Below are 144179 nucleotides of genomic sequence, written 5' to 3'. Positions count from 1 at the left end.
GGCCGTGTTTTGGGTTCGACCGCGTTTTGGCAAAACCTCACCGAATTTTTTTTGTCGGATTCGGGTGTGTTTTGGATTCGGGTGTTTTTTTCAAAAAACCCTAAAAAACAGCTTAAATCATAGAATTTGGGGGTCATTTTGATCCCAAAGTATTATTAACCTCAAAAACCATAATTTCCACTCATTTTCAGTCTATTCTGAATACCTCACACCTCACAATATTATTTTTAGTCCTAAAATTTGCACCGAGGTCGCTGGATGACTAAGCTAAGCGACCCTAGTGGCCGACACAAACACCTGGCCCATCTTGGAGTGGCACTGCAGTGTCACGCAGGATGGCCCTTCCAAAAAACACTCCCCAAACAGCACATGACGCAAAGAAAAAAAGAGGCGCAATGAGGTAGCTGTGTGAGTAAGCTAAGCGACCCTAGTGGACGACACAAACACCTGGCCCATCTAGGAGTGGCACTGCAGTGTCACGCAGGATGGCACTTCCAAAAAACACTCCCCAAACAGCACATGACGCAAAGAAAAAAAGAGGCGCAATGAGGTAGCTGTGTGAGTAAGCTAAGCGACCCTAGTGGCCAACACAAACACCTGGCCCATCTAGGAGTGTCACTGCAGTGTCACGCAGGATGGCCCTTCCAAAAAACACTCCCCAAACAGCACATGACGCAAAGAAAAAAAGAGGCGCAATGAGGTAGCTGTGTGAGTAAGCTAAGCGACCCTAGTGGCCGACACAAACACCTGGCCCATCTAGGAGTGGCACTGCAGTGTCACGCAGGATGGCCCTTCCAAAAAACACTCCCCAAACAGCACATGACGCAAAGAAAAAAAGAGGCGCAATGAGGTAGCTGTGTGAGTAAGATAAGCGACCCTAGTGGCCGACACAAACACCTGGCCCATCTAGGAGTGGCACTGCAGTGTCACGCAGGATGGCCCTTCCAAAAAACACTCCCCAAAACAGCACATGACGCAAAGAAAAAAAGAGGCGCAATGAGGTAGCTGTGTGAGTAAGCTAAGCGACCCTAGTGGCCGACACAAACACCTGGCCCATCTAGGAGTGGCACTGCAGTGTCACGCAGGATGGCCCTTCCAAAAAACACTCCCCAAACAGCACATGACGCAAAGAAAAAAAGAGGCGCAATGAGGTAGCTGTGTGACTAAGATAAGTGACCCTAGTGGCCGACACAAACACCTGGCCCATCTAGGAGTGGCACTGCAGTGTCACGCAGGATGGCCCTTCCAAAAAACACTCCCCAAACAGCACATGACGCAAAGAAAAAAAGAGGCGCAATGAGGTAGCTGTGTGAGTAAGCTAAGCGACCCTAGTGGCCGACACAAACACCTGGCCCATCTAGGAGTGGCACTGCAGTGTCACGCAGGATGGCCCTTCCAAAAAACACTCCCCAAACAGCACATGACGCAAAGAAAAAAAGAGGCGCAATGAGGTAGCTGTGTGACTAAGATAAGTGACCCTAGTGGCCGACACAAACACCTGGCCCATCTAGGAGTGGCACTGCAGTGTCACGCAGGATGGCCCTTCCAAAAAACACTCCCCAAACAGCACATGACGCAAAGAAAAAAAGAGGCGCAATGAGGTAGCTGTGTGAGTAAGCTAAGCGACCCTAGTGGCCGACACAAACACCTGGCCCATCTAGGAGTGGCACTGCAGTGTCACGCAGGATGGCCCTTCCAAAAAACACTCCCCAAACAGCACATGACGCAAAGAAGAAAAAAAGAGGCGCAATGAGGTAGCTGTGTGAGTAAGCTAAGCGACCCTAGTGGCCGACACAAACACCTGGCCCATCTAGGAGTGGCACTGCAGTGTCACGCAGGATGGCCCTTCCAAAAAACACTCCCCAAACAGCACATGACGCAAATAAAAATGAAAGAAAAAAGAGGTGCAAGATGGAATTGTCCTTGGGCCCTCCCACCCACCCTTATGTTGTATAAACAGGACATGCACACTTTAACCAACCCATCATTTCAGTGACAGGGTCTGCCACACGACTGTGACTGAAATGACGGGTTGGTTTGGACCCCCACCGAAAAAGAAGCAATTAATCTCTCCTTGCACAAACTGGCTCTACAGAGGCAAGATGTCCACCTCATCATCATCCTCCGATATATCACCGTGTACATCCCGCTCCTCACAGATTATCAATTCGTCCCCACTGGAATCCACCATCTCAGCTCCCTGTGTACTTTGTGGAGGCAATTGCTGCTGGTCAATGTCTCCACGGAGGAATTGATTATAATTCATTTTAATGAACATCATCTTCTCCACATTTTCTGGAAGTAACCTCGTACGCCGATTGCTGACAAGGTGAGCGGCGGCACTAAACACTCTTTCGGAGTACACACTTGTGGGAGGGCAACTTAGGTAGAATAAAGCCAGTTTGTGCAAGGGCCTCCAAATTGCCTCTTTTTCCTGCCACTATAAGTACGGACTGTCTGACGTGCCTACTTGGATGCGGTCACTCATATAATCCTCCACCATTCTTTCAATGGTGACAGAATCATATGCAGTGACAGTAGACGACATGTCCGTAATCGTTGTCAGGTCCTTCAGTCCGGACCAGATGTCAGCATCAGCAGTCGCTCCAGACTGCCCTGCATCACCGCCAGCGGGTGGGCTCGGAATTCTGAGCCTTTTCCTCGCACCCCCAGTTGCGGGAGAATGTGAAGGAGGAGATGTTGACAGGTCGCGTTCCGCTTGACTTGACAATTTTGTCACCAGCAGGTCTTTGAACCCCAGCAGACTTGTGTCTGCCGGAAAGAGAGATCCAAGGTAGGTTTTAAATCTAGGATCGAGCACGGTGGCCAAAATGTAGTGCTCTGATTTCAACAGATTGACCACCCGTGAATCCTTGTTAAGCGAATTAAGGGCTCCATCCACAAGTCCCACATGCCTAGCGGAATCGCTCCCTTTTAGCTCCTCCTTCAATGCCTCCAGCTTCTTCTGCAAAATCCTGATGAGGGGAATGACCTGACTCAGGCTGGCAGTGTCTGAACTGACTTCACGTGTGGCAAGTTCAAAAGGTTGCAGAACCTTGCACAACGTTGAAATCATTCTCCACTGCGCTTGAGACAGGTACATTCCACCTCCTATATCGTGCTCAATTGTATAGGCTTGAATGGCCTTTTGCTGCTCCTCCAACCTCTGAAGCATATATAGGGTTGAATTCCACCTCGTTACCACTTCTTGCTTCAGATGATGGCAGGGCAGGTTCAGGCGTTTTTGGTGGTGCTCCAGTCTTCTGTACGTGGTGCCTGTACGCCGAAAGTGTCCCGCAATTCTTCTGGCCACCGACAGCATCTCTTGCACGCCCCTGTCGTTTTTTTAAAAATTCTGCACCACCAAATTCAAGGTATGTGCAAAACATGGGACGTGCTGGAATTTGCCCATATTTAATGCACACACAATATTGCTGGCGTTGTCCGATGCCACAAATCCACAGGAGAGTCCAATTGGGGTAAGCCATTCCGCGATGATCTTCCTCAGTTGCCGTAAGAGGTTTTCAGCTGTGTGCGTATTCTGGAAACCGGTGATACAAAGCGTAGCCTGCCTAGGAAAGAGTTGGCGTTTGCGAGATGCTGCTACTGGTGCCGCCGCTGCTGTTCTTGCGGCGGGAGTCCATACATCTACCCAGTGGGCTGTCACAGTCATATAGTCCTGACCCTGCCCTGCTCCACTTGTCCACATGTCCGTGGTTAAGTGGACATTGGGTACAACTGCATTTTTTAGGACACTGGTGAGTCTTTTTCTGACGTCCGTGTACATTCTCGGTATCGCCTGCCTAGAGAAGTGGAACCTAGATGGTATTTGGTAACAGGGGCACACTACCTCAAGAAATTGTCTAGTTCCCTGTGAACTAACGGCGGATACCGGACGCACGTCTAACACCAACATAGTTGTCAAGGCCTCAGTTATCCGCTTTGCAACAGGATGACTGCTGTGATATTTCATCTTCCTCGCAAAGGACTGTTGGACAGTCAATTGCTTGGTGGAAGTAGTAAAAGTGGGCTTACGACTTCCCCTCTGGGATGACCATCGACTTCCAGCAGCAACAACAGCAGCGCCAGCAGCAGTAGGCGTTACACGCAAGGATGCATCGGAGGAATCCCAGGCAGGAGAGGACTCGTCAGAATTGCCAGTGACATGGCCTGCAGGACTATTGGCATTCCTGGGGAAGGAGGAAATTGACACTGAGGGAGTTGGTGGGGTGGTTTGCGTGAGCTTGGTTACAAGAGGAAGGGATTTACTGGTCAGTGGACTGCTTCCGCTGTCGCCCAAAGTTTTTGAACTTGTCACTGACTTATTATGAATGCGCTGCAGGTGACGTTTAAGGGAGAATGTTCCGAGGTGGTTAACGTCCTTACCCCTACTTATTACAGCTTGACAAAGGCAACACATGGCTTGACAAATGTTGTCCGCATTTCTGTTGAAATACTTCCACACCGAAGAGCTGATTTTTTTGGTATTTTCACCAGGCATGTCAACGGCCATATTCCTCCCACGGACAACAGGTGTCTCCCCGGGTGCCTGACTTAAACAAACCACCTCACCATCAGAATCCTCCTTGTCAATTTCCTCCCCAGCGCCAGCAACACCCATATCCTCCTCATCCTGGTGTACTTCAACACTGACATCTTCAATCTGACTATCAGGAACTGGACTGCGGGTGCTCCTTCCAGCACTTGCAGGGGACGTGCAAATGGTGGAAGGCGCATGCTCTTCACGTCCAGTGTTGGGAAGGTCAGGCATCGCAACCGACACAATTGGACTCTCCTTGTAGATTTGGGATTTCGAAGAACGCACAGTTCTTTGCGGTGCTTTTGCCAGCTTGAGTCTTTTCATTTTTCTAGCGAGAGGCTGAGTGCTTCCATCCTCATGTGAAGCTGAACCACTAGCCATGAACATAGGCCAGGGCCTCAGCCGTTCCTTGCCACTCCGTGTGGTAAATGGCATATTGGCAAGTTTACGCTTCTCCTCCGACAATTTTATTTTAGATTTTGGAGTCCTTTTTTTACTGATATTTGGTGTTTTGGATTTTACATGCTCTGTACTAAGACATTGGGCATCGGCCTTGGCAGACGACGTTGATGGCATTTCATCGTCTCGGCCATGACTAGTGGCAGCAGCTTCAGCACGAGGTGGAAGTGGATCTTGATCTTTCCCTATTTTTGGAACCTCAACATTTTTGTTCTCCATATTTTAATAGGCACAACTAAAAGGCACCTCAGGTAAACAATGGAGATGGATGGATACTAGTATACAATTATGGATGGACGAGCGACTGCCGACACAGAGGTAGCTACAGCCGTGGACTACCGTACTGTGTCTGCTGCTAATATAGACTGGATGATAATGAGATGAAATTAATATATATATATATATATATATATATATATATATATAATATCACTAGTACTGCAGCCGGACAGGTATATATATTTATTATGTAATGACGGACCTGCTGGACACTGTCAGCTCAGCACCGCAGACTGCTACAGTAAGCTACTATAGTAGTATGTATCAAGAAGAAAGAAAAAAAATAAAACCACGGGTAGGTGGTATACAATTATGGATGGACGAGCGACTGCCGACACAGAGGTAGCTACAGCCGTGGACTACCGTACTGTGTCTGCTGCTAATATAGACTGGATGATAATGAGATGAAATTAATATATATATATATAATATCACTAGTACTGCAGCCGGACAGGTATATATATTTATTATGTAATGACTGATGACGGACCTGCTGGACACTGTCAGCTCAGCACCGCAGACTGCTACAGTAAGCTACTATAGTAGCATGTATCAAGAAGAAAGAAAAAAAAAAAAACCACGGGTAGGTGGTATACAATTATGGATGGACGAGCGACTGCCGACACAGAGGTAGCTACAGCCGTGGACTACCGTACTGTGTCTGCTGCTAATATAGACTGGATGATAATGAGATGAAATTAATATATATATATATAATATCACTAGTACTGCAGCCGGACAGGTATATATATTTATTATGTAATGACTGATGACGGACCTGCTGGACACTGTCAGCTCAGCACCGCGGACTGCTACAGTAAGCTACTATAGTAGTATGTATCAAGAAGAAAGAAAAAAAAAACCACGGGTAGGTGGTATACAATTATGGATGGACGAGCGACTGCCGACACAGAGGTAGCTATAGCCGTGGACTACCGTACTGTGTCTGCTGCTAATATAGACTGGATGATAATGAGATGAAATTAATATATATATATATATAATATCACTAGTACTACAGCCGGACAGGTATATATATTTATTATGTAATGACGGACCTGCTGGACACTGTCAGCTCAGCACCGCAGACTGCTACAGTAAGCTTCTATAGTAGTATGTATCAAGAAGAAAGAAAAAAAAAAACCACGGGTAGGTGGTATACAATTATGGATGGACGAGCGACTGCCGACACAGAGGTAGCTACAGCCGTGGACTACCGTACTGTGTCTGCTGCTAATATAGACTGGATGATAATGAGATGAAATTAATATATATATATATATATAATATCACTAGTACTGCAGCCGGACAGGTATATATATTTATTATGTAATGACTGATGACGGACCTGCTGGACACTGTCAGCTCAGCACCGCAGACTGCTACAGTAAGCTACTATAGTATGTATCAAGAAGAAAAAAAAAAAAAACACGGGTAGGTGGTATACAATTATATATATATACAATTATATATATATATTAAACTGGTGGTGATTAATTAAACTGGTGGTCAGGTCACTGGTCACACTATCAGCAACTTGCAAGTAGTACTCCTAAGCAGACAATCACAATATACTGGTGGTCAGTGTGGTCACAATGGCAGTGTGGCTGGCACTCTGGCAGCAAAAGTGTGCACTGTACGTTAAAATATGTACTCCTGCTCTCAGACTCTAACTGCTCCCCACTGTCTCCCCCACAAGTCAGATATACATATACAGTCACACTACACTTCAGCAAGTAGTAGTACTCCTAAAAATGCTCCCCAAAATTACTAAATACTGTGTCTCTCTCTACTCTAGTCTCTTCTCTATAAACGGAGAGGACGCCAGCCACGTCCTCTCCCTATCAATCTCAATGCACGTGTGAAAATGGCGGCGACGCGCGGCTCCTTATATAGAATCCGAGTCTCGCGATAGAATACGAGCCTCGCGAGAATCCAACAGCGGGATGATGACGTTCGGGCGCGCTCGGGTTAACCGAGCAAGGCGGGAGGATCCAAGTCGCTCGGACCCGTGAGAAAAAAGCTGAAGTTCGGGCGGGTTCGGATTCCGAGGAACCGAACCCGCTCATCTCTAATTAAAATCCTATTTTTATCAGGACATATGCATACTTATTGAGGAAAGGCAGTTGCTATTTTTAACAGAGTTCCAGACTAATTTGTTTTATATATATATATATATATATATATATATATATACCCATTTTACACGGATATCCAAGGTTATAACTAGTGATGAGCGGGTTCGGATCCTCGGGATCCGAACCCGCCCGAACTTCACCTTTTTTTTCACGGGTCCGAGCAACTTGGATCCTCCCGCCTTGCTCGGTTAACCCGAGCGCGGCCGAACGTCATCATCCCGCGGTCGGATTCTTGCGAGATTCGTATTCTATATAAGGAGCCGCGCGTCGCCGCCATTTTTCACTCGTGCATTGGAGATGATCGTGAGAGGACGTGGCTGGCGTCCTCTCAGTTTCTGTGCTCAGTGTGCTGCAAATATCTGTGCTCATTGTGCTGCAAGTGCAAATATCTACGTTCTCTGCCTGAAAAACGCTCCATATCTGACTGTGCTCAGTGTGCTGCAAATATCTGTGCTCAGTGTGCTAATTGCTTTATTGTGGGGACTGGGGACCAGCAGTATTATACAGTAGGAGGACAGTGCAGAGTTTTGCTGACCAGTGACCACCAGTATTATACGTTCTCTGCCTGAAAAACGCTCCATATCTGTGCTGCATTGTAGTATATAGTAGGAGGACAGTGCAGAATTTTGCTGACCACCAGTATAACTATATATATAGCAGTACGGTACAGTAGTCCACTGCTCTACCTACCTCTGTGTCGTCAAGTATACTATCCATCCATACCTGTGGTGCATTTCAGTTTGCACAGTTTGCTGACCATCAGTATATACTATATAGCAGTACGGTACAGAAGGCCACTGCTCTACCTACCTCTGTGTCGTCAAGTATACTATCCATCCATACCTGTGGTGCATTTCAGTTTTGCACAGTTTGCTGACCACCAGTATAACTATATATATAGCAGTACGGTACAGTAGTCCACTGCTCTACCTACCTCTGTGTCGTCAAGTATACTATCCATCCATACCTGTGGTGCATTTCAGTTTTGCACAGTTTGCTGACCACCAGTATATACTATATAGCAGTACGGTACAGTAGGCCACTGCTCTACCTACCTCTGTGTCGTCAAGTATACTATCCATCCATACCTGTGGTGCATTTCAGTTTTGCACAGTTTGCTGACCGCCAGTATATAATATATAGCAGTACGGTACAGTAGGCCACTGCTCTACCTATTTCTGTGTCGTCAAGTATACTATTCATCCATACCTGTGGTGCATTTCAGTTGTGCGCAGTATATATAGTAGTAGGCCATTGCTATTGATATATTACTGGCATATAATTCCACACATTAAAAAATGGAGAACAAAAATGTGGAGGGTAAAATAGGGAAAGATCAAGATCCACTTCCACCTCGTGCTGAAGCTGCTGCCACTAGTCATGGCCGAGACGATGAAATGCCATCAACGTCGACTGCCAAGGCCGATGCCCAATGTCATAGAAGAGAGCATGTAAAATCCAAAAAAATAAAGCTCAGTAAAATGACCCAAAAATCTAAATCAAAATCGTCTGAGGAGAAGCGTAAACTTGCCAATGTGCCATTTACGACACGGAGTGGCAAGGAACGGCTGAGGGCCTGGCCTATGTTCAAGGCTAGTGGTTCAGCTTCACATGAGGATGGAAGCACTCATCCTCCTGCTAGAAAACTTAAAAGAGTTAAGATGGCAAAAGCACAGCAAAGAACTGTGCGTTCTTCTAAATCACAAATCCCAAGGAGAGTCCAATTGTGTCAGTTGCGATGCCTGCACCTCTTTTTTCTTTCATTTTTCTTTGCATCATGTGCTGTTTGGGGACTATTTTTGGAAGTGCCATCCTGTCTGACACTGCAGTGCCACTCCTAGATGGGCCAGGTGTTTGTGTCGGCCACTTGTGTCGCTTAGCTTAGTCACACAGCTACCTCATTGCGCCTCTTTTTTTCTTTGCATCATGTGCTGTTTGGGGACTATTTTTTTGTAGTGCCATCCTGTCTGACACTGCAGCGCCACTCCTAGATGGGCAAGGTGTTTATGTCGGCCACTTGGGTCGCTTAGCTTAGTCATCCAGCGACCTGGGTGCAAATTTTAGGACTAAAAATAATATTGTGAGGTGTGAGGTGTTCAGAATAGACTGAAAATGAGTGGAAATTATGGTTATTGAGGTTAATAATACTATGGGATCAAACTGACCCCAAATTCTATGATTTAAGCTGTTTTTGAGGGTTTTTTGTAAAAAAATCACCCGAATCCAAAACACACCCGAATCCGACAAAAAATTTTCAGGGAGGTTTTGCCAAAACGCGTCCGAATCCAAAACACGGCCGCGGAACCGAATCCAAAACCAAAACACAAAACCCAAAAAATTTCGGGTGCACATCACTAATATATATATATATATATATATATATATATATATATATTTATATATAAATAACCCCCCCCCTCCCGAAAATCCTGCTTTTGCCCCTGTAACACATTTAAAAGCATGCATCTACACCAGAAGAAGGGCTAACTCTAACATTTGCATATAACTGCAGCAGCACCTCTAGTAACAGATGCAGCAGCGTCTTATCTCGAAATGCAGTATTGAACAGGACAGAGCAGTGAATAACAATGTAAACATACTATGCAATACAAGTTAGACAATATAAAGCTAAATAAAATCGTTAAACCTTTAGGTCTCAGGTGGTTTTTGAGATATGGTTCTAACATGATTAGAGATGAGCGAGTCTGGTTCTCTGATAACCGGACCTACCCCACCTTCCCGATTCGAGTTCTGATCAGAGTCCGGCTCGGGGTTCCCCACCAGACTCGGATTCCAAAACGAGGCAAAAATATCATCATCCCATTGTTGGTTTTAGATTCTATAAAGGTCCCGGTGATCGGCGCCATTTTCACTCTGGCTGTGGAGGGTGCACTGAATGGACATGTCCGTCTCAGTGCTGGAGTTGTGTGGCTGCTGTATCAGTCCAGGGGTGCTCTGCCTGTCATTAAGTGGTGTATCTGACAAAGGGTGATCTGTCCATAATCCATATACATCCAAGGGCTCTGCTCCAGTGTTAAACCCCCCCCCCCCCCCCCCCCCAATATACTCTGTGTACTGGGCTGGTGTGTCCTATGTATCAGTCCAGGGGTGGTCTTTCTGTCGTCTGGTGGTGTATCTGACAAGGGGTGCACTGTCCACCTAGGGGTGATCTGTCCGTCCATCCAAGGGCTCCGCTCCAATGTATAATTAAAATAATAAAAGCTACAAAAGTCTAAAATATAATTATAATACAGGTTGAGTCTCCCTTATCCAAAATGCTTGGGACCAGAGGTATTTTGGATATCGGATTTTTCAGTATTTTGGAATAATTGCATACCATAATGAGATATCATGGTGATGGGACCCAAGTCTAAGCACAGAATGCATTTATGTTACATATACACCTTATACACACAGCTGGAAGGTAATTTTAGCCAATATTTTTTGTAACTTTGTGCATTGAACAAAGTGTATGTATAGTCACACAATTCATTTATGTTTCATATACACCTTATACACACAGCCTGAAGGTCATTTAATACAATATTTTTAATAACTGTGTGTATTAAACAAAGTTTGTGTACATTGAGCCATCAAAAAACAAAGGTTTCACTATCTCAATCTCGCGCAAAAAAGTCCGTATTTCGGAATATTTGGATATGGGATACTCAACCTGTATATATATATTTTTTTATTTATTAATTTTTTTGCTTGTGCTGTACCCCAATGTACTATACAATTTTTGTTTTATTTTTATATGTACTGTGACACTGCTGGTCAGACTGCAGTATATTATTATTTCATACTCATACACGTATTGTGCAACACTGTGTGTGAAAATGAACCCGCAGTGTTTGATTACTATTGCTGACTCATACACGTATTGTGTCACACTGCGGGTAAAATTAAACTGCAGTGTTTTATTACTATTGCTGACTCATGCACGCATAGTGCGACAGTGAAGGTGGATTTTCGTACTCATCTCATACATATATTGTATCTCTTCCTTAGAATCAAAGTTTTTCGTCTCTCCATTCAAAGTAATTATTTTTTTTAACATTGCACTCCCAGAAAAAAGTTTGGACGTTCCTGATTTAGGGTAGAAAATGTAAAGGGTAGTTTTAAACCTGATTTAGATGTGGAAGTGTGTTTACATTTTTTGATACACTGGACGAGTCTGTACTGGAAGTTTTTATGTCTCTTCAAAACTAACTTACTACTTAATTTATTACTTTCTATTTATTACATTTGATTATTGGGTTCAGTTGTGGGTGTAAAATGTAATCCTTTAGTGATGAATATAATTTATGTGTGGTTAGAGAGGTTGTGTATACCTTTGTTGGCTGGTAAGAGGAGGTGTGCTCATCTAAAGAGGGAGTGAAGTGCTTAGGATGGGAAAATGATTTCGGTTGTATAACATTTTTAATACAGTTCTTGTCATAGAAGACAAGGGTGCAACATGCCTAGGAGTTACAATGTTCACAGTTTTAATTCTTAGAAAATTCTGGGACTTTCTTACTGGAGAAATGTAATTGTACTCTATTATTAGCATAACCCTACTTGTCCCTTTGGAATTCATTCCTTTTTATGTAACTATGTTTTTTTTGTGAAGAATTTCCTCACAGGACTTTATAGAGGGATTATTCATATGATTGTCCAGCCTTTCGTTAGCTTGTGTAATAGTGCATTCTCGTAACCCTGAGATATTCCTCATCTCATGAATAAATAAGTATAATCAGTAACACAAAATCTTTAGGTCAGATTTTTATGGCTGTGTTCATGTACACACAACCCCCTATCCAAGCATAACACTCCCTGTTCCAGCCTGAGCGTTTGCCATATGCCACCTTCTGCCTGCTAAAGAAACAGCAAAACAGCACCGATGGGGATGCAACATGAAGGAGGGCGTTACATTTTAATAAGGTAGGGGCGCTCGCTCTGGCCAGACTCACTACAGTGTAAGCTTTCTAAGCTAATACCTTTCCTGGGCTTAGAAATTCACTTCAGGCACATATTTATTTATTTCACAATCCCAACTAGCCAAGGACTACAGAAGAACCAGTTTTAAGATGGCAATGCTGGAATTTAGGGGGTCATGTACTAAGCAGTGATAAAAGTGGAGAAGTGTGCCAGTGGAGAAGTTGCCCATGGTAACCAATCAGCTGCTCTGTATATTTTTATAATATGCAAATTATAAATGTTATGTCATTGCTGATTGGATACCATGGGCAACTTCTCCACTGGCTCACCTCCACTTTTATCACTGCTTAGTACATGTCCCCCTAAGTTGTAATTATATACAGTCTATTCTTTGAATGACTCCATCTACAAATTCTATAACCACCATTAGCCACCAGGGATGATTAGCACCAGCAATGTGGTTTCCCACTCAGTTGTGGATCTACATTTTTGGGGACCTGAAGTATGAACTGTTATGGGGGCCTTTTTCGCAACTAGCAACAGTAGGGCAATATCCAACAAGGTTCAAAGGTAACTTGATGCCCTTGGAAGGACCTTGAGGCCCAAATGGTGGAAAACGGGGTGGTGGAATCATCTCGTAGGCACCCCCTTTCAATAATCACCTCACAGAACCCCAACTTCATCAATCACCTCACATTACTCTCCATGTTTATGCTCCAGATCTCCGCCTTCCAGCTCAGCACCGTAAGCTCGGCACACATTATGAGGAGCTGCGGGGGGAGTCCGGAGCAATGGCAATAAATGTGAGTCTGAGGTCTGGTGAGTCACTTATGGGGAGGGGGGGACAGAGGGAGGCAGTGGGACTGACACATACTACATTCATCATCACACAATGGGCTCAGCTGCTGCCTGCAGCCATCTTCTGTGCTCCCCACCCATCCTCCCTTACTATGCTGTACACTAATCATCCCTCACTGTTTTCTACTCCCTCCCTGCGCTCTTCGACCCTCACTAACTGCTCCCTACTTCTTACAGACTTCCTCACTGCTCCCTACACTCTCTCTGTTACCTACACTCACTGCTCTCTACAACAACCCTTACTCACTGCTCCCTACACCCATCCTCTATTTCCCCACTTACCCTCACTGCTCTCTACTCCTAACCTCCCTTACTGCGCTCTTCACTGACTGTCCCTTACACCCACCCTCACAAATTAAACACTACACATTTATAAAAATCACCACAGTGCTGCTAGATCAGACTAAAGGTGCATACACACTTGCTAATAAAATGAACAACGTTGCTCTTTTTCACCCTTCGTTAACGCCCCTCGGTGTCAGCGGTGCATGCATGCTCAATCTGGTCTGTTGTCCAGTAGCTGCCTGCATGGCCTGGCCGCTGCGTGAAGTCACTGAGCGATATGAACAGTCATATCGCTCAGTGTGTACGGCCGGCCCGGGTGGGAAAACACTAGACGACGACGCTCAGAGCAACGTCATCTAGTGTGTATGCACCTTTAGGTAGTGTGTGTGTGTGGGATATTAAAATAAACAAAGATATTAGAATAAACTATCATTTACTGTTCTTCAGTGTAATAGTTGAATTCTCATGCCCCCCTTCCCCCTCTGCCTAAGTCTGATCTAGACGCAGGACTAGTGTATTATATTGTCAGTACTGCTGTGTGACATACTGTGTATAAAGAGTACTACTGTGGCACACTGAGTAGCAGGTATACTATTGTTTGGCATACTGTGTATAAGGGTACTACTGTGGCATAAAATGTATAATGGGTACTACTGTGTGGTATACTGTGTATAAAGGGTACTACTGTGTGGTATACTGTGTATAAGGGTTACTACTGTGTGGTATACTGTGTATAAGGGTTACTACTGTGGTAATGAAGGCTTTAAGTGCCTTGTGCTGACCCATCTCAAGGAAACCATAACTCCCTTCTCAACACACTGCAATTCACCTACAGAGTCAACAGGTCAGTAAATAAAACAGCTTAGTTTGGGTCTCCATTTCATCCTCCAGCATCTAGACTCTCCCAACACCTATGACAGGATCTTGTTTGTGGACTTCAGCTCTGCATTCAACACCATGTTCCCAGTACTTCTCCAAGACAGACTATCCATGCTAAAAGTGCCTGAGCCCATCTGCAGGTGGATCACGGATTTCCTGACAGGCAGCAGTACATGAAGCGGAGTCAGTTAGTCCATCAGCACTGGAGTCACACAAGGCCGTGTGCTCTCTTCACTGCTCTTCTGTCTCTACACTAACAGCTGCACCTCTAGTCACCCATCAAACTCTTGAAGTTTGCAGAACTTCACAACCCTAATTCAAATAATCTTTAATGGGTACGAGTCTACCTACAAAAGGGACATTGATTACTTGGCTTCTCAGTGCAGCCAGAACTACCTGGAACTGAATGTTCAAAAATAAGATTTTACTTACCGGTAAATCTATTTCTCGTAGTCCGTAGAGGATGCTGGGGACTCCGTAAGGACCATGGGGAATAGACGGGCTCCGCAGGAGATAGGGCACTTTAAGAAAGACTTTAGGATTCTGGGTGTGCACTGGCTCCTCCCTCTATGCCCCTCCTCCAGACCTCAGTTAGGGAAACTGTGCCCAGAGGAGACGGACAGTACGAGGAAAGAATTTTAGTTAACCTAAGGGCAAGATTCATACCAGCCACACCAATCACACCGCATAACCTGTGATAAACTATCCAGTTAACAGCATGAACAACAACATAGACTCGGTTCGAACCGATGAAACTATAACATAACCCTTATGTAAGCAATAACTATATACAAGTCTTGCAGAAGAAGTCCGCACTTGGGACGGGCGCCCAGCATCCTCTACGGACTACGAGAAATAGATTTACCGGTAAGTAAAATCTTATTTTCTCTAACGTCCTAGAGGATGATGGGGACTCTGTAAGGACCATGGGGATTATACCAAAGCTCTCAAACGGGCGGGAGAGTGCGGATGACTCTGCAGCACCGATTGAGCAAACAGGAGGTCCTCCTCAGCCAGGGTATCAAACTTATAGAACTTTGCAAAGGTGTTTGACCCCGACCAAGTAGCTGCTCGGCACAACTGTAATGCCGAGACCCCTCGGGCAGCCGCCCAAGAAGAGCCCACCTTCCTAGTTGAATGGGCCTTAACCGATTTAGGCAATGGTAATCCTGCCGTACAATGCGCCTGCTGAATCGTGTTACAGATTCAGCGAGCAATAGTCTGCTTTGAAGCAGGAGCGCCAACCTTGTTGGCCGCATACAGAACAAACAGAGCTTCAGTCTTCCTGATCCTAGCTGTTCTGGACACATAAATCTTCAAAGCCCTGACCACATCCAGGGACTCGGAATCCCCCAAGTCCCGCATAGCCACAGGCACGACAATAGGTTGGTTCATATGAAAAGATGAGACCACCTTTGGCAGAAATTGAGGACGAGTCCTCAATACTACCCTATCCACATGAAAAACCAGGTATGGGCTTTTATACGATTAAGCCGCCAATTCCGAAACACGCCTTGCAGAAGCCAAGGCCAATAACATAACCACTTTCCAAGTGAGATATTTCAATTCCACCGTCTTGAGTGGTTCAAACCAAGGTGACTTGAGGAAACTTAATACCACGTTAAGATCCCAAGGTGCCACCGGAGGTACAAAGGGAGGCTGAATATGCAGTACCCCCTTCACAAATGTCTGTACTTCAGGAAGAGAAGCCAATTCTTTTTGGAAGAAAATGGATAAGGCCGAAAATTTGGACCTTTATGGACCCTAATTTTAGGCCCAAATTCACTCCCGTTTGCAGGAAGTGAAGCAGACGGCCCAAATGGAACTCCTCCGTAGGAGCAGTTCTGGCCTCACACCAAGACACATATTTTCGCCATATACGGTGATAATGTTTCGATATCACGTCCTTCCTAGCCTTGATCAGGGTAGGAATGACCTCCTCCGGAATACCTTTTTCCGCTAGGATCCGGCGTTCAACCGTCATGCCGTCAAACGCAGCCGCGGTAAGTCTTGTAACAGACAGGGCCCCTGCTGCAGCAGATCCTGCCTTAGGGGAAGAGGCTACGGATCTTCTGTGAGCAACTCTTGCAGATCCGGATACCAAGTCCTTCGTGGCCAATCCGGAACAATGAGGATCGTTCTGACTCCTCTTAGCCTTATTATTCTCAACACCTTGGGTATGAGAGGTAGAGGAGGGAACACATAGACCGATCTGAACACCCAAGGTGTCACTAGAGCGTCTACCGCTACCGCCTGAGGGTACCTGGACCTGGCGCAATACCGCTTTAGCTTTTTGTTGAGACGGGACGCCATCATGTCTATCTGAGGCAGTCCCCACCGACCCACGATCTGTGTGAAGACTTCTGGATGAAGTCCCCACTCTCCTGGATGCAGGTCGTGTCTGCTGAGGAAGTCCGCTTCCCAGTTGTCCACCCCCGGGATGAATACTGCTGATAGGGCGCTTACATGGCCTTCCGCCCATCGAAGAATCCTGGTCGCTTCTGCCATGGCCACTCTGCTCCTTGTGCCGCCTTGGCGGTTTACATGAGCCACTGCCGTGACATTGTCTGACTGAATCAGAACCGGTTTGTCCCGAAGCAATGCCTCCGCTTGGCGTAGGGCGTTGTATATGGCCCTCAACTCCAGGACGTTGATGTGGAGACCAGTCTCCAGATTTGACCAGAGACCTTGGAAATTTCTTCCCAGTGTGACCGCTCCCCAACCTCGGAGGCTTGCGTCCGTGGTCACCAGGATCCAGTCCTGAATTCCGAACCTGCGGCCTTCTAGGAGGTAAGCACTGTGCAGCCACCACAGGAGAGATACCCTGGCTCTGGGAGACAGGGTGATCCTTTGATGCATTTGTAAATGGGACCCGGACCATTTGTCCAGTAGATCCCATTGAAAGGTCCTCGCATGGAACCTGCCGAAGGGGATGGCCTCGTACGATGCCACCATCTTCCCCAGGACACGTGTGCAATGATGCACTGAAACCGTTTTTAGCTTTAATAGGTTCCTGACCGGGGCCATGAGCTCCTGAGCCTTTTCCATCGGAAGAAAAACCTTTTTCTGGTCTGTGTCTAGAATCAGACCCAGAAAGGTCAGGCACGTTGTAGGGACTAGCTGGGCCTTCGGTAAATTGAGAATCCAGCCGTGCCCCTGCAACATCCTCACCGACAGCGACACGCTGTCCAGCAACTTCTCCCGAGATCTCGCCTTTATGAGGAGATCGTCCAAGTATGGGATAACTGTGACCCCCTGCTTGCGCAGGAGCACCTTCATTTCCGCCATTACCTTGGTGAAAATTCTCGGGGCTGTGGAAAGCCCAAACGGCACCGTCTGAAATTGGTAATGACAGTCCTGTACTGCAAATCTCAGGAACGCCTGATGAGGAGGGAAAATCGGAACATGAAGGTATGCATTCTTTTTGTCCAGGGACACCATCCAATCCCCCCCCTCCAGGCTGGCGATGACCGCTCTGAGCGATTCCATCTTGAACTTGAACTTTTTTAAGTACAAGTTCAGGGATTTTAGATTCAAAATGGGCCTGACCGAACCGTCCGGTTTCGGGACCACAAACAGGGTTGAGTAATACCCCTTTCCTTGCTGGAGAAGAGGAAATTTGACTATCACCTGTTGAAGATACAATTTTTGAATTGCAGTCAACACTAACTCCCTCTCTGACGGGGAAGCTGGCAGAGCCGATTTGAAAAACCGGCGAGGAGGCACGTCTTCGAATTCCAGCCTGTATCCCTGAGAAACAATATCTATAGCCCAGGGATCCACCGGTAAGTGAACCCAGACCTGGCAGAAAAATCGAAGACGCGCCCCCACTTGAGCTGACTCCCCCCAGGAAGCCCCAGCGTCATGCGGTGGACTTTGCAGATGTAGGGGAGGACTTCTGCTCCTGGGAACTAGCTGCATGCAGCTTTTTTCCCTTGCCTTTTCCTCTGGCAAGGAAGGACGATCCCCGTACCTTCTTGCTTTTATTGGAACAAAAGTACTGTATTTGATAATGAGATGCCTTTTTAGTATGCTGCGGGGGGACATAAGGTAAGAAATTCGATTTACCGGCCGTAGCAGTAGAGACAAGGTCCGAGAGGCCTTCTCCAAACAACTCCTCCCCCTTGTAAGGCAACGACTCCATATGCCGATTTGAGTCGGCATCACCCGTCCACTGTTGGGTCCACAGGAGTCGCCTAGCAGAAATAGACATAGCATTTATTCTGGAGCTTAGTAAACAAATGTCTCTTTGAGCATCCCTCATATATAAAGCAGCATCTTTGATATGCTCTAGGGCACAGGTTCTCAAACTCGGTCCTCAGGACCCCACACAGTGCATGTTTTGCAGGTAACCCAGCAGGTGCACGTGTATTAATTGCTCACTAACACATTTTAAAAGGCCCACAGGTGCAGCTAATTATTTCACTTGTGATTCTGTGAGGATACCTGCAAAACATGCACTGTGTGGGGTCCTGAGGACCGAGTTTGAGAACCTCTGCTCTAGGGTCATTAGAATGGAATCCTTATCTAGGGTTTCAAGTTCCGTAGATAAGGAATCTGTCCATGCTGCGATAGCACTACACACCCAGGCCGATGCCATAGCCGGTCTAACGATAGTACCGGAATGTGTGTAAATGAGCTTCATGGTAACCTCCTGCTTACGATCAGCAGGATCCTTGAGGGAAGCTGTATCCTGAGAAGGCAGTGCCACCTTCTTGGATAAGCGTGTCAGCGCCTTGTCTACCTTCGGCGAAGATTCCCATCATATCCTGTCCTTTTGTGGAAAGGGATACGCCATAAGAATCCTTTTGGGAACTTGTAGTCTCCTATCTGGAGATTCCCAAGCCTTTTCGCACAAGCCGCTTAGTTCAAATGAGGACGGAAAAGTGACCTCAGGCTTTTTCCCTTTATACATGTGTACCCTCGTGTCAGGGACAGGGGGTTCCTCAGTGATATGCAAAGCCTCTTTAATGGCCATAATCATGTAACGAATACCTTTCGCCACCTTTGGCTGTAAATTTGCATCCTCAAAGTCGACACTACAGTCAGTCTCTGTGTCGGTATCTGTGTCAGTGATCTGGGATATGGTGCGTTTTTGAGACCCCGAAGGTCCTGGTGCCACAGGGACAGGCATGGTATGACTACCTGACTGATCCCTAGCTTCAGCCTTGTCTAATCGTTTATGCAGTAAATTTACATTTGCATTCAAGACATTCCACATATCCACCCAGTCCGGTGTCGGCGTTGCCGACTGGCGACCTGACCATTATGCACTACCCCTCCTCCTTAGGTGAGCCTTCCTCGTCAAACATGTCGACACACACGTACCGACACACTTCACACACACACACACACACACACACACACACACACACACACACACACAGGGAATCTCTTTTCTGAAGACAGGTTCCCCCTGAGGCCCTTTGGAGAGACAGAGAGAGAGTATGCCAGCACACACCCCAGCGCTATATGTCCCTGGATAAAAACACAGAATGTTTACCCAGTAGTGCTGCTGTAGTGTATAAACGCCAATAATGTGCCCCCCCCCCCTCTACTTTAAAACCCCCTTTCACCGTGTGTCAAGCAGGGGAGAGTCCGGGGAGCTTTCTCTCAGCGGTGCTGTGTAGAGCAAATGGCGCTGGTGAGGGCTGAGGGTGAAGCCTCACCCCCTCGGCGGCGGGCTTCTATCCCGCTCAAACTTATTAAAAAATGGCAGGGGCTCTTTTATATACATGTACAGTGCCCACCTGTACATGTATATACACTTTTGCCATAGGAGAGGTGTTTTATTGCTGCCCAGGGCGCCCCCCCCTGCGCCCTGCACCCTTACAGTGACGGGAGTGTGTGAGGTGTAGCGGAGCAATGACGCACAGCTGCAGTGCTGTGCGTTACCTCTGTGAAGCACCGAAGGCTTCTGCCGCCTGAGACGTCTTCTGTCTTTGTTTCTTCTGGCTCTGTGAGGAGAACGGCGGCGCGGCTCTGGGGTGAACGCCCAGGACGAACCTGTGTTCATTCCCTCTGGAGCTAATGGTGTCCAGTAGCCGAGGAAGCAGATCCTAACACTTAAGTAGGTCTGCTCCTCTCTCCTGAGTCCCTCGATGCAGGGAGCCTGTTGCCAGCAGTGCTCCCTGAAAAAGAGAAAAAATCCTAACAAAAATGCTTTCTAAGCAGGAAACTCAGGAGAGCTCCCTGCAGTGCACCCATTCTCCTCTGGGCACAGTCTAAAACTGAGGTCTGGAGGAGGGGCATAGAGGGAGGAGCCAGTGCACACCCAGAATCCTAAAGTCTTTCTTAAAGTGCCCTATCTCCTGCGGAGCCAGTCTATTCCCCATGGTCCTTATGGAGTCCCCAGCATCCTCTAGGACGTTAGAGAAAACTGTGGAGATGGAAGTAGCTTTCAGGAGGAACCCAGCGCTGACTGTCCCCTCATCGTGTATGACTTCCCAGTTAACTGTGTGGAGTCATGCAGTTTCCTGGGGACTATAATCTCCAAGAACCTTAGGTGGGAGGAGAACATAGGGGGTAATTCCAAGTTGATCGCAGCAGGATTTTTGTTAGCAATTGGGCAAAACCATGTGCACTGCAGGGGAGGCAGATATAACATGTGCAGAGAGAGTTAGATTTGGGTGTGGTGAGTTCAATCTGCAATTTAAATTGCAGTGTAAAAGTAAAGCAGCCAGTATTTACCCTGCACAGAAACAAAATAACCCACCCAAATCTAACTTTCTCTGCAAATGTTATCCTGCCCCCCCCACCCCCCCTGCAGTGCACATGGTTTTGCCCAACTGCTAAAAAATATCCTGCTGCGATCAACTTGGAATTACCCCCATAATCTCCATCCTTAAGAAGGCACAGCAGAGGATGTTGTTCCTGTGGCAGCTGAAGAAATTCTGTAGAAAGTGATGGTCCAGTTCTATACAGCCATCCTTGAGTCCATCCTCACTTAGCTCATCGATCACCTTCTGGTACGCTGTTTCCAATGCCAAGGACAAAGGCAGACTGCAGCAGATCATACAGTCAGTTGAGAAGGTTATCGGCTGTGACCTGCCATTGCTTTTGGACCTATACCACTTCAGTACCAGGAAGAGGGCATGGAAGATCATTCCTGACCTTTCATACTCCAGTCACCACCTCTTCCTGGGATTGCTAACTGGAAAAAGGTTTTGTTCTATCACGATCAAAACCTCACGCCACATGAACAGTTTCTTCCCCATCGCAATGGGGCTCATCAAGCCTTCTGCCTCTCACCGACTATGGAATTTACCCCCCACCACACTCCTTCCTTGCTTATACAAGTGCAATTATATTGTGTTTATTGTAATTTTTGTTTTTGTTTTTTAAAGCTTTTTAGCTATATCTTGATTATGCACCAACCTCACCAGTTAACTTCCTCCATGTACAAATGTACTTGGCAATAAAGAGAATTCTGATTCAATTCACAGAGCTAGACTACAACTCCAGTGGTACTAAGCGGCACGCATCCAAGCTGTAAGAGCAGCTATGTTATACTATAGTAGAAGCTTGGTTGTCATGGTGTTATCAATTTTGTTTAAAAATTCACTCATAAAAAAAATTGCTTCAAGACTCCTCTGGGATTAGAGGCCTTGAAGCTTAAGCTTCATTAGTTTCAATGTGCAGTAGATCCACCTCTGGTCCCATTGCGATGCGGTCAGGTGACCGGCGCTCGGGATCAAAGGGATTATTCCCACTCGTGGGTGTCCATGACACCCATAGAGTGGGAATAGAACCTGTGGCAAGCGCAGGCGGGACCCAGAGCGCCGGTCTCCCAGTCCCAACCCAGTCCCACTGTTACAATGATAATCATAGTATTTTAGGGATAACAGGTCTTGCTCTGATAATTGGAAGGTCTTTTTGATTCTCACTGGGCTGAGGCATTCTTGGTAATAAATTAATCGGAAGCCAGAACGACAACTCTTTCATCCTTGAATCTATAAGTCTTCTGGATATGATGAGGAAAATATTTACACCCAAATGTAATACACTGTATACATCTATACTGCACATTGTAAAGCAGCAAAATGTATACTTTCCATCCACCTCCATACAAAGGGCAAGCATGTAGCATTGTATATAATAATAGGATTTTAATTACCTACCAGTAAATCCTTTTCTCTTAGTCCGTAGAGGATGCTGGGGTCCACATTAGTACCATGGGGTATAGACGGGTCCACTAGGAGCCATTGGCACTTTAAGAGTTTGAGAGTGTGGACTGGCTCCTCCCTCTATACCCCTCCTACCAGACTCAGTCTAGAAACTGTGCCCGAGGAGACGGACCTCTTTGAGAGAAGGATTACACACAGATAGTGGCGAGATTCATACCAGCTCACACATACATGGAAAACCAAGCTAATTAGATTGAAACTCAGCAACCGTTGAAACATTACTTACCAAGTAACAATGCAGTACTCAGCTAAAAACAAAGTTGTACTGAACCAGATAACCACTGCAGGAAAACAAAGCGCTGGGCGGGCGCCCAGCATCCTCTACGGACTACGAGAAAAGGATTTACCGGTAGGTAATTAAAATCCTATTTTCTCTTACATCCTAGAGGATGCTGGGGTGCACATTAGTACCATGGTGATGTACCAAAGCTCCCAGAACAGGAGGGAGAGCGCAGAGACTCCTGAAGAACCGATTGTCCAAACCTTAGGTCCTCAGAGGCCAAAGTATCGAACTTGTAGAACTTTGCAAACGTGTTCGTCCCAGACCAATTAGCCGCTCGGTAGAGTTGTAAAGCAGAGACACCCCAAGCAGCCGCCCAGGAAGAACCCACCTTACGAGTAGAGTGGGCCTTAACAGACGTAGGACATGGCAAGCCTGCCGTAGAATACGCATGCTGGATAGTGAACCTGATCCAGCGAGATATCGTCTGCTCAGAAGCAGGACACCCAATTTTCTTGGGTTCATACCGGACAAACAGAGAGTCTGATTTTCTGTGACATGCAGTCCTCCTCACATAGATCTTTAGAGCCCTTACAACATCTAAGGACTTTGATGAAACTGAGGAGTCAGTCGCAACTGGCACCACAATAGGATGGTTGATATGAAATGCCGACACAACCTTCGGAAGAAACTGCCAACGCGTCCGGAGCTCAGCTCTGTCTTCATGGAAGATCAAGTAGGGGCTTTTACATGACAAAGCCCCCAACTCCGAGACACGTCTAGCAGAAGCTAAGGCCAACAAAGTGACAGCCTTCCACGTGAGAAACTTGACCTCAACCTCCTGTAGAGGCTCAAACCAGTCCGACTGAAGGAACTGCAACACCACGTTAAGATCCCATGGCGCCGTAAGTGGTACAAAAGGGAGGTTGGATATGCAGAACTCCCTTCAAAAAAGTCTGAACTTCAGGGAGGGCAGCCAATTGTTTCTGGAAGAAAATGGATAGAGCCGAAATCTGGACCTTCACGGATCCTAACTTCAGGCCCATATCCACACCTGCTTGCAGGAAAAGGAGAAACCATCCCAGTTGAAACTCCACCGTAGGAAACTTCTTGGTCTCACACCAAGATACATATTTTTTCCAAATACAATGGTAATGTTTAGACGTTACTCCTTTCCTAGCCTGTATCAGGGTAGGAATAACCTTGTTCGGAATGCCCTTCCGAGCTAGTATCTGGCGTTCAACCTCCATGCCGTCAAATGTAGCCATGGTAAGTCTTGATAGGCGAACGGCCCCTGCTGTAGCAGGTCCTCCCGAAGAGGCCTTGGCTCTTCTAGCAGTAGATCCAGAAGATCCGCGTACCAAGTCCTTCTTGGCCAGTCTGGAGCAATGAGGATCGGTTGAACTCTTGATCTCCTTATGAGCTTCAGAACTCTTGGAATGAGTGGAAGTGGTGGAAACACGTACACCAACTGGAATCCCCACGGAGTCACTAGGGCGTCCACCACAACTGCTTGCAGATCCCTCGACCTGGAATAATATCGCCGAAGTTTCTGGTTGAGACGAGAGGCCATCATGTCTATTTGGAGTACACCCCAAAGATCTGTTATCTCCTTGAACACCTCCGGATGGAGACCCCACTCCCCTGGATGGAGATCATGTCTGCTGAGGAAGTCCGCTTCCCAGTTGTCTACTCCCGGAATGAAGATTGCTGACAGCGCCAACGCGTGTTTTTCTGCCCAGAGGATGATTCTTGTTACCTCTGACATTGCAGCTCTGCTCTTCGTTCCCCCCTGTCGGTTTATATAAGCCACTGTCGTTACATTGTCCGACTGCACTTGAATGGCCCGATTTCTTAGAAGATGGGCCGCTTGGAGAAGACCGTTGTAGACGGCTCTTAGTTCCAGAATGTTTATCGGCAGGCCGGCTTCCAGACTTGACCACCTTCCTTGGAAGGTTTCCCCTTGGGTGACTGCGCCCCAGCCCCGGAGACTTGCATCCGTTATCAGAAGGATCCAGTCCTGAATCCCGAACCTGCGACCCTCCAGAAGATGAGGTAATTGTAGCCACCAGAGGAGTGAAATCCTGGCCTTTGGCGACAGATGTACTCTCTGGTGCATGTGAAGATGAGATCTCGACCACTTGTCCAGGAGATCCAGCTGGAAGGACCGAGCATGAAATCTCCTGTACTGCAAAGCCTTGTAAGAGGCCACCATCTTCCCCAGAAGGTGAATGCACTGATGAACCGACACCTGGGCTGGCTTCAGGACCTCCCGGACCATTGTTTGTATCACAAACGCTTTTACCTCTGGAAGAAACACCCTCTGCACTTCCGTGTCGAGGATCATTCCCAGAAAGGACAACCTCCTGGTTGGTTCCCAATGTGATTTTGGAAGATTCAGGATCCAACAGTGTTCACTGAGTAAATGGGTCGTGAGAACAATGGACTGTAACAGCTTCTCCTTGGATGATGCCTTTATCAGCAGATCGTCCAGATATGGAATTATGTTCACCCCCTGTCTGCGGAGAACCATCATCTCTGTCATCACCTTGGTGAATACCCTCGGTGTTGTGGAGAGGCCGAATGGCAGGGCCTGGAATTGGAAATGACAGTCCAACAGTGCGAATCGGAGATAAGCTTGATGCGGTGGCCAAATCGGAATGTGGAGGTACGCATCCTTGATATCCAGGGATACCAGGAATTCCCCCTCTTCCAGACCTGATATCACCGCCATTAGAGACTCCATTTGGAACTTTAACTCCCTCAGGAAGGGGTTTAGCGATTTTAAATTCAGAATGGATCTGACCGAACCATCCGGTTTCGGTACCTCGAGAAGGTTCGGATAGTAACCTTTGTTTGTTTTGCATATGGGGTGGGACTGGTACAATAACCTGTGCCTCCATCAACTTCTGGATGGCTTCCTGTAGGATAGCCCTGTCTGCCAGCAAAGCTGGCAAGCCTGATTTGAAGAATCGGTGAGGAGGGAGATCTTGAAATTCCAGCCTGTACCCCTGGGACACAATATCTTGCACGCAGGGATCCAGGCCGGACGACACCCAGACGTGACTGAAATGCCTGAGTCTCGCCCCCACCGGCCCCACTTCCAGGCCGCGCGGTCCACAGTCATGCTGAGGACTTTGGCGTACCTGAAGCAGATTTCTGTTCCTGGGAACCCGCAGCAGCAGGTTTCTTGGATTTTGGCCCGACCTCCCCTAAAGAAAGTGTAGGACGGTTTGGCCTTTCTTGGCTTGGCAGTCCGAAACGACTGTGATGCAGCTGAAGAAAAGGGTTTCTTCGTGGCAGGTGCAGCTGAAGAAAGAAAAGGAGACTTACCCGCTGTAGCCATGGAAATCCACGCATCCAACGCTTCCCCAAAGAGAGCCTGACCTGTGTAGGGTAGGGTCTCCACACCCTCTCCTGGATTCCGCGTCGGCAGACCACTGGCGCAGCCAAAGTTCCCTACGAGCTGAGACAGACATGGAAGATATCTCTGCAGCCATGGAACAGTCCTTCATGGATTCCACCATAAATCCTGCATGTTACGTAAAAACAATTCAACATCACTTTTATCCATTGTATCCAAATCCTCAAGTAACGTGCCTGACCACTTTACTATAGCTTTGGAAATCCATGCACTGGCAATAGTGGGATGTAGTATTGCCCCTGAAGCCGTGTATATGGATTTCAGCGTAGTATCAATTTTGCGATCAGCCGGCTCTTTTAAAGCGGTAGATACTGGAACAGGTAAAACCACCTTTTTTGAGAGTCTGGAGACAGACGTGTCAGCTATGGGCGGGTTTTCCAATTTTTTCCTATCCTTTTCAGGGAAGGGGAAAGCCACCAGAACCCTTCCAGGGATCTGGAATTTTTTCTCTGGGTTTTCCCATGCTTTCTCAAATATAGCATTTAATTCCTTTGACGCAGGGAAGGTTAGCGAGGCTTTCTTATTGTCAGTGAAGTAAGCCTCCTCAACCTGCTCAGGTGTTGTATCAGTAATATTCAACACATCGCTAATGGCCTCTATCATCAACTGCACCCCTTCTGCAAGAGATGCCGCCCCCGGCAACACATCCCCATCACCGTCTGCAGTGTCAGAATCGGTATCCGTGTCATCCTGCATAATCTGTGCAAGAGCACGTTTGTGGGAACATACAGTGGGGGGTCCTGAGGTAACAGAACTGGGCCAGACTGCCATAGTGTTCTGTAAAACCTGAGTTGCAGATTCATTCTGTGCAACCCTAGTAGAGAAATCATAGATTTAATAGAGGATAACCATTCAGGCTCCCTTGCTGGTATCTGTGCTAAAACAGTGCAATCCTGATTACATGGAATGGGATCATCCTGAGAGGACATATCCTCTGCAGCATATGACAGAGTCCCTGGACATAGCTTAATGGAGACCACAGACACTACACACACACACACACACACACACAGAGTTTCACCCCCAAGAATGGCAAGAGAGACAGAGAGATTTGAGCCAACCCACACCCAGCGCTTCCAAGGTACAGGGAGACCCCCAACCAGCGCTGACTGTGTACCTAAATAGGTTACACAGTCTGTACACAGCCTCCCTCCCCTTTCTACAACCACCTGGTACCGTAAGAGATAGCTGGAATTGAATTTGAGGGACAGCTCTCACTGACAGCACTTCTGCAGGCAGGAAAATGGCGCTGAGTGGGTCCGCTCTGAGGTCTGCCCCCTTAATGGCGCTGTCTTCCCGCTCTTCTGGAGATTATACTGGCCTGAGGAATTATGTTGGCAGCGATCCTGGGACCCTGACAGGCTTTGAGGTCAGTGTAGGGTGTAGCGCTGGCTCAGGGCGTCCCTCACAGCGCCGCACTATGTACCGCTGAGCTCCGGAGCGCAGTTAGTACTGTGCTCCACACCCTGTTGCCGCCATCTTCACACCGGCTCCCCGCTTGCAAGGGGGGCCGGTGACTAACTCGCCACTGATCTTCTGGCTCTGTAAGGGGGTGGCGGCATGCTGCCGGGGTGAGCAATCCCCTGTGGTTAGGGAACGTTCGATCCCCTCAGGAGCTCAGTGTCCTGTCAGCGGAGATAGTGGCTCAGACCCCGCAGGGCGGACACTACCCCCCCCCCCCCCCCCCCCTTCCCTTAGTACCACGAAGCAGGGCTGGCTGTTGCCAGCAGCCTCCCTGTCAAATAATAAACTCTAAACAATAAATTTACTAGAGAAACTCTGGAGAGCTCCCCTAGCTGTGACCGGCTCCTCTGGGCACATTTTCTAAACTGAGTCTGGTAGAAGGGGCACAGAAGGAGGAGCCAGCCCACACTCTCAAACTCAAAGTGCCAAATGCTCCTAGTGGACCCGTCTATACCCCATGGTACTAATGTGGATCCCAGCATCCTCTAGGACGTAAGAGAAATAGGCAAACTGGAGCTTTCATGCCACAGCAAAAATAAGAATTTACTCACCGGTAATTCTATTTCTCGTAGTCCGTAGTAGATGCTGGGAACTCCGTAAGGACCATGGGGAATAGCGGCTCCGCAGGAGTAGTCTGGGCACAACTAAAAGAAAGCTTTTAGACTACCTGGTTTGCACTGGCTCCTCCCACTATGACCCTCCTCCAAGCCTCTGCTAGGATACTGTGCCCGGAAGAGCTGACACAATAAGGAAGGATTTTGAATCCCGGGTAAGACTCATACCAGCCACACCAATCACACCGTATAACTCGTGATACCATATCCAGTTAACAGTATGAAACATAACTGAGCCTCTCAACAGATGGCTCATAACAATAACCCTTTAGTGAACAATAACTATGTACAAGTATTGCAGACAATCCGCACTTGGGACGGGCGCCCAGCATCCACTACGGACTACGAGAAATAGAATTACCGGTGAGTAAATTCTTATTTTCTCTGACGTCCTAGTGGATGCTGGGAACTCCGTAAGGACCATGGGGATTATACCAAAGCTCCCAAACGGGCGGGAGAGTGCGGATGACTCTGCAGCACCGAATGAGAGAACTCAAGGTTCTCCTCAGCCAGGGTATCAAATTTGTAGAATTTTGCAAACGTGTTTGCCCCTGACCAAGTAGCAGCTCTGCAAAGTTGTAAAGCCGAGACCCCTCGGGCAGCCGCCCAAGATGAGCCCACCTTCCTCGTAGAATGGGCTTTAACTGATTTAGGATGCGGCAGTCCAGCCGCAGAATGCGCCAGCTGAATTGTGCTACAAATCCAGCGAGCAATAGTCTGCTTAGAAGCAGGAGCACCCAGTTTGTTGGGTGCATACAGGATAAATAGCGAGTCAGTTTTCCTGACTCCAGCCGTCCTGGAAACATAAATTTTCAAGGCCCTGACTACGTCCAGTAACTTGGAATCCTCCAAGTCGCTAGTAGCCGTAGGCACTACAATAGGTTGGTTCAAATGAAAAGCAGATACCACCTTAGGGAGAAACTGGGGACGAGTCCTCAATTCTGCCCTATCCATATGGAAAATCAGATAAGGGCTTTTAAATGACAAAGCCGCCAATTCTGATGCACGCCTGGCCGAAGCCAAGGCCAATAACATGACCACTTTCCACGTGAGATATTTTAGATCCACGGTCTTTAGTGGCTCAAACCAATGTAATTTTAGGAAATTCAACACCACGTTGAGATCCCAGGGTGCCACTGGAGGCACAAAAGGGGGCTGAATATGCAGCACTCCTTTTACAAATGTCTGAACTTCAGGTAGTGGAGCTAGTTCTTTTTGGAAAAAAATCGACAGAGCCGATATCTGTACCTTAATGGAGCCTAATTTTAGGCCCATAGTCACTCCTGCCTGTAGGAAGTGCAGAAATCGACCCAGCTGAAATTCCTCTGTTGGGGCCTTATTGGCCCCACACCAAGCAACATATTTCCGCCATATGCGGTGATAATGTTTTACAGTTACATCTTTCCTGGCTTTAATCAGCGTAGGAATGACATCCTCCGGAATGCCCTTTTCCTTTAGGATCCGGCGTTCAACCGCCATACCGTCAAACGCAGCCGCGGTAAGTCTTGGAACAGACAGGGCCCCTGCTGCAGCAGGTCCTGTCTGAGCGGCAGAGGCCATGGGTCCTCTGAGATCATCTCTTGAAGTTCCGGGTACCAAGCTCTTCTTTGCCAATCCGGAACCACGAGTATTGTCCTTACTCCTCGTTTTCTTATTATTCTCAGTACCTTTGGTATGAGAGGCAGAGGAGGGAACACATAAACTGACTGGTACACCCACGGTGTCACTAGAGCGTCCACCGCTATCGCCTGAGGGTCCCTTGACCTGGCGCAATATCTCTCTAGTTTTTTGTTTAGGCGGGACGCCATCATGTCCACCTGTGGCCGTTCCCAACGATTTACAATCAGTGTGAAGACTTCTGGATGAAGTCCCCACTCTCCCGGGTGGAGGTCGTGCCTGCTGAGGAAGTCTGCTTCCCAGTTGTCCACTCCCGGAATGAACACTGCTGACAGTGCTAGCACGTGATTTTCCGCCCATCGGAGAATCCTTGTGGCTTCTGCCATTGCCGTCCTGCTTCTTGTGCCGCCCTGTCGGTTTACATGGGCGACCGCCGTGATGTTGTCTGACTGGATCAGTACCGGCTGGTGTAGAAGCAGGGGTTTTGCCTGACTTAGGGCATTGTAAATGGCCCTTAGTTCTAGAATATTTATGGGTAGGGAAGTCTCCTGACTCGACCATAGTCCTTGGAAGTTTCTTCCCTGTGTGACTGCCCCCCAGCCTCGAAGGCTGGCATCCGTGGTCACCAGGACCCAGTCCTGTATGCCGAATCTGCGGCCCTCTAGGAGATGAGCACTCTGCAGCCACCACAGCAGAGACACCCTGGTTCTTGGAGACAGGGTTATTAGCCGATGCATCTGAAGATGCGATCCGGACCATTGGTCCAACAGGTCCCACTGAAAGATTCTGGCATGGAACCTGCCGAAAGGAATTGCTTCGTAAGAAGCCACCATCTTTCCCAGGACTCGCGTGCAGTGATGCACCGACACCTGTTTTGCTTTCAGGAGGTCTCTGACTAGAGATGACCGCTCCTTGGCTTTCTCCTCCGGGAGAAACACTTTTTTCTGGACTGTGTCCAGAATCATTCCCAGGAACAGTAGACGTGTCGTCGGAACCAGCTGTGACTTTGGAATATTCAGAATCCAACCGTGCTGGTGTAGCACCTCCTGAGATAGTGCTACTCCTACCAACAACTGCTCCCTGGATCTCGCCTTTATTAGGAGATCGTCCAAGTACGGGATAATTAAAACTCCCTTTTTTCGAAGGAGTATCATCATTTCCGCCATTACCTTGGTAAACACCCTCGGTGCCGTGGACAGTCCAAACGGCAGCGTCTGGAATTGGTAATGGCAATTTTGTACCGCAAATCTGAGGTACTCCTGGTGAGGATGATAAATGGGGACATGCAGGTAAGCATCCTTGATGTCCAGGGATACCATGTAATCCCCCTCGTCCAGGCTTGCAATAACCGCCCTGAGCGATTCCATCTTGAACTTGAATTTTTTTATGTATGTGTTCAAGGATTTCAAATTTAAAATGGGTCTCACCGAACCGTCTGGTTTCGGTACCACAAACAGTGTGGAATAGTAACCCCGTCCTTGTTGAAGTAGGGGCACCTTGACTATCACCTGCTGGGAATACAGCTTGTGAATTGCCTCTAGCACAGCCTCCCTGCCTGAGGGAGTTGTTGGCAAGGCAGATTTGAGGAAACGGCGGGGGGGAGACGCCTCGAATTCCAGTTTGTACCCCTGAGATACTACTTGCAAGATCCAGGGATCCACCTGTGAGCGAGCCCACTGATCGCTGAAATTTTTGAGGCGGCCCCCCACCGTCATGCGGTGGACTTGGAAGAAGCGGGGGAGGACTTTTGCTCCTGGGAACCTGCTGTTTGTTGCAGCCTTTTTCCCCTACCTCTGGACAGAAAGGACCCGCCTTTTCCTCGCCTGTTTTTCTGGGACCGAAAGGACTGTACCTGATAAAACGGCGCTTTTTTAGGCTGTGAGGGAACATGGGGTAAAAATGCTGACTTCCCAGCTGTTGTTGTGGAAACTAGGTCCGAGAGACCATCCCCGAATAACTCCTCACCCTCATAAGGCAAAACTTCCATGTGCCTTTTGGAATCTGTATCCCCTGTCCACTGCCGAGTCCATAAGCCTCTCCTAGCAGAAATGGACAATGCACTTATTTTAGATGCCAGCCGGCAGATCTCCCTCTGTGCATCTCTCATGTATAAGACTGAGTCTTTTATATGCTCTATGGTTAGCAGAATAATGTCCCTGTCTAGGGTGTCAATATTTTCTGACAGGGAATCTGACCATGCAGCCGCAGCAGTGCACATCCATGCTGACGCAATAGCTGGTCCAAGTATAATGCCTGAGTGTGTATATACAGACTTCAGGATCGCCTCCTGCTTTCTATCCGCAGGCTCCTTCAGGGCGGCCGTATCCGGAGACGGAAGTGCCACCTTTTTAGACAAAACGTGTGAGCGCTTTATCCACCCTAGGAGGTGTTTCCCAACGTGCCCTATCCTCTGGCGGGAAAGGGAACGCCATTAGTAATTTTTTTGAGATTACCAATCTTTCATCGGGGAAAGCCCACGCTTCTTCACACACTTCATTTAATTCTTCAGATGGGGGAAAAACTACGGGTAGTTTTTTCTCCCCAAACATAATACCCTTTTTAGTGGTACCTGGGTTTATATCCGAAATGTGTAACACCTCTTTCATTGCCTCAATCATGCAACGAATGGCCTTAGTGGACATTAGATTAGACTCATCGTCGTCGACACTGGTATCAGTATCCGTGTCGACATCTGCGTCTGCCATCTGAGGTAGCGGGCGTTTTAGAGCCCCTGATGGCCTTTGAGACACCTGGGCAGGCACGAGCTTAGAAGCCGGCTGTCCCGCATTTGGCATGTCGTCAAATTTTTTTGTGTAAGGAGTCGACACTTGCACGTAATTCCTTCCATAAAACCATCCACTCAGGTGTCTGCCCCGCAGGGGGTGACATCACTTCTATAGGCATCTGCTCCGCCTCCACATAATTTTCCTCATCAAACATGTCGACACAGCCATACCGACACACCGCACACACACCGGGAATGCTCTAACAGAGGACAGGACCCCACAGAAGCCCTTTGGGGAGACAGAGAGAGAGTATGCCAGCACACACCAGAGCGCTATATAATGCAGGGACTAACTGAATTATGTCCCCTATAGCTGCTATAATATTTACTCCGCCTAAATTTAGTGCCCCCCCTCTCTTTTTTACCTTTTTCTGTAGTGTAGACTGCAGGGGAGAGCCAGGGAGCTTCCTTCCAGCGGAGCTGTGAGGGAGAAATGGCGCCAGTGTGCTGAGGGAGATAGCTCCGCCCCTTTTTCGCGGACTTTTCTCCCGCTTTTTTAAGGATTCTGGCAGGGGTAATTATCACATATATAGCCTCTGGGGCTATATATTGTGATTGTTTTGCCAGCCAAGGTGTTTTTATTGCTGCTCAGGGCGCCCCCCCCCCAGCGCCCTGCACCCTCAGTGACCGGAGTGTGAAGTGTGTATGAGGAGCAATGGCGCACAGCTGCAGTGCTGTGCGCTACCTTGGTGAAGACAGAAGTCTTCATGCCGCCAATTTTCCGGACTTCTTCTTGCTTCTGGCTCTGTAAGGGGGACGGCGGCGCGGCTCCGGGACCGAACACCAAGGCCAGTTCCATGCGGTCGATCCCTCTGGAGCGAATGGTGTCCAGTAGCCTAAGAAGCCCAAGCTAGCTGCAAGCAGGTAGGTTCGCTTCTTCTCCCCTTAGTCCCTCGTTGCAGTGAGCCTGTTGCCAGCAGGTCTCACTGTAAAATAAAAAACCTTAAATATACTTTATTTCTAAGAGCTCAGGAGAGCCCCTAGTGTGCATCCAGCTCGGCCGGGCACAAAAATCTAACTGAGGCTTGGAGGAGGGTCATAGTGGGAGGAGCCAGTGCACACCAGGTAGTCTAAAAGCTTTCTTTTAGTTGTGCCCAGACTACTCCTGCGGAGCCGCTATTCCCCATGGTCCTTACGGAGTTCCCAGCATCCACTAGGGCGTCAGAGAAACTACTAGAATGTTGTTATAGCCTATTGGTGTAAGGCGGAATGTGAAAATGGATGCTAGGCCACACAGATGTCTTTAAACAGAGTTGTAGGTTTATTGGTATCAGTAGTAATAGGATAATAGCTGTAACACAGGTGTTAACTGTGTAGCGGAAATACACAGGATGTCAGAAGTACAGTCTCACCTTCAGGAGTTAAGTACTGTGTGTTCGCACAGTACTGTGACACTCTACACAGTGACGCTTTCAGGTCACGAACGCGTAGTAGTGCACGAAGCTGGAGGTCGCACTTCGTGATGACTCTGGGTCCTAGTTACTGATGGTGCAGTACACTAATAGTAGTGTATGCCCAGCCTGCTACATACTCGCTTCCCAATCCTTATGTATACATTAATGTTAGGTAAAAAAAAAAAACAGAAAAGAAAAAGTATTTTGAGTCAGAAATAGATAGTATCAGAACAAGGGCACTTCACAGCAGCTTTAAAAATAGAAGGTTCCATTTACTTTATACACTAAATGTTTTTTTATTTTACTTTCCATGCTGGAGTTTTGTATTTTATGCCAAATAATAAAAATATTTAATTTAAAGTCCCTAAGAAATAAAAGATCTCATTGAAAGTCATTTACCTAACCCTTATCAAGAAAGTGTATGAGCTAAATACCTTTGTTCCTGGGAATCTTCTAATTTTTGGAGATGAAGAATAACACTCCTAATTTGAGTCCCTGCACTAATTCGTAGACTGTCCTTTTCATTCTTAGGACAGTCTTCAATTATATTACGCAACCGATCTCCCATCTGAAGTGACTAGATATAGCGGGGCGCAATTCATTTTTTTTTATTTCACTGATCGCACCCATAAAGGTTGGGTTTAGCTGAAATGCAGACGCCGGCAGCCATCGCACCTGAACAGAGCTACAATTGAATAGCTCAGTTGGGCGCTACCTAGTTCTGTCTTTTACGTTTTAATAAATTACGCTATTGTTATTTATGTTCCTTTTCATGTTTCAGCTAATATAAATCATTTTTGAGTCTGATGAACGCATGTCCCGCCGCTGCAGGGAATTCCCACTTTTTGCATAACAAAATCCAATTATGGGGCAGATTCAATTGCTAGCGGAAAATTTAAAAAAACAAAACAAACTGTGGCGTGGGGTTTCTCCCGCAAGCGCGGGGTAGTTATTCAATTGCATGACTGAAAATAAATATGCACATCTTTTTTCATGCACCCCCAACGCAAGTCGATTTTTTCTAAACTCAGTAATTTTTGGAAAAATCTCCAACACTTGCACTGAAATCTGGAAGTTTCCAATAAACATAATTAGTCAGTAAATTACTCACCTTCCGAAGCGGTGTCTTCTCCTCCAGCATCGGAAGTCGGGTCCTCTGCAACAGGCTTGTGGAGTGTCTGAGAGTGTGTGTGCGATCCGCCCCCTGTGCGAGTGTGTGTATTCCCCCACTGAATCAGCTGTTGGGAGAACTACATCTCCCAGCAGCCCTTGCGCTTCCAGCAGCCCCCTCCCCGGTGAAAAGATGGGAGGGGAGACCACCAGCAGCCACAGATACCACCAGAGACCCCCAGAGGGGTAAGTATTTTATTTTTGATACGATGCAGGGTTTTAAGCACTGGAAAGCGCAGGAATCTGGGTCACGCAATCCAGCAGTAAACCAAAATCAGGCGCGAGCTACGCAGGGTTCATTTACCTCGCTAAACCTGGTTTCCAATTGAATTCCCCCTAAATGTTGTATTGTCCCCTCTAAGTTTTACTTAGAAAAACACAGCGCACCTGGACACTGCAGCTAATTCATGTTTTTAATTTGATTTACGGCACCTGTATATGTGTGTGACTGAGGGGCATATTAAAAACCCCGAAAGACAGCAGTTATCTGGAATTTTTTACCTTGAAAAAAAAAAACAACAACTTTTTTTGCCCCAAATATCCTCCCCAGGCTGTATTTGAAGCACAGTGGATCTTGGTATGGAAAAAATAAACTAACTGCATCATAGCAGTTTCTTTGCAGATTAAGAGACTCACTGATGATTTATATTCTTGTTTCCACCCTACCCTTGCCTTCCATAGTTCTTTCCCCTTTTTACTTTTTCTTGTTCACTCTTCCTGGTATTGTATATACGAATATCCTTGTTGCTATAACTTTTAAAAATGTAATGAAAATAAAAGCTATTAAAAACCAAATTCAAAATTTTTATTACAAGTAAAACAAGTGATATACATTATAGTGGGCATCTGATTCATTCTATAAGAAGAATAATTAGATTGAGATTAAGGATGTCTATTCCTGTACCCAAAATTGTATAGCATATGCATTTATACAGGGACACGTTTTTTTTCCCCAGTTTTTTTAAGGCCAAACAATTGACAAAGAAATGAAAACCCCTAAGCAGGAGTCACAGAACAAACAAGTCAGTAAAAGGGAGGCTAGCTGGATATAGGGAATTAAGGACGAAAGGCGGCATTTGGTTTGAATTCAGATTATTTATTCGAATGTCATATTAAATCCTAAACACACCCCATTTTTTCAACTTTTGCTGGCCATATAGTGTTGTGTTCCTACTATATAATACCATATCTTACATCCAGCATTTACACATTTTCTGTACTTAATTGGCAATTTCACTGCAACGCTGTCTTCCAAAAATCACACATTACAAATATTCACCTGTTACTAAGGAATGGCCCTGATATACTGTATAAGCCCTATCTTGCCAGAAACACAAAAATAGGATTTTAATATTTACCGGTAAATCCTTTTCTCGTAGTCCATAAGGGATATTGGGGACAGATTAGTACGATGGGTACAGATGGGTCCAAAAGGAGCTAGTGCACTTTAAATTTCTTCAACTGGGTGTGCTGGCTCCTCCCCTCTATGCCCCCTCCCACAGGCAGTATAGGTAAACAGTGCCCGAAGGAGAAATTACATACTTGAGAGAAGGAACATTACAACAATAAGTGGGGTGAGATTTACACACTAGCACACCATAACATAACCCGGCCAGCAACGGCTGGCAACAGAAACAGCAATAGCTGAATAGGTAACACCTAACAGCGAACCTGCAGAAAGTCACCGCACAGAGGCGGGTGGCCAATATCCCTTATGGACTACGGGAAAAGGATTTACCGGTAGGTATTAAAATCCTATTTTCTCTAGCACCTATAAGGGATATTGGGGACAGATTAGTACGATGGGGATGTCCCAAAGTCTCCAGAATGTGCGGGAATGTGCGGACACATCTGCAGCACCGCCTGCCCAAACTGGGTATCCTCTTTGGCCAGGGTATCAAACTTGTGTTCACAAAGGTGTTCTTCCCCGACCAGGTAGCAGCTCAACATAATTGCAAGGCCGAGACACCCCGGGCAGCCACCCAGGAGGTGCCCACCGATCTAGTAGAGTGGGCCTTTAGAGACTTAGGAACCAGCAAGGCTGCAGACACATAGGCCTGTTGGATAGTAAGCCGAATCCAACGAGCAATGGACTGCTTTGAAGCAGGGCAACCCTTTTTCTGCGCATCATACAACACGAACAAGGAATCAGTCTTTCTGATCCGAGCTGTCCTCTTGACAGATCTTCAAGTCTCGCACTGCATCCAATGCCTCCGGAGAGGCAGAAGAGCCAGAACTGGACGGAATTACAAGAGGTTGATTTAAGTGAAACGCGGAGACCACCTTCGGCAGGAACTGCTGCCTAGTCCTGAGCTCCGCTCTGTCTTTGTAACAGACTAAGTATGGACCTTTACACGATAAGGCTCCCTATTCTGAGACACGTCTAGCAGAAGCCAGGGCCAGTAACATCACAGTCTTCCACGTGAGGTATTTGTCTTCTACCGTCATCAGAGGGTCAAACCAGGAGGACTGTAGAAAGCATAACACCACATCCAAATCCCAAGGCGCCGCAGACGGCACAAATGGGAGTTGTATGTGAAGCACCCCTTGCAAGAAGGTCTGAACTTCTGGCAAGATAGCTAACTTCTTCTGGAAGAAGACGGAAATAGCTGAAATCTGGACCTTAATGGATCCAAGACGTAAGCCTTTATCCACTCCAGACTGTAGGAAACGAAGGAATCTTCCCAAGTGGAATTCTGCAGATGGATATGTACGTTCCTCGCACCAAGAGACATATCTTCTCCAGATATGATAGTGTTTTGACGTCACAGGTTTTCTGGCTTGCACCATAGTGGCAATGGCCTTTTTGGAAAGCCCTTTGTGAGCTAGGATGTTCCGCTCAACCTCCATGGTGTCAAACAAAGCCGCCGTAAGTCTGGGTAGACGAACGGTCGTAGCTGAAGAAGCTCCCTTGTTAGTGGCAGAGGCCAAGAGTCTTCTATGGACATGTCCAGAAGAGGCACATACCACGCTCTCTGGAGCCAACCCGGAGCAATCAAGATTGATTGTACTCAGTGATGTCTGATCCGCTTGAGCATCCTTGGGATTAACAGAATCTGGGAAAATAGGTAGACTAGCTGGTAAGGCCAAGGCGATGTCAGCGCATCCACTGCACTCGCCTGAGGGTCTCTGGTTTGCGAGCAGTAGCAGCGAAGCTTCTTGTTGAGGCGAGACGTCATCATGTCAATCTGTGGGCATCCTCACCTGTCGACAATCTGTTGAAACACCGGAGGGTGTAATCCCCACTCCCCCGGATGGAGATCGTTTTAGCAACTCAGGAAGTCCGCTTCCCAGCTGTCCACTCCCGGAATGAAAACTGCGGACAGTGCTCTTGCATTTCTTTCCGCCCAGAGAAGTATTTTGGACACTTCTTGCATGCAGGCCTTGCTGTTTGTCCCTCGTCGATTGATGTATGCCACTGCCGTGGCGTTGTCAGACAATCTGGATCGCCTGATCCCGGAGTAGAGGGGAGGCCTGAAGCAGAGCATTGTAGATAGCCCGAAGTTCCAGTATGTTGATCGGAAGTAGGGCCTCCTGGGCAAACCACCTGCCCTGGAACTGCGCCCCCTGGGTGACAGCTCCCCATCCTCTCAGGCTTGCATCGGTCGTGAGGCGTATCCAATCCTGAATCCCGAAGCGGCAACCCTCCAGTAGGTTGGAAGACTGTAGCCACCACAGGAGTGAAATCCTGGCCTGGGGTGACAGTCTAATCATCTGCTGCATCTGAAGATGGGAACCAGACCACGTGTTCAGGATGTCCAATTGGAAGTGTCTGGCATGGAACCTTCCGAACTGTATCGCCTCGTATGAGGCCACCATCTTTCTCAACAATTTTATGCAAAGATTAATTGAAACTCGAGCAGGTCAGAGAACCATGCGAACCATTTCTTGAAGTGTTCTCACTTTTTCCTCTGGGAGGAACACTCTCTGAGCTACGGTATCCAGTATCATGCCCAGAAACAGGAGCCCTTGAGACGGCTCCAGATTGGACTTCTGTAAATTGAGAATCCACTCGTGGTGAGACAGAAGTTAGATAGTGTGATCTATATGGAGCAGTAGAAGCTCCCTGGAACTCGCTTTTATCAGGAGATCGTCCAGGTAAGGGACAATGATGACCCCTGGAGTCTGAGTTGAAACATAATTTCCGCCATCACCTTCGTGAACACCCTCGGAGCTGTAGACAGGCCGAAGGATAACGCCTGAAACTGGTAGTGATCGCTCAGTAGGGCGAACCGCAGATAGGCCTGATGAGGAGGCCAAATTGGGATATGGAGGAAAGCGTCCTTGATATCCAGGGACACTAGGAATTCTTGGCGTTTCAGTCCTGCGATCACTGCTCTCAAAGATTCCATCTTGAATTTGAAAACCTTCAGGTAAGGATTCAAGGACTTCAGATTCAAAATGGGTCTCACAGACCAGTCTGGTTTTGGCACTACAAACAGACTGGAGTAGTAACCTTGTCCTTGCTGTAGCAGGGGTACTGGAACAATAATCTGGGACTGGACCAACTTTTCGATGGCCAGTAGTAGAGTAACACGCATATTTTCCAAAGCTGGTAAGCTTGATTTGAAAAATGTTTGGGGAGGAGCACCGTCGATCTCCAGCTTGTAACCCTAAGAGATAAGGTCCCTTACCCAGGCATCTTGGCAGGAACCGTACCAGATGTGGCTGTAGTGACTTAACCGAGCTCCCACCACGAGATCCCCTCGGGGTGGGTGGGCACCGTCATGCCGAAGTCTTTGTGGAAGCTGAACTGGTGCACTGTTCTTGAGATCCGGCAACGGCTGGTTTCTTAGGCTTACCTATGGAGCATCTAGCTGCGTTGGAGGCACCCCTGGCTCTAGATTGAGATATGGAGGTCCGAAAGGACTGAGTAGACGGTTGCGGGTAGGCTCGTCTAGCAGAAACGTGATTTCCCAGCAGCAGCTTTGGAGGTCCATGTGTCCAACTCACCTCCGAAGAGCCATTCCCCTGTGAAGGGAAAAGATTCCACATTACGTTTGGAGTCAGCATCAGCAATCCACTGAAGCAACCATATGGCTCTACTTGCAAACACAGCCATAGCAGTGGTCCTAGCATTAATATTGCCAATCTCTTTAAGGGAGTCACAGAGGACTCTTGCCATGTCCTGTATGTGTTTTAGGAAAGTTACAGTAGTAACTAAGGTCATATCACCCGAAAGACCGTCCTGAATTTGAGCAGCCCACGTATGAATTGCATGTGTCATCCAGCAACCAGGAATGACTGGTCTTTGAGCTACACCTGCAGCAGTGTAGATAGATTTCAGAGTGGTCTGAATTTTCCTATCCCCCAGGTCCTTTACCGTAAAGTAGCCCGGAGCTGGGAGCACCGCCTTCTTACAGAGGCGAGAGACTGAAATGTCTACTGCTGGAGATTCTTCCCAGAATTTCCTACCTTCGGGGGCAAAGGGGAAGGTATGCAAAAACCTTTTGGACACCTGAAATTTTTTATCTGGATTTTTCCAGGCTAATTTAAATAAAATCATCCAATTCCTTGGAATCAGGAAATGTGACTGTCAGTTTGTCTTGTGGGATTAGTAGCATCCTCCAGGTGGAGCTGTAACACATTCCATATAGCCAATATGAGGCGTTCAATACCCTGTGTATGGGTGGAATCCCCACTAATGGGATCCACATCATCCTGTACATCATCATCAGTATCTGATAGGATTGCAGGTAAAGAACGTTTTTGTGCACCTGTAGTAGACATGGGGGGATGGGGATCAGCAGCCTTGGCAGCTAGGTTAGCTACTGCTTGTTGCAGTTCTTGTGTTTTACTGGCATTGGCAGTGAGTTGAGAGGACATATCAGACATCATAGTTTTGATAGCCCCCAGCCAGGAAGGCTCTGGACTCTCCCCCACATTATCATCAGCATTTTGTGATGACTGACTACACTGCTCACATGATATGGAGCCATATGAAATAGGGGAGAATCTGGCATTACATACACTGCATAACTTCTGTTTCACCACTATGAATTACAGATACAATACACATACAACACAGACTGATTACAATACAAGCCTGCCCTATTGCATGTGAGAGGAGACACAGAAGAGAGGACCCCAGCACACCCAACGCTGTACAGCCCCAGTGAGGCTGTTAGCATTATGTATTTATGTATATAGAACAGTGATACTGCCTGTAAACCGTGCACCAATAGCGGCTCTCCCCCTCTACACGCGGTACCAGTGATCCTGTTAACGTGTGGAGGAGCTGTATGAGGCTGCTGCTTATGCAGAGGGAGGCGCCAAAATGCCGCTGAGCCCACCCTGATGTAGCTCCGCCCCCCGTTATGGCACCGGAGATACTAATAATGTTTATACTTGTCATGTCTCCCACACCATTTGTAGCCTCACATAAATGTTTGGTACAATAACGCCAGCCAGTCTCACGCAGGGGCTCCAGCGGGTTCCCCCCAGGAGGGACCTGTGCGCCTCACCCGCACAATGAACCATGGGACTCCCTCTAGCTGGGCCCCCGGTTTGTACCCACCACCGACGATCACCTTCAGGCTTTGTTAGGGGTGTGCAGCATGCTGCGGCTGCGACAGCTAAGGTGCAGTGCCCCGCTGAACAAACAGCCCCTCAGGACGATGGTCCTGCAGCGGGGAAGCGGCTCTACACTTCACGAGGCCGGTGACCGTCCCCCCCTAACTCCCATGGCGCAGGTATGCTGTTGCCCAAACAGCATCCCAAAAGAAATAAAAGTTTAAAAGAAATTGAAGAAAAAAAAAACAAAAAACTCTGGAGCTTGCAGAGTGTGGATCCTCTCCTGAGGGCACTTTTTTCTAAACTGCTTGTGGGAGGGGGCACAGAGAGGAGGAGCCAGCACACCCAGATGAAGAAATTTAAAGTGCACTGGCTCCTTTGAATCCCATCGTACTAATCTGTCCCCAATATCCCTTATGGATGATAGAGAAATATCCCATTTTCTCTGCCAGACACAAATTGGCAATAAAACTGTTCTGGTGTTTGCAGATAACACACGCACACAAACACACACACTGGGAACAGCATTTAATTTCATAAATATTTTCATAGTTATTATGAATATATTTATTGCTATGGGTCACAATTAACTTCAAAACAGGGCCATATAACCAGTAACACCTAATAAAAGTGCTGCACATTTAAATGTAAAGTAAATACAAATATACATAGAAGTGAGAAGAACCAACCAATGAAAAAAAAAAATGTATAATAATATCTGAATGCGCATAAAAAACAAAGTCTGAATACGCCTGGCTGCAAAATAACACACAGAGTAGCTTTAGCAGAAACACAGGTAAAGTCTTCTTGTATTCAGATGTATTTGGAACCTCAGGGTTTGATATCATAAATAGGAGACCTTCTTCCTGCAATCCCACTCTGTCACTGCTCATACCTGCTAAATGCTCTGGCGTAAATGGCAGAGTGTAGAAAACCGTGAGCCCTTCACATTAACGTCCTTTCCCGATTGCCCCAAGTTTGGATAGCATTCAGTAGGTCAATAGTTTATCCATAAAGGCTGGTTACCCGTAGAATATTTGTCAGATTTTAACAGTAAGAAGCCAGACAGAGAGGTTAATGAGTGGATCTGCGGGGCTGTTCACTGTGGCACGGAAATCAAACGCATTTCTGCTGAATGCATATAAGTGGGCGGAACTGAGGTTTTCACACTTTGCATATATTCACCGTGGGCATGTAGACAGAATTGCAACCTATTCAGAGATAGGTATATGTAAATATCCAATGATTTCAGATGGCTCCTTTGCAAACCGTGATAGTGATGACGACTGCACTCATAAGCAAACATCTAGGGGCAGTGCAGCTCCATACACGTGGCCAACTCTAAATACAGGCAGAAATACACATGTATTTCCAAGCACACAATCCGGCTGCCTTACATGTGACACTGACTCATGCCCAATGTGTTTTCCCAAATAATCTCAGGCCAGCATGTTTGTTATTTGAGGTTATATAGATCTGGAATATTTATTGGAATTTCTTAATAGAACCAGATAGAGAAATGTACAACTAGTGCATAAAAGTTATAGATCTAAATATCTAATAAATATAATGAATATTTTATGTTGAACTCTAGTCACGTTATATTACAGATACATTGTTTCACTATTTTGTTGTTCACACATCACTAGGGGAAGAGCGGAGCTACAGTGACTGCATAAAGGAATCTAGGCAATGTACATAACAATGCAGGGGGGATATGGAAGTGTGCAGGATGCTCACTTGCAGGAACACCAGAGGAATTATGACACAAACACAGCATCAGCTTGCACAGCTGGTGGGTTGGATTTTGGCCATGGTGACTTTTAGTAAGTTTAGCAGTATTATTAAGAGACTTGACAAATGGCATCAGAGCCAATATTAATATTAATATTAATGTAAAACACATATAGCCAGATTTACTATACCATACTACTATAATTACAACTTGAAATAAATGAAATATGTCATTGTTTCACAAGCACTGACAACAGGTTGGCAGAGTTCTAGATGGCAGTCAAAACAAAAAGCTGAATGAACACCATCCACTACCAGAATTCTAACCTACTTTTTGACATTTAAATGCCACACATTGTACACTGGTGCACAATACAAAAGCTCTCAGGCAACAGAAATTGTCAAGTACGTTGGTTTGAATTCATCTACTAAACCGCCAAGACAGAAAGCAAGCAGTGTGCTATTTTCCAGGCACAAGACACTTATGGCTGGACAGGTAATCACAGACCTGGACAAACCACTGAAGCCAGACACCAAGTAGTCAGGCAGCCACGTGTATATAGTTCAGGTGTACTTTTAATAAAGCACAAGTGTTTTTTCTCTGACTTCTTGTTTCATCTAACCTACAACTGCTGTACATTTCATATACATCAGCAAACACTGAACATTTCGTAAAGTAATTTTTACTTTGCTATATGTTAGGTCAGATGTTGAAGTGTGTGGCCTTTGATGAAACAGAGGTTAGTACACTCTTGGCATCATACAAGTCCTTTTGCCATCCAACTTCTTTATAGTAGTTTTCAAGAAGGTTCACATTGGAAGACTAAGGCTCTCAGGAAATCTCCGCAAATTGGCTGTATAGTGGCTTCTGGTCACAGATTTCAATGCTCCTAGAAAGACAAGATATTTGTAATTAAAGCAGGATGATTAGAGAATAAAGCTATAGGGTTATTCCACAAACATGGGAACAGCCCAAACACTTTATTTCATGGTTTGTCTCCAACCGCATATCTAAAGTCACCATTAAAATATATGCTATGTAATTCTAATCTGATAAAGACCCAGTAAAACATTGCCATCAGTTTTCCGACCATGGGGGGTTAGGGTATCCAATTACAGGTGACGTTACATTGTGTTGTTTTTCCTTATTTTTCCTGATGTTTCACCTGTATTTTAAATTTTTTATTTTACAGGTTATTTAGTAGTCTGTAAAAAAAATAAAAAAAATACATTGTCTCCCGAAAAGACATACAGTAGGTTCGTTGAATCCTGTGTTTTTTCGGTAGAAACAGCTGTTTCCAGGGATTTGGTTTTGCTTGCCTGAGGCAGGTGAAACAAAATCCCTGATAAGCAGAGTCTCACGCCGGCTTATCGGGGCTAATTAGATAGCCTCTGGCGAGACAGCAGCGGTAATTAAGCACAGCTAATTGGATACCTTCCTTTTTCCCATTCTCTTTTGCAACCACCAACAACCCATATGTTTGCCTACACCCCATAGAGGTGCACACGGAATCTGCAAAAGTTGGATATCGCTGTTGATTACCCCTCAAACAGTTTATAGTCAAGGCAATTGTGGCTACTATGTCCAGTACCAATAGCACTATAGAGAATAAGACTATTATAGTTTGAATGCCTATATAGTTGTTATGGAACCGACATATGTTCAAGTTAAATCTTTTAAAAAGGCAGTACTCAATTTGTAATCACCACTGCAATTGGTGATTAGAATTAAGACCAATGTCACCAGTAGATGGAACTAGCGGTGATGCAGCTGGTATATTTCATTGGCACCTGCTGCAGTGAAGGGGCCCGCAGACACCGGCATTACAGAGAGTTTCACTGGCTCATCATATGCCACTGCGCTGCCAGTCACCAGTACTCCAGATTTAATGCAGCCGCTGCTTGCCCTGAACATGGTGATTGACTGTGGTCCAGGCCTGGCTGGAGTGGCCACTTTCTCCCTTCTCCTCCCATCTACTCTCAGCCCCTCCCTCCAGACACAGTAATACTGCCTCCAGTGCAGACTGGCTTACTTAAGTGACAGTGTCCACGCCATGCTTGAGGGGGAGGATGGGCCATGCTCTACCTTCTATCAGCTCCTTCCCTTTCCTCCTTATATTCCTGCCCCGGCTTCCTCTCTCTCTCTCTGTCTGTGCTTTGGCATCAGAGATCTGACCATACGATCTGGTGACCGTCCTCTGTGCCACATATCTAAGTGAGAGAAGGAGGAGCAGAGCCACTGGCAGCCATTTCCCTGTGAAGCAGCAGCCCCTGATTATCCATGCCGCTGACACCATACCAGTTTACATGAACGAAAAAAAATAAGATTTTACTTACCGGTAAATCTATTTCTCGTAGTCCGTAGTGGATGCTGGGGACTCCGTAAGGACCATGGGGAACAGACGGGCTCCGCAGGAGACATGGGCACTTCAAGAAAGAATTTAGATTCTGGTGTGCTCTGACTCCTCCCTCTATGTCCCTCCTCCAGACCTCAGTTAGAGAAACTGTGCCCGGAAGAGCTGACAGTACAAGGAAAGGATTTTGGGAATCCAGGGTAAGACTCATACCAGCCACACCAATCACACCGTATAACTTGTGATAACTTTACCCAGTTAACAGTATGAACAATCACAGAGCATCAGATAAACTCTGATGCAACTATAACATAACCCTTATTTAAGCAATAACTATATACAAGCATTGCAGAAGAAGTCCGCACTTGGGACGGGCGCCCAGCATCCACTACGGACTACGAGAAATAGATTTACCGGTATGTAAAATCTTATTTTCTCTAACGTCCTAGTGGATGCTGGGGACTCCGTAAGGACCATGGGGAATATACAAAAGCTCCCAAACGGGCAGGAGAGTGCGGATGACTCTGCAGCACCGAATGAGCAAACACAAGGTCCTCCTCAGCCAGGGTATCAAACTTGTAGAACCTTGCAAAGGTGTTTGAACCTGACCAAGTAGCCGCTCTGCAAAGCTGTAATGCCGACACCCCTCGGGCAGCCGCCCAAGAAGAACCCACCTTCCTTGTGGAATGGGCCTTAACTGATTTAGGCAGCGGCAACCCAGCCGCAGAATGAGCCTGCTGAATCGTGTTACAGATCCAGCGAGCAATAGTTTGCTTTGAAGCAGGCGCCCCAAGCTTGTTGGAAGCATACAGGATAAACAAAGATTCTGATTTCCTGACCTTAGCCGTTCTGGCTACATAAACCTTCAAAGCCCCGACCACATCCAGTGACTCGGAATCCTCCAAGTCAGTAGTAGCCACCGGCACCACAATAGGTTGGTTTATATGAAAGGATGAAACCACTTTCGGCAGAAATTGTGGGCGGGTCCGCAATTCTGCTCTATCCACATGGAAAACCAGATAAGGGCTTTTATGTGACAAAGCCGCCAATTCTGACACACGCCTAGCCGAAGCCAAGGCTAGGCGTGTGAGATATCTCCACGTGAGATATTTTACTTCCACCGTTTTGAGTGGTTCAAACCAGTGTGATTTCAGGAAACTCAACACCACGTTAAGATCCCAAGGTGCCACTGGAGGCACAAAAGGGGGCTGAATCTGCAGCACTCCCTTTACAAACGTCTGAACTTCAGGCAGAGAAGCCAGTTCTTTTTTAAAGAAAATGGATAAGGCCGAAATCTGAACCTTAATGGAACCTAATTTAAGGCCCAAAGTCACTCCCGACTGTAGGAAGTGAAGGAAACGGCCCAGCTGGAATTCCTCCGTAGGGGCATTCCTGGCCTCACACCAAGCAACATATTTTCGCCATATACGGTGATAATGTTGAGCCGTCACATCCTTCCTAGCCTCTATCAGCGTAGGAATGACCTCATCCGGAATGCCTTTTTCTGCTAGGATCCGGCGTTCAACCGCCATGCCGTCAAACGCAGCCACGGTAAGTCTTGGAACAGACAGGGCCCCTGTTGCACAAGTCCTGTCTTAGAGGCAGAGGCCACGGGTCCTCTGTGAGCATTTCTTGCAGATCTGGATACCAAGTCCTTCTTGGCCAATACGGAACAATGAGTATTGTTCTCACTCCTCTTTTTCTTATGGATTCTCAGCACCTTGGGTATGAGAGGAAGAGGAGGAAATACCTAGACCGACTGGAACACCACGGTGTCACCAGTGCGTCCACAGCTATCGCCTGTAGGTCTCTTGACCTGGCGCAATATCTCTGCAGCTTTTTGTTGAGGCGGGATGCCATCATGTCCACCTGTGGCAGTTCCCACCGACTTGCAATCTGCGTGAAGACTTCTTGATGAAGTCCCCACTCTCCCGGGTGGAGGTCGTGCCTGCTGAGGAAGTCTGCTTCCCAGTTGGCCACTCCCGGAATGAACACTGCTGACAGTGCGCTTACGTGATTCTCCGCCCAGCTAAGAATTCTGGTGGCTTCTACCATCGCCACCCTGCTCCTTGTGCCGCCTTGGCGGTTTACATGAGCCACTGCGGTGATGTTGTCTGACTGAATCAGAACCGGTTGGTAGTGAAGCAGGGACTCCGCTTGACGTAGGGCATTGTATATGGCCCTTAGTTCGAGGATGTTGTTGGAAATTTCTTCCCTGTGTGACTGTCCCCCACCCTCGGAGGCTTGCATCCGTGGTCACCAGGACCCAGTCCTGAATGCCGAATCTGCGACCTTCGAGAAGGTGAGCACTCTGCAGCCACCACAGGAGAGACACCCTAGCCCTGGGGGATAGGGTGATTAACCGATGCATCTGAAGATGTGATCCGGAGCACTTGTCCAGTAAGTCCCATTGGAAGGTCCTCGCATGGAACCTGCCGAAGGGAATGGCCTCGTATGAAGCCACCATCCTTCCCTGGACTCGAGTGCAGTGATGCACTGACACCTGTTTTGGTTTTAATAGATTCCTGACCAGTGTAATGAGCTCCTGAGCTCTCTCTATCGGGAGATAAACCCTTTTCTGGTCTGTGTCTAGGATCATGCCTAGGAGAGGCAGATGAGCTGTAGGAACCAACTGCGACTTTGGAATATATAGAATCCAGCCGCGTTGCCGTTACACTTCCAGAGAAAGTGATACGCTGTTCAGCAACTGCTCTCTTGATCTCGCTTTTATGAGGAGATCGTCCAAGTACGTGATAATAGTGACACCTTGCTTCCGCAGGAGCACCATCATTTCCGCCATTACCTTGGTGAATATTCTCGGGGCCGTGGAGAGCCCAAACGGCAACGTCTGAAATTGGTAATGACAATCCCGTACCGCAATTCTGAGGTACGCCTGATGAGGTGGATAAATGGGGACATGAAGGTATGTATCCTTTATGTCCAGAGTCACCATAAAATCTCCCCCTTTCAGGCTTGCAATGACCGCTCTTAGCGATTCCATCTTGAACATGAACCTTTTCAGGTATATGTTCAGGGATTTTAAATTCAATATGGGTCTTACCGAACCGTCTGGTTTCGGGACTACAACATGGTCGAATAATAACCCCCTCCTTGTTGAAGGAGGGGAACCTTGACCACCACCTGTTGAAGATACAATTTGTGAATTGCAGTTAACACGGTTTCCCTCTCGTGGGGGGAAGCCGGCAGGGCCGTCGGTGAGGGGGCATCTCCTCAAAGTCCAGCTTGTATCCCTGAGACACAATATCTACTGCCCAGGGATCTAACAGGGAGTGAACCCACTTGTGGCTGAACTTACGAAGGCGTGCCCCCACCTGGCCTAGCTCCGCCTGTGGAGCCCCAGCGACATGCGGTGGATATAGTAGAGGCCGGGGAGGACTTCTGTTCCTGGGAACTAGCTGTGTTGTGCAGCTTCTTTCCTCTGGCAAGAAAGGAAGCACCTCGGACTTTCTGGTTTCTTTGTTCGAAAGGCTGCATTTGATAATGTCGTGCTTTCCTAGGCTGTGCAGGAATATAAGGCAAAATATCAGAATTACCAGCTATAGCTGTGGAGACCAGGTCCGAGAACCCTTCTCCACACAATCCTCAGCCTTCCATATGCCTCTTAAGTCGGCATCATCTGTCCATTGCATATTCTACAGGACACGTCAAGCAGAAATCGACATAGCTTTGACTCTAGGACCCAGTAGACTCATGTCTCTTTGGGCATGTTTTATATATATATATATATATATATATATATATATATGTATATATATATTATATATATATATATATCTATCTATCTATCTATATCTCTTAAGACAGCATCTTTAATATATCTCTCTCTCTCTCTCTCTCTATATATATATATATATATATATATATATATATATATATATATATATATATATATATATATATAATATAAGAATTTACTTACCGATAATTCTATTTCTCATAGTCCGTAGTGGATGCTGGGGACTCCGAAAGGACCATGGGGAATAGCGGCTCCGCAGGAGACTGGGCACAAAAGTAAAAAGCTTTAGGACTACCTGGTGTGCACTGGCTCCTCCCCCTATGACCCTCCTCCAAGCCTCAGTTAGGATACTGTGCCCGGACGAGCGTACACAATAAGGAAGGATTTTGAATCCCGGGTAAGACTCATACCAGCCACACCAATCACACCGTACAACTTGTGATCTGAACCCAGTTAACAGCATGATAACAGAAGGAGCCTCTGAAAAGATGGCTCACAACAACAATAACCCGATTTTTGTAACAATAACTATGTACAAGTAATGCAGACAATCCGCACTTGGGATGGGCGCCCAGCATCCACTACGGACTATGAGAAATAGAATTATCGGTAAGTAAATTCTTATTTTCTCTAACGTCCTAGTGGATGCTGGGGACTCCGAAAGGACCATGGGGATTATACCAAAGCTCCCAAACGGGCGGGAGAGTGCGGATGACTCTGCAGCACCGAATGAGAGAACTCCAGGTCCTCCTCAGCCAGAGTATCAAATTTGTAGAATTTAGCAAACGTGTTTGCCCCTGACCAAGTAGCTGCTGGGCAAAGTTGTAAAGCCGAGACCCCTCGGGCAGCCGCCCAAGATGAGCCCACTTTCCGTGTGGAATGGGCTTTTACAGATTTTGGCTGTGGCAGGCCTGCCACAGAATGTGCAAGCTGAATTGTACTACAAATCCAACGAGCAATCGTCTGCTTAGAAGCAGGAGCAACCAGCTTGTTGGGTGCATACAGGATAAACAGCGAGTCAGATTTTCTGACTCCAGCCGTCCTGGAAACATATTTTCAGGGCCCTGACTACGTCCAGCAACTTGGAATCCTCCAAGTCCCTAGTAGCCGCAGGCACCACAATAGGCTGGTTTAAGTGAAATGCTGAAACCACCTTAGGGAGAAATTGAGGACGAGTCCTCAATTCTGCCCTGTCCGTATGAAAAATTAGGTAAGGGCTTTTATAGGATAAAGCCGCCAATTCTGAGACACGCCTGGCTGAAGCCAGGGCTAACAGCATTACCACTTTCCATGTGAGATATTTTAAGTCCACAGTGGTGAGTGGTTCAAACCAATGTGATTTTAGGAAACCCAAAACTACATTGAGATCCCAAGGTGCCACTGGAGGCACAAAAGGAGGCTGTATATGCAGTACTCCCTTGACAAACGTCTGAACTTCAGGAACAGAAGCTAGTTCTTTTTGGAAGAATATTGACAGGGCCGAAATTTGAACCTTAATGGACCCTAATTTGAGGCCCATAGACAGTCCTGTTTGCAGGAAATGCAGGAATCGACCCAGTTGAAATTCCTCCGTAGGGGCCTTCCTGGCCTCGCACCACGCAACATATTTACGCCAAATACGGTGATAATGTTGCACGGTTACATCCTTCCTGGCTTTGATCAGGGTAGGGATGACTTCATCCGGAATGCCTTTTTCCTTCAGGATCCGGCGTTCAACCGCCATGCCGTCAAACGCAGCCGCGGTAAGTCTTGGAACAGACATGGTCCCTGCTGGAGCAGGTCCTTTCTTAGAGGTAGAGGCCACGGGTCTTCCGTGAGCATCTCTTGAATTTCCGGGTACCAAGTCCTTCTTGGCCAATCCGGAGCCACGAGTATAGTCTTTACTCCTCTCCTTCTTATGATTCTCAGTACTTTTGGTATGAGAGGAAGAGGAGGGAACACATACACTGACTGGTACACCCACGGTGTTACCAGAGTGTCCACAGCTATTGCCTGAGGGTCCCTTGACCTGGCGCAATATCTGTCCAGTTTTTTGTTGAGGCGGGACGCCATCATGTCCACCTTTGGTTTTTCCCAACGGTTCACAATCATGTGGAAGACTTCTGGGTGAAGTCCCCACTCCCCCGGGTGAAGATCGTGTCTGCTGAGGAAGTCTGCTTCCCAGTTGTCCACTCCCGGAATGAACACTGCTGACAGTGCTATCACATGATTTTCCGCCCAGCGAAGAATCCTTGTCACTTCCGTCATTGCCCTCTTGCTTCTTGTGCCGCCCTGTCTGTTTACGTGGGCGACTGCCGTGATGTTGTCCGACTGGATCAACACCGGCTGACCCTGAAGCAGAGGTCTTGCCTGACTTAGGGCATTGTAAATGGCCCTTAGTTCCAGGATATTTATGTGAAGTGACGTTTCCATGCTTGACCACAAGCCCTGGAAATTTTTTACCTGTGTGACTGCTCCCCAGCCTCTCAGGCTGGCATCCGTGGTCACCAGGACCCAATCCTGAATGCCGAATCTGCGGCCCTCTAGGAGATGAGCACTCTGTAACCACCACAGGAGAGACACCCTTGTCCTTGGAGACAGGGTTATCCGCTGATGCATTTGAAGATGCGATCCGGACCATTTGTCCAGCAGATCCCACTGAAAAGTTCTTGCGTGGAATCTGCCGAATGGAATCGCTTCGTAAGAAGCCACCATCTTTCCCAGGACCCTTGTGCATTGATGTACTGACACTTGTCCTGGTCTTAGGAGGTTCCTGACTAGGTCGGATAACTCCCTGGCTTTCTCTTCCGGGAGAAACACCTTTTTCTGTACTGTGTCCAGAATCATTCCTAGGAACAGCAGACGTGTCGTCGGAATCAGCTGCGATTTTGGAATATTTAGAATCCATCCGTGCTGTCGTAGTACTACTTGAGATAGTGCTACTCCGACCTCTAACTGTTCTCTGGACCTTGCCCTTATCAGGAGATCGTCCAAGTAAGGGATAATTAAGACGCCTTTTCTTCGAAGAAGAATCATCATTTCGGCCATTACCTTGGTAAAGACCCGGGGTGCCGTGGACAATCCAAACGGCAGCGTCTGAAACTGATAGTGACAGTACTGTACCACAAACCTGAGGTACCCTTGGTGAGAAGGGCAAATTGGGACATGGAGGTAAGCATCCTTGATGTCCAGAGACACCATATAGTCCCCTTCTTCCAGGTTCGCTATCACTGCTCTGAGTGACTCCATCTTGAACTTGAACCTTTTTATGTAAGTGTTCAAGGATTTCAGATTTAAAATGGGTCTCACCGAGCCGTCCGGCTTCGGTACCACAAACAGCGTGGAATAATACCCCTTTCCCTGTTGTAGGAGGGGTACCTTGATTATCACTTGCTGGGAATACAGCTTGTGAATGGCTTCCAATACAGCCTCCCTGTCGGGGGGAGACGTTGGTAAAGCAGACTTTAGGAACCGGCGAGGGGGAGACGTCTCGAATTCCAATTTGTACCCCTGAGATACTACCTGCAGGATCCAGGGGTCCACTTGCGAGTGAGCCCACTGCGCGCTGAAATTCTTGAGACGGGCCCCCACCGTGCCTGAGTCCGCTTGTAAGGCCCCAGCGTCATGCTGAGGACTTGGCAGAAGCGGGGGAGGGCTTCTGTTCGTGGGAAGAGGCTGTCTGCTGCAGTCTTTTTCCCCTTCCTCTGCCCCGGGGCAGATATGAGTGGCCTTTTGCCCGCTTGCCCTTATGGGGACGAAAGGACTGAGCCTGAAAAGACGGTATCTTTTTCTGCTGCGAGGTGACTTGGGGTAAAAAGGTGGATTTCCCAGCCGTTGCCGTGGCCACCAGGTCCGATAGACCGACCCCAAATAACTCCTCCCCTTTATACGGCAATACTTCCATATGCCGTTTGGAATCCGCATCCCCTGACCACTGTCGCGTCCATAATCCTCTTCTGGCAGAAATGGACATCGCACTTACTCTTGATGCCAGAGTGCAAATATCCCTCTGTGCATCTCGCATATATATAGAAATGCATCCTTTAAATGCTCTATAGTCAATAATATATTGTCCCTGTCCAGGGTATCAATATTTTCAGTCAGGGAATCCGACCAAGCCACCCCAGCACTGCACATCCAGGCTGAGGCGATTGCTGGTCGCAGTATAATACCAGTATGTGTGTATATACTTTTTAGGATATTTTCCAGCTTCCTATCAGCTGGTTCCTTGAGGGCGGCCGTATCAGGAGACGGTAACGCCACTTGTTTTGATAAGCGTGTGAGCGCCTTATCTACCCTAGGGGGTGTTTCCCAACGTGCCCTAACCTCTGGCGGGAAAGGGTATAATGCCAATAATTTTTTTTAGAAATTAGCAGTTTTTTATCGGGGGAAACCCACGCTTCATCACACACCTCATTTAATTCATCTGATTCGGGAAAAACTACGGGTAGTTTTTTCACACCCCACATAATACCCTTTTTTGTGGTACTTGTAGTATCAGAAATGTTCAAAACCTCCTTCATTGCCGTGATCATGTAACGTGTGGCCCTACTGGAAAATACGTTTGTTTCCTCACCGTCGACACTGGAGTCAGTGTCCGTGTCTGTGTCTGTATCGACCTGAGGTAACGGGCGCTTTAGAGCCCATGACAGTGTTTGAGACGCCTGTGCAGGTATTAACTGATTTGCCGGCTGTCTCATGTCGTCAACAGTCTTTTGTAAAGTGCTGATACTATCACGTAATTCTTTCCATAAGACCATCCAGTCAGGTGTCGACTCCCTAGGGGGTGACATCACTAACACAGGCAATTGCTCCGCCTCCACACCATTTTCCTCCTCATACATGTCGACACAACGTACCGACACACAGCACACACACAGGGAATGCTCTGATAGAGGACAGGACCCCACTAGCCCTTTGGGGAGACAGAGGGAGAGTTTGCCAGCACACACCAGAGCGCTATATATATACAGGGATAACCTTATATAAGTGTTTTTCCCTAATATAGCTGCTGTATATATTTATATGCCAATTTAGTGCCCCCCCTCTCTTGTTTTACCCTGTTTCTGTAGTGCAGGACTGCAGGGGAGAGTCAGGGAGCCTTCCTCCAACGGAGCTGTGAGGAAAAAATGGCGCCAGTGTGCTGAGATAGGCTCCGCCCCCTTCTCGGCGGCCTTTCTCCCGCTTTTTTATGGAAAAATTGGCAGGGGTTAAATGCATCCATATAGCCCAGGAGCTATATGTGATGTATTTTTTGCCAAAAAAGGTGTTTTATTGCGTCTCAGGGCGCCCCCCCCAGCGCCCTGCACCCTCAGTGACCGGAGTGTGAAGTGTGCTGAGAGCAATGGCGCACAGCTGCGGTGCTGTGCGCTACCTTATTGAAGACAGGAACGTCTCCTGCCGCCGATTTTTCCGGACCTCTTCACTCTTCTGGCTCTGTAAGGGGGCCGGCGGCGCGGCTCTGGGACCAATCCATGGCTGGGCCTGTGATCGTCCCTCTGGAGCTAATGTCCAGTAGCCTAAGAAGCCCAATCCACTCTGCACGCAGGTGAGTTCGCTTCTTCTCCCCTTAGTCCCTCGGTGCAGTGAGCCTGTTGCCAGCAGGTCTCACTGAAAATAAAAAACCTACTTTAAACTTTTACACTAAGCAGCTCAGGAGAGCCCCTTAGCCTGCACCCGTCTCGTTCGGGCACAAAAATCTAACTGAGGCTTGGAGGAGGGTCATAGGGGGAGGAGCCAGTGCACACCAGGTAGTCCTAAAGCTTTTTACTTTTGTGCCCAGTCTCCTGCGGAGCCGCTATTCCCCATGGTCCTTTCGGAGTCCCCAGCATCCACTAGGACGTTAGAGAAATATATATATATATATATATATATACTAGGGTCTCAATCTCTGCTGATAAAGGTACCTGTCCACGCTGCCACAACGCTATAAACCCATGCCGACACAATCGCCGGTCTGAGTAGTGTACCAGAATGTGCACGCTATCTGCAGGATCCCTGAGAATAGCTGTTACGTCAGGGCTACCTTTTGGGCAAACGTGCCACCCTAGGGGAAGATTCCCATCGTATCCTGGCCCTAGTGGGGAAAGGATACTCCCTGAGAATTCTTTGTGGGAAACTGCAGTCTCTTGTCTGGAGATTCCCACCCTTTTTCATCATGAGAGAAGGGAAATTTACCTCAGCTTTCTTCCCCTTAAACATGTGTACCCTTGTGTCAGGGACAGACGAGTCATCAGTGATATGCAAATCATCTTTTATTACAATAATCATATATTGAATACTTTTCTGCCATTTTGGCTGTAACTTTGCATTATCGTAGTCGACACTGGAGTCAGACTCCGTGTCGATATCAGTGTCTATTATTTTGGATAGTGAGCATTGAGAGACTCTGAAGGTCTCTGCGACATAGGGACAGCATTGGTAGATTTCCTGTCTGTTCTCTAATCTTTTGTGCAATAAATTCACCTTAGCACTTAATTACACATATCCAAACAGGTGTCGGCGTTGTCGACGGAGACACCCTCTCACACACATTTGCTCCATCTCCTCCTTAGGGGAGCCTTTTACCTCAGACATGTCGACACACACGTACCGACACACCACACACTCAGGGAATGCTCATCTGAAGACAATTCCCCCATAAGGCTCTTTGGAGAGACAGAGAGAGAGTATGCCAGCACACACCCCAGCGCTATTAACCCAGGAATAACACAGTAACTTAATGTTAACCCAGTAGCTGCTGTTTATATTGATTTTTGCGCCTAATTATGTGCCCCCCCTCTCTTTTTACCCTCTTCTACCGTGTAACTGCAGGGGAGAGGCTGGGGAGCTTCCCCTCAGCTGTGCTGTGGAGAAAAAACATGGCGCTGGTGAGTTCTGAGGAAGAAGCCCCGCCCCCTCGACGGCGGGCTTCTGTCCTGCTTTCATGTACCATATTTGGCGGGGGCTCATACATATATACAGTGCCCAACTGTATATTATGCAAACTTTTGCCAAAGAGGTCTCTAATTGTTGCCCAGGGCGCCCCCCCCCCCTGCACCCTTACAGTGACCGGAGTATGTGGGTGTAGTGTGGGAGCAATGGCGCACAGCTGCAGTGCTGTGCGCTACCTCAGTGAAGACTGGAGTCTTCTGCCGCCGATTTCGAAGTCTTCTTGCTTCTTTCACCCGGCTTCTGTCTTCCGGCTTTGCGAGGGGGGCGGCGGCGCGGCTCCGGGATCGGACGACAAAGGGTGAGATCCTGTGTACGATCCCTCTGGAGCTAATGGTGTCCAGTAGCCTAAGAAGCAGGACCTATCTGCAGAGAGTAGGGCTGCTTCTCTCCCCTCAGTCGCACAAAGCAGGGAGTCTGTTGCCAGCAGAGCTCCCTGAAAACAAAAAAAAACCTAACAAAATACTTTCTTATAGCAAGCTCAGGAGAGCTCACTAACCAGCACCCAGCTCGTCCGGGCACAGATTAAAACTGAGGTCTGGAGGAGGGACATAGAGGGAGGAGCCAGAGCACACCAGAATCTAAATTCTTTCTTAAAGTGCCCATGTCTCCTGCGGAGCCTGTCTATTCCCCATGGTCCTTACGGAGTCCCCAGCATCCACTAGGACGTTAGAGAAAACAAGAGCGGGCACAGAATCATGGAAGTGTCTCCGAGTAACTGCCTGCAGCCCCTGTGTGGGCATACTGCGTAAGGGGCAACACTACTGTGTGGGCATAATGTGAATAAGGAATACTACTTTGTAGCTTCATTTGATTTAGGGATACTATTGTCTCGCAATGCCTCTTCTCACAGAGGCCACACCTCATTTTTTGGCGCGCACTTGGTCTGCTTTTAATATATTGCAGGGCCCCAATGTCTGGTTACAGCTCTGATGCATTTACCTAATCTTGGGTGCGTATGGGTGTGTGTGTGTGTGTGGGGGGGGGGGGGGGGGGGGGAGAGCCCAATGCATATTGTTGCACCTGGGCCCACCACTCGATAGTTCCACCACTGAATGAATGAACTGATCAAGTAGATGTAAGGTGCCGCAGTTCTCATAGTATGTATAACGATTTATTAATGATCTGAATGGGTGCTCTATGAGATGCTAGACAGGTATTCCTAATTGAAACACAATGTGTGCACTAAGGGGTAAATTTAATAATCAGCGCTTTTCAATGCTGCTGCATATTCCAATGGTATCGGCTACTGGTTTTAAAGGAGCAATCATGTTAAAATACAAAATCCGCCTGGTTTTGCATTTAATATTATTAAAATCCAGCCACTGAAATCATGGCAGCTTTGAAAAGCTGAGCTTTGTAAATTTACTCTAATAATAAATTCTTGCAGAGTTCATATTTAGAACACATTGTTTATATTATATTTGCGCAATAGAGACAGGCCAACAAGATGATGATACATCTGGTCACTATTGCTTCGTGCCTTGCCTGGGTGTAGAGGTGAAGTAGGAAGAGAATTACCAGCACAACAGGTGCCTGGTAATGTATTTACCCCAAAAACGTAATATAATATTCACCTTACAGATGAAAACATGTAGAGCGAAGCCCTAAGATAAGGTTTTCATTGCTCAAGGCAGCGCTGAAGCAGACATTATTCAGTAGTAATAGTGGAGTGTGACAGTTACCCAATTATTCCAGCTGGGATCAGTAGGACAGCGGCTCCAAACAAGAAGGTGAATCCCTTCATGAAGTACAGCGTTGCCGGATACAGAGAATTAAAGATACTGGTGGCCAATATAAAGGAGACTCCTTCAACACAAGCGACAACAGAAAATAATGCACCTGTGGACAACAAAGGGATAACACAGAGCTTGAAATATTTTTTTCTCCATATTATTGACAATATAAATGATACAGTAACAGCCAGAAGGAACTGAAGAGCTTTCATATTACATAAAGTGTTCAGGTCAATCAATGTGAACATATCAGTGGCAGTAGCGGATTTACTGCAAATGAACCGAAGTGGACACTTAGGGCCCGGCGGTTCCTGATACATTGATGGAAATGTTTGTTAGCACCCGCCCATGGTCCAGGGGTAGTTGTGGTAGTGTCTGCAGCCAGCCAATGGAACGCTGGAGTTGGGGTGGGAATGTGTAATAGCAAGAGCTGACAGGGGGGGAAATGGAAGGGGGTTGGGGTTGTGGTGGTGGCATACAGTTGAGGCGGGTGGTCGGTGGGGGGGAGGGGGGGGGGGTTGGGGTATTACTTGTACTTTTAAATACAAATCCAGAGCAACAGGTGCTCTTAAGCATATAGTAATTAAAACATTTCCAGAATGCTGGCCTTGTGTATACTGAAAGTGTGATGTGCGGTCCGTCATGGGGTCACTGGTACATTGATATACATTTTACCTTTGGTGTAAAATTATCATTTTAATAGTGAAGGGACTAAAATTGAATGACGTGTATTGTTACATAGTGGGGCTGGAATTTATAATATTGTTACTTCTGTTTTTTTTAGACCAGGCAATCCCAACCTCAGTCCTCAAGGCACACTTACAGTCCAGGTTTTAGTGATATCCATGCTTGAGCACAAAATACTTAATTAGTAGCTCAGTTATTTTGATGTAACCACCTGTGCTGAAGCCTGGATATCACTAAAACCTGCACTGTTAGTGTGCCTTGAGGACTGAGGTTGGGAATGCCTGTTCTAGATGCTAATGTTATCCGCTAATGGTAGCTATAGATGCCATCGGGTAAATGTATCAAACAGACTCAATAAGATAAGTGGGGAAGTTGCCTATAGCAACCAATCAGCTTATATCTATTATTGATCATGTACATTCTATGAAAAGATTGCTAGAATCTGATTGGTTATTACGCACATCTTCTCCACCTGCCGTCTTTAGAAGGTATGATACCCCATGTCTTGTAGGAAAGGCATTCATTTATGGGTTCTTTTAAATTATTAATATGTTGTTCATAACTTTGCCTCTTTACCAACTTTACCAGTCTTGCAATCAAATTCTAATTATACTACAGCTGTCCAACATTGTGCAAGCGCTGGAATTACTGTGTGTGAGAAACACACGTGATGAAATATAATTGGATTGCCAAAAATACACTTGTAACATGCGTTTCCCAATAAGCGGGGTTATTCAGGTTTGCTAGCAAATCGAAAAAGTTAGCAATAGGGCAAAACCATGTGCACTGCAGGGGGGCAGATATAACATGTGCAGAGAGAGTTAGATTTGGGTGGGTTATATAGTGTCTGTGCATGGTAAATACTGGCTGCTTTATTTTTACACTGCAATTTAGATTTCAGTTTGAACACATCCCATCCAAATCTAACTCTCTCTGCACATTACATCTGCCCCACCTGCAGTGCAACATGGTTTTGCCCAGTTGCTAACTTTTTTGGTTTGCTAACAAACCTGACTAAGGCCCTATGTACTGATGAGCTTGGGGAGAAATGCAATGAGTTGTACTGAAAGAAAAATATACGTTATGGTAAGAACTTACTGTTAATAACGTGATTTCTCTTATGTCCACAGGTATCCACAGGATAACATTGGGATATTGTCGAGCAACAGCGAAAATGGCACCAACACGGTCACGAGCTTTCTGGCCTCCCAGGATGCATTGGGGCCTCCACTATATAGTCCCACCCACTGACTCAGTCAGATCAGTTCTTTCCACAGCGATTTTAGGCAGGAACATTAGGTAGAGACTTGTACAGGCGATAAGAACACACATGCACACCCTTCCATACAAGAAGGAAGAGGTTTAGTGATTGTCTAGATCCTCAAATCAGATGCGTCAGGGTGTGATCCCTGTGGACATAAGAGAAATCACGTTATCAACGGTAAGTTCTTACCATAACGTATATTTCTCTGGCTGGGTCCACAGGATTATCCACAGGATAACATTGGGATTCCCAAAGCCATTTTAGTGGTGGGGACGCTCCTGATTGCACAGGAGGACCTTTCGCCCGAAGTCTGCGTCATGAGAGGCAAAAGTATCCAAGGCATAATGTCTAATGAATGTGTTTATGGAAGACCATGTGGCTGCCCTACATATCTGTTCATATCTGTTCTGCTGAAGCACCCTGCTGTGCTGCCCAAGAAGGACCTACCTTACGTGTAGAGTGTGCAGAGACATTAGCCGGAATAGGGAGATCTGCATGAGAATAAGCTTCTGCTATTACCATTCGGAGCCATCTCGCCAGCGTCTGTTTACTAGCAGGCTATCCTCTTCTATGGAATCCGTAGAGGATGAAGAGAGAATCTGTTTTACTGATGGCACTAGTACGATCTATGTATATTCTTAAAGCCCGGACCACGTCCAGCGACGCTTCTCCCGCAGATAGTCCCGATATCTGAAAAGCTGGGACTACAATTTCTTCATTCAGGTGAAACTTTGATACCACCTTTGGAAGATAGCTAGATCTCGTTCTGAGAACTGCTCTGTCTGGAAAAAACTTAGGAAAGGAGACTTACATGATAATGCTCCTAAATCTGACACTCTTCTGGCTGACGCCATTGCCAGTAAAAAAAGAACTTTAACCGTTAACCACTTAAGATCTGCTCTCTCAAGTGGTTCAAACAAAGGACCCTGGAGAAATTTAAGAACTAAATTCAAATCCCAGGGAGCTGCAGGAGGAACAAATGGAGGTTGAATATGTACTACTCCTTGGAAAAATGTACGTACATCCTGTAAATCAGCAATCTTCTGCTGAAACCATACAGTTAACGCTGAGACTTGAACCCTCAAGGAAGCAGCTTTCAACCCTTTATCCAATCCTGCCTAAAGGAAATCCAAAATCCTAGCTACTTTAAAAGATCTCGGATTGTAATTTTTTCCAGTACACCAGTGAATATAGGCTTGCCATATTCTATGATACACACAGGCCGAAAAAGGCTTTCTTGCTTTAAGCATGGTTTGGATTACTTGTTTCGAAAATCCTTTAGCCTCTAAGATAGAGGTTTCAACAGCCACGTCGTCAAAGATAGGCGATCCAGATGACTGTGATAACAAGGACCCTGCATTAACAGATCTGGACGTTGAGGGAGCAGTATCGGTGCTTCCACGGACATTCTCAACAGATCTGTGTACCAATGCCTTCTTGGCCAAGCTGGAGCTATTAGAATGATTGCTCCATTTGCCTGTTTAATCTTTCTCACTACTCTGGGTAACAGAGATATTGGAGGGAACAGATATGCCAGCTGAAACCTCCATTCTACTGACAGTGCGTCTACCAGGACCGCTCCTGGGTCCCTTGTTCTTGATCCGTACCTCGGAACTTTGTTGTTTAGACGAGACGCCATAAGGTCTATCTCCGGTAGACCCCATCTGTTCACCAGTGTCTGAAACACTTCTGGGTGTAGTGCCCATTCGGTTTCCTGAATGGTGTGCCGACTGAGAAAATCCGCTTCCCAATTTAGTACACCCGGGACAAATACTGCTGACAATGCCGGGAGATGGAGTTCTGCCCATTTTAGAATGGGAGTTACTTCCTCCATCAGACTCTTGGGCCAGTATTTACTAAAAATCCGAGTTTGGTCGATTTGTGTTTTTTTTTCTAAGTCCCAATCCGGGAATTTACTAAGCACCAATCTCGGCAGTGTCTGGTCTATTCGTAATGGTTTGAATGACAACGTCCCGAAATACGAATGAATAGACCATCGGTCAAACGCGGCTGTTATTTAATAGAATATGGCCATTCACTATTCATTCGTATTTGGGTGTTAGTTTCTGAGTGTTCAAGTGTGGGTCTGTTTTTTTTCGAATCGTTAAAAAAAGCAGCAAAAAAATAGACCTGCTTTTTCCAGTCGAGTTTGGATAACCATGCACGGATCAGTGAGATCTGTGCATGGTTATCTATGGGAAAGGGTCTGTTTAGTTTAAAATCAGAAAAAAAAAATTGCGTGGGTCCCCCCTCCTAATCATAACCAGCCTCGGGCTCTTTGAGCCGATCCTGGTTGAAAAAATATGGGGAAAAAAATGACTGGGGTTCCCCCATATTTAATCAACCAGCACCGGGCTCTGCGCCTGGTCCTGGTTCCAAAAATACGGGGGACAAAAAGCGTAGGGGTCCCCCGTATTTCTGAAACCAGCACCGGGCTCCACTAGCTGGGGAGATAATACCACAGCCGGGGGACACTTTGATATCGGTCCCTGCGGCCGTGCCATTAAAACCCCAACTAGTCACCCCTGGCCGGGGTACCCTGGAGGAGTGGGGACCCCTTCAATCAAGAGGTCCCCCCCACCAGCCACCCAAGGGCCAGGGGTGAAGCCCGAGGCTGTCCCCCCCCCATCCAAGGGCGGCGGATGGGGGGCTGATAGCCTTTTGATAAAATGTGAATATTGTTTTTTGTAGCAGTACTACAAGTCCCAGCAAGCCTCCCCCGCAAGCTGGCACTTGGAGAACCACAAGTACCAGCATGCGGTGGAAAACCGGGCCCGCTGGCACCTGTAGTACTACTACTAAAAAAATACCCCAATAAAAACAGGACACACACACCTTGAAAGTATAAGTTTATTACATACATGCACACCTCCAAACATACATACTTACCTATGTTCACACGAGGGTCGGTCCTCTTCTCCATGTAGAATCCATGGGGTACCTGTGGAAAAAATTATACTCACATAATCCAGTGTAGATCGGTCCTCTTCTGTTCTCTGTATAATCCACGTACTTGTCAAAAAAATAAAACGCAAACCCGACCACGCACTGAAAGGGGCCCCATGTTTTCACATGGGACCCCTTTCCCCGACTGCCAGGACCCCCCCCCTGACTCCTGTCTAAGAGGGTTCCTTCAGCCAATCAGGGAGCGCCACGTCGTGGCACCCTCCTGATTGGCTGTGTGCTCCTGTAGTGTCGGTCAGGCAGCACACGGCAGTGATACAATGTAGCGCCTATGCGCTCCATTGTAACCAATGGTGGGAACTTTGTGGTCAGCGGTTGACCGAAAGTAACCTCACCGCTGACCACAAAGTTCCCACCATTGGTTACAATGGACCGCCGATTTCTGGACCTCTTCTCTCTTCAGCATCTGCAAGGGGGTCGGCGGCGCGGCTCCGGTGACCCATCCAGGCTGTACCTGTGATCGTCCCTCTGGAGCTAGTGTCCAGTAGCCTAAGAAGCCAATCCATCCTGCACGCAGGTGAGTTCACTTCTTCTCCCCTAAGTCCCTCGTTGCAGTGAGCCTGTTGCCAGCAGGACTCACTGAAAATAAAAAACCTAACAAAACTTTTACTCTAAGCAGCTCTTTAGGAGAGCCACCTAGATTGCACCCTTCTCGGCCGGGCACAAAAACCTAACTGAGGCTTGGAGGAGGGTCATAGGGGGAGGAGCCAGTGCACACCACCTGATCCTAAAGCTTTTACTTTTGTGCCCTGTCTCCTGCGGAGCCGCTATTCCCCATGGTCCTTACGGAGTCCCCAGCATCCACTTAGGACGTCAGAGAAATCAAAGTGTCCCCCGGCTGTGGCATTATCTCCCCAGCTAGTGGAGCCCGGTGCTGGTTTCAGAAATACGGGGGACCCCTACGCTTTTTGTCCCCCGTATTTTTGGAACCAGGACCAGGCGCAGAGCCCGGTGCTGGTTGATTAAATATGGGGGAACCCCTGTCATTTTCCCCCCCATATTTTTTCAACCAGGATCGGCTCAAAGAGCCCGAGGCTGGTTATGATTAGGAGGGGGGACCCCACGCAATTTTTTCCAGGATTGTAAAGACCTTAATCAACTTTTTAAGGTACACAATGAAGCCCTGCACGGATCTCACAGATCCGGCCGGGTTTCCTTGTGTTTTTTCAGGCAGTGTTTTACTCATCACTCCCGTAAAACACTGCCTGATATTATGAATCACATCGACATCGGAAAAAACGATTGTGCAAAACTCGGCAGCTTAGTGAATCACCGTATCAGGATTCAAAAAGTTGCAGTAAAATGCACCCGATACCATTCGAGTTCAAACACCCTTCAAAACGGACAAAACACGAATATTAGTAAACAAACCTCTTGCTGTGAGTTCCTCCTTGATGATTGAGGTATGCTACTGCCGTCGCATTGTCTGAGCGGATCTGGACTGGTCTTCCTTGTAGTAAACGGCTCTTATCTCCAACAGATTTATCGGCAGGCGACTTTCCCTTGCGGTCCATTTTCCCTGGAACCATAGGCTTCCGAGTACCGCCCACCAGCCTTGCAGGCTGGCATCTGTTGTCAGGACTTAACACTCTTATCCAAAAGGGTCTCCCCTTGTTTAAATGGTCTGTCTGTAGCCACCACGCTAGAGACCTTTTTACCTTTACTGGAATCTTTATCGGTGGTCATTCCGAGTTGTTCGTTCTGTAATTTTTTTCGCATCGCAGCGATTTTCCGCTTATTGCGCATGCGCAATGTTCGCACTGCGACTGCGCCAAGTAAATTTGCTATGAAGATTGGTATTTTACTCACGGCATTACAAGGTTTTTTCTTCGTTCTGGTGATCGTAATGTGATTGACAGGAAGTGGGTGTTTCTGGACGGAAACTGGCCGTTTTATGGGAGTGTGTGAAAAAACGCTACCGTTTCTGGGCAAAACGCGGGAGTGGCTGGAGAACGGAGGAGTGTCTGGGCGATCGCTGGGTGTGTTTGTGACGTTAAACCAGGAACGACAAGCACTGAACTGATCGCACTGGAAGAGTAAGTCTCGAGCTACTCAGAAACTGCACAGAGAAGTCGTTTCGCAATATTGCAAATCTTTCGTTCACAATTTTGATAAGCTAAGATTCACTCCCAGTAGGCGGCGGCTTAGCATGTGCAATGCTGCTATAAGCAGCTTGCGAGCGAACAACTCGGAATGAGGGCCATCATCTGTTTCTTTATCGTCTGATGATTTCCGTTCCATTCGGCCAGAATAAGGTGCTGCAATGGTCTGGAGTGGAATTGCGCATATTCCACCATGTCGAAGGTTGATACCATCAGACCCAACAGTCGCATTGCTGCATGGACTGACATTGTTTGGGCTTGCAACGCTTCCTGAGCCATGACCTGCACCTTGACTATCTTTTTCTCTGGTAAGAGAACTTTCTGTAGGTCTGAATCCAATATGGCCCCCAAATGAACCATCCGCTGTGACGGATTCAGGGACGAATATTCCCAATTTATGAGCCACCCGTGTCTCTGTAAACAAACTATCGTCTGTTGAAGATGGCTGAACAGTAAATTTTGCGATTGTGCTAAGATTAACAGGTCGTCGAGGTATGGGAATATTCTTATCCCCTGCTTGCGCAGACAAGCTGCCATAACCACCATGATCTTGGTAAACACCCTGGGTGCTGTAGCTAGCCCGAAAGGCAGAGCTTGGAACTGGAAATGTTCCTGGAGGATGGCAAACCTGAGGTAACACTGATTTGACAGTGCTATAGGCACATGTAGGTAAGCATCCCGTACATCCAGAGATACCATGTAATCTCCCGGTTCCATAGCCAACATTATGGAGCGTAACGTCTCCATGTGGAACTTCGGGATCCATATGTATTTGTTCAACATTTTCAGATTTAGAATTGGTCGATATGACCCATTTGGTTTCTGGATTAGAAATAGATTGGAGTAATACCCCTGTCCCTTTTGTGATGGAGGTACCGGGACAATCACACCTGACTGCAGTAATTTTTGGACTGCTTCTTGCAGGGCATTGGCCTTCGACTCTATACGAGACGGACTGGTGCAAAAAAATCTTTGAGGCGGCTGCCTCCTGAATGGGAACCCATACCTCTGAGATACTACCTTCTGCACCCAGGCATCTGCTGTTGACTGTTGCCATATGTGTGCAAATTGAAGGAGTCGGCCCCCAACCCTGGAATCCTCCAGGCGGAGGCCCGTCTCTTCAGGCTGAGGGTTTCTGTTCAGGTTTAGAAGCTGGCTTTTTGCTAGCCCACTGCTACCTACCCCTGGATTTAAACTGGGGTTGTTTATAGCTTTTGCTTTGCTTTGCCAGCGAAATGAGCACAATTTTAAACCTTTGGACTTAGGGTTATAGGTAGCCGGATTCGATTCAGCCTCTGATTCTAGGATATCCGATAAAGGTTTTCCAAATAATATATTACCCACAAAAGGCAATGCTTCCAATTCTTTCTTGGATTCCGCATCTGCCTTTCAGGTACGTAGCCAAATTGCTCGACGAGCGACTACTGTCAAGGCTGAAGCTTTAGAAGCAACTGTACCTACATCAATTGCTGCTTCTTCCAAATACTGGGCAGATTGTCTTAAACTGTAAAAACGATCCTCTTGCTCCCCAGTAGGAGAAGGGATGCTGTTCTCTAGTTCCTCTATCCATTCGCCCATAGCCTTTGCTACCAAGGCTGAAGCCATAGCAGGTCTTACCACTGCTCCTACTAGAGAAAAAATATTTTTCAAAAGGCTCTCTACCCTTCTGTCTGTGACATCATTCAAAGAGGTAGATGACAGTGGTAAAGCAGATTTATGCACGAGTCGCAGAACATGTGCATCTACTTTTGGAGGAACTTCTCTCTTCGAACAATCCCCAGCAGGAAATGGATAATAAGAATCCCATCTCTTAGGAATCTTATACTTTTTACTGGGCGCTGCCCAAGACTCATCTATCATTTCCGTCAACTCATCTGACGCTGGAAATTCAGCTTTCACCGATTTTGTTCGCTTAAATACAGGTGCCTTTGCTTTTAACGCTGTCTTGGCTGGCTCTTCCAAAGAAAGCACAGCCTTCACGGCATTAATAAGTTCAGCTACATCTTCTGAACTAAAGCTCTGCGACTGATCATCATACGGAGTTGAATCTATTGTTTCCTCATCATCATCCGATGTATCATCTTGTGTAGTCTGCCACAAAGACGTATCTGTCTTAGTCTTACCTGCCCCTTGGTTGCTTGTAGAGGCTACTGGAACCAAACCATAGGAGGGGAGCTGCATGTATGGGTTCATAGTGTAACCTAACCCTTGAAATGGTGCTACCGGAGCTAACCGGTCCGCTATTGAAGACAGAGTCTTTGCGAACATATTCCATGGTGGCTCTGTTGGTGGTTGAACCAACTCCTGTTTTTTACTTCGCTGAAAAGCGAAACAGTTTGCACACAAACCCTCCTAAGTGACCAATTGATTCATATCAATTACCGCTGACTAACAAGATAAGCATGTTAGGGCTATAGGAGTGCTTGATAAATTCTCCTCATCACTTTTGCCGCTCACAGACATGGTATTAACCTGTTATCGACTACACAATTTGTGACTGAAGAACACCCTATATGTCAGTATATAGAGGTGAGATCAATCTGACCACAGTGCACCTGATTTGAGGGTCAGAACAGGACTGACATTACACAGAAAAGTCAGCACACATACTAGCAGTCAGTCACATGTTAAAGCATTAGACATTGTCATATGAGAATACAACCTCCATAATAACTTATACATAAGTAGGAAAATTGTACTTCTGTTTTAACTGGTTCTATTTTCAACATAACATGCAGAAAACACAGTAATATACAGGTCTCATATGCAATAGGTACTAAAAATTAACAATGCATACTGAGAAGTAGAGAGAATTTCTAGTACTGTATACCCTGCCTCCAGAGAGTGGGATACAGGGAGACTCACCACACTTCCATATCCAAGCAAATACGCTCGTAAGACGCTGAGTGGATTCAGACGCTACTGCTGTACACTGCCGCTCTTGATAACTGATAACGGACATGGACGCTCACCAACGGACACGGACGCTGAGCGACTTCCACGTGTATGCAGACGCTAAGGCCTGCGACTCGGTCTGGCGGGTTTATATCCAGTGTACACAACCGCAGCGTATAAGCTGCGACCGAGTACCCTCGTGGTAGCGTTTGAGCTGGAAGTGAGGTAATTTAGTTCATTTAACGAGAGACACGCGGGAACTGGCCATAAACTCGGAGGAGGGACGGCCAGGAGAGCGTCTGAAACCCCCTGTTGACTTAAACTCCCAGGATCGCGGCCTCTACCTAGTCCTGGCGCCTATGATCCCCAGAGCGTAGCGCTGTCACACTCGAGATGTTCGGCGCATCAACACACTGTTTGTAGTCTCCACCAAATCAGTGTAGCTGTGTCCTGACCCCTCTAGTAAGAGGAAGTCCATAGACGCACCGTCTCCCCATGCTCCGGCCACAGCCTGGTTACGTCTGCTGGTCCTGCTAGAACATCCGACACAGACGTCCGTCGAGACAGCACTGATACCCGAAGGTAAGCGTTGTTGTGACCCGGTGGGGAGTTGTTGGAGCGACTCTTTCTAATATGCGTTTAAGACGCTGTTAAGAGAAGTTGCTCTAAAAAATATAGTAAGTCTATAAAAATAAAATAATAATAAAAGCTGTAGGCTGCTTTATTCACAGCAGCCCTGTGACCATGCGGCTTCCTGCCGCACCAAGCAAAAAATTGATCTGACTGAGTCAGTGGGTGGGACTATATAGTGGAGGCCCCAATGCATCCTGGGAGGCCAGAAAGCTCATGACCGTGATGGTGCCATTTTCGCTGTCGCTCGACAATATCCCAATGTTATCCTGTGGATAATCCTGTGGACCCAGCCAGAGAAATATTAATTGAAAAATAAAACTCTCTCTCTGTGTGGCTGCACTCTATGTGAGATTCAATACAGCATCAAGACCACATGCATTACACAGATAGCAGGAGTGTGGTCAGGGTGACTGGTTTCAGCAGAATGTGATCTTACACATATCATTATGTTTAACTATTGCTAACACACCCATAGTATCTGACAAGAAGTATAGTATTCTTTTTAGGTCACTAATGTAGTCTATATTTACAGTTATTTGGTGCTAAATGTGATTCCCAATATAGGGGACAGTGATTTCCAATATAGGGGTCATGGAAATCGAGGAGTCCAGCATGGGAAAAGCCTGTAATGCGAGAGGAATGCATAGAATGGAAATCGTATGTTCGTATTTAAATTGTAAATTACACTAATTACCTGTAATCTCTGCTGGCTCTCAAACAAACTGATATTTATACAGGACTCTGGTTCTATTTATTACAATAACGTACTACTAGTGTGTCATGGGAAAATAAATATGTTCCAGAGAAGAGATGTGGACTGGGAAGCAGAGATTTCGGTGTACTTTGGTTAAGCATTGTTCCTCTGCACTGTGAGGTAACACTGCACATTGGCATGCAGCTTCCTTAAACTCACAAACCACAATAACTCTTCCTATTTCAGCTGTGATTTTCTAGTGCAGCAGCTTTGGAGAGAAAAAGCTGACTGTAAAGATTACCAACGATCAACCTTTGTCCGCTGAGGAGATTGCAGGGTAAAGTGCATGTTTAAATTCCACACCAAGGGTATTTGTGGTTACACGTATATTGCTTTAGTTATTCATCTACATGCACAACACAAATTTTACTGGTCTGTACCTTGTTCTCCCTCATCCACCAGTTTGGACAGCTTGGATCTTATTACAGGAGTAGTTGCCATTGTGAAGAACCTCAGCCCATACCCTGAAAGACCAATCAAAAACATTTTTAATATGGTGATTTTCATGGAAAAAATATTTTAACCCAATCATAGCATTGCACACTCCGTTTATACAATACTTATAATGGAAGCACAATGGTTTCCGATCATTTGAGGTACAACAATAGAATTGTGTGGTACCGCACAGGACCAAAGTAAATATTGAGAATATGGGCTCTTTTGTGTATGGCCTCTATGAAACCAACAATAAAGGAGTTAATAAAATAATCCCTGAGATCGGTATCTAGCCTCCGAAGTTGGTGGTGCTCCCAGAGTCAGTGGGACGTATGGATATGAGACAAGAGGGAAAGAAAGACTCTGTGTTGGGGCACACTTGAAATAATGAAATCTAAAACTTAACTCTTAAATTTCATACAACATAAAAAAGGATTGATACACAGTATCAAAAGCAGTTGCCAAGGGGGAGGGAGCAGGTACTATTTACCCGGGCCCAGGCCTGATGTAGGGGCCCAGCAGGTGCCCGATTCTCCCCCACCCCATCTGGCAGCAGCAGCTCTTCTCAACCCAGCATAAGCTGCTGTGATCTGGACTGCACTATGGGGGTCATTCCGAGTTGATTGCTCGCTAACAATTTTGCAGTGCTGCGATCAGGTTAAAACTTGGCAAAACAGCGCATGCGTATACACCGCAATGTGCAGGCATGTCGTACAGGTACAAAGAGGATCGGTGCTGGGCGACGGATTGTACGAAGAATCCATGCGCACAGCCGATCGCAAGGAGATTGACAGAAAGAGGGCGTTTATGGGTGTCAACTGACCATTTTCTGTGAGTGTTTGGGAAACGCAGGTGTGTCCAAGCATTTGCAGGCCGGGTGTCTGATGTCAATTCCGGGACCAAAAAGCCTGAAGTGATCGCAGCGGCTGACTAAGTCCAGAACTACTCAGAAACTGCAAAAACTTTTTTGTGCTGCTCGGCTGCAAAAGCGTTCGCACACTTACAAAGTGAAAATACACTCCCCCGTAGGCAGAGACTATCTGATCGCAGCGTTGCAAAAAGTTGCTAGCGAGCGATCAACTCGGAATGACCCCCTATGTCCAGGGAGGGGCTTAAAGTAATATTTTTTTCTACGTGTGCAGGGCCAAGCCTCCTGTGATTAGGCCACACCCCTTGAAAAGTACCCGGGCCCGGTCAGGCACTCTACTGCCCTTTCAAGAACTGGTAGGTTGATCTATTCTCTCATGAGTCTGAAACAACCGTCAGAAAGTCTTGAGTCGCCTGGATAATCAGGGAGAGTCGGCAACAGTAGTGGTTGACTCAGAGCCCCCCCGCCATTGGGGTGTGGAATAACATGGGCCACCTATCTTAGAAGGCCGCCCACTGCTGGGTGATCCGCAGCTACCGTCAAGACTCTCCATGGCGCAGCTCACTGACATGGACTGTGCCTGCCACCGACAAATGGCCAGTAATAGCCTGCGCAGACTAATTGTACACATACTGGCTATGCAAGCTGCAGGGAAGGAAGAGGGAGGGGGCATTGCATGTTAGCTGCGAGCGCAGCCCTGGTCACATCAATGACAGGGAGTCTGCTCTGCATTAGCACAGCCGTGCCTACACTGAGTCAATAAGTAAAATAATTAGAGTGGGTGTGGGGTATCGCCTGGGCCCACCACCTACTAGTTTTGCCACTGGTAGGTCAGTTAACTTTCAGTGATGCAGAGGTTCTGTAGAAGTGAAAAGGCTCTTGTTATTTGCTAGTTGTGGCACTAGGATGGGGGGATATCAAAGTTAATGCTTCGAACGTGGTAATTTACAAAGTGCAAATCATCCGTTTCGCAGTGTAAAACCTGCATGCACTTTCCTTTATAACTAGATTTCTACCAAGTGCACAGCTAAATGGCGCCATTTGTCGCACAGCAGTATGCTCAAGCAGAGGAAAGAGGTGGTGGAATGTGCTTGTTTACTGTAAGACATTAAAGAACACATTCTGATTTTAAGTTTGCAAAATGTCGTTGGGTCTCATCCTATGTAATACATAGGGCATCTTTTAGGTCTCCGTTTCCAGGAACACTCCTAGAAATGTAAAGAAACACTACACATAGACAAAACTGCCACATTATATAGACAGACCCCATCTGCCCCCGTCCTGACTCATGTAGTCCATAACTCAGGCTAAACTCCGAATCTAAAGTAGAAAAATTGAAGAATGTTTTTTCTTATTGAAAGGACTGGTTAACTAAAGTGGTAGGAGATTGTAGTTTCATGTGACAGACAAGTTCCACACAGCATCCCTGCACATGTTTTTACCTTTCTGTACACTCACATGTGCTTCTAGATTACACAGGGCAGGCATGCACCTAACGTGTGCTGGGCTACGCTTCTAGGTGCAGTTTTGCATTTCTCAGTAGGTGCACTTTGCAAATGATCCCAGTACCTGCTAGCACGATACATGGAGGGAGGGAAATATAGCCATCACTGAATGTTATAGTTATACGTGTCGTGTGCTAGAATATATAAATCAATTTGATGCATCCTAACCCCCCCCCCCACTCCCCCCCAAAAAACCAGTGTATTGTACAGCAATGCAGACAGAACATACACACATTCTCATTTTACTCCCTACCATTATAAAATCACCATCCTCAATGAAATGACATAGAATGTGCCTGTAAATTAAGTGGGACTTTAAATTAGAAGCGCTCTGAATGTACATTCTATAGAAACCACCCACCCTCAGCTCCCTCTAAAGTGATCACCTGTTTATACCATTCTTTATTACATCAGCTTCTAGCTGCCAGGGGTCACCAGATTGTCATATGATCACATGGATGTTGTTCTGAGCTACTGTATATGTTTGTTGTACTGAGTAAGGTAACAGTCAGTGAGGACAGACGAGATGACGTGTGAGCAAATTAAATATTATTTCCTAGAACAGGTTTAACAGGTTAAGGTGCTGCTCCATTTACAGATGTGTATGGCAAGCAGCTCAGTGCTTACATTCAGTAGTTTCATTTTAGCAAGGGAGAGACAGATGTAGCCTATCTAGACTTTAGTAAGGCATTTGACACCTTTCCCACATCGCCTACTGCTAAATAAACTCAAATGCCTAGTATTGGACTATAAAAACAGATAAATGGATAAGATCCTGGTTACAAGATAGTAAATAGACAGTTGTAGTAAATGGAGTGCATTCTTAGTATTAATAGCACTATACTGGAAACTACTGAGGAGGAAAGGGATCTAGGAGTCACTATTTTAAGTGACTTAAAGGCAGGAAAGTAATACCCCTTTCAGACCGCCAGCTATGAACATGGGTTACTGGTACATGAACACACATAACCTGTGTTCATGTGCGGTCTGAAAGGTGCCAGGGTTGAAATACCGGGTCAAGCGACCTGGTATTCCAACTCAAGTAGCGAGCAGGGTTGAACACATGTTCAACCCGGCTCTCTGTGCGGTGTGAACGGGAGCAGTGTCGATGCGACCTGTTTCCCATTCACTGTGTGTGGACGGGCACCTGAGGCGAGTTGCACCCTGGGAGCTCCAGTGACAGGCTTCCGGGTGCAACCCGCCCTTAGGCAGTCTGAAAGGAGTATAATGCTACAAAACAATGAGGAAGGTAAGTTAGAAGCTTGGTTGCACAGTGACAGGGAATCAGGAGCATAAAATTTTAAAGAATAAATAAATAAAATAAAGGTCATAATGCCACTGTATAGGTCATTGGTACGGGCTCATTTGGAATACTGTGTCCAATTCTGGAGTCCATATCTCCAGAAGGATATAAATACATTGGAGAGTGTACAAAGGGCAACTAAAATGGTGCATGGCCTACATCACAAAACTTACCTGGAAAGATTACAAGATCTTAACACGTATAGGGATGTATGCAGTTAGTTCCGATCATTTCAGAGCTAATGAATTCGCCCCACATGAGTATTCAATTAGGGCCTTTTTTAGCAGTTTTTAAGGCATTTTTGCCAAAACATTTTTTATTAAGTGAAAAGGCACTGGTAAAAAATGCCTCAAAATTGGTGAAACTGGCCCTCATTTTAGAACGGAAAACAAGTGGATTGGCCGATCCACGTGTTTTCCGCCCTTGTTACATTTTTCGCCTAGGCGAAAATCCTGCCCTGCTATTGCATAGGGCGAATCTCCATTTGCACTAAAAATAGCGAAAAAGCTCAGTTTTCACCTAGGCGAAAAAATGGAGCTAATTGCATACCCCCTATAGTCTGGAGCGGAAAAGGGGGGACATGATATAAACATTCAAATATACCAAGGGTTTTTACCTAGTACAGGAGGGAAACATTCTTCTAAAGAGGAGACGTATTAGAACTCAAAGACATTCACTGATACTGGAAAGAGGCAGGTTCAGGAGAAATTTAAGGAGAAAAAAAAAAAAATCACTTCACAGAAAGGGTAGTGGATAGGTGGAATAGCCTCCCCTCAGAGGTGGTACAGGCTAAGACAGTAGAGCAATTTAAACATGCTTGGGATAGGCAAACGAATATCCTTACAAAGAAAATAAGAATTTACTTACCGATAATTCTATTTCTCGGAGTCCGTAGTGGATGCTGGGGTTCCTGAAAGGACCATGGGGAATAGCGGCTCCGCAGGAGACAGGGCACAAAAAGTAAAGCTTTTCCAGATCAGGTGGTGTGCACTGGCTCCTCCCCCTATGACCCTCCTCCAGACTCCAGTTAGGTACTGTGCCCGGACGAGCGTACACAATAAGGGAGGATTTTGAATCCCGGGTAAGACTCATACCAGCCACACCAATCACACCGTACAACTTGTGATCTAAACCCAGTTAACAGTAGGATAACAGAGGAGCCTCTGAAAGATGGCTCCCTAAACAATAACCCGAATTAGTTAACAATAACTATGTACAAGTATTGCAGATAATCCGCACTTGGGATGGGCGCCCAGCATCCACTACGGACTCCGAGAAATAGAATTATCGGTAAGTAAATTCTTATTTTCTCTATCGTCCTAGTGGATGCTGGGGTTCCTGAAAGGACCATGGGGATTATACCAAAGCTCCCAAACGGGCGGGAGAGTGCGGATGACTCTGCAGCACCGAATGAGAGAACTCCAGGTCCTCCTTTGCCAGGGTATCAAATTTGTAGAATTTTACAAACGTGTTCTCCCCTGACCACGTAGCTGCTCGGCAGAGTTGTAATGCCGAGACCCCTCGGGCAGCCGCCCAAGATGAGCCCACCTTCCTTGTGGAATGGGCCTTAACAGATTTAGGCTGTGGCAGGCCTGCCACAGAATGTGCAAGTTGAATTGTGTTACAAATCCAACGAGCAATCGACTGCTTAGAAGCAGGCGCACCCAACTTGTTTGGTGCATACAGTATAAACAGCGAGTCAGATTTTCTGACTCCAGCCGTCCTTGAAATGTATATTTTTAAAGCTCTGACAACGTCCAACAACTTGGAGTCCTCCAAGTCGCTTGTAGCCGCAGGCACTACAATAGGCTGGTTCAGGTGAAACGCTGATACCACCTTAGGGAGAAAATGCGGACGCGTCCGCAGCTCTGCCCTATCCGAATGGAAAATTAAATAAGGGCTTTTATAAGATAAAGCCGCCAGTTCAGATACTCTCCTGGCGGACGCCAGGGCCAGTAACATAGTCACTTTCCATGTGAGATATTTCAAATCCACATTTTTTAGTGGTTCAAACCAATGGGATTTGAGGAAATCTAAAACTACATTTAGATCCCACGGTGCCACCGGAGGCACCACAGGAGGCTGTATATGCAGTACTCCTTTGACAAAAGTCTGGACCTCAGGAACTGAGGCCAATTCTTTTTGGAAGAATATTGACAGGGCCGAAATTTGAACCTTAATAGATCCCAATTTGAGACCCATAGACAATCCTGATTGCAGGAAATGTAGGAAACGACCCAGTTGAAATTCCTCCGTCGGAGCACTCCGATCCTCGCACCGCGCAACATATTTCCGCCAAATGCGGTGATAATGCTTCGCGGTGACTTCCTTTCTTGCCTTAATCAAGGTAGGAATGACTTCTTCTGGAATGCCTTTTCCTTTTAGGATCTGGCGTTCAACCGCCATGCCGTCAAACGCAGCCGCGGTAAGTCTTGGAATAGACACGGTCCCTGCTGAAGCAGGTCCTGTCTTAGAGGTAGAGGCCACGGATCGTCCGTGACCATCTCTTGAAGTTCCGGGTACCAAGACCTTCTTGGCCAATCCGGAGCCACTAGTATCGTTCTTACTCCGCTTTGCCGTATGATTCTCAATACCTTTGGTATGAGAGGCAGAGGAGGAAACACATACACCGACTGGTACACCCAAGGTGTTACCAGCGCGTCCACAGCTATTGCCTGCGGATCTCTTGACCTGGCGCAATACCTGTCCAGTTTTTTGTTGAGGCGAGACGCCATCATGTCCACCATTGGTCTTTCCCAACGGTTTATTAGCATGTGGAAAACTTCTGGATGAAGTCCCCACTCTCCCGGGTGAAGATCGTGTCTGCTGAGGAAGTCTGCTTCCCAGTTGTCCACTCCCGGGATGAACACTGCTGACAGTGCTATCACGTGATTCTCCGCCCAGCGAAGGATCCTGGCAGCTTCTGCCATTGCACTCCTGCTTCTTGTGCCGCCCTGTCTGTTTACATGGGCGACTGCCGTGATGTTGTCCGACTGGATCAACACCGGTCTTCCTTGAAGCAGAGGTTCCGCCTGGCTTAGAGCATTGTAGATTGCTCTTAGTTCCAGAATGTTTATGTGAAGAGACTTTTCCAGGCTCGACCACACTCCCTGGAAGTTTCTTCCTTGTGTGACTGCTCCCCAGCCTCTCAGGCTGGCGTCCGTGGTCACCAGGATCCAATCCTGTATGCCGAATCTGCGGCCCTCCAATAGATGAGCCCTCTGCAACCACCACAGAAGAGATACCCTTGTCCTTGGAGACAGGGTTATCCGCAGGTGCATCTGAAGATGCGTGCATTGATGTACAGACACCTTTCCTGGTTTTAGGAGATTCCTGACCAGGTCGGATAACTCCTTGGCTTTTTCCTCGGGAAGAAAAACCTTTTTCTGAACCGTGTCCAGAATCATCCCTAGGAACAGCAGACGAGTTGTCGGCATTAATTGGGATTTTGGAATATTCAGAATCCATCCGTGCTGCTTTAGCACCTCTTGAGATATTGCTAATCCCATCTCTAGCTGTTCTCTGGACCTTGCCCTTATTAGGAGATCATCCAAGTATGGGATAATTAATACGCCTTTTCTTCGAAGAAGAATCATCATCTCGGCCATTACCTTTGTAAAGACCCGAGGTGCCGTGGACAAACCAAACGGCAGCGTCTGAAACTGATAGTGACAGTTTTGTACAACGAACCTGAGGTACCCCTGGTGTGAGGGGTAAATTGGAACGTGGAGATACGCATCCTTGATGTCCAAGGATACCATAAAGTCCCCTTCTTCCAGGTTCGCTATCACTGCTCTGAGTGACTCCATCTTGAACTTGAACTTCTTTATGTACAGGTTCAAGGACTTCAGATTTAGAATAGGCCTTACCGAGCCATCCGGCTTCGGTACCACAAATAGAGTGGAATAATACCCCTTCCCTTGTTGTAGAAGAGGTACCTTGACTATCACCTGCTGAGAGTACAGCTTGTGAATGGCTTCCAAAACCGTCTCCCTTTCGGAAGGGGACGTTGGTAAAGCAGACTTCAGGAAACGGCGAGGTGGATCTGTCTCTAATTCCAACCTGTACCCCTGAGATATTATCTGCAGGATCCAGGGATCTACCTGCGAGTGAGCCCACTGCGCGCTGTAATTTTTGAGACGACCTCCCACCGTCCCTGAGTCCGCTTGAGAAGCCCCAGCGTCATGCTGAGGCTTTTGTAGAAGCCGGGGAGGGCTTCTGTTCCTGGGAAGGAGCTGCCTGTTGCTGTCTCTTCCCTCGACCTCTGCCTCGTGGCAGATATGAATAGCCCTTTGCTCTCTTATTTTTAAAGGAACGAAAGGGCTGCGGTTGAAAAGTCGGTGCCTTTTTCTGTTGGGGAGTGACTTGAGGTAGAAAGGTGGATTTCCCGGCTGTAGCCGTGGCCACCAAATCTGATAGACCGACTCCAAATAACTCCTCCCCTTTATACGGCAAAACTTCCATATGTCGTTTTGAATCCGCATCGCCTGTCCACTGTCGCGTCCATAAAGCTCTTCTGGCCGAAATGGACATAGCACTTACCCGTGATGCCAGTGTGCAGATATCCCTCTGTGCATCACGCATATAAAGAAATGCATCCTTTATTTGTTCTAACGACAGTAAAATATTGTCCCTGTCCAGGGTATCAATATTTTCAATCAGGGACTCTGACCAAACTACCCCAGCACTGCACATCCAGGCAGTCGCTATAGCTGGTCGTAGTATAACACCTGCATGTGTGTATATACTTTTTTGGATATTTTCCATCCTCCTATCTGATGGATCTTTAAGTGCGGCCGTCTCAGGAGAAGGTAACGCCACTTGTTTTGATAAGCGTGTTAGCGCCTTGTCCACCCTAGGAGGTGTTTCCCAGCGCTCCCTAACCTCTGGCGGGAAAGGGTATAATGCCAATAATTTCTTTGAAATTATCAGCTTTTTATCAGGGGCAACCCACGCTTCATCACACACGTCATTTAATTCTTCTGATTCAGGAAAAACTATAGGTAGTTTTTTCACACCCCACATAATACCCTGTTTAGTGGTACCTGTAGTATCAGCTAAATGTAACGCCTCCTTCATTGCCAAAATCATATAACGTGTGGCCCTACTGGAAAATACGGTTGATTCGTCACCGTCACCACTGGAATCAGTGCCTGTGTCTGGGTCTGTGTCGACCGACTGAGGCAAAGGGCGTTTTACAGCCCCTGACGGTGTTTGAGGCGCCTGGACAGGCACTAATTGATTGTCCGGCCGCCTCATGTCGTCAAACGACTGCTTTAGCGTGTTGACACTATCCCGTAATTCCATAAATAAAGGCATCCATTCTGGTGTCGACCCCCTAGGAGGTGACATCCCCATATTTGGCAATTGCTCCGCCTCCACACCAATATCGTCCTCATACATGTCGACACACACGTACCGACACACAGCAGACACACAGGGAATGCTCTAAACGAAGACAGGACCCACTAGCCCTTTGGGGAGACAGAGGGAGAGTCTGCCAGCACACACCAAAAAGCGCTATATATGACAGGGATAGCCTTATAATAAGTGCTCCCTTATAGCTGCTTTATATATATCAAGATATTGCCATTAAATTTGCCCCCCCTCTCTGTTTTACCCTGTTTCTGTAGTGCAGTGCAGGGGAGAGACCTGGGAGCCGTCCTGACCAGCGGAGCTGTGAGAGGAAATGGCGCCGTGTGCTGAGGAGATAGGCCCCGCCCCTTTTCCGGCGGGCTCGTCTCCCGCTATTTTGTGAATACAGGCAGGGGTTAAATATCTCCATATAGCCTCTGGGGGCTATATGTGAGGTATTTTTAGCCTTTATATAGGTTTACATTTGCCTCCCAGGGCGCCCCCCCCCAGCGCCCTGCACCCTCAGTGACTGCGTGTGAAGTGTGCTGAGAGGAAAATGGCGCACAGCTGCAGTGCTGTGCGCTACCTTTAGAAGACTGCAGGAGTCTTCAGCCGCCGATTCTGGACCTCTTCTTACTTCAGCATCTGCAAGGGGGCCGGCGGCGCGGCTCCGGTGACCATCCAGGCTGTACCTGTGATCGTCCCTCTGGAGCTGATGTCCAGTAGCCAAGAAGCCAATCCATCCTGCACGCAGGTGAGTTCACTTCTTCTCCCCTCTGTCCCTCGTTGCAGTGATCCTGTTGCCAGCAGGAATCACTGTAAAATAAAAAACCTAAGCTAAACTTTCTCTAAGCAGCTCTTTATGAGAGCCACCTAGAATTGCACCCTTCTCGGCCGGGCACAAAAATCTAACTGGAGTCTGGAGGAGGGTCATAGGGGGAGGAGCCAGTGCACACCACCTGATCTGGAAAAGCTTTACTTTTTGTGCCCTGTCTCCTGCGGAGCCGCTATTCCCCATGGTCCTTTCAAGAACCCCAGCATCCACTAGGACGATAGAGAAATAAGGGGTCTATTTACTAAGCCTTGGATGGAGATAAAGTCGCTGGAGATAAAGTACCAGCCAATCGGCTCCTAACTGTCATTTTTCAAACACAGCATGTGACATGTCATTTAGGAGCCGATTGGCTGGTACTTTATCTCCAGCGACTATCTCCATCCAAGGCTTAGTAAATAGACCGCTTAGGATCAAAAATGTTGATATTATATAAAGGATAAAAAAAGGGGCAGACTAGATGGGCCAAGTGGTTCTTATCTGCTGTCAAATTCTAAGTAGGCCCAAAGTCTTGTGTGTCACATGATTAGTGTGACATTGCTTCAGCTCAGTATGTAAGCAATGGGTACACTATAATATTCGTATGGTAATATAGAAGAGACTATAAGTAGTTATCGCAAGCAGCATATACTGTATGACCGCTTGGGAAAGTAGAAACTAATGCTTTGCTTGTATACACCATCTACAATTAATTTACACAAAATCGACGCTGAACCTAATTACTACTACTCTGCAGAGATGCAAAGTGTTTCTAAAAAGTTAAACAATCCAAGAGAAAACACGTAATATGGCTACAAAACAAATAAAACCCCTCCCCGATACCAAAAAGTCAGCATTCAAGAAAAACAAAAACACATTTAAATCAGAGGATTGATGTGGTGGAACTATGTAACACTGGGACGAATTCACTAAGGATTGGAAATGCAAAGCTGCTCGCATATGGGGTGTAGGATGTTATGCCGGCGGTCGGTCTCCCGGCGACCAGCATACCGGTGCCGGAATCCCGACCGCCGGCTTACAGACAGCTGGGCGAGCGCAAATGAGCTCCTTGCGGGCTCGCTGCGCTCGCCACGCGGCAGGCATTGGGCAGCGCCACTCTATTTATTCTCTATCCAGGGCGGGTCGTGAACCCCCAAGAGGGAGAAAAGATGTCAGTATGCCGGAGGTCGGGATTCCGGCGCCGGTATGGTGGTCACCAGAAGCCCGGCCGCCGGCTACCTGAAGACCACCCTTGCATATGCAGTCCTAAGCAAAGCAAATGCAGGAGTAGGTGCAAACCACCTCTTCCCTGCATTTGCGATGCGAATGCACCTCAGATGAACATTGCGACCATCAGTCACGATGTTCATCTACGTCGGCAGGCTGGTTAAGCTTAAGCTCTCTCAGGCTTGCCGTCACAATGCGGCTTTCAAGGCCAAGGTAGCTGCGTCTCGCAACGTAGTCCTTGGCCTCGTCACTACAGGAAAACGGGCGGGGGGGGGGGGGGGGGGGGCGCGACACCCCCCGTTTCCCCCCAACGCGCGAACGTCTCTGTCAGGCAATCAGGCAGAAGCATTTGCATATCTGTGCCACGATCGCAGGACTGAAATATCGGGAAAATGCAGTAAGGATCGCATCAGTGTTCCTTACTGATTTACCCCCCCACTGAGAAGCTGAACCGTATTAGAATTATAATTAACCTCAGCTTATTTCACAATTTCAATTCTGTTTAAATATTTGTACACATTGGTATCCTGCTGCGTTTCCCACAGAATTGATATGGAGGTTGAACTAAGGCAATGGTTCCAAAACACGGTCTTCAAGGCACCATACTAGTCAAAGTCTGAAGACTATCCATGATTGAGCACAGGCGAATTAATTAGTACCACAGTCATTTTGATTTATGCATCTTGGCTAGGCCCTGGATATCCTTAAAACCTGGACCATCTGGATGCCTTGAGGACCGTGTTTGGGAACCGGTAAGGGCTTCATTTAGAACTAGTAGAAGATTTAGCTACAGGGTGAAGATTTGCACACGGAGAATCCATAATGGTTTCAAGGTGCTAAATTCAATATTTTTACGGTCTGCTTTTGCATGCATCACACTAATACTGGACGGGTATGGGTCTCTGGGTCGACACAACTTAGGTCGACAGTCATTAGGTCGACCACTATTGGTCGACATGCATTAGGTCGACATGAGATTTTTTTAAACTTTTTTTGGTGTAGTTTTCTTCGTAAAGTGACGGGGAACCCCAATTAGTGCACCGTGCCCCCTCGCGTAGCTCGCCATGCTTCGGGCAAGGTGCCTCGCCCCGCTACCGCAGTGCTCGGCACAGGTTACCGTTCCCAATTGTAGTCTACATGGATCGTAAAGTATGAAAAAGTTCAAAAATTGAAGGGAAAAAAAAAAACCTATGAAAAACTCATGTCCACCTTTTGAACTGTCGACCAAGCACATGTCGACCTAATGACCATGTCAACCTAGTGACCCTGTCGACCTAATGCATGTCGACCATAGTGGTATCAACCTAATGACCGTATGCCTACTGGGCAGCTTTATTTTTACACTGCAATTCAGAGACACACTAGAAAGGGGATGCGTTACCCCCTCGGATGTCGGCATCTTCAATGTCCCACCGGCATATATTATGTATTCCCTAAAAAGCATCCCACCCCCTCATATCTCTGAATCTGTCTGCACACTATAACCTTACAGTCCCATCTCTAGTTGTATTTAATTTAACCTCTAAATGAGTCTCAGTCTAAAGCAGGCATGTCAAACTCATGGTCATCCAGCTGTTGTGAAACTACAAGTCCCAGCATGCTTTCCCAGCTTACCAGTGGAAGGTATGCTAGCAAAGCAAGCTGGGACTTGTAGTTTCACAACAGCTGGAGGGCCACGAGTTTGACATGCCTGGTCTAAAGGATTTTGTTACACGGGGAACGCAGCAGAGTGCAACAACCAAATACACCAATATGGATAAGCCCTTTGCCAAAAAAACATTGTTCTGTCACATGTGTGTGAACTAAAACGTATTATTATATTGGGGGGGGGGATTGCATTCTCAGCTGTATTATGATGCAATGCCTGGATGCGCACATCCCAATATTGTACAGTAGCCAAACATCGCTAAACTTTCTGCGCGCCACTACGAGTTTGAAAGAAAATCAGTGATGTTACTGGGTGTCAAGTACCATCGCCGTCTCTTCTGGGAGCCACATCGCGGACATCCACCTATATGTATATGCAGATTGAGAAAGATTTACAATACAACCAGAGAGGTTGGGGTAACACTGTTAAATATTATACATCACCTGTAAACATTATTGGGGTGCTCGAGGCCAGGGAGAAGACAACCAGGCCGGAGATATTAGATAAGAAGCCCATTTCGGCCACCCAGCTGTCTGCCAGGCACAGCTGAAAGAGGCGCAGACCTGCTAGGCTGCTAAGGTAAGTGAGGTGCTCAGCTGCAGATCCATAACCAATGAGGTCAGAGTCCCAGCATAGAGGAGAGCTGAGCTCATAAATCACCATAAGGTCCTTGACTCCCATGTGAACAGTCACCACCAATAGGAAAGCCAAACAGTACAGGAACATCTTGCTCCGCCGTTTATTCTCTCCGGGCAAAGCAAACAGGTGAAAGATTGACTTATAGTGCTTGGTAGTGAACAATCGGGACGGTTTCTGGTCTTTCACCGATTCTTTGACACAAAAGTAAACATAAAAGGCAGTGAAGATATTCACAGCAAATGCTAGCCAGAATGGGTTAATGTAACCCTGCATCTTCCTCCAATGTCCACCAAGGATGCTGGCTATCATCCCGGCAATACCTAGACATGACTCCAAGATGGCGACGCGGAAAGTTCGTGAAGGCCGATCAGTGATATCGGCTATGTAAGCAAAACAGCCAGCAAGAATCATGTTGAAGTCACCTGTGATGCCTCCAATAATGCGGCCAAGCAACAAATAGCCAACATGTAGTTCCTGGTACATGACCACAAGGTAAATGGCAACTTGCAAAGTCAGTCCGATGAAGGGAAGGAGGAGTACGGGCCGGCGGCCAACATGGTCACTCCACGGGCCCAGCAGCATCACAGAGAAGAGGCCAACAAGTAAACCACTCAAGTTCAGGTAAAGACTCCAGTGTGACGTCAGCGATTCCACTTCCTAAGAATAGGAGACAGCAAGAAATAAATGTATATTAGACAATTCATTAACAGTATAATTATATATAACATTAATAGGATAATGCAGTAGAAGAGCGGCTGGCAGAAAGTTCCACAATCTGTATCTTGCTCTTCAATTAGGCGTCTAAGGCTTCAGACACAGTCAGGACTGCTGCATATTATGCCAGAGGCTGCAATAGTGACATTTAGAAAATAATGGGAAATCCAGTTTCCAAAGCACACTGGAAACTCCCTGTTGTAACCAGGAATCAGTATTTCTCCATCATTTTCTATATGAAACTTCGCAGGCTTATAAACTATGCCATTTTCTGTCTGGATAAAGGCAGCATTACAAACACCTATGAGACACAGGGCTGCCATTTCCCACACCAGTCTTCAGTCAGCATGACTACATACGTAATCAAACATCGGGACAGAATAGTATGAAACAGGTCTGTTTAATGGCGTTATAAATGTCACCCTACTATGTAATCAGCACCACTTTACTGGCGTGACAAATCAAATTATTTCTAAGCTAAATACCTCTCTAAGGCTTACATACATCATATGGCACGCTTAGAGGATAAATATGCAGAATAAGAAAAAAAAAATCTATATCAGAAGTCACCAAATTTATATAATTACCAATTACCAAAATTGGCTAAGCAATTTTTATGTTCGAGCAACAACTCTGCAATGACATCACCTATATTGATGGTTTAGGTGTCATTCCAGAGTGTGCGTGATGTAGATGTGCAATAAGGCAGAATTGTGATAAGTGTTTAGGTTGTTGAGGAATAACGTGGCAAAGTCGTGATTTTTTCCCCCATAGAAAAAGCATTAAGTGGGGGGTTGTAAATTTCAGCAAACGCTTGTCAGTTCTTTTCTGCCCTAAATTCAGTTGCTATAATGAATTCTTAGAACACTTTCAGGATACAGCAAACTTTAGATGAACGCATTGTAGAACACACTAAAAAATGTTTGCTTGATTTTGAGCAAAGTGGTTACTAGTGATTTAATGATCACTATACAATGTATTGAGAAAGAAAAGATCTATTATTTTCAAGCCAATATGCAAATGTTTGGTTTATGGAACACAGTCTTCTTATTGGGAGGGAAGTGTTCAGTGCTCTTTAAAATCCTCAGAATATATTTTGGCACATTACATGCAGATAGCTGCAACTACATGACCTTTCTCCATCATAAAACATGAACTTGAATCTCTATTCATACTGAAGGTATACTTGGCTGTACCCACAATTACCTCATTAAAAGACCAATCGATAAGGAAAGCAATATATTTTATATTAGGTACGCCACTTGTGTTTGATTACTTGCACATCTTGCAAAACAGTCGGTATAAATAAATATTTGATGAAACATGGGATTTTAATGATCGATCTATAATAAATGAAATGTTCAGTTATAAAAGATCACAAATTAAAAGCAATAAAATGCAAGCCATTTAGATGTACCTATTAACCCTGGCTAAACACAACTATCATGTTTAAGTGAGTCAGAGAGTACAGTGGTGACTGAACAGTGTACTTTTTCAGGTACCCTAGAATTAGTTGACTACAGGAGCAATTCAAGTATTAGGAATGTAGTGACTGTATAGCTGGGAAACTGCACACACAAACAATATAGAAATAACTGATCCTCATAATAAGTATCTATCAGACCGGGTGGTCTTCAGGTTGCCGAATGTCGGGATCCCGGCGCACAATATACCGGCGCCGGAATCCCGACACCCGGCATACCGACAGATATTCTCACTCGTGGGGGTCCACGACCCCCTGGAGGGAGAATAAATAGCGTGGCACGTGTAGCGCGCCACCGTGCCCGCAGCGTGGCGAGCGCAAGCCCGCAAGGGGCTCATTTGCGCTCGCCACGCTGTCGGTATGCCGGCGGTCGGGCTCCCAGCGCCGGTATGCTGGTCGCCGGGAGCCCGGCCGCCGGCATACCATACTACACCCATCAGACCCACCTGCTTTGTGTATACTAAATAGCAGTGGCTGATTTTACCTATGGGCTGCTGGACTGGAGCCTTTCCCCAGTAAAGTCCGCCACCTCAGCGAGTCTGATGCAGTCCATGATACTGCACTGGCTACACTGTGATTGCCAGTGACTTCCTACTTGAAGTCCTACCTGCCAGTGATTCGCAAGACGGGCAATCTCACTGGGAGGTGTTTCCTCCTCTAGGACTGCCAGACTGGGCTGCGATTAGCAGAGAGCTGGCTTTCTGTAGGAGGCCACCCCCTGCCTTTCAGCCCTAGGCGGCTTCTATGCAGCCAATGCAGTTCATTGTGCAGGTGCCAGGAACAATGGGAGCAGGCGGTGTGGACAAGGTAGCACGTCCAGTGGCAGCCCCTCCTCCATCCAGGTAAATAGAGCCATCCGCTGCTAAATAGAGCTCTTACATGTGTGTACGGAAATTAGCCAAATTACATGAGGCCATTATTAATAACTAAATCAAACTGTCCTGGAGGGGATGTAGGTATGATGGCGACATTATCATCCTGATGTGCCCGCTGGACCTGGAAGACACGGCTGGAGTCGTCGGACCCAGCATACTAGGTAATTAAACACTAAACCATCATGAACGTTTTGTCGACATAATGAATCCTCCCTGGAGCAGATGCATATAGGGATGCTGAGCATCTGTGTACGTGTACCTTTCAGGAGGCAGTAAACATTTTAGGCATAAAAGATAATATTTTAGGGGATAATCTGTTGTGTACTGCAGATTATAAGGATATTAGAAAACACTGTGGAGGTGTCCAAAGATAGTTTTATCAAGCCTTGGACTGAGAAAGTGGAGAAGTTGTCCAAAGCAACCAGTCAGCTTATGTCTTTTATCTATCACAGTCTTTGAAATAACCATCGGAAGCCGATTGGTTTGCTTTGGGCAACTACTCCGCTTTATCATATTCCAAAGCTTGATGCATCACCCCCTAATAGATAAGACAAATGCAAATCATGGAACAGTTAGGAGATTTCTAATATCATTACAATTACACCACCAGAACAGGATTAATATGCTTTATAACAGCTGTGCAGACTTCACCCCTCCCTGAGCCCTAACTGTCACCCAGATACTTACCTTCTGGATGTCGGCGATCAGCGTTTCTGGTGCCAGGATTCTGGCTTCGGTCACTTGACCGCCAGCATCCCAACCACACCCAGTTAGGACACATGTGTTTGCCAAACACCAACATGGTTTTAAAGGAAAAGAAAGGTTGTGAGGGAAGGTTTCAGAAAATATACACACTCCCCGGACATTGCCATTTGGAAATATTCACCCACTGGAGAAATTTGGACTTTGAAAATATTGGGCTAGCAAATTAGAATATTAAAATGATAGATTTTAAATGTTTTACATGTAAGACTTGCCTTCCACCAGAGGCAGGAAGAAACTGCAATGTCCATTTTCTCGGTGTTCTCCCCAGGGCCTATACAGACACAGCCAGCACCTGGCATTTCTTCTACACTGCCGAACTGGCATCAGGCACTGAGGGCAGACCCAACTTATACAGGGGTATGCTGGAACTAGCCAGCAGAGTGTGCAGTGAGCAAACGAAATACGGCTCCCACTGGAAGAAGGATCCCGGGCGGTGCTCCTCCTCGACTCCCCGCACTGGCGGCCAACGCTGCACAATGTGCTGCTGCTTACCTACTGTGATAGTCTGTCCAGTACAGTCTTGTCTTGGGTGAAGCAAATCAAACTTTGCACTATATTTAATCTCCCCATTAGTGTTTGTCAGATTAAAGGGCATATTTATGAATAACAGCATTTTTACTGGATAAATCTTTTATCGAGACTATTCACAGTACGGATTGTGTAATGGTTAGCATTACTGCCTCACAGCACTGAGGGCATGAGTTCAATTCCTACCTTGGCCGTAATTGTGTGGAGTTTGTATATTCTCCCCGTACTTGCGTGAGTTTCCTTCCGGGGTACTCCCGTTTCCTCCCACAATCCAAAAATATACTGGTAGGTTAATTGGCTCCCAACAATAGTAACCCTAGTATGAATGTGTGCGTGCGCATGTGATAGGGAATATATATTGTAAGCTCCACTGGGTAAGGGACTGAAGTGAATGGTCAAATATTCTCTGTAAAGCGCTGCGGAATATGTGTGCATTACATAAATAGCTGGTAATAATATTCACAGTGAGCAAAGATACTATGGCCCTCATTCCGAGTTGTTCGCTCGCTAGCTGCTTTTAGCAGCATTGCACATGCTAGGCCGCCGCCCTCTGGGCGTGTATCTTAGGTTAGCAGAATAGCGAACGAAAGATTAGCAGAACTGCTACTAAATAATATGTTGCAGTTTCTGAGTAGCTCCAGACCTACTCCTAGATTGCGATCACCTCAGTCCGTTTAGTTCCTGGTTTGACGTCACAAACACGCCCTGCGTTCGGCCAGCCACTCCCCGTTTCTCCAGCCACTCCTGCGTTGTTACCTGGCACGCCTGCGTTTTTTAGCACACTCCCTGAAAACGGCCAGTTACTGCCCAGAAACACCCACTTCCTGTCAGTCACACTACGATCACTCGAGCGTTGAAAAAACGTCATTTGAGCTCATGTAAATCTCCAAAGTTTTGTGTAAAATTACTTAGCGCATGCGCGCTGCGTACCATTTTCCACCTAATCGCTGCGTTGTTAAAAACGGCAACGAGCGAACAACTCGGAATGACCACCCATATACGGACAACACAAAAGGCTAAGGGGTCTATTTACTAAGCCTTGATTGGAGATAAAGAACCAGCCAATGAGCTCCTGTTATTTTTCAAACACAGCCTGTAACATGGTAGTTAGGAGCTGATTGGCTGGTACTTTATCTCCAATAGACCCCTAAATCTTCTAGAAGACTAATACATCTATTATGTGCAGGGATCGTGCATCTAACAATATGCTGTCCCGGATAGCTTCTGCTATCATATTACTGCCAGGTACACAGTGGGCCACGAATGCGCAGAGAAAACGATTAGCCAAAGAATATTGGGAGGATCTCCAGCCAATCAGAAAGGTATCAGAGTATCCCTCTCTCACCTTGCTCTGCCCATTGGAAATGCCATGTTCAGATGTCATTAGCTAAAGAAGAAAAGCTAAGCTTTTTGGAGCTTGTTAAATAGTTCCAAGGAGAAATTATTCTCATTGTGTATCTGTGCATTGTTTTTAAGGTTAGTTAGGTTTTTTTTTTCTCTGGATATGGTCACTATTGACTGTAATGCGTACACAAGTGATTATTTCTCATGTTTACTTAACTGACACATGAGATTGTGTCATTTGTCTAACAATTTTCCAATAACCCATTAGAGCGTTGATGAATAAACTCCGACAGTAAACCAGCTTACAGCACAATCACACTGTCATGCAGGATGGTGACTAATCATTTACAGGTTTGTAAAAGAAAATAAAATAAAAAAAATATGTCTGCTGTCACCTTAATAACAAAGACTTGTTTACATAAATATACCTAATAGTATGTTACTGTTACCATTATTGCAAGTGTGTACAATAGTCACCTGTTCTATAAACTGCGTGGATATACATCAGAGATTGTACCAGAGATAGTGGATACATGGTAACGCACCCAATTTACGCTAAGTAATGCAGAGCTCCATTAGCAATAGCCAATAGAACTCTGCATCAATACCCCTTTCACACCGCACAAATAACCCGGTATCAACCCAGCATATTGCCGGGTCACCACGGGTCAGCATGTGGTGTGAAAGCGCTACAGCAGAAATCCCGGGTCGCCTGACACGGCAATTCAACCTGGGAATAAAGCAGCGTTATTCCCGGGCTGAATACCGGGTCAATGGTAGCGTAAAAAGGGCTCCCGGATCGATGCGACCCAGGACCCATTCACTACAATAGGGAGAGGCGGCGCGGAGATGAGCTCATCTCCCAGCGCCGCTGCCGGCTCCGCCCCCCGCCGCTATGGCAACCCGCCCGGCATATTGCCGGGTAGGGGAAGCCATAAGCAGCGTCCAATGCCGGATCCCACCCGGGAACGACCTGTTTCCAATTCCTGGGTGGAATCTGGCATTGGCGTTGTGAAAGGGGTGAACAGTCTGGTTTTGGGATCATCAGTCTGGTTTCTACATTACTTTTTTTCCATGTTAGAACCGAAAACCTTTAAATTATACAGAGCTGACAATCTTTGGACACATAGGAGAGCCAGATTTTGCAATGGTGCATATCCAAGGTCAGGGCTCATACTCAAAAATGATCCAGTTTTTGGTGTTGGCATAGGAATCAATGATCCCAATGGCTGCACTATTGCCAGTGTACTACTGCACTGTAGTATGAATGGGCTGGTAAACATCACAAGCCAAAATAAAATAGTTGCAGACAATATTGCACCCTGTGGCAAGCTTGCACGCTCATGTGCACGGTGAAGTTTAAACATACGCCTCTCCAAAATAAAAATAAAAAAGTTATTTCCCAGCACTATGGCATTTACAGACATTACAGAGATGTTGAGGATCAGAATAAAGTCACTGAACAATGTTCAAATGGGTTTATATTAATGCAGCGTTAGGGAAATGTGCACCTGCATAGATTACAATCATTACTATTAAGCAAAAAAAGGCAAAAAGGAAAATAAATGTAATTATATTTGGGTTAAACAATATACAGTAATGATACAATATACAGTAGTAATGCAAGTGTTCTGAGCAACAGTTCTCCCTAACACACACTGTTGATAGCAGTACCGTGCCCAGCCTCTGCAAGGGGTAAGGGCCCTGCATCCTACCTGTAGGAGGAACTGGGTGCACGGCCCGTGATGCAGAGGAGGAGGGCACTGGGTGCGTGGCCCGAGGGCACCGGGTGCGTGGCCTGTGATGCAGAGGAGGGGGGGCACCGGGTGCGCAGCCCGTGATGCAGAGGAGGGGGGCACTTGGTGCGCGGCCTGTGATGCAGAGGAGGGGGGCACTGGGTGAGCGGCCCGTGATGCAGAAGAGGGGGGCACTGGGTGAGCGGCCCGTGATGCAGAGGAGGGGGGCACTGGGTGAGCGGCCCGTGATGCAGAGGAGGGGGGCACTGGGTGCGCGGCCCGTGATGCAGAGGAGGGGGGCACTGGGTGCGCGGCCCGTGATGCAGAGGAGGGGGGCACTGGGTGCGCGGCCCGTGATGCAGAGGAGGGGGGCACTGGGTGCGCGGCCCGTGATGCAGAGCAGGGGGGCACTGGGTGCGCGGCCCGTGATGCAGAGGAGGAGGGCACTGGATGTGCGGCCCGTGATGCAGAGGAGTAGGGCACTGGGTGCGCGGCCCGTGATGCAGAGGAAGCTAATTGGGGCTTTGAAAGAAAATAGATAAGGATTGCGCTGCAGAATGAAGTGTGTACTAACTTGAGAAATGTCCGCTGTGTGTCTTTTTGTTCATTTTTGTGTGCATCTGCTCAAGTGACCAATATATCAAAATACACTGCTCAAAAAAATAAAGGGAACACTAAAATAACACATCCTAGATCTGAATGAATGAAATATTCTTATTAAATACTTTGTTCTTTACATAGTTCAATGTGCTGACAACAAAATCACGCAAAAATTATCAATGGAAATCAAATTTATTAACCCATGGAGGTCTGGATTTCCATGGAGGTCTGGATTTGGAGTCACACTCAAAATTAAAGTGGAAAAACACACTACAGGCTGATCCAACTTTGATGTACTGTCCTTAAAACAAGTCAAAATGAGGCTCAGTAGTGTGTGTGGTCTCCACGTGCCTGTATGACCTCCCTACAACGCCTGGGCATGCTCCTGATGAGGTGGCGGATGGTCTCCTGAGGGATCTCCGCCCAGACCTGGACTAAAGCATCCGTCAACTCCTGGACAGTCTGTGGTGCAACGTAGTGTTGGTGGATGGAGCGAGACATGATGTCCCAGATGTGCTCAATTGGATTCAGGTCTGGGGAACGGGCGGGCCAGTCCTTAGCATCAATGCCTTCATCTTGCAGGAACTGCTGACACACTCCAGCCACATGAGGTCTAGCATTGTCTTGCATTAGGAGGAACCCAGGGCCAACCGCACCAGCATATGGTCTCACAAGGGGTCTGAGGATCTCATCTCGGTACCTAATGGCAGTCAGGCTACCTCTGGCGAGCACATGGAGGGCTGTGCGGCCCCACAAAGAAATGCCACCCCACACTATTACTGACCCACTGCCAAACCGGTCATGCTGGAGGATGTTGCAGGCAGCAGAACGTTCTCCTTGGCGTCTCCAGACTCTGTCATGTCTGTCACATTTGCTCAGTGAGAACCTGCTTTCATCTGTGAAGAGCACAGGGCGCTAGTGGCGAATTTGCCAATCTTGGTGTTCTCTGGCAAATGCCAAACGTCCTGCACGATGTTGGGCTGTAAGTACAACCCCCACCTGTGGACGTCGGACCCTCATACCAACCTCATGGAGTCTGTTTCTGATCGTTTGAGTAGACACATGCACATTTGTGGCTTGCTGGAGGTCATTTTGAAGGGCTCTGGCAGTGCTCCTCCTGTTCCTCCTTGCACAAAGGCGGAGGTAGCTGTCCTGCTGCTGGGTTGTTGCCCTCCTACGGCTTCCTCCACATTTCCTGATGTACTGGCCTGTCTCCTGGTAGCGCCTCCATGCTCTGAACACTACGCTGACAGACACAGCAAACCTTCTTGCCACAGCTCGCATTGATGTGCCATCCTGGATGAGCTGCACTACCTGAGCCACTTGTGTGGGTTGTAGGGAGGTCATACAGGCACGTGGAGGCCACACACACTACTGAGCCTCATGTTGACTTGTTTTAAGGACATTACATCAAAGTTGGATCAGCCTGTAGTGTGATTTTCCACTTTAATTTTTAGGGTGACTCCAAATCCAGACCTCCATGGGTTAATAAATTTGATTTCCATTGATAATTTTTGTGTGATTTTGTTGTCAGCACATTCAACTATGTAAAGAACAAAGTATTTAATAAGAATATTTCATTCATTCAGATCTAGGATGTGTTATTTTAGTGTTCCCTTTATTTTTTTGAGCAGTGTATATAACTAGCAAAATTCTGGGAATTATAGATTTCTGAATCTGCTTTGAATAAATCACATCTCACAGTGTATGCGTATGTCCTTCTAATCTACTGAATTGTATATTGGGTTCGAAATACACTAATGAGTTAAGCCGAAGGAACAGGATTGATAGGAGATCTAGTTGCCTTTATATATAATTGCTATTCTATACGCAGATGAACACATTCCCTAAATGTAGTAAAAATATGATATTCACATAAATGTACATATTGTCACTTAACGTAATAGTAATATATGTTTATTAATATTTATAGCCAGCAATTTGTGACATCTCTCACAAAGGCCAATATAACATCACATTAAGTGAAAATATGTACACTTGTATAAAAATAATCTTTTTACAACATTTAGGCAATATGTTCACTGGAGTACAGAATATCAATTACTGTATGTATAATAGGAACTAGATCAGGGGTGGGGAACCTTTTTTCTACCAAGGGCCGTTTGGATATTTCTAAAATCCTTTGGGGGCCATACAAAAATTATCAACTTAAAAATTAGCCTGCCCCCAGTAGTTATGCCCCAAGTTAGTAGTTATGCCCCCAGTAGATATACCCCCAGTCAGTTGTTATGCCTCAGTACATATGCCCCCGGTCAGTTGTTATGCCCCATTAGATATGCCCCCTAGTAGCTTCGCTTACACACACACATTAAAAGAAAAAAAAAACACAATACTCACCAGCCCCGCTCCTGCTTCCGAACCGTTGCCCTCCGCTCCTCAGAACTATGGGAGAGACGTCATAACATCTCTCCCATAGCACCGCACAGCCAGAGCTGGAATCTGGAACTTAGGCGTGAGCTCCTGCCTCCAGCTGCTGCTGAGGGGAAGAAGCCAGGCGCCCACTAGTAACAAAATCTCAGCGGGCGCCCGACATCTCCCTCGGTTAGGTGAGCCTGGCCGGATCAAGTGGCTCTGCGGGCCTTATATGGCCCTCGGGCCTGAGGTTCCCCACCCCTGAACTAGATCTTCCGCTTACTGTAACTTATCAGTTTATTTTCAAACCCAATATACAATTAAGTAGATTAGAAGGACATCAGCAAGGTTCTTAAAGGTCTCCACACACGATACGATATAGCCGACAATACAACGGTTGATGCTAGATTCAAGTGGCCTAAGGGACCTTTTACGTTAGGGGGAGGAGCCATGACACAAGGGGGAGGAGCTAGGCCAGCAGGATAGTTCCTCTACTATCCACGCCACCAACTATTACCTTTAGTAATCAGGTGGCGAGCGAAGCGTAGCGAGCCCGTGAGGGTACTTTTCGGGCACCCTGTTCGGCCGTAGCTCCTCCCCCTGGTGACGTGTCTCCTCCCCTAGTGACGTCAGAAGGTCCCTTCTCCCACTCCGATTTAGAACCAACCATCATGCCATGTATGGCCACCTTTACACTGAGATGTGATTTATTAAAACCAGATTGGGAAATCTATAATTCCCAGAATTTTGCCAGTTATATATTTTGATATATTGGTCACCTGAGCAGATACATGCAATTAAAAATGAACAAAAAGACACACAGGGCAGACACTTCTTCTGATTTTATTACACACTTTATTCTGCAACACAAGCCTTCGTTATGTTGTCAGTCTGTCAAATGTTTTTAACCTCTATATTTCACTGTTATTTACCCTATAACATGGGATATTTTTAATAATATAACAATAAGTAAAGTAATGTTTAATACCCTCTCTGTGCACCCACTTGATACAACCGCTTCTCTTTCTCCTTTCACAGCATTATTGTGGTTGTCAAGGGTCGTAGGGATGTAACATCAGACAAATCGGTTTCGGGTACAATAGAGGCAATATCCTATATATTATACACATCATGTGTGCAGATATATGGTGGCTGGGGCTGACAGCTGTGCCCTGTGTGTACATTGTGTGTGCGTGTGTCTCACCTTCTCCATGGGGTCGGTGTTGTTAGTGCAGCCCTCGATCTTGGTCCCGTTGTAGCCGATGTCTGCCCTCAGCCGGCCCCACAGATACTGTGTAGTAAGTGGGCCCTGAAGCGCCATGGAGAACATAGCCAGGAAGAGCACCGGCTCTACGGTCACTCGGGATGGGTAGCAGCGCCGCAGCCTCGGCTTTTCCGGAGCCTGGGTGGCCATGTCTTGGGAGACCAGGTCGGGCAGGTCGCCGTCGCTCTCAGACATGCTGCTGCTGGGGTATAATAATAAAGCATCAGCCGGGGACTGCGAGCTCACTCCGCACTGCAGCGGCCGCAGGCGGGACGTGGGGATGGAGCTGATCCAACCCCGCCCCGAACTCTCCCACGTCCCTTCTCCAGCACATCCCTTCCCGGCATGCCGAGACTCACACCACCCCGGCATCACTCTCACACCACTCCCCGGCGCCCGTACACAGTGCAGGCACCAGGCATCCTCTACTCTGTGACAGGATCCCTGCTGTGCGGTGTGGACATATAACTACACTGCAGCCCTCCACTGACATATCGCAAAACTTTTGTGGGGCATACAAATAAGAAATAAAAAACAAAAACAATTTATCAGTGTTAAAACCTGTGAGTGATAAAGCTGAAGAGGGCAAGATTCAATTGTTTCCCCGCAAGCAGCCACTAGATGGCGCCAAAACGTATACCTCCCAACATGACCGATTCCAGGAGGGACAAAATGCACTGTTTCTAGACTTCCCTCTTAATTTTCGAATAGCCATCACCTGTGGTAAAACACCTTTCTCAATTATTAACTACAGTAGTTCAACACAGGTAATGACAATCCTAAATTAATATGGAAGTCCAGAAACAGACGAGGACTCGTCAGGAACAGAGAATTCTATCCCTCAGAGCCGTCCCTAGGCATAGGCAAACTAGCTCATGCTGACTAAAATGATATGTGGCATGCCTGTATTCTGTGTATGACTGTGGCTGTACCTGCATATGAAATGTTACATTACAGTGTATTCCTGGAAATCACTGTAACGTAGCATGCAATATGCAGATACAGTCACAGTCGCACACAGAATATAGGGGCACTACTGTGAGGAGTAACCTATATAAGGTAAAGTGGTACTACTGTGTGATGTAACGTGAATAAGGGACACTATCACAGTTGCACTACTATGTGGCATAAATTTAATTGGGGGTGCTATTGTGTGGCCATGCCCCTTCCCAGCAAGAACACGCGTCGAATGTGCCCACTGTTCTTTTCTCTAACGTCCTAAGTGGATGCTGGGGACTCCGTAAGGACCATGGGGAATAGCGGCTCCGCAGGAGACTGGGCACATCTAAAGAAAGCTTTAGGACTATCTGGTGTGTACTGGCTCCTCCCCCCATGACCCTCCTCCAAGCCTCAGTTAGATCTCTGTGCCCGAACGAGAAGGGTGCACACTAGGGGCTCTCCTGAGCTTCTTAGTGAAAGTTTTAGATTAGGTTTTTTATTTTCAGTGAGACCTGCTGGCAACAGGCTCACTGCATCGAGGGACTAAGGGGAGAAGAAGCGAACTCACCTGCGTGCAGAGTGGATTGGGCTTCTTAGGCTACTGGACATTAGCTCCAGAGGGACGATCACAGGCCCAGCTTGGATGGGTCCCAGAGCCGCGCCGCCGGCCCCCTTACAGAGCCAGAAGGCAGAAGAGATCCGGAAAATCGGCGGCAGAAGACGTCCTGTCTTCAACAAGGTAGCGCACAGCACTGCAGCTGTGCGCCATTGCTCTCAGCACACTTCACACTTCGGTCACTGAGGGTGCAGGGCGCTGGGGGGGGCGCCCTGAGACGCAATAAAAACACCTTGGATGGCAAAAAAAATGCATCACATATAGCTCCTGGGCTATATGGATGCATTTAACCCCTGCCAGAATCCATAAAAAAGCAGGAGAAAAGTCCGCGAAAAAGGGGCGGAGCCTATCTCCTCAGCACACTGGCGCCATTTTCCCTCACAGCTCCGTTGGAGGGAAGCTCCCTGTCTCTCCCCTGCAGTCACTACACTACAGAAAGGGTTAAAAAAAAGAGAGGGGGGCACTAATTAGGCGCAGTATTAACTATACAGCAGCTATAAGGGGAAAAACACTTATATAAGGTTATCCCTGTATATATATAGCGCTCTGGTGTGTGCTGGCAAACTCTCCCTCTGTCTCCCCAAAGGGCTAGTGGGGTCCTGTCCTCTATCAGAGCATTCCCTGTGTGTGTGCTGTATGTCGGTACTTTTGTGTCGACATGTATGAGGAGAAAAATGATGTGGAGACGGAGCAGATTGCCTGTAATAGTGATGTCACCCCCTAGGGGGTCGACACCTGAGTGGATGAACTGTTGGAAGGAATTACGTGACAGTGTCAGGTCTGTATAAAAGACAGTGGTTGACATGAGACAGCCGGCTACTCAGCTTGTGCCTGTCCAGACGTCTCATAGGCCGTCAGGGGCTCTAAAGCGCCCGTTACCTCAGATGGCAGATATAGACGCCGACACGGATACTGACTCCAGTGTCGACGGTGAAGAGACGAATGTGACTTCCAGTAGGGCCACACGTTACATGATTGAGGCAATGAAAAATGTTTTACACATTTCTGATAATACGAGTACCACCAAAAAAGGGGTATTATGTTCGGTGAGGAAAAACTACCTGTAGTTTTCCTGAATCTGAGAAATTAAATGAGGTGTGTGATGATGCGTGCGTTTCCCCCGATAACAACTGATAATTTCTAAAATGTTATTGGCATTATATCCTTTCCCGCCAGAGGTTAGGGTGCGTTGGGAAACACCCCCTAGGGTGGATAAAGCGCTCAAACGCTTGTAAGGGCTCTACCTTCGCCTGAGATGGCCGCCCTTAAGGATCCTGCTGATAGAAAGCAGGAGGGTATCCTAAAAGGTATTTACACACATACTGGTGTTATACTGCGACCAGCAATTGCCTCAGCCTGGATGTGCAGTGCTGGGTTGGCGTGGTCGGATTCCCTGACTGAAAATATTGATACCCTAGATAGGGACAGTATATTTTTGCCTATAGAGCATTTAAAAGATGCATTTCTATATATGCGTGATGCACAGCGGAATATTTGCCGACTGGCATCAAGTCTAAGCGCGTTGTCCATTTCTACCAGTAGAGGGTTATGGACACGTCAGTGGTCAGGTGATGCGTATTCCAAACGGCATTTGGAAGTATTGCTTTATTAAGGGGAGGAGTTATTGGGGTCGGTCTTTCAGACCTGGTGGCCATGGCAACAGCTGGGAATTCCACGTTTGTACCCCAGGTCGCCTCTCAACATAAGAAGACGCCGTATTATCAGGCGCAGTCTTTTCGTGGACAAGGTTCCTCATTTCTGCCCCGTGACAGAGGGAGAGGAAAAAGGCTGCAGAAATCAGCCAGTTCCCAGGAACAGAAACCCTCTCCCGCCTCTGCCAAGCCCTCAGTATACGCTGGGCTTTACAAGCAGAATCAGGCACGGTGGGGGGCCCGTCTCAATGAATTTCAGCGCGCAGTGGGCTCACTCGCAAGCAGACCCCTGGATCCTTCAGGTGATATCTCAGGGGTACAAATTAGAATTCGAGACGTCTCCCCCTCGCCGTTTCCTAAAGTCGGCTTTACCGATGTCTCCTTCTGACAGGGAGACAGTTTTGGAAGCCATTCACAAGCTGTATTCCCAGCAGGTGATAATCAAGATACCCCTCCTGCAACAGGGAACGGGGTATTATTCCACACTGTTGTGGTACCGAAGCCGGACGGCTCGGTGAGACCGATTCTAAATCTAAAATCTTTGAACACTTACATACAGAGGTTCAAATTCAAGATTGAGTCACTCAGAGCAGTGATTGCGAACCTGGAAGAAGGGGACTACATGATGTCTCAGGACATCAAGGATGCTTACCTTCATGTCAAAATTTACCCTTCTCACCAAGGGTACCTCAGGTTAATGGTACAGAACTGTCACTATCAGTTCAGACGCTGCCGTATGGATGGTCCACGGCACCCCGGGTCTTTACCAAGGTAATGGCCGAAATGATGATATTCCTTCGAAGGAAGTGAATTTTAGTTATCCCTTACTTGGACAATTCCCTGATAAGGGTAAGATCCAGGGAACAGTTGGAGGTCGGTGTAGCACTATCTCAGGTAGTGTTGCGGCAGCACGATTGGATTCTCAATATTCCAAAATCGCACCTGGTTCCGACGACGTGTCTTCTGTTCCTAGGGATGATCCTGGACACAGTCCAGAAAAAGGTGTTTCTCCCGGAGGAGAAAGCCAGGGAGTTATCCGAGCTAGTCAGGAACCTCCTAAAACCGAGCCAAGTCTCAGTGCATCAATGCACAAGGGTTCTGGGTAAAATGGTGGCTTCCTACGAAGCAATCCCATTCGACAGATTCCACGCACCAGTGGGACCTGCTGGACAAATGGTCCGGGTCGCATCTTCAGATGCAGCAGCGGATAACCCTGTCACCAAGGACAAGGGTGTCCCTCCTGTGGTGGTTGCAGAGTGCTCATCTTCTAGAGGGCCGCAGATTAGGCATTCAGGACTGGGTCCTGGTGACCACGGATGCCTGCCTGCGAGGCTGGGGAGCAGTCACACAGGGAAGGAATATCCAGGGCTTATGGTCAAGCCTGGAGACATCACTTCACATAAATATCCTGAAGCTAAGGGACATTTACAATGCTCTAAGCTTAGCAAGACCTCTGCTTCAAGGTCAGCCGGTGTTGATCCAGTCGGACAACATCACGGCAGTCACCCACGTAAACAGACAGGGTGGCACAAGAAGCAGGAGGGCAATGGCAGAAGCTGCAAGGATTCTTCGCTGGGCGGAAAATCATGTGATAGCACTGTCAGCAGTATTCATTCCGGGAGTGGACAACTGGGAAGCAGACTTCCTCAGCACGACCTCCACCCGGGAGAGTGGGGACTTCACCCAGAAGTCTTCCACATGATTAAAAACTCGACAGGTATTGCGCCAGGTCCAGGGACCCTCAGGCAATAAGCTGTAGACGCTCTGGTAACACCGTGGGTGTACCAGTCAGGGTATGTGTTCCCTCCTCTGCCTCTCATACCCAAGGTACTGAGATTGATAAGATGGAGAGGAGTAAGCTCTATATTCGTGGTTCCGGATTGGCCAAGAAGGACTTGGTAACCGGAACTTCAAGAGATGCTCACGGAAGATCCGTGGCCTCTACCTCTAAGAAGGGACCTGCTCCAGCAAGGACCCTGTCTGTTCCAAGACTTACCGCGGCTGCGTTTGACGGCATGGCGGTTGAACGCCGGATCCTGAAGGAAAAAAGGCATTCCGGATGAAGTCATCCCTATCCTGATCAAAGCCAGGAAGGATGTAACTGCAAAAACATTATCACCGCAATTGGCGAAAATATGTTGCGTGGTGCGAGGCCAGTAAGGCCCGACGGAGGAAATTCAACTGGGTCGATTCCTACATTTCCTGCAAACAGGAGTGTCTATGGGCCTGAAATTGGGGTCCATTAAGGTTCAAATTTCGGCCCTGTCAATTTTCTTCCAAAAAAGAACTAGCTTCAGTCCCTGAAGTTCAGACGTTTGTAAAAGGGGTACTGCATATACAGCCTCCTTTTGTGCCTCCAGTGGCACTTTGGGATCTCAATGTAGTTTTGGGTTCCAAAAGTCACATTGGTTTGAACCACTTAAATCTGTGGAGTTAAAATATCTCACATGAAAAGTGGTCATGCTGTTGGCCCTGGCCTGGGCCAGGCGCGTGTCAGAATTGGCGGCTTTATCCTGAAAAAAGCCTTATCTGATTTTCCATTCGGACAGGGCGGAATTGAGGACTCGTCCTCAGTTTCTCCCCAAGGTGGTTTCAGCGTTTCACCTGAACCAACCTATTGGTGGTGCCTGCGGCTACTAGGGACTTGGAGGCCTCCAAGTTGCTAGACGTTGTCAGTGCCCTGAAAATATATGTTTCCAGGACGGCTGGAGTCAGGAAATCTGACTCGCTGTTTATCCTGTATGCACCCAACAAGCTGGGTGCTCCTGCTTCTAAGCAGACTATTGCTCGTTGGATTTGTAGTACAATTCAGCTTGCACATTCTGTGGCAGGCCTGCCACAGCCAAAAATCTGTAAATGCCCACTCCACAAGGAAGGTGGGCTCATCTTGGGCGGCTGCCCGAGGGGTCTCGGCTTTACAACTTTGCCGAGCAGCTACTTGGTCAGGAGCAAATACGTTTGTAAAATTCTACAAAATTGATATCCTGGCTGAGGAGGACCTGGAGTTCTCTCATTTGATGCTGCAGAGTCATCCGCACTCTCCCGCCCGTTTGGGAGCTTTGGTATAATCCCCATGGTCCTTACGGAGTCCCCAGCATCCACTTAGGACGTTAGAGAAAATAAGAATTTACTTACCGATAATTCTATTTCTCATAGTCCGTAGTGGATGCTGGGCGCCCATCCCAAGTGCGGATTGTCTGCAATACTTGTACATAGTTATTGTTACAAAAATCGGGTTATTATTGTTGTGAGCCATCTTTCAGAGGCTCCTCTGTTATCATGCTGTTAACTGGGTTCAGATCACAGGTTATACGGTGTGATTGGTGTGGCTGGTATGAGTCTTACCCGGGATTCAAAATCCTTCCTTATTGTGTACGCTCGTCCGGGCACAGTATCCTAACTGAGGCTTGGAGGAGGGTCATGGGGGGAGGAGCCAGTACACACCAGATAGTCCTAAAGCTTTCTTTAGATGTGCCCAGTCTCCTGCGGAGCCGCTATTCCCCATGGTCCTTACGGAGTCCCCAGCATCCACTACGGACTATGAGAAATAGAATTATCGGTAAGTAAATTCTTATTATTTAAAATATAGGGGGTAGGAGCACAAAAATGAGATCTGATATGGATGAGGGGTGATGTTGCTGGGAATGGGGTGCAGGGTCAGAGGCGGAACTAGCGGCATTCTAGGGGGCACCAAATCTTGCCTAGGCCATCATATTGGTTAGTTGCTCTGCTGTCCCTCCTGGATAGGGTCATGTTTGGAGGTATGCTCATGCGCGATGGCTTCCAGGGTCTGCATTTCAGCTCACACGACCTGCTGGTGACGAGCTTGATTGAAAAGCGGGTACCCGAACAGCACTTTTTGTCATTGCACCCAGTACTTTGGTTGGATTTAGCTGCTTTACGTGGCTAAACCCAAACTTTATGGGCATGATCAGCGCAAAAAAAAAAAAGGAACTGTGCCCTGTGATCTCCTAGCTGTGCAAGTGCGCGAATGCAGTCTCTGAGCAGCCCAGGACTTACTCAGCCGCTGCAATCACATCAGCCTGTCCGGGACCAGAATTGACGTCAGGAACCCTCCCTGCTAACGCATAGACATGCCTGCGTTTTTCCAGACACTCCTGGAAAACGGTCAGTTGACACCCACAAATGCCTTCTTCCTGTCAATCTCCTTGCGATCGCCCGTGCGAACGGACCCGTCTCACAAACCCATCACTGAGCGGCGATATGCTTTGTACCTGTGCGATGCGCCTGCGCATTGCAGTGCATACTCATGCGCAATTTATGCCTGATCGCCCGCTGTGCGAAAACCCACAGCAGCGATCAGGTCTGAATTACCCCCTGAGAATTGTATAGTGGGAAGAGCAGGGTCCCTTGGGGGACCAAAAAGGGGTCCGGCCACTACACAAAGTGGGTCAGGGAAGCAAGATATGCCTATATACTAGATCTCCAACCAACGTAAATTAACGACCAACTATAATTCTAATTTGCTTTCCTCATCCCGTAGCGAAGCACGGGTATTCAGCTAGTATAAAATAAAGGGGGTAATTCAGAGTTGATCGCAGCAGCACATTTGTTAACAGTTGGGCAAAACTATGTGCACTGCAGGGGGGTCAGATATAACATGTGCAGAGAGAGAGAGAGATTTGGGTGTGATGAGTTCAATCTGCAATCTAAATTGCAGTGTTAAAATAAAGCAGCCAGTATTTACCCTGCAGAGAAACAAAATAACCCACCCAAATCTAACTCTCTCTGCAAATTTTATATCTGCCCCCCCTGCAGTGCACATGGTTTTGCCCAACTGCTAAAAAAATTCCTGCTGCGATCAACTTGGAATTGCCCCCATGGTTTTGCCCAACTGCTAACAAATCAACTCTGAATTATCCCCAAAGACCAGAATGGCTGACACAACTTAACGGAGAATCATGCATTCAGATAAGGTGTTGCTGATTTTGAAGCTTATTTTCTAATTAATAATAATAATAATCAAACATGCATTCATAATAGGGTGCAGTTGATAAAACAGCTTATTTTGACATTAATAATTATTATTTCTGCATGGTTTAACTGTGTGGTTTTGAAAATAGATTGTGTATAACTGCTTTAATAACCAAGAGCAGTTGTGTCTACCTGACCTCTCCAATGCTAGCAGATAAAGTTGTTGTAATGAGTCTTCTTTTTATTACTTTTTTCCAGAGAACCACAGCAAGGGTTAGCGTACATTTTGCCTTTGTTAGCAATAAATAATTTGTTACATTGTCCAAGCCAGTTGAAGTTAAATATGTTTTTATTTAAGCCAGGGGTGCTTCTAGAGAGGAGGAGGCCCGTGTGCAGGATCCGTCTGGACCCCCTCCTCTCTAGCCGGCAGCGCCGTTGCTCTAGGCACTAGGGTCTCTAGGGGACCCTAGTGCTGTCCCAGAGTCTGAAGTACATACGCAGATCTTCGGGAAAATGGTGCGGTGGCGATTTTCCCAGTGATTTTCCTACAGCACATGTGCAAAACATTGGAAAAAAGCCACCGCACCATTTTATCAGTGATTCCTGCAGCACTGCTGCTGCGCCACATGACTCCGGAGGGTAAGTATTAAAAATAATGGGTGTGTTGCGAGCCCCCCTGAACCCTGTGGGCCCGTGTGCACCGCACACACTGCACCCACTTTAAATACACCAGTGATTTAAGCACCGTCAGTTTCAAAGTATACAAATACGATTGCATTGCGCTCTGTTAGGTAAGCTCGTTGGTAGTGTCTGACATCAATGCAGAAATTTCCCTCTAGACCAAAAGTAGTCACAAGGCTTACCCTCTGTTTCATGTTTATGCCCTTTTCTCTTACTTCCTAGAGGATACTGGGGTCCCCATTAGTACCATGGGATATAGACGGGTCCACTAGGTGCCTTGGGCACTTTAAGAAATCAATAGTGTGCACTGGCTCCTCCCTCTATGCCCCTCCTACCAGACTCAGTTTAGAAAATGTGCCCGGAGGAGCCGGTCACGCTCCTGAAGAGTTTTCTACATTTATTTTTCTATTTGTTATTTTCAGTCAGTCAGTGCTGTTTGGCAGCAGCCTGACTTCTTCGTGGTACTTAGGGGGGAGAACGGCTCAACTTCCTCAGAGTTAATGGTCCCGTTTCTCTGCTGACTGGACACTGAGCTCCTGAGGGAGCCATTCGCGAGCCACACCACGGCGCAACGTACTCTACCGCAGCACGCCGCCACCCCCTAACAGAGCCAGAAGACTGAAGAGTGGTGAGTACAGCGCCAGTGTCCCAGTTAGCGGGCCGCCGGCAGGAATGGCGGCACAAGGGTAGGAGCACAGCTCTGAGTACAGGCTGCACTCTGGGGGCTCAGAAGGACATTTTCATATAGGTGTCCCGCTGCTGAGGGGCGCGCTGAGCCACCACTGTTACCCACACTGACTACAGACGTAACAGGGGTTTTAACCAGCTGTTATTCACAAAAATTACCTCAAGTCATTTTCAATAAAGTGAGGGAAGCCATGCACCATTGAAGGGGCGGGGCTTCTCACTCAGTGGATCCAGCAGCTCACCAGCGCCATTTTCCCTCTGCATATTGTACAAACAGCATATACAAGCAGCGCCGCAGCCTCGGCTTGTCCGGAGCCTGGGTGGCCATGTCTTGGGAGACCAGGTCGGGCAGGTCGCCGTCGCTCTCAGACATGCTGCTGCTGGGGTATAATAATAAAGCATCAGCCGGGGACTGCGAGCTCACTCCGCAGTCCGCACTGCAGCGGCCGCAGGCGGGACGTGGGGATGGAGCTGATCCAACCCCGCCCCGAACTCTCCCAAGTCCCTTCTCCAGCACATCCCTTCCCGGCATGCCGAGACTCACACCACCCCGGCAACACTCTCACACCACTCCCCGGCGCCCGTACACAGTGCAGGCACCAGGCATCCTCTACTCTGTGACAGGATCCCTGCTGTGCGGTGTGGACATATAACTACACTGCAGCCCTCCACTGACATATCGCAAAACTTTTGTGGGGCATACAAATAAGAAATAAAAAACAAAAACAATTTATCAGTGTTAAAACCTGTGAGTGATAAAGCTGAAGAGGGCAAGATTCAATTGTTTCCCCGCAAGCAGCCACTAGATGGCGCCAAAACGTATACCTCCCAACATGACCGATTCCAGGAGGGACAAAATGCACTGTTTCTAGACTTCCCTCTTAATTTTCGGATAGCCATCACCTGTGGTAAAACACCTTTCTCAATTATTAACTACAGTAGTTCAACACAGGTAATGACAATCCTAAATTAATATGGAAGTCCAGAAACAGACGAGGACTCGTCAGGAACAGATAATTCTATCCCTCAGAGCCGGCCCTAGGCATAGGCAAACTAGCTCATGCTGACTAAAATGATATGTGGCATGCCTGTGTCAAAGTCGAAAAATATAGTTATTCTCATGCCTTGTACTAACCCCATGCGCTTGCCCGCTGCACGTGCACATTCTCTCCCATGCGTGCGCATATTCGCAGTTGCGTGACGGCGCCTCCACGGACATGCGCTCAAGCGCGTGGTATGTGTATTTACGGTAGAGTTTGTGTGCGTCTGGCGGGCGACTCAATTGTCACATAGTTAATCCAAATAGTGCATTTTGTAGGTTATGGTCTCCTTAATAATATCAGTAAGTTTGTTTAGTATAACTGGTTTATGGACAGAGAAATCCCTCTTTACATGATACAAAGGGTCAGACAGGTTTTGAGCAGTGGTGTTTGGTATGCAACGGTAGAGTATATTATTAGAAACATTCCGGTATTGGTTTGAGAGAAATTAATCGCTCCTGCGAATAGTTATGTTTATAAGAAGTTTATGGACATTTACTATATTTGCAGTTCATTATCCATGCGGCGGGAATCCTGAGATTCCCTCCCACCTGAGCAGTATGAAATAGTCACAGCCCACCTGTTTGAATCAACCTATGACCTTTTGTTATAATGTGAAGACAGATTCCTGTGTCCAATGAACAATGAGATTGTAGGCCCCTTTGTAGTGTACTGTATGCAGTGTATATAAGGCAGCCAGTTTGGGTCAGCTCAGTCTACTCTCCACAAAAGGTTCTCATCACTGACTAACTTGAGAGCTGGTGACCAGGGCTGCGCAGCGATCATTCCCAAGTTTTTCTCTGTAACCAACTTGTTCTCTGTTTGTATTTGCCATACTCTCTCTCTCTCTGTTATTGTTACGCTGTTGTATATTGTATATGTGTAGTTATTATGTTTAGATATTGATGTTAGTCTGTAGTGTATAAAATGTTAACTGTATTTTCCCTTTTTACATAACTAAATCTCGCTAGTAAAGGTTTTGGAACCTTAGCAAGGTATTGTGTGTTTATTACATTGCTGAGAGTATTCAGAGCGTCTCAATCGCTCAAGAGGCTTTTATATAATAGAGGTTAATTAGCATTGCATTGTGTTCACATTACAAAACCAAGGTTTACAGTATAGGCTCAGCCTTTCATTGTGTTGCATACAAGGTTTACTGTGTGTCATCCTGTGAGCGTCTGCGCCGCTCGTGTTCCTCTTGTGGGCACAGTGTTTGCTACGCTAGTAGCGTAGCATTACGGTACTCGGACCGCCTATAGCGTGCTCGATACCCAGCGTAAGCCGTGAGCGAACGTGTCGCTCGTGCGTCTCGACCACGGCCTAGCGTCTGCTACGCTAAGTGCGTACCCTTACGGTACCCCGTACGCCCATTGCGTACTGAGTCTCTTACCAATATATAGTGAATGTTATAAGATAAATATTTTGCTTTATCACCTGTATTCTGTGTATGACTGTGGCTGTACCTGCATATGAAATGTTACATTACAGTGTATTCCTGGAAATCACTGTAACGTAGCATGCAATATGCAGATACAGTCACAGTCGCACACAGAATATAGGGGCACTACTGTGAGGAGTAACCTATATAAGGTAAAGTGGTACTACTGTGTGATGTAACGTGAATAAGGGACACTATCACATGATATAATGTTAATAAAGTTGCACTACTATGTGGCATAAATTTAATTGGGGGTGCTATTGTGTGGCCATGCCCCTTCCCAGCAAGAACACGCGTCGAATGTGCCCACTGTTCTTATTTAAAATATAGGGGGTAGGAGCACCAAAATGAGATCTGATATGGATGAGGGGTGATGTTGCTGGGAATGGGGTGCAGGGTCAGAGGCGGAACTAGCGGCATTCTAGGGGGCACCAGCCAAAATCTTGCCTAGGCCATCATATTGGTTAGGGCCGGCTCTGCTGTCCCTCCTGGATAGGGTCATGTTTGGAGGTATGTTCATGCGCGATGGCTTTCAGGGTCTGCATTTCAGCTCACACGACCTGCTGGTGACGAGCTTGATTGAAAAGCGGGTACCCGAACAGTACTTTTTGTCATTGCACCCAGTACTTTGGTTTGATTTAGCTGCTTTACATGGCTAAACCCAAACTTTATGGGCATGATCAGCGCAAAAAAAAAAAAAGGAACTGTGCCCTGTGATCTCCTAGCTGTGCAAGAGCGCGAATGCATGTGTAGCAGAGCTATACAAACTGATTTTGTGCAGTCTCTGAGCAGCCCAGGACTTACTCAGCCGCTGCGATCACATCAGCCTGTCCGGGAAGCAGAATTGACGTCAGGAACCCTCCCTGCTAACGCATAGACATGCCTGCGTTTTTCCAGACACTCCTGGAAAACGGTCAGTTGACACCCACAAATGCCTTCTTCCTGTCAATCTCCTTGCGATCGCCCGTGCGAACGGACCCGTCTCACAAACCCATCACTGAGCGGCGATATGCTTTGTATCTGTGCGATGCGCCTGCGCATTGCAGTGCATACTCATGCGCAATTTGTGCCTGATCGCCCGCTGTGCGAAAACCCACAGCAGCGATCAGGTCTGAATTACCCCCTGAGAATTGTATAGTGGGAAGAGCAGGGTCCCTTGGGGGACCAGAAAGGGGTCCGGCCACTACACAAAGTGGGTCAGGGAAGCAAGATATGCCTATATACTAGATCTCCAACCAACGTAAATTAACGACCAACTATAATTCTAATTTACTTTCCTCATCCCGTAGCGAAGCACGGGTATTTAGCTAGTATAAAATAAAGGGGGTAATTCAGAGTTGATCGCAGCAGCACATTTGTTAACAGTTGGGCAAAACTATGTGCACTACAGGGGGGTCAGATATAACATGTGCAGAGAGAGATAGATTTGGGTGTGGTGAGTTCAATCTGCAATCTAAATTGCAGTGTAAAAATAAAGCAGCCAGTATTTACCCTGCACAGAAACAAAATAACCCACCCAAATCTAACTCTCTCTGCAAATTTTATATCTGCCCCCCCCCCCCCCCCCCCCCCCCTGCAGTGCACATGGTTTTGCCCAACTGCTAAAAAAATTTCCTGCTGCGATCAACTTGGAATTGCCCCCATGGTTTTGCCCAACTGCTAACAAATCAACTCTGAATTATCCCCAAAGACCAGAATGGCTGACACAACTTAACGGAGAATCATGCATTCAGATAAGGTGTTGCTGATTTTGAAGCTTATTTTCTAATTAATCATAATAATAATAATAATAATAATAATAATAATAATAATCAAACATGCATTCATAATAGGGTGCAGTTGATAAAACAGCTTATTTTGACATTAATAATTATTATTTCTGCATGTTTTAACTGTGTGGTTTTGAAAATAGATTGTGTATAACTGCTTTAATAACCAAGAGCAGTTGTGTCTACCTGACCTCTCCAATGCTAGCAGATAAAGTTGTAATAAGTCTTCTTTTTATTACTTTTTTCCAGAGAACCACAGCAAGGGTTAGCGTACATTTTGCCTTTGTTAGCAATAAATAATTTGTGACATTGTCCAAGCCAGTTGAAGTTAAATATGTTTTTATTTAAGCCAGGGGTGCTTCTAGAGAGGAGGAGGCCCGTGTGCAGGATCCGTCTGGACCCCCTCCTCTCTAGCCGGCAGCGCCGTTGCTCTAGGCACTAGGGTCTCTAGGGGACCCTAGTGCTGTCCCAGAGTCTGAAGTACATACGCAGATCTTCGGGAAAATGGTGCGGTGGCGATTTTCCCAGTGATTTTCCTACAGCACATGGGCAAAATACTGGAAAAAAGCCACCGCACCATTTTATCAGTGATTCCTGCAGCACTGCTGCTGCGCCACATGACTCCGGAGGGTAAGTATTAAAAATAATGGGTGTGTTGCGAGCCCCCCTGAACCCTGTGGGCCCGTGTGCACCGCACACACTGCACCCACTTTAAATACACCAGTGATTTAAGCACCGTCAGTTTCAAAGTATACAAATACGATTGCATTGCGCTCTGTTAGGTAAGCTCGTTGGTAGTGTCTGACATCAATGCAGAAATTTCCCTCTAGACCAAAAGTAGTCACAAGGCTTACCCTCTGTTTCATGTTTATGCCCTTTTCTCTTACTTCCTAGAGGATACTGGGGTCCCCATTAGTACCATGGGATATAGACGGGTCCACTAGGTGCCTTGGGCACTTTAAGAAATCAATAGTGTGCACTGGCTCCTCCCTCTATGCCCCTCCTACCAGACTCAGTTTAGAAAATGTGCCCGGAGGAGCCGGTCACGCTCCTGAAGAGTTTTCTACATTTATTTTTCTATTTGTTATTTCTCTGACGTCCTAGTGGATGCTGGGGACTCCGTAAGGACCATGGGAATAGACGGGCTCCGCAGGAGACTGGGCACACTAAAAGAAAGATTTGGTACTACCTGGTGTGCACTGGCTCCTCCCTCTATGCCCCTCCTCCAGACCTCAGTTAGATTTCTGTGCCCGGCCGAGCTGGATGCACACTAGGGGCTCTCCTGAGCTCCTAGAAAGAAAGTATATATTAGGTTTTTTATTTTACAGTGAGACCTGCTGGCAACAGGCTCACTGCAACGAGGGACTAAGGGGAGAAGAAGCGAACCTACCTGCTTGCAGCTAGTTTGGGCTTCTTAGGCTACTGGACACCATTAGCTCCAGAGGGATCGACCGCAGGACCCGTCCTTGGTGTTCGTTCCCGGAGCCGCGCCGCCGTCCCCCTTACAGAGCCAGAAGCAAGAAGATGGTCCGGAAAATCGTCGGCAGAAGACTTCAGTCTTCACCAAGGTAGCGCACAGCACTGCAGCTGTGCGCCATTGCTCCTCATACACACTTCACACTCTGGTCACTGAGGGTGCAGGGCGCTGGGGGGGGGGGCGCCCTGAGCAGCAATAATATCACCTTGGCTGGCAAAATAACCACAATATATAGCCCCAGAGGCTATATATGTGGTAAATACCCCTGCCAGAATACAGAAAAAAGCGGGAGAAAGTCAGCCGAAAAGGGGGCGGGGCTTCTCCCTCAGCACACTGGCGCCATTTCTCCCTCACAGTTCCGCTGGAAGGAAGCTCCCTGACTCTCCCCTGCAGTCTACACTACAGCAAAGGGTAAAAAAGAGAGGGGGGGCACAGATTTGAGGCGCAGTAAATATTACAGCAGCTATAGGGGACATAATTCAGTTAGTCCCTGCATTATATAGCGCTCTGGTGTGTGCTGGCATACTCTCTCTCTGTCTCCCCAAAGGGCTTTTGTGGGGTCCTGTCTCCTTTAAGAGCATTCCCTGTGTGTGTGTGCGGTGTGTCGGTACGGCTGTGTTGACATGTTTGATGAGGAGACTTATGTGGAGGCGGAGCAGATGCCTATAAATGTGATGTCACCCCCTGCGGGGCAGACACCTGAGTGGATGGACTTATGGAAGGAATTACGTGCAAGTGTCGACTCCTTACATAAAAAATTTGACAACATGCCAAATGCGGGACAGCCGGCTTCTCAGCTCGTGCCTGCCCAGGCAATTCAAAGACCATCAGGGGCTCTAAAACGCCCGCTACCTCAGATGGCAGACACAGATGTCGACACGGATACTGATACCAGTGTCGACGACGATGAGTCAAATTTAATGTCCACTAGGGCCATTCGTGGCATGATTGAGGCAATGAAAGAGGTTTTACACCTTTCTGATATAAACCCAGGAACCTCAAAAAAGTGTATTATGTTTGGGGAGAAAAAATTTCCAATAGTTTTTCCCCCATCTGAAGAATTGAATGAAGTGTGTGAAGAAGCGTGGGCTTTCCCTGATAAGAAATTGGTGATTTCAAAAAAATTACTAATGGCGTTCCCTTTCTCGCCAGAGGATAGGTCACGTTGGGAAACTCCCCCTAGGGTGGATAAAGCGCTCACACGTTTGTCTAAAAAGGTGGCACTACCGTCTCCGGATACGGCCGCCCTAAAGGAACCTGCTGATAGAAAGCAGGAGGCTATCCTAAAGTCTATATATACACACACTGGTGTTATACTGAGACCAGCTATTGCTTCAGCGTGGATGTGCAGTGCTGCTGCTGCTTGGTCAGATTCCCTGTCAGAAAATATTGACACCCTGGACAGGGACACTATATTGCTAACCGTAGAGCATATAAAAGACTCAGTCTTGTACATGAGAGATGCACAGAGGGAGATCTGCCGGCTGGCATCTAGAATAAGTGCATTGTCCATTTCTGCTAGGAGAGGCTTATGGACTCGGCAGTGGACAGGGGATGCAGATTCTAAAAGGCACATGGAAGTTTTGCCTTATAAGGGTGAGGAGTTATTCGGGGATGGTCTCTCAGACCTTGTTTCCACAGCAACAGCTGGGAAGTCAGCGTTTTTACCCCATGTCCCATCACAGCCTAAGAAAGCGCCGTACTATCAGGTACAGTCCTTTCGACCCCAGAAAAACAGGCGGGGAAAAGGCGGGTCCTTTCTGTCTAGAGGCAGAGGAAGAGGAAAAAAGCTGCACCATGCAGCAGGTTCCCAGGAACCAAAGTCCTCCCCCGCTTCTTCCAAGTCCGCCGCATGACGGTGGGGCTCCACAGGCGGAGCCAGGTACGGTGGGGGGCCGCCTCAAAAATTTCAGCGATCAGTGGGTTCGCTCACGGGTGGATCCCTGGATCCTTCAAGTAGTATCTCAGGGGTACAAGCTGGAATTCGAGGTGCCTCCCCCCCGCCGTTTCCTCAAATCGGCCTTACCGACAACTCCCTCGGGCAGGGAGGCTGTACTAGAGGCAATTCACAAGCTGTATTCCCAGCAGGTGATAGTCAAAGTACCCCTACTTCAACAAGGACGGGGTTACTATTCCACACTGTTTGTGGTACCGAAACCGGACGGTTCGGTGAGACCCATTTTAAATTTTAAATCCTTGAACACTTACATAAAAAGATTCAAGTTCAAGATGGAATCGCTCAGGGCGGTTATTGCAAGCCTGGACGAGGGGGATTACATGGTATCCCTGGACATCAAGGATGCTTACCTGCATGACCTAATTTACCTTCCTCACCAGGAGTACCTCAGATTTGTGGTACAGGATTGCCATTACCAATTCCAGACTCTACCGTTTGGACTGTCCACGGCACCGAGGGTGTTTACCAAGATAATGGCAGAAATGATGATACTCCTTCGAAAAAAGGGTGTTTTAATTATCCCGTACTTGGACGATCTCCTAATAAAGGCGAGGTCCAGGGAGCAGTTACTGGTCGGAGTAGCACTATCTCGGGAAGTGCTACAACAGCATGGCTGGATTCTAAACATTCCAAAGTCACAGCTGGTCCCTACGACACGTCTACTGTTCCTGGGGATGGTTCTGGACACAGAACAGAAAAAAGTGTTTCTCCCGCAGGAGAAAGCCGAGGAGTTGTCATCTCTAGTCAGAGACCTCCTAAAACCAAAACGGGTATCGGTGCATCACTGCACACGAGTCCTGGGAAAAATGGTGGCTTCGTACGAAGCAATTCCATTCGGCAGGTTCCATGCAAGGACCTTCCAGTGGGACCTCTTGGACAAGTGGTCGGGATCGCATCTTCAGATGCATCAACTGATAACCCTGTCTCCAAGGACCAGGGTGTCTCTACTGTGGTGGCTACAGAGTGCTCATCTTCTAGTGGGCCGCAGATTCGGCATACAGGACTGGGTCCTGGTGACCACGGATGCCAGCCTTCGGGGCTGGGGCGCAGTCACACAGGGAAGAAATTTCCAGGGTCTTTGGTCAAGTCAGGAGTCGTCTCTCCACATAAACATTCTGGAACTGAGGGCCATTTACAATGCCCTAAGTCAGGCAAGGCCCCTGCTTCAAAACCAGCCGGTTCTGATCCAATCAGACAACATCACGGCAGTCGCCCATGTAAACCGACAGGGCGGCACAAGAATCAGGGTGGCCATGGCAGAAGCCACAAGGATTCTCCGTTGGGCGGAAAATCACGTACTAGCACTGTCAGCAGTGTTCATTCCGGGAGTGGACAACTGGGAAGCAGACTTCCTCAGCAGGCACGACCTCCACCCGGGAGAGTGGGGACTTCATCCAGAAGTCTTTCAAATGATTGTAAACCAGTGGGAAAAACCACAGGTGGACATGATGGCGTCCCGCCTAAACAAAAAGCTAGAAAAATATTGCGCCAGGTCGAGAGACCCGCAGGCGATAGCTGTGGACGCTCTGGTAACACCGTGGGTGTACCGATCGGTTTATGTGTTCCCTCCTCTTCCTCTCATACCAAAGGTACTGAGGATAATAAGGAGAAGAGGAGTAAGAACTATACTCATTGTTCCGGATTGGCCGAGAAGAGCGTGGTATCCGGAACTTCAAGAAATGATGTCAGAGGACCCATGGCCTCTACCGCTCAGACGGGACCTGCTGCAGCAGGGGCCCTGTCTGTTCCAAGACTTACCGCGGCTGCGTTTGACGGCATGTCGGTTGAACACCGGATCCTGAAGGAAAAGGGCATTCCGGAGGTAGTCATTCCTACGCTGATAAAAGCTAGGAAAGAAGTAACCGCAAACCATTATCACCGCATATGGCGAAAATATGTTGCGTGGTGTGAGGCCAGGAAGGCCCCTACAGAGGAATTTCAGCTGGGTCGTTTTCTGCACTTCCTACAGTCGGGAGTGACTATGGGCCCAAAATTGGGTTCCATTAAGGTCCAGATTTCGGCACTGTCGATTTTCTTCCAGAAAGAACTGGCTTCACTACCTGAAGTTCAGACTTTTGTAAAGGGAGTGCTTCATATTCAGCCCCCTTTTGTGCCTCCTGTGGCACCTTGGGATCTCAATGTGGTCTTGAGTTTCCTAAAATCACGTTGGTTTGAACCACTTAAAACTGTGGATCTGAAATATCTCACGTGGAAAGTGGTCATGTTATTGGCCTTGGCTTCGGCCAGGCGTGTGTCAGAATTGGCGGCTTTGTCATGTAAAAGCCCTTATCTGATTTTTCATATGGATAGGGCAGAATTGAGGACTCGTCCCCAGTTTCTCCCTAAGGTGGTATCAGCTTTTCACTTGAACCAACCTATTGTGGTGCCTGCGGCTACTAGGGACTTGGAGGATTCCAAGTTACTGGACGTAGTCAGGGCCTTGAAAATTTATGTTTCCAGGACGGCTGGAGTCAGGAAAACTGACTCGCTTTTTATCCTGTATGCACCCAACAAAATAGGTGCTCCTGCTTCTAAGCAGACTATTGCTCGCTGGATTTGTAGCACAATTCAGCTGGCGCATTCTGCGGCTGGATTGCCGCATCCTAAATCAGTGAAAGCCCATTCCACGAGGAAGGTGGGCTCATCTTGGGCGGCTGCCCGAGGGGTCTCGGCTTTACAACTTTGCCGAGCTGCAACTTGGTCAGGGGCAAACACGTTTGCTAAATTCTACAAATTTGATACCCTGGCTGAGGAGGACCTTGAGTTCTCTCATTCGGTGCTGCAGAGTCATCCGCACTCTCCCGCCCGTTTGGGAGCTTTGGTATAATCCCCATGGTCCTTTCGGAGTCCCCAGCATCCACTAGGACGTCAGAGAAAATAAGATTTTACTCACCGGTAAATCTATTTCTCGTAGACCGTAGTGGATGCTGGGCGCCCATCCCAAGTGCGGATTGTCTGCAATACTTGTATATAGTTATTGCCTAACTAAAGGGTTATTGTTGAGCCATCTGTTGAGAGGCTCAGTTGTATTTCATACTGTTAACTGGGTTTAATATCACGAGTTGTACGGTGTGATTGGTGTGGCTGGTATGAGTCTTACCCGGGATTCAAAATCCTTCCTTATTGTGTCAGCTCTTCCGGGCACAGTATCCTAACTGAGGTCTGGAGGAGGGGCATAGAGGGAGGAGCCAGTGCACACCAGGTAGTACCAAATCTTTCTTTTAGTGTGCCCAGTCTCCTGCGGAGCCCGTCTATTCCCATGGTCCTTACGGAGTCCCCAGCATCCACTACGGACTACGAGAAATAGATTTACCGGTGAGTAAAATCTTATTTTTCAGTCAGGGCTGTTTGGCAGCAGCCTGACTTCTTCGTGGTACTTAGGGGGGAGAACGGCTCAACTTCCTCAGAGTTAATGGTCCCGTTTCTCTGCTGACTGGACACTGAGCTCCTGAGGGAGCCATTCGTGAGCCACACCACGGCGCAACGTACTCTACCGCAGCACGCCGCCACCCCCTAACAGAGCCAGAAGACTGAAGAGTGGTGAGTACAGCGCCAGTGTCCCAGTTAGCGGGCCGCCGGCAGGAATGGCGGCACAAGGGTAGGAGCACAGCTCTGAGTACAGGCTGCACTCTGGGGGCTCAGAAGGACATTTTCATATAGGTGTCCCGCTGCTGAGGGGCGCGCTGAGCCACCACTGTTACCCACACTGACTACAGACGTAACAGGGGTTTTAACCAGCTGTTATTCACAAAAATTACCTCAGGTCAGTTTCAATAAAGTGAGGGAAGCCGTGCACCATTGAAGGGGCGGGGCTTCTCACTCAGTGGATCCAGCAGCTCACCAGCACCATTTTCCCTCTGCATATTGTACAAGCAGCATATACAAGCAGCGCCGCAGCCTCGGCTTGCCCGGAGCCTGGGTGGCCATGTCTTGGGAGACCAGGTCGGGCAGGTCGCCGTCGCTCTCAGACATGCTGCTGCTGGGGTATAATAATAAAGCATCAGCCGGGGACTGCGAGCTCACTCCGCACTGCAGCGGCCGCAGGCGGGACGTGGGGATGGAGCTGATCCAACCCCGCCCCGAACTCTCCCACGTCCCTTCTCCAGCACATCCCTTCCCGGCATGCCGAGACTCACACCACCCCGGCATCACTCTCACACCACTCCACGGCGCCCGTACACAGTGCAGGCACCAGGCATCCTCTACTCTGTGACAGGATCCCTGCTGTGCGGTGTGGACATATAACTACACTGCAGCCCTCCACTGACATATCGCAAAACTTTTGTGGGGCATACAAATAAGAAATAAAAAACAAAAACAATTTATCAGTGTTAAAACCTGTGAGTGATAAAGCTGAAGAGGGCAAGATTCAATTGTTTCCCCGCAAGCAGCCACTAGATGGCGCCAAAACGTATACCTCCCAACATGACCGATTCCAGGAGGGAATTTTTAGATTTCTAGACTTCCCTCTTAATTTTCGGATAGCCATCCCTCTAGACTTCCCTCTTAATTTTCTAGACTTCCCTCTTTTCTAGACTTACCTCTTAATTTTCGGATTGCCATCACCTGTGGTAAAACACCTTTCTCAATTATTAACTACAGTAGTTCAACACAGGTAATGACAATCCTAAATTAATATGGAAGTCTAGAAACAGACGAGGACTCGTCAGGAACAGAGAATTCTATCCCTCAGAGCCGGCCCTAGGCATAGGCAAACTAGCTCATGCTGACTAAAATGATATGTGGCATGCCTGTATTCTGTGTATGACTGTGGCTGTACCTGCATATGAAATGTTACATTACAGTGTATTCCTGGAAATCACTGTAACGTAGCATGCAATATGCAGATACAGTCACAGTCGCACACAGAATATAGGGGCACTACTGTGAGGAGTAACCTATATAAGGTAAAGTGGTACTACTGTGTGATGTAACGTGAATAAGGGACACTATCACATGATATAATGTTAATAAAGTTGCACTACTATGTGGCATAAATTTAATTGTGGCCATGCCCCTTCCCAGCAAGAACACGCGTCGAATGTGCCCACTGTTCTTATTTAAAATATAGGGGGTAGGAGTACCAAAATGAGATCTGATATGGATGAGGGGTGATGTTGCTGGGAATGGGGTGCAGGGTCAGAGGCGGAACTAGCGGCATTCTAGGGGGCACCAGCCAAAATCTTGCCTAGGCCATCATATTGGTTAGGGCCGGCTCTGCTGTCCCTCCTGGATAGGGTCATGTTTGGAGGTATGTTCATGCGCGATGGCTTCCAGGGTCTGCATTTCAGCTCACACGACCTGCTGGTGACGAGCTTGATTGAAAAGCGGGTACCCGAACAGCACTTTTTGTAATTGCACCAAATACTTTGGTTGGATTTAGCTGCTTTACGTGGCTAAACCCAAACTTTATGGGCATGATCAGCGCAAAAAAAAAAAAAGGAACTGTGCCCTGTGATCTCCTAGCTGTGCAAGAGCGCGAATGCATTTGTAGCAGAGCTGTACAAACTGATTTTGTGCAGTCTCTGAGCAGCCCAGGACTTACTCAGCCGCTGCGATCACATCAGCCTGTCCGGGACCAGAATTGACGTCAGGAACCCTCCCTGCTAACGCATAGACATGCCTGCGTTTTTCCAGACACTCCTGGAAAACGGTCAGTTGACACCCACAAATGCCTTCTTCCTGTCAATCTCCTTGCGATCGCCTGTGCGAACGGACCCGTCTCACAAACCCATCACTGAGCGGCGATATGCTTTGTACCTGTGCAATGCGCCTGCGCATTGCAGTGCATACTCATGCGCAATTTGTGCCTGATCGCCCGCTGTGCGAAAACCCACAGCAGCGATCAGGTCTGAATTACCCCCTGAGATTTGTATAGTGGGAAGAGCAGGGTCCCTTGGGGGACCAAAAAGGGGTCCGGCCACTACACAAAGTGGGTCAGGGAAGCAAGATATGCCTATATACTAGATCTCCAACCAACGTAAATTAACGACCAACTATAATTCTAATTTACTTTCCTCATCCCGTAGCGAAGCACGGGTTTTCAGCTAGTATAAAATAAAGGGGGTAATTCAGAGTTGATCGCAGCAGCACATTTGTTAACAGTTGGGCAAAACTATGTGCACTGCAGGGGGGTCAGATATAACATGTGCAGAGAGAGATAGATTTGGGTGTGGTGAGTTCAATCTGCAATCTAAATTGCAGTGTAAAAATAAAGCAGCCAGTATTTACCCTGCACAGAAACAAAATAACCCACCCAAATCTAACTCTCTCTGCAAATTTTATATCTGCCCCCCCTGCAGTGCACATGGTTTTGCCCAACTGCTAAAAAATTTCCTGCTGCGATCAACTTGGAATTACCCCCTTTATTTTATACTAGCTGAATACCCGTGCTTCGCTACGGGATGAGGAAAGTAAATTAGAATTATAGTTGGTCGTTAATTTACGTTGGTTGGAGATCTAGTATATAGGCATATCTTGCTTCCCTGACCCACTTTGTGTAGTGGCCGGACCCCTTTTTGGTCCCCCAAGGGACCCTGCTCTTCCCACTATACAAATCTCAGGGGGTAATTCAGACCTGATCGCTGCTGTGGGTTTTCGCACAGCGGGCGATCAGGCACAAATTGCGCATGAGTATGCACTGCAATGCGCAGGCGTATTGCACAGGTACAAAGCATATCACCGCTCAGTGATGGGTTTGTGAGACGGGTCCGTTCGCACGGGCGATCGCAAGGAGATTGACAGGAAGAAGGCACTTGTGGGTGTCAACTGACCGTTTTCCAGGAGTGTCTGAAAAAACGCAGGCATGTCTATGCGTTAGCAGGGAGGGTTCCTGACGTCAATTCTGGTCCCGGACAGGCTGATGTGATCGCAGCGGCTGAGTAAGTCCTGGGCTGCTCAGAGACTGCACAAAATCAGTTTGTACAGCTCTGCTACACATGCATTCGCGCACTTGCACAGCTAGGAGATCACAGGGCACAGTTCCTTTTTTTTTTTTGCGCTGATCATGCCCATAAAGTTTGGGTTTAGCCACGTAAAGCAGCTAAATCCAACCAAAGTACTGGGTGCAATGACAAAAAGTGCTGTTCGGGTACCCGCTTTTCAATCAAGCTCGTCACCAGCAGGTCGTGTGAGCTGAAATGCAGACCCTGGAAGCCATCGCGCATGAACATACCTCCAAACATGACCCTATCCAGGAGTGACAGAAGAGCCGGCCCTAACCAATATGATGGCCTAGGCAAGATTTTGGCTGGTGCCCCCTAGAATGCCGCTAGTTCCGCCTCTGACCCTGCACCCCATTCCCAGCAACATCACCCCTCATCCATATCAGATCTCATTTTGGTGCTCCTACCCCCTATATTTTAAATAAGAACAGTGGGCACATTCGACGCGTGTTCTTGCTGGGAAGGGGCATGGCCACACAATAGCACCCCCAATTAAATTTTGCCCAACTGCTAACTGCTAACAAATCAACTCTGAATTATCCCCAAAGACCAGAATGGCTGACACAACTTAACGGAGAATCATGCATTCAGATAAGGTGTTGCTGATTTTGAAGCTTATTTTCTAATTAATAATAATAATAATAATAATAATAATAATAATAATAATAATAATCAAACATGCATTCATAATAGGGTGCAGTTGATAAAACAGCTTATTTTGACATTAATAATTATTATTTCTGCATGTTTTAACTGTGTGGTTTTGAAAATAGATTGTGTATAACTGCTTTAATAACCAAGAGCAGTTGTGTCTACCTGACCTCTCCAATGCTAGCAGATAAAGTTGTAATGAGTCTTCTTTTTATTACTTTTTTCCAGAGAACCACAGCAAGGGTTAGCGTACATTTTGCCTTTGTTAGCAATAAATAATTTGTGACATTGTCCAAGCCAGTTGAAGTTAAAGATGTTTTTATTTAAGCCAGGGGTGCTTCTAGAGAGGAGGAGGCCCGTGTGCAGGATCCGTCTGGGCCCACTCCTCTCTAGCCGGCAGCGCCGTAGCTCTAGGCACTAGGGTCTCTAGTGGACCCTAGTGCTGTCCCAGAGTCTGAAGTACATACGCAGATCTTCGGGAAAATGGTGCGGTGGCGATTTTCCCAGTGATTTTCCTACAGCACATGGGCAAAACACTGGAAAAAAGCCACCGCACCATTTTATCAGTGATTCCTGCAGCACTGCTGCTGCGCCACATGACTCCGGAGGGTAAGTATTAAAAATAATGGGTGTGTTGCGAGCCCCCGTGAACCCTGTGGGCCCGTGTGCACCGCACACACTGCACCCAACTATAATTCTAATTTACTTTCCTCATCCCGTAGCGAAGCACGGGTATTCAGCTAGTATAAAATAAAGGGGGTAATTCCAAGTTGATCGCAGCAGGAAATTTTTTAGCAGTTGGGCAAAACCATGTGCACTGCAGGGGGGGCAGATATAAAATTTGCAGAGAGAGTTTGATTTGGGTGGGTTATTTTGTTTCTGTGCAGGGTAAATACTGGCTGCTTTATTTTTACTCTGCAATTTAGATTGCAGATTGAACTCACCACACCCAAATCTCTCTCTCTCTGCACATGTTATATCTGACCCCCCTGCAGTGCACATAGTTTTGCCCAACTGTTAACAAATGTGCTGCTGCGATCAACTCTGAATTACCCCCTTTATTTTATACTAGCTGAATACCCGTGCTTCGCGACGGGATGAGGAAAGTAAATTAGAATTATAGTTGGTCGTTAATTTACGTTGGTTGGAGATCTAGTATATAGGCATATCTTGCTTCCCTGACCCACTTTGTGTAGTGGCCGGACCCCTTTTTGGTCCCCCAAGGGACCCTGCTCTTCCCACTATACAAATCTCAGGGGGTAATTCAGACCTGATTACTGCTGTGGGTTTTCGCACAGCGGGCGATCAGGCACAAATTGCGCATGAGTATGCACTGCAATGCGCAGGCGCATTGCACAGGTACAAAGCATATCGCCGCTCAGTGATGGGTTTGTGAGACGGGTCCATTCGCACAGGCGATCGCAAGAAGATTGACAGGAAGAAGGCATTTGTGGGTGTCAACTGACCGTTTTCCAGGAGTGTCTGGAAAAACGCAGGCATGTCTATGTGATACCCTGAAACTGCAGCCCAAATCAACTGTGGCACTACAGGTGCCAGCATGACTTTAATAAAAGTAAAATGTTTGCTGGAGTTGCATAAGCACTGTGCCAGCAGCCTATAGCTTGCAGCACAGAAGGAGTTAACAGCACAGCTCATAGCAATACAGATCAGTCTGCAAAATGCAAAGTGCATGACTCACCCATTTGCAAACTAAGAGCGGGAAATCCCAGATAGAATGTGGTCCTGGGAATGCAAAGTTATAAAAGGGTTGTCCTGCAGCAGCCTGGAGAAGAGTGAGCTGAGGAGAGTGAGCAGGCAGTGAGGAGACTGAGAGAACAGTGAGCTGAGGTGATCGGGGCAGAGGCGGGAAGATGGAGAGAGAGAGGACCGCGGTGTGAGGGGAACGAAGAGAGCGCGCCCACCCGCCAGACTCGCTGCTGCCTGCCACGGCCGGAGCAAAGGAACAACACCGCCGCGTGTACAAGAGAGGGAGTTGGCTCAGGTCACAGAGGCTTCCTGACACCTGCCCAACATCAAAGACGCCACGGCACAAGGGCTCGAGATCCGGAAGGGGGGAGATCGCGTGGGAAGAGAATTCCCCTAACAACAGTCATACGGGAGAGGCTGCAGTGACTGGGAGTACGGCTGCAGACAGCAGGAGCACCGAATATACCGCAGGTACTCTCACTTATCCCCAATATCCCAGCTATCCGGGTTACAGGAACCCCAAGTACAGAAGTACTGTACCTGGGTCTTCATAGATGTTTCCATGTAAAGTAGAGGGTTATCATTAACTGCCGCCTGTCAGAAAAGGGGGACGCCCCTAACCCTAAACAGCTCCGTCAAAGACTCTCCCTATGTAATAGCGCCTCCTAACGGGTCCATGTTATGACCTTCACACTTATACTGCACCCGGTTGTTACAGCACAGTTCAACAAAAGGTAACAGGACTGTGCAAACCCCTGTTCTTACTGTGCAAACCCCTGTTCTTACTGTGCAAGCCAGAACTGGTCTGTTTACTAGTTTATATCACTGGATGATAACTGACTTACCTTTCTGTGGATACAAATGCGGTTGGTACCGTGAATCATTACTGCTGTTCTGTATTATGGAGAAATTGGTTTTGCATGCCTGTTTACAACTGTTTACCTTGCGTCCACTGACGCCTCCTTAGAAGTCCTCTGTTTCAGTATAAGCAGTCTATTAGAGAGTCATTGGCCGCAAACGCCTCTGGGGCGCAGGAACTGAACGTTACGGTCCAGCATATAACGCCCCCCTTGTGGACAGTTTAGGGATGGCTCCCGCGTTACTGCCAGGACATACTTTACCCTAATAGGACATTATCCTCCAAATGATTGGTAGTACGGGTGAAGTATTTGATTGTTTGATTTGGTCAAAGTTATACCTTCGAGGTGTTAAAACTGTGAATGTTGTTATAAGACAGGGAAAGACTCAGGTTATTGTAATAATGTTCAACCTATGCAACTGTGTTTAATGAAAATTGAGTTACAGCGGTGACTGATATCGTCAGTGCAATAAATGGTTGTCACCGTCTCCATGTGTCGTGGTCCTTGAGCACATTGGGTTTGGGTTGCCCTTCCGGGGTTCTCCTGGTCCTTCTGCCCCAGCCTTACAGGTGAGGAGAAGAATAGACGCTGGCCAAGACATCGTTGAAGAGTGGATACGGCCGATTACGAGACCGACAGAGTTTCAGGTACGAACCCTTTTATAGAGATATTACACTTGGCGTCACGAACAGGATCGTTTCAAGATGTCGAACCCAGATGTTCCGGAGTCGTCCTCGGCACAGGGACAACCACCAGCGGCACCCGGAAATCCGACAGGGACAACGGCATCACCGATCACCATGCCATATTACTTTGGGGCCTCATGGTTGCCGACATATGCAGGAAAACAAGTCCCTGGCTCAAGTACTTTCAAGGCATTCAAAGACAAAATGCTCTCCATGTTCCGCCTATATACGCTCACGGAAGAACAAAAAGTAGAGATCCTGAAGGGACAATTAACCGGCCCAGCACTGAGGGAGGTAGAAGCATGGGAGGATACGGAGAAGAAGAGTGCAGATGGTATACTCCAGAAATTATGGAACATATATGAATGCAGAACGATAGCAGAACTAAAGTGCCGTCTGTACGCAAGAAAGCAACGACCAGGCGAATCTCTACGGGAGTTTGCACTAGGCCTACAGGAAGCCTTGAGAGCTGTACGAACACTAGATCCACTGGATGCCGGACTGACCGATGACACCCTAATTAATTTATTTATGGAAGGAGCACAAGGTGAAGCAATTCGGTCACAATTACGAATGTGGAAACGCCAAAAACCGGACAGTTCCTTCTCTGCATTTAAAGAAGATGTTCTACAGATCTTAGGAATGAATCAGGGCAACGAGGCTGAAGACGACGAGACACCAAGGAAAGTGGACGAAGAAAGCCTCCAGAGCATCCCTTCGTACAAGAATGTAGACACCACTACCCGAGCGGGGGCAGTCCTTCAGCAGGCACAGGCCCCTACAGGGCCAGACCCTATCGAAACCCTTAACCGACAGATGTCAGAAATGACGCTCAGCCTGTCTCGGATGAGCCAGAAGCTGGAAGAACTCGGCAAAGAACCAAGTGGAAGCCGACGCAGAGAAGGGCGTCAAGAACGCGGTGGAAGACGCCACCCTCGATGGGAGGTCACGAGGGAGTCAGGCCGAAGGCCTACCGATCGGTTTGACCCACAGGGTCGACCGATTTGTAGGGGATGTCACCAGAGCGGACACATCAAACGGAACTGCCCACTTGACCCTTTAAACGGGGGGACCCCGAGGCGAGGGACCGACCCTCGGGAGGAGAACCACTGACAGGTCCGCCATCGCGGGATTGGTGGCCCCAGTATGTAGGAGAGTGCCCTCACCTGAACATCCGCATCAATGGGATCGAGATACCAGCTCTCTTGGATACGGGCTCACAAGTCTCTACAATCCGATTCACGGAGTTCCTCCAACACTGGGACGAAGCTACCATTGTGTCCCCACCCACTACATGGCTCCACTTGCTAGCCAGCAATGGACAACCCATCGCCTTCCAAGGCTACTGGGAAGCTGACGTGGAAGTAGGAAACGCCGCCCTGACCCGCCAAGGATACCTCATCACCACGGCGCCCAACGCACACTTGCCACCCGTGATCCTAGGCATGAACATTCTGCGAAACTGTCCAGAGGAACTAGTAGAAGCCCTGCGACACGAGATGAAGACCGCGACCCCTAAGAAGCGAAAGGCCCTGCAACAGACCGTCAAAGTACTAGAGGGCCGAAGGAAATTAATTAATGGTCAGGGTGAGATTGGAAAAGCCCGAATCACCGACCGCCAACCTGTTCTGTTGAAACCGAATTCGGAGCAAGCGGTGTGGTGCAAAACGAGAATTGGTCCGGGGGGAAGAAACTACGAGGCTCTGGTGGAACCCTGTGACCGGGACGGACAACAGCCGTTCGCTGTGGCGAGGACACTAGTCAAGGTGGTACACGGGAGGGTACCAGTCCGTCTTCTGAACCCACACTCGTATGCCATCAGACTCTACAAGTATTGTCCAGTGGCGAAGGTCAGTTGGATCGACTTCCAAGACATCGTGAGACAGGGGGTAACCATGGCTCAATCAGGAGCGGCAGACGGCGAAAAGTCGGCGGCTGAGGAAGAACCCCCATGGTGGGCCGAGATCCAGATTGGCGATGTTGACACCCCCACTGACCAAAGAGATGGAATATTACAGCTGGTGCGACGCAACGTTGCTGCATTCAGCCAACACCCTTCGGATTTTGGTCAAGCGGATGAAGTGTATCATCACATTCCCACCGGGACAACCCCTCCTATCAAGGAACGCCACCGACCCCTCCCCCCAACTATGTACCAGCCAGTGAGGAACATGATTGCGGAAATGAAAGAGGCTGGAGTCATCCGTGAAAGCCACAGCCCATGGGCCGCTCCACTGGTGATAGTGAAGAAGAAGGACGGTAGCCTGCGCTTCTGCGTAGATTATCGCAGGCTCAATGCTGCAACCCACAAGGACGCCTATCCGCTTCCCCGAATCGAAGAATCTCTGACAGCCTTGAAGACGGCGGCGTATTTCTCCACACTGGACCTCACCAGCGGCTACTGGCAGGTCCAAATGGCCCCTGAAGACATTGAGAAGACGGCCTTCACTACACCAATGGGCTTATTCAAATTCCTAAGGATGCCATTTGGACTCTGCAACACCCCGGCCACCTTCCAACGTGTCATGGAGCATTGTCTCGGACACCGCAACTTCGAGATGGTCCTGCTGTACCTCGACGATCTGATAATCTTCTCCAGAAACTACGAGGACCATCTGCGACATTTGGAATAAGTGTTCCAACAGTTGATCCACTGCGGCCTGAAGCTTAAACCGAGCAAATGTCACCTGCTCAAGCCCAAGGTCCAGTATCTGGGGCATGTCGTCAGCGCTGAGGGCGTGATGCCCGATCCGGAGAAGATCAGAGTCGTTCAGGACTGGCCAGTCCCCAAGACCGTCAGAGATGTCCGAAGCTATTTGGGATTTGTGGGGTACTATCGACGCTTCATTGAACAATTTGCCGCAGTGGCAGCCCCGTTGCACGAATTACTCAGAGGCCAATCGGGTCATGAGCGAAGAGGGTCGTCCCTGGTATGTTGGGGAGAGGAACAGCAGCGAGCCTTTCATCGGTTGAAAACGTCCTTAATCGAAGCCCCGTTGTTGGCCTATCCCGATTATGAACAACCATTTCAAGTTTACACAGACACTAGTCACCGGGGTTTAGGGGCCGTACTCTCCCAGGTGCAGGACGGGTGGGAAAGAGTGATTGCATACGCCAGCCGGGGCCTCCGCAAGACCGAGCGTAACTGTGAGAATTACAGCGCATTTAAGCTAGAGTTACTCGCCCTCATCTGGGCCGTCACCGAGAAGTTTAAACACTATCTGGCCGCCACGCCGTTCGTCATCATGACGGACAATAACCCGCTGGCACATCTGTCCACTGCTAAGCTCGGAGCCCTGGAACAGAGATGGGTATCCCGATTAGCAAATTTCCAGTACACCGTATCCTACCGAAGTGGGAAGTCCAACGGGAACGCCGATGCTCTCTCCCGATTACCCACCGTGGACATTACAGAGGAAGATAGAGATGTGGATGAGGATGTCGAAACCCCGGTGTTTAAAGTCTCTCGAAAGGGACGAACGGTCACGTCAGACCCCCTAGCCATCACCGGACCTCCACGAGTGGAGAATGCCCTACTGGATGCTCCCACAGTCGACTGGCGCGAGAAGCAGCGGAAGAATCCAGTGCTGAGGGAACTTGTGGCCTTGTTGCACCAGCGGCGCCCATTGACCCGGGCCCAACGGGATAAAGCCGACCCGGAATTGATAAAGTTACTACGGCATAGGGACCGCATTCACTTGGAGGAGGGGATCCTAGTGCGTACCAGCATAGATCCAAGTACCCACCAACCAGTCACTCAGGTGGTTGTATCGAAAGATCAAGCTGCTCTTCTGCTCACGGCCTACCATGACAAGTCCGGGCACTTCGGCACACAAAAGAATGAAGCTATCCTACGCACACGGTATTTCTGGGTGGGCATGCGAGAAGATGTAGAAAGATGGTGCCGTGACTGTGTTCCATGCACAAGGAAAAGGCAGGCCGACATTACCCAAAAGGATCCTCTGCATCCCATTAAGAGTCAACATCCACTACAAATTGTTGCCCTGCACCACGTGAAATTGGAGCCGAGCACCAATGGATATCTGTATACCCTTACAATAACGGACCATTACAGTAAATTCCTAGTAGCCGTCCCGGCCAAAGACCTCACTGCAAAAACCACTGCTGAACTGTTTTTGAAGCACTTTGCCAGGCCCTATGGGTATCCAGACTGCATCTTGACCGACCAAGGCCCTGCCTTTGAGTCGCAGTTGTTTCACGAACTGTGTTCCTACTACGGCTGTCGGAAAGCTCGGACCACAGCCTATCACCCACAGGGGAATGGATTGTGCGAAAGAGCTAACCAGACCCTCATCGGGATGCTCCGGAGCCTCGTGGCAGAAGATCGCACCAAGTGGCCGACCGTACGACCCGAATTAACCTATCTTTACAACAACACTGAACATTGCTCTACCGGCTTCACACCGTACTACCTCATGTTCGGCCGACGAGGTAAATTACCCCAGGACCTGGAATTGACCCCTGCTGTGGTCCCTCCCATCGACCCAAAGACCGACTGGGTCAGTGAGCACCAGCGGAGGATAGAAGCTGCCCGAGAAATTGTAATAAAAAGAATTGAGCATGCCCAGCAGCGCAAAGAGATAAACTACAATGCCCACATCCGACCGGAGGCACTGAAGACTGGGGACCTTGTCTGGAAGAAACGGAATCACCGTACCAGCAAGCTTGACGCTATGTGGGAAAGTTGCCTGTACGTCGTGATCAGTGTTCCTGAGGGCGACCGATACACCTACAAGATCCGTAAGGGCCCGGAAGGTCCAGTCAGCGTGGTACCAAGAGACCAACTCAAGCTCTGTACCGTAGAGTTACCAATGAGAAGCGCAGATCCACCTGTGGCAGAGGGACGGGAGACCCTAGGGGGCATACCCTTAGCTCTTAGTGTTTATGGGTGGACTACCACCACCGCATTCAGCCTCACCCATAACGCCAAACCCGGTGTTCAATGGGCCTGTTGAAGACCAGGATCGGCCTAGCCTAATTACCGCTCCTGACGAGAGCGACATCCCTGGGGTTGAGACCAGAAGGTCAGGACGCAGCACCCAGGGTGTCCCGCCTTTAAGGTATAGGGAGTAAACTGTTAATCGTTTCCACTGTATACTTATATCCGATTTGTTTACACCTGTTTATTGTTATGCTTAAATTGAGATTTATATTAGAGACTTTGGCTTGCTGCCATAGGCGTGAGGACACGCAAGATTTTAGCTGGGGTGCATGTGATACCCTGAAACTGCAGCCCAAATCAACTGTGGCACTACAGGTGCCAGCATGACTTTAATAAAAGTAAAATGTTTGCTGGAGTTGCATAAGCACTGTGCCAGCAGCCTATAGCTTGCAGCACAGAAGGAGTTAACAGCACAGCTCATAGCAATACAGATCAGTCTGCAAAATGCAAAGTGCATGACTCACCCATTTGCAAACTAAGAGCGGGAAATCCCAGATAGAATGTGGTCCTGGGAATGCAAAGTTATAAAAGGGTTGTCCTGCAGCAGCCTGGAGAAGAGTGAGCTGAGGAGAGTGAGCAGGCAGTGAGGAGACTGAGAGAACAGTGAGCTGAGGTGATCGGGGCAGAGGCGGGAAGACGGAGAGAGAGAGGACCGCGGTGTGAGGGGAACGAAGAGAGCGCGCCCACCCGCCAGACTCGCTGCTGCCTGCCACGGCCGGAGCAAAGGAACAACACCGCCGCGTGTACAAGAGAGGGAGTTGGCTCAGGTCACAGAGGCTTCCTGACACCTGCCCAACATCAAAGACACCACGGCACAAGGGCTCGAGATCCGGAAGGGGGGAGATCGCGTGGGAAGAGAATTCCCCTAACAACAGTCATACGGGAGAGGCTGCAGTGACTGGGAGTACGGCTGCAGACAGCAGGAGCACCGAATATACCGCAGGTACTCTCACTTATCCCCAATATCCCAGCTATCCGGGTTACAGGAACCCCAAGTACAGAAGTACTGTACCTGGGTCTTCATAGATGTTTCCATGTAAAGTAGAGGGTTATCATTAACTGCCGCCTGTCAGAAAAGGGGGACGCCCCTAACCCTAAACAGCTCCGTCAAAGACTCTCCCTATGTAATAGCGCCTCCTAACGGGTCCATGTTATGACCTTCACACTTATACTGCACCCGGTTGTTACAGCACAGTTCAACAAAAGGTAACAGGACTGTGCAAACCCCTGTTCTTACTGTGCAAACCCCTGTTCTTACTGTGCAAGCCAGAACTGGTCTGTTTACTAGTTTATATCACTGGATGATAACTGACTTACCTTTCTGTGGATACAAATGCGGTTGGTACCGTGAATCATTACTGCTGTTCTGTATTATGGAGAAATTGGTTTTGCATGCCTGTTTACAACTGTTTACCTTGCGTCCACTGACGCCTCCTTAGAAGTCCTCTGTTTCATTATAAGCAGTCTATTAGAGAGACATTGGCCGCAAACGCCTCTGGGGCGCAGGAACTGAACGTTACGGTCCAGCATATAACGCCCCCCTCGTGGACAGTTTAGGGATGGCTCCCGCGTTACTGCCAGGACATACTTTACCCTAATAGGACATTATCCTCCAAATGATTGGTAGTACGGGTGAAGTATTTGATTGTTTGATTTGGTCAAAGTTATACCTTCGAGGTGTTAAAACTGTGAATGTTGTTATAAGACAGGGAAAGACTCAGGTTATTGTAATAATGTTCAACCTATGCAACTGTGTTTAATGAAAATTGAGTTACAGCGGTGACTGATATCGTCAGTGCAATAAATGGTTGTCACCGTCTCCATGTGTCGTGGTCCTTGAGCACATTGGGTTTGGGTTGCCCTTCCGGGGTTCTCCTGGTCCTTCTGCCCCAGCCTTACAGGTGAGGAGAAGAATAGACGCTGGCCAAGACATCGTTGAAGAGTGGATACGGCCGATTACGAGACCGACAGAGTTTCAGGTACGAACCCTTTTATAGAGATATTACATCTATGCGTTAGCAGGGAGGGTTCCTGACGTCAATTCTGGTCCCGGACCGGCTGATGTGATCGCAGCGGCTGAGTAAGTCCTGGGCTGCTCAGAGACTGCACAAAATCAGTTTGTACAGCTCTGCTACAAATGCATTCGCGCACTTGCACAGCTAGGAGATCACAGGGCACAGTTCCTTTTTTTTTTTTGCGCTGATCATGCCCATAAAGTTTGGGTTTAGCCACGTAAAGCAGCTAAATCCAACCAAAGTACTGGGTGCAATGACAAAAAGTGCTGTTCGGGTACCCGCTTTTCAATCAAGCTCGTCACCAGCAGGTCGTGTGAGCTGAAATGCAGACCCTGGAAGCCATCGCGCATGAACATACCTCCAAACATGACCCTATCCAGGAGGGACAGCAGAGCCGGCCCTAACCAATATGATGGCCTAGGCAAGATTTTGGCTGGTGCCCCCTAGAATGCCGCTAGTTCCGCCTCTGACCCTGCACCCCATTCCCAGCAACATCACCCCTCATCCATATCAGATCTCATTTTGGTGCTCCTACCCCCTATATTTTAAATAAGAACAGTGGGCACATTCGACGCGTGTTCTTGCTGGGAAGGGGCATGGCCACACAATAGCACCCCCAATTAAATTTTGCCCAACTGCTAACTGCTAACAAATCAACTCTGAATTATCCCCAAAGACCAGAATGGCTGACACAACTTAACGGAGAATCATGCATTCAGATAAGGTGTTGCTGATTTTGAAGCTTATTTTCTAATTAATAATAGTAATAATAATAATAATAATAATAATAATAATAATAATAATAATAATAATAATAATAATCAAACATGCATTCATAATAGGGTGCAGTTGATAAAACAGCTTATTTTGACATTAATAATTATTATTTCTGCATGTTTTAACTGTGTGGTTTTGAAAATAGATTGTGTATAACTGCTTTAATAACCAAGAGCAGTTGTGTCTACCTGACCTCTCCAATGCTAGCAGATAAAGTTGTAATGAGTCTTCTTTTTATTACTTTTTTCCAGAGAACCACAGCAAGGGTTAGCGTACATTTTGCCTTTGTTAGCAATAAATAATTTGTGACATTGTCAGGAGCCAGTTGAAGTTAAAGATGTTTTTATTTAAGCCAGGGGTGCTTCTAGAGAGGAGGAGGCCCGTGTGCAGGATCCGTCTGGGCCCCCTCCTCTCTAGCCGGCAGCGCCGTAGCTCTAGGCACTAGGGTCTCTTGGGGACCCTAGTGCTAGTAAAATATATTTGCACCGAGCGCTGAAAAAATTAAATGTATATATAGGGATTTCTAAAAAGCTTATGAAAAAACTTTATAAAAACTTATAAGAAACATGTAAAAAATGTAAAAAATGTAAAAAACAGTGGCACCTGTGAAGAAAAGAAAGATTAATATAACGATGTTTACAGCTCCCTTTGGAGAATTTTTTTGAGCTAAGTTCGTCCCGGTTCACAAGATGTGAAAGATCTACCTCTCCCTAACTACTGACCGGTGTTCGTACAGGGCACCAAGATGTACTGTGGTGTGTCCTCTTCTCCCGTACTGCTGCGTCCAGCGGTCCGGGATCGCGGTCAGTTGTCCAGTCGCAGCCCGATGACGTCACACTGCGGCTCGGCGTCGGGGAGTTCGGGCCGGTCAGATGGTCGACTGTAGCTCTCTGCCGCCAACGCGTTTCGTGTGTCACCGCACACTTAGTCATGGATGGCAATTGTGTTTCCTGTTCCTTCTTTTATACTTAAAAAACTTTATTGTTCATGTTTAAAAACGGAAGTCCAAAACAGGAAGTTGGTATCAAACAGGCGGCAACCATGTGCTCCTGTTTGAACATAGTAAAAATTTTTATTTTTTTTGAAAAATCTATTATTCTATTTAAAAAATATAGGTGCCACTAAAAATTTATCAAGGAATGAGAATATAATGTGTGTGTTTATAAAAATGCATTTAGTTCAATATCAATATTGAGTCCATGTGGAAATAAAGTTTTCATTTCAAAAATCCATCTGGTTTCATTTTTTAAAAGGTCTGTGACGATATTTCCACCTCTCCAGTTGCTTTGAACTTGTTGTATTGCCATAAATTTTAATCCAAGTGGGTCTTTATTATGGAAATCTGTGAAATGTTTTGACACACTATGGGTACTCAATCCTCTTTTTATATTGTAAATATGTTCCGCCAGCCTTATTTTGAGTCTTCTCTTAGTTTGTCCAATGTATTGTAGCCCACATGGGCATTCCAAAAGGTAGATTACTTGCTCCATCTCACAGCTTAAGTGATCTTGAATTGTGTATGATCTTCCAGTTTTGTTTGATTTGAAGGTTATTTCTGGTTTGGTTGTATTTTTATTTAGGTTTTTGCAGGCTTTACAATTTAAACAGTAGTGATGGCCCTTTGATTGGGTGTTTTTTGGAAAGTTTCTCTGATAGCTTTTCACAAGATCTTGTTTAATATTTTTCGCTTTTCTATATATGATCTTAGGTCTATCTGTTAGGCTGTTTCTCAAATCGTCATCCAATTTCAAAATGTGCCAATGTTTACTTAGCATGGTTTCTATGTTTTGATGGTTACTATTGTATTGAGTGATGAATTTAATTTTTTCCATGTTTTCATCTGTTCTTCTTTCTTTATACCTGATAAGATCTTTTCTATCCATAAGGTCAATCTTGTTTTTCTGTTTATTCAGGTCTTCAATTTTATATCCTTTCTGGATGAAATTCTGTATCATCTCTCCACTCTGTTTTTCATATGTCTCATTTTGGTTGCAATTTCTTCTAATTCTTTGTAGTTGGCTTGATGGTATGCTTGCTTTCCAGTTTCTATGGTGATTACTTGAGTATGGCAAAATGTTATTTCCACTTACTTCTTTGATATGGGTTTTAGTGTTGATTCGTTTATCTTCAATGAAAATTTCCAAATCTAAGAAAGTTACTGTGTTTTTACTTGTGTTTGTTGTAAATTCTAAATTAATGTTATTGCTGTTTATATGTGAAATGAACTTTTGTAAGTCTGTATCAGTCCCTCCCCAAATGAAGAAGACGTCATCAATAAATCTGTACCAACAGATCAGACTTTCTCTGAATGGATTGTTTGTCCAGATATTCTGATCCTCCCACCTTGCCACGAACAAGTTTGCGTAGCTGGGCGCAAATGATGTGCCCATTGCTGTTCCACATTTCTGTCTGTAGAACTTGCCGTTATTCCAAAAATAATTATGGTTTAAAATGAAGTCAATATTTGTCATGATGAAATTGACCTGCCTTGTTGGAAGATTCGATGCATTCAGGAAATGTTCAGTATATTCACAACCTATTTCGTGATTAATACTTGTATACAATGATTTGACATCACTGGTTCCTAGTGTGTAGTGTTCTTCCCATTGTATATTCGTAAGTATCTGTATGATATGAATGGTATCTTTTAAATAACTTTTTTGTGTCTTTACAATATCTTGAAGAAAATGGTCTGTGTATTTTGATAACTTTGAGGTAATAGATTGGATTCCTGAGACTATAGGTCGTCCAGGTGGATTAATTGGGTCCTTATGCATTTTTGGCAAGCAGTAGAAGGTAGGAATTTTAGGATTTTTTTCTATAATGAAGTTGAATTCTTTGAGGGTGATAATTCCTAAATGTAGGCCTTCCTCAATTTGTTCTCTCAGTTGTATCTCATACTTATTTGTAGGATCTTGATCCAATATTTCATAAGTGTCTTGATCTTCTAGAAGACGTGTAACTTCTCCTTCATACTGATCCTTGTTAAGAATAACAATGCCCCCGCCTTTATCGGCTGGTTTGATTACAATACTTGTATCTTGTTTCAGTTCTTTAAGTGCCAATTTCTCCTCTTTCGAAATGTTCAATTTCATTTTAGGTTTTTCAGGTATTTTGTCCCAGAGTCTGAAGTACATACGCAGATCTTCGGGAAAATGGTGCAGTGGCGATTTTCCCAGTGATTTTCCTACAGCACATGGGCAAAACACTGGAAAAAAGCCACCGCACCATTTTATCAGTGATTCCTGCAGCACTGCTGCTGCGCCACATGACTCCGGAGGGTAAGTATTAAAAATAATGGGTGTGTTGCGAGCCCCCCTGAACCCTGTGGGCCCGTGTGCACCGCACACACTGCACCCACTTTAAATACACCAGTGATTTAAGCACCGTCAGTTTCAAAGTATACAAATACGATTGCATTGCGCTCTGTTAGGTAAGCTCGTTGGTAGTGTCTGACATCAATGCAGAAATTTCCCTCTAGACCAAAAGTAGTCACAAGGCTTACCCTCTGTTTCATGTTTATGCCCTTTTCTCTTACTTCCTAGAGGATACTGGGGTCCCCATTAGTACCATGGGATATAGACGGGTCCACTAGGTGCCTTGGGCACTTTAAGAAATCAATAGTGTGCACTGGCTCCTCCCTCTATGCCCCTCCTACCAGACTCAGTTTAGAAAATGTGCCCGGAGGAGCCGGTCACGCTCCTGAAGAGTTTTCTACATTTATTTTTCTATTTGTTATTTTCAGTCAGTCAGTGCTGTTTGGCAGCAGCCTGACTTCTTCGTGGTACTTAGGGGGGAGAACGGCTCAACTTCCTCAGAGTTAATGGTCCCGTTTCTCTGCTGACTGGACACTGAGCTCCTGAGGGAGCCATTCGCGAGCCACACCACGGCGCAACGTACTCTACCGCAGCACGCCGCCACCCCCTAACAGAGCCAGAAGACTGAAGAGTGGTGAGTACAGCGCCAGTGTCCCAGTTAGCGGGCCGCCGGCAGGAATGGCGGCACAAGGGTAGGAGCACAGCTCTGAGTACAGGCTGCACTCTGGGGGCCAAGAAGGACATTTTCATATAGGTGTCCCGCTGCTGAGGGGCGCGCTGAGCCACCACTGTTACCCACACTGACTACAGACGTAACAGGGGTTTTAACCAGCTGTTATTCACAAAAATTACCTCAGGTCAGTTTCAATAAAGTGAGGGAAGCCGTGCAGCATTGAAGGGGCGGGGCTTCTCACTCAGTGGATCCAGCAGCTCACCAGCGCCATTTTCCCTCTGCATATTGTACAAGCAGCATATACAGGGAAGCCCAGCTCTCCCACAAGGACTCCTCTTCTCCTTAGCGGTACCAGAGGGTCTTAGTGAGGGGGAAAGCAGTGATAGTATACTAAGCCCTATTAAGGTGCTAGTATCGCGACCCAGCTAAAAAAATTTGCTTTGGCTAAAGGGGCGCTGTGTTGCAGGCTCTGACTTCTGTGTCTCCCTAAGACTCTGTATAGATAATCTGTGTTCCCATTGTGTGTTTGTGTGTGTGTCCTTTCACAACATGTCCAGGGACTGCGTGTCATGCACAGCGGAGCGTCTTTCCTCCTCTGGGGACTCACTACCCTGTATTCAGGATAGTGTCCATTCTCAGGCTAGTGGGGCAGAACCTCCATGGTTAGCTTCCATTAAAGGGATGATATCTAATATTTCTACAAAATGATCCCATAATGAGAAAGAGACACAAGTTTTAAGACGGTCTATGGATGACCTAATGAATAAAGATTCAGTCCCCATACCAGCGTCTCACACCCCCGCCATTTGCCCGCAATAGCGTACTCTGGCCCAACTCCTGCAGGTGTGATACTGATGACGATACATCAGATCCAGAGGAGGGTGAAGTAGATGCCAGTGGGGGGAGGGGGGGGGATGCCATCCTGTCACAGGGCATACAGGCCATGATAGAAGCTGTCAGAAATGTCCTCCACATTCCTGATAAGACGGCTGAGGTTGAGGAGGATTCTTATTATGATATAAAAAAGAAATCCTCAGCTATTTTTCCAGCATCTAAGGAATTAAATACTTTGTTTGAACAAACTTGGGCTAATCCTGACAAGAAATTACAGATTCCTAAAAGATTAATTACATCCTTTCCCTTTCCTCTGGATGATAGATAGAAATGGAAAAACCCGCCGATGGTGGACGCATCAGTATCTATGCTGTCGCGTAAGATAGTCTTACCTGTTCCTGGGGCAGCATCCTTAAAGGACACAGCTGACCGCAAGATTGAGAACACTCTCAAATCACTGTACACTGTTGCTGGGGTGGCCCAGAGGCCCACTATTGCTTGCGCATGGATTACTAAAGCCATTGCACAGTGGTCAGGTAACTTAATTGATGGATTCGATACCTTACCCAGGAGGGAGATTGTTTTACTCCTGCAGCATATTCAGGACTCTGCTACCTTAATGGTCGAGGCCTTAAGGGAAATTGGTTTGCTCAACGCACGCACAACTGCCATGGCAGTTTCAGCATGCAGGGGCTTGTGGCTGCGCCAGTGGACGGCGGATGAGGATTCCAGGAAAGGAGTGGAAAATTTACCTTTCACAGGTGAAGTCCTGTTTGGAGATGAACTGGATAAGTTGATATCCCAGGCTATGGCGGGTAAGTCTACGTACCTTCCTTCCACAGCAACCCCAGCTAGAAAAACCTACTCTGCTCCGACTCTGCAGTCCTTACGGACAGCGATATTCAAAGGCAGATCCAAGGGTTCTTCTACAGCCTTCAAAGGTAGTAAAGGTAAACACAGAAAACCGGGTTCTCAGTAACAGAACCCCGGATCTGCTTCCTCAAAGCCTTCAGCATGACGGTGGTCCAGACTGCCTGGAAGACAGGCAGGTGGTAGCTCGGTTACGTTATTTCAGTCACGTTTGGGCAACATCTTGCCGGGATCCCTGGGTTATAGATCTTATCGCCCAGGGATACAGACTGGAGTTTCAGGAACTCCCACCTCACAGATTCTTCAAATCAGGCTTGCCAGCTTCTCCGGAAGCAAGTGCGACTTTACAGGCAGCAATTTAAAAACTGGTTCAGACTCAGGTCATTGTCCCAGTTCCACTTCAACTACAAAACAAGGGTTATTACTCCAACCTGTTTGAGGTTCCGAAACCGGACGGTTCTGTGAGACCCATTCTCAACCTCAAATCTCTGAACCCGTATTTAAGAGTGCTCAAATTCAAGATGGAGTCTCTGAGAGCAGTGATCTCAGGTCTGGAGGAGCGGGAATTCCTGGTGTCTCTGGACATCAAGGATGCGTACCTTCACATTCCAATTTGGTCGCCTCATCAGGCGTATCTAAGGTTTGCACTGCAGGACTGTCACTACCAGTTTCAGGCCCTGCCATTTGGCCTCTCCACAGTACCGAGGGTATTCACCAAGGTATTGGCAGAGATGATGTTTCTCCTCCGTAAGTAGGGAGTGAACATAATACCATACCTGGATGACCTGCTGATAAAAGCGCCTTCCAGGGAGAGGTTTTTGGACAGCATTGCCCTCTCAACCCGGCTTCTTCAGAATCACGGGTGAATTCTGAATCTGCCAAAATCCCACCTGGGACCAACACGGAGGCTTCCATTCCTAGAAATGATCCTGGACACAGAGGTACAAAGGGTGTTCCTTCCATTGGAAAAGGCATTGGTAATCCAGTCAAAGGTGCGGGATGTCCTAAAACCAACCCAGATATCGGTGCATCTGTGCATTAGCCTTCTGGGGAAGATGGTAGCCTCTTACAAGGCCCTGCCGTATGGAAGGTTTCATGCAAGGCTATTCCAGCTGGATCTGTTGGACAAATGGTCCGGATTGCATCTTCACATGCACCAGAGGATGCGTCTGTCGCCAAAAGCCAGGATTTCTCTTCTGTGGTGGCTCCAGACTTCTCAGCTGACCGAGGGTCGACGGTTCGGGATTCAAAATTGGATTCTGATAACTACGGACGCAAGCCTCAGAGGTTGGGGAGTAGTTACCCAAGGGGAACAGTTCCAAGGAAAATGGTCAAGTCAGGAAGCTATTCTTCCGATCAACATTCTGGAACTAAGGGCCATATACAACGCCCTTCTTCTAGCTTCGCATCTTCTTCAAGATCAAGCCATTCAGGTTCAGTCGGACAATGTGACGGCAGTAACGTACATGAACCGCCAGGGCGCAACGATGAGCAGAGCTGCAATGTCAGAGGTAGCAAAAATTCTCCTCTGGGCAGAAATACATGCGGCACTGTTGGCAATCTTCATTCTGGGAGTAGATAACTGGGAAGCGGACTTCCTAAGCAGACACAACCTCCACCCAGGAGAGTGGGGCCTTCACCCACAGGTGTTCGAGTCCTTAACAAGTCAGTGGGGAATTCCACAGATAGACATGATGGCCTCTCTTCTCAACAAGAAGCTAAAACGCTATTGTTCTAGGTCGAGGGACCCACAACCAATGGCGGTGGACGCTCTGGTGACTCCATGGGTCTACCGGATGATGTACGTGTTCCCACCTCTTCCTCTGCTCCCAAGAATTCTCAAAAGAATAAAAAGGGAAAAGGTTCAAGCAATTCTCATTGCTCCAGATTGGCCGAAAAGGGCCTGGTACGCGGATCTACTGGAGTTGCTCCTGGAGGACCCGTGGCCTCTGCCTCTACGAGAGGATCTTCTGCAACAGGGGCCGTTCGTCTATCAAGACTTACCGAAGCTACGTTTGACGGCATGGAAGTTGAGCGTCAGATTTTAGCCCGGAAAGGCATTCAGAACAAGGTTATTCCAACCATGATCCAAGCTAGGAAGGGGGTAACGTCTAAACATTACCACCGTATTTGGAAAAAATATGTCCCATTGTGCGAAAACAGGAAATTTCCTCCAGTGGAATTTCAACTGGAATGTTTTCTCCTTTTTCTACAGTCAGGTGTGGAGTTGGGCCTACGTTTGGGCCCTTGAAAGTCCAGATTTCGGCCTTGTCAATTTTCTTCCAGAAACAATTGGCTTCCCTCCCTGAGGTTCAGACGTTCTTGAAGAGTGTTCTGCACATCCAACCGCCCATTGTGCCTCCCACGTCACCTTGGGATCTTAACGTGTGGTTGCAGTTTCTGTAATCGGACTGGTTTGAACCTTTACAGGAAGTTGACGTTAAGTTTTTTACATGGAAGACTGTTACACTGTTGGCCTTGGCTTCCGCAAGGCGTGTGTCCGAACTGGGGGCGTTGTCTCACAAAAGCCCCTATTTGATTTTTCATGAGGATAGAGCTGAACTCAGAACTCGTCAGCGGTTTCTTCCTAAGGGGGTGTCTGCGTTTCATATCAACCAACATATTGTGGTTCCGGTGCTTACTGACACCTCTGCTACCTCAAAGTCCCTGGATGTTGTGATGGCTTTGACGATCTACGTGAAGAGGACAGCTCGTCACAGAAAATCTGACTCGCTGTTTGTTCTCTTTAATCCCAAGAAATTTGGGTGTCCTGCTTCAAAGCAGTCTATTGCTTGCTGGATCAGAATTACTATCCAGCATGCTTATCCTACGGCAGGATTGCCGGGTCCTAAAGTACAGGCCCACACTACTAGGTTGGTGGGTTCTCCCTGGGCGGCTGCCCGGGGTGTCTCGGCTTTACAGCTCGGCAGACAGCAGCTACTTGGTCGGGTTCGAACACGTTTGCTAAGTTCTACAATTTTGATACTTTGGCCTCTGAGGAGCTTCAGTTTGGTTAATCAGTTCTGCAGGAACCTCAGCACTCTCCCACCCGGTTTGGGAGCTTTGGTACATCCCCATGGTACTAATGTGGGCCTCAGTATCCTCTAGGACGTAAGAGAAAATAGGATTTGAATTACCTACTGGTTAATCCTTTTCCCGTAGTCCGTAAAGGATACTGGGTGCCCGCCCAGTGCTTTGTGTTTCCTGCCCTGTTACTTCATTAAGTAATATTGTTGGTTCAGCTGTTGCTGTTCCTGTTCAGTTTTGGTTAGCATGGCTTTCCTCTTGTTACGTGTATTGGTTCGTATCTCACCACTGTTCTTTTACATCCTTCCTCAGGATATGTCCGTCTCCTCGGGCACAGTTTCTAGACTGAGTCTGGTAGGAGGGGCATAGAGGGAGGAGCCAGTGCACACTATTGATTTCTTAAAGTGCCCAAGGCTCCTAGTGGACCCGTCTATACCCCATGGTACTAATGTGGACCCCAGTATCCTCTACGGACTACGAGGAAAAGAATAGGTAATTAAAATCCTATTTTTATCAGTTTCATATGTACTTGTTCTCTTTTTATGTTTGACTGTATTTTATATGATTTGTAACTTTGAATATCTGTCGTTGTGACGTTATGTGGCTCTTTACAAACAAAACAGTCATTGTTGGTTGAGCTATTGGCTACCAGAGAATAGACACTAAAAACTAACACAACCAAATCACCTTTTTCTTACGTCCTAGAGGATGCTGGGGTCCACATTAGTACCATGGGGTATAGACGGGTCCACTAGGAGCCATTGGCACTTTAAGAGTATTAACAGTGTGAGCTGGCTCCTCCCTCTATGCCCCTCCTACCAGACTCAGTTTAGAAAATGTGCCCGGAGGAGCTGGTCACAGCTAGGGGAGCTCCTAGAGCTTCTTCTTTTTTCTAAGAGTTAGTTAGGCACAGGGAGGCTGCTGGCAACAGCCTCCCTGCTTCGTGGGACTTAGAGTGGGAGTAGTGTCTGCTCTGTGGGGTTCGAGCCACTATCTCCGCTGACAGGACACTGAGCTCCTTAGGGTGATGATCGTTAGCTACCTCAGGCGACCGCTCACTCCCGCAGCACTGCCGCCACCCCCTAACAGAGCCAGAAGATTCCGGTGGCGAGTGAGTCACCGGCCCCCCATAGCAAGCGGGGAGCCGGTGTGAAGATGGCGGCAACAAGGTGGGAGCGCAGTATTAACTGCACTCTGGAGGCTTAGCTTTACATAGTGCGGCGCTGTAAGGGGCGCCCTGAGCCAGCGCCTATACCCTACACTGGTCACCAAGGCTGTCAGAGACCTCGGTAACGCTACCAGCACCAATCCTCAGGCCAGTATAAAGATATAAAGTGTGGGAAGCAGCGCCATGTTCAGGGGGAGAGCTTCTTCTCAGAGCGGACCCAGCAGCATTCAGCGCCATTTTCCTGCCTGCAGCTCCAGTACAGAGAAGCTGACAGGGAGAGCTGTCCCTCCAAGCAACTCCAGCTATCCTGCGCGGTACCAGGGGGTTGTAGAAGGGGGGGGGGGGAAGGAGGCTGTGAATTTACTGTGTAGTCTATTAAGGAACACAGTCAGCGCCAGATAGTTGTATTATATCTATAAGGGGAAGCGCGGTGTGTTAGGCGCCGGGGTCCGCTCGTCGGTGCGGCCCGGCGCCTAGCAACCAGGGACGCCGTACGCGGACAGCCGCCGGCTCCCTGGCAACGCTGGACGCCGGGCGCACTGAGCCGCACGGACCCTAGCAACGGGGACGCCACTGACGGACCGCGTTCCCTGTTGCTGGGTCCAGGGTTTAATGAACCTACACCTGTTTCCTGGCCGTGCAGCAAGGCAGCTGCACGGCATGTAGGTAATTAGCCCTGTCAGCACCCGATTGGAGGACTCCTGTTCATATGCACTCTCAGGGCTTCTCACAGACGCCGGTAATAGCTTCCTGCATGCTGTCTCTGTTTGCTGAGAGTCTGTTCCAGTCTTGCTGTATCCGGTCATTCCAGTATTCGGAAGTCCTGAACTCGGAAGTTGTCATCTTATTCCTGGAGTCCTGACTAATCACCGTATAACATCCAGTGGTGTTCGTGAGTCGCGGCCTTGCCGTGTGTTGCGGCTTGTCCGCTTTATTATTTATTATTTGTGTTTTGGAGCATTTCGCGGAGGGTTCCGCTTCCACAGGTCCACTCTGGTATCCAGCGGTGCTGGGTAGGAGTATTGGACAAGTGGATTTTGGTTGTCCTTTTCCCTGGCGGGTTTCCGCACATACTTCAGGTTTTGTTAGTTAGCTTGTTGCCCCTGGCCTGTTGTCAGTCAGAGGTCCTCTTGTTATCATCCCGCCTCGGATTTCCCTTTGTCTCTCACTAAGACCGGGGGGCACCGGAGTTGGGCAGACATAATCCGCCCTTCAAACGTGGCTGCCAGGGGCTCAAGAAACCATAGTCTCGCAGGGGATTTCCGATAGCACGGGTGAGACAATAGAGTTAGGGCGCCAGGGGCAACTAGTCTTTCCTGCTCCCGTTACCTGCATTCCATTCCAGCGCTCTGGTCCTTGTCATAAAATTTCCTCTGGTCAGGAGTGCTGGAATCATAACATTATTACCGGCCATACCAAAAATTAAACGGAGTTTAATTTTTTCTTATTCAGTTTTTGTAAGAAATTGTCGGCCTCATGAATCCAACAGGGTTAGGACCAAATCCTGGTCAGCTCTTAGTCAGTCAAATTCAAGAACTTACTCAGATGGTTCAGGATCTTTCCCTTCGGGTGAAGTCGCAGGAAGATCTTTTACGAACTTCCCCGAGGGTAGTTCCTGAACCAAAAATGCATTTGCCTGACCGTTTTTCTGGTGATCGAAAAGAGTTTTTTAATTTTAAAGAATCCTGTAAACTTTATTTTCGTTTAAGACCGATCTCCTCGGGTACTGAATCTCAGCGGGTCGGGATTATTATTTCTTTGCTCCAGGGGGATCCCCAGACTTGGGCATTTGGTTTAAAAGCAGATGATCCGGTGTTATTGTCAGTAGACGCTTTTTTTGGGTCTTTAGGACTATTATATGATGACCCTGATAGAGAGGCATCCGCTGAAGGTCAATTGCGCGCCCTCAGACAGGGTAGGAATCCTGCAGAGGTTTATTGTACGGAGTTTCGCCGGTGGTCGAACGACTGTGGCTGGAATGACCCAGCCCTGCGCGGTCAGTTTCGCCTCGGCTTATCAGAATCTATTAAAGACAGTCTCCTCCAGTATCCCGCTCCTGAGACTCTCGATAAACTCATGGAGCTTTCTATTAAGATTGATCGTCGTCTCAGAGAGCGGAAGGCTGAAAAAAGAGCATCGGTCAGGTCATCTCCATGTGTATATTCCATCCCTGAGGACATAGAGGAGCCCATGCAGATGGGTCTCTCCCGGTTGTCCCCTGAAGAGAGAGCCAGAAGGCAAAACTCTGGTCTTTGTTTGTACTGTGGGGGTAAGGGACATTTTGCTCGTAATTGTCCGAATAAGTCGGGAAACGCCTTGACCAGGTGAATTGTGAGGGGGTTCACCTAGGTCTGCAGCTTATCTCCTCGAATAACTCCCTTTTAGTCCCAGCTAAGGTTTCCTTTGGCAGCCTCAGTTCCTCGGTGTCGGCTTTTGTCGACAGTGGAGCCGCAGGAAACTTTATGGATTTAACTTGGGCTAAGGCCTTAGGCATTCCTCAGTTATCTTTGGGTAGGTGTGTCACCATGCATGGCTTAGATGGGAGTCCACTGTCCAATGGGGTTATTTCCCTCTGTACACCCCCTGTACTACTTACGGTAGGAGCTCTTCATTCTGAAAAAATCGAGTTCTTCCTTACCCATTGCCCAGCAGTTCCAGTGGTTCTGGGTCACCCTTGGCTGGCCTTTCACAATCCCACCATTGATTGGCGGTCAGGGGAGATTTCTCAATGGGGTGCCTTCTGTGATAAGGAATGTATTTCGTTTCCAGTCAGAATAGCTGCTGCCATTCCTGAACTCATTCCCGTGGAGTACCAGGAGTTTGCTGATGTGTTCTCCAAGGGCAATGCAGACATTCTGCCTCCCCATCGGCCTTATGATTGCGCCATTGAGCTAATTCCTGGTGCCGCATTGCCAAAGGGAAGGTTATATGCTTTATCCGGGCCAGAAACTGCGGCCATGAATGACTATGTTAAAGAGAGCCTAGGGAAAGGATTTATTAGGCCATCTAAATCTCCTTTAAGTGCAGGCTTCTTCTTTGTGGAGAAAAAGGATGGCTCGCTCAGACCTTGCATTGACTATAGAGCCCTAAATAAAATCTCAGTTAAAAATACTTATCCTCTGCCGCTGATTTCTGTCCTCTTTGATCAGCTGCGTTCGGCTGTGATTTTTTCCAAAATTGACCTAAGAGGAGCGTATAACCTCATCCGAATCAGGTCCGGAGATGAGTGGAAGACAGCCTTCAGTACTCAGTCGGGTCACTACGAGTACCTAGTGATGCCGTTCGGCTTGTCTAACGCTCCAGCAGTTTTCCAGGACCTCATTAACGATGTACTCCGTGACTTCCTAGGGAAATTCGTGGTCGTTTACTTAGACGACATCCTGATTTATTCTGACTCTATTGAACAACATGTTACCCGGGTGCGTCAGGTTCTTCAAAAGTTACGTGAGAATCATCTATATGCCAAACTGGAAAAATGCGAGTTTCATG

At 47.3% G+C, this 144179-nt stretch overlaps 1 protein-coding gene across 1 annotated transcript; it reads right to left on the bottom strand.

Moving 5' to 3' along the window:
* Window positions 1-36307: 36307 nt before the first annotated feature.
* On the bottom strand, window positions 36308-95655 carry SLC46A1 (solute carrier family 46 member 1). Its single transcript, XM_063955984.1, has 5 exons — window positions 94948-95655; window positions 83130-83982; window positions 69915-69998; window positions 58185-58341; window positions 36308-44369 (listed from the first exon to the last, which is right to left on the bottom strand). The coding sequence occupies exons 1-5, from the start codon at window positions 95377-95379 to the stop codon at window positions 44312-44314; spliced, it is 1584 nt and encodes a 527-aa protein (XP_063812054.1). The 5' UTR covers window positions 95380-95655; the 3' UTR covers window positions 36308-44311.
* Between the last annotated feature and the right edge of the window lie 48524 nt (window positions 95656-144179).

This window comes from Pseudophryne corroboree, chromosome 2 (genome assembly GCF_028390025.1).
Source record: "Pseudophryne corroboree isolate aPseCor3 chromosome 2, aPseCor3.hap2, whole genome shotgun sequence".
NCBI classification, from domain to species: Eukaryota; Metazoa; Chordata; class Amphibia; order Anura; family Myobatrachidae; genus Pseudophryne; species Pseudophryne corroboree.
This window is presented reverse-complemented; position numbering and strand designations above follow the sequence as displayed.

Bases quoted from the DNA above. Each gene is read 5' to 3' on its own strand.
- SLC46A1 (XM_063955984.1), bottom strand. From the start codon at position 95,379: ATGCCGGGGTGGTGTGAGTCTCGGCATGCCGGGAAGGGATGTGCTGGA. The intron at 83,983-94,947 runs GTGAGACACACG...TCCTATTCTTAG, and splicing joins ACACCGACCCCATGGAGAAG to GAAGTGGAATCGCTGACGTC. The intron at 58,342-69,914 runs GTACAGACCAGT...TGTTGTCCACAG, and splicing joins GGTGGATGAGGGAGAACAAG to GTGCATTATTTTCTGTTGTC.